The 144,179-nt window shown below is 45.5% G+C and overlaps 2 protein-coding genes across 2 annotated transcripts in view; both read right to left on the reverse strand.

Moving 5' to 3' along the window:
- Window positions 1-22,274: 22,274 nt before the first annotated feature.
- On the reverse strand, window positions 22,275-97,367 carry Parp1 (Poly-(ADP-ribose) polymerase). Its single transcript, XM_080287149.1, has 20 exons — window positions 97,254-97,367; window positions 89,638-89,779; window positions 84,661-84,821; window positions 81,584-81,789; window positions 77,000-77,189; window positions 74,116-74,198; window positions 66,108-66,233; window positions 60,836-60,925; window positions 59,063-59,229; window positions 57,363-57,508; window positions 52,952-52,991; window positions 48,269-48,375; window positions 45,868-45,971; window positions 43,117-43,312; window positions 40,864-40,989; window positions 38,461-38,721; window positions 27,201-27,431; window positions 25,367-25,486; window positions 23,135-23,295; window positions 22,275-22,527 (listed from the first exon to the last, which is right to left on the reverse strand). The coding sequence occupies exons 1-20, from the start codon at window positions 97,365-97,367 to the stop codon at window positions 22,275-22,277; spliced, it is 3,024 nt and encodes a 1,007-aa protein (XP_080143275.1).
- Window positions 97,368-129,224: 31,857 nt separating this feature from the next.
- The window catches only part of LOC145418759 (uncharacterized), a 16,476-nt gene continuing 1,521 nt past the window's right edge, over window positions 129,225-144,179 (reverse strand). Inside the window, exons 3-7 of the mRNA XM_080287094.1 lie at window positions 142,767-142,923; window positions 142,271-142,503; window positions 130,331-130,407; window positions 129,478-129,652; window positions 129,225-129,315 (exon numbers count right to left, since the gene is read on the reverse strand). Of these exons, the coding sequence (XP_080143220.1) occupies window positions 129,502-129,652; window positions 130,331-130,407; window positions 142,271-142,357 (315 nt within the window). The 5' untranslated portion in view covers window positions 142,358-142,503; window positions 142,767-142,923 and the 3' untranslated portion in view covers window positions 129,225-129,315; window positions 129,478-129,501. The remainder of the gene's footprint in view (window positions 129,316-129,477; window positions 129,653-130,330; window positions 130,408-142,270; window positions 142,504-142,766; window positions 142,924-144,179) is intronic.

The raw sequence follows: 144,179 nt of genomic DNA on the forward strand, positions 1-144,179 counted from the left end.
AAGTGTAGGAGCCCGGGTCTAAGCAAGTTGGTCCCGACATTTAAGATGAAAGTGACCAGCCTCACTCATCCTTGAGTGTCATTACACAAGCAATCAACCCCAACCACTCCTTGGATATAAATCTTCACCAGCTCAATCCGACTGGGCTGCAATAATTACCCACTAAACCACATGGCACCAAAGTTTGGTTATATGGTTACCACCCAGCATAGTAAATGATTTCCTGGTGTACAGGAAACCATTTGGCTTGTCAATTAGTGTAGAGTTATCCACAGGCAGAAGGAAGAGGACAGAATGAAGGAAAGAAAGAGAGAAGAGGAGGGAAGAAAAGAAGGATGGAGGAGAGGAAAGAGCAGACACCCAAGAGCAACACTACATCGAGTGAGTGGATTCTCGTCAGTTATTAAAGCTCCCTGGCACCTCTTTCTCTGCAATTTATTTTTGGATAACGTTGGTTAGTATCAATTTGAATGTTACTTACTGAGTATGGTGGTACTGTAATTATTAAAATGATACAGAAGCGGATAGTAAAGCCTAATCATAATAATTCACTTAGGAAGCCGTGTAGAACCCTTACAGTTCAAGAACCCTATACCTGAGTGAATAAACTTGCCTGAAATTAAAAATGTAACCAGATGCAGGGGCTAAGTTTAACATCCATAAATATGCATGGTGTTCTATCAATCTATAGCCAGATGCCATAATCCCATAAGGGGCAGCTGTTTGTCTCTGAGTTGGTTCTTTTATGGGGAGGGGCACTAACCCTCTGTCAACCCACTTGCTGACACGTAGAGGACATGCATAGGTTGGTTACATGGTTACCACCCAGGGTTGTAAATGGTTTGCTAGCTTAGCTACAGAAAAGCATTAGGCTTGTCACTCAATGCAGTCAGGGGCGCACCCAGAAGTTTTCTAAGGGGGGGGGCCGTAGTGGTGAGGTCAGGTAATCCAATAATTACAGAGAGATCACATGCAGGTTTAGAGTCAGGGAGCTGCTGGCTTATGTGTTACTCTTTGTTTGTACCTGCCAATTTTTCATGTTTTGCTGTTATTGAAATAAATATACTGTATATAAATTTTTAAAGGACCCAGAGTGCTAAGGGGGGGGGGGCCCAGGCCCAGTGGCCCTCTCCCTGGGTGCGCCCCTGAATGCAGTCACCTGAAATATGAAAGAAGAATAAAACAGGACAGGAAAGATGGGAGAAACAGGAAGTGAGGAGGGCAGACACAGAAAAAGAATGATAAAGGTGAAGAGAGAAGTAGGCAGCACTACATCAAGTGAGTGGATGATGGTCGCCACCACCTATCACCAAAAACAATAAAATATACAGGATGATCCATAGTTATATAACGTTCCTCCCCCACTCCATCTCGTAATTTCTCGTGTCTTGTGGGGACGGCTCAGTGTTATCAGTATCTACTCTGCATCATTTATTCATTTCCTACTCCCACTGCCACACCCACACCAGCAGACTATTCCCACAATACACGATAACGCCAACTGAGTTTTTCGTGTAGCGCTATTTACGAACTACCCTGTACATTGTCTACTTATATGTACAGGTCTGTGTGTGTGTGTGTGTGTGTGTGAGCGCATCTCATCACTGGCGGTATATTCTGTGTACACTATTACACTTCAGTACCCTTCTGACAGAGAGAGAGAGAGAGAGAGAGAGAGAGTGTTAAGGTCTTTAGGTTAAGCAAGGCTATGAATACGGCTCAAATGATTAGATAAAAAACTAAATGCACGATTAATTATCTCTCTCTCTCTCTCTCTCTCTCTCTCTCTCTCTCTAACTACAGTATACTCTTTTTACACTAACTTGGTCTAAAACTGCCATCTCTCCGCCTTATATGAGCCGTAACAATAGATGAACACTAGAATATATATGATGCTAATCACAAAGAAGTGCTATGGAAAGGATGTGGAGCCGTAGTATTGACTTTTGCCACTGAAAAATTAATACGCTGCAACTTAAGGTGAAAGAACTATAGTGTGGCGACTAAAATATAATGCCAGCCACGAAGGAGTGCTATGGAAGTGATGTGGAATCCTCTGTCTTGAATGCTAAGCTATGAAATGAGACCATCACTAAAACATGGAACTAGTCACGAGAAAGTGCTGTGGAAAGGATGAAGAGCAGTGGCAACTGGCAATACCTTAATCTGACACTGAGCTACGTGTAATAAGCTGCTAAAGGACGAAAATCTCCACGTTAAAATAAATGCACCAGCACTACGTGAAATAGGCTGCACAAGGACGAAAATCTCCAAATTAAATGCACCAGCGCTATATGAAATTAGCTGAAAAAAGGACGAAAATCTCCAAGCTAAATGCACTACGTGAATTAAGCTGCTACATCAAAGCTACGTGAAATAAGCTGCAAAAGGAAGAAAATCTCCAAGCTAAATGCACTACGTGAATTAAGCTGATACACCAAAGCTACGTGAAATTAGCTGCAAAAGGACGAAAATCTCCGAGCGCTACGTGAATTAAGCTGCAACACCAAAGCTACGTGATATTAGCAACAAAAGGACGAAAATCTGATATTAGCAGCAAAAGGACGAAAATCTCCCCGGTAAAATAAATGCAATAGCGCTACGTGAAATAAGCTGGAAAAGGAAACTCTCAACAAAAAAGCGCTATATGGCCTGCCTATCACCCGGCCGTTATCAGGTGAAAGCCCTTATCTTGACAATGTTGAGTACGGGGCAGGAATAGCATTAGCACGTGTGTCCAAAGAGAGAGAGAGAGAGAGAGAGAGAGAGTGTGTGTGTGTGTGTGTGTGTGTGTGTGTGTGTGTGTGTGTGTTGGGCGGAAAAAACACGTCACGTGTCCAGAGAGAGTGAGAGAGAGATTGTGTTGGGCAGAAAAGGCATTATCACGTGTGTCCAGAGAGAGAGAGAGAGAATGAGTGTTGGGCGGAAAAGGTATTATCACGTGTGTCCAGAGAAAGAGAGAAAAATTATCACGTGTGTCCAGAGAGAGAGAGAAATTATCACGTGTGTCCCGAGAGAGAGAGAGAGAGAGAGAGAGAGAGACTATATTAGCGTAACCATGTAAACACATTCTCACCTATCAACCCAGTCTTCCAATGTCTAGGCATCTCGAAATGAACGCATCTTGAATTTGGCTGTTTATTTTGTTTTTGTTTTTTCTTGGCGGGAACAATCTTGTGGGCTTCTGGCCTTTGGTTCCTTCTTCTTTGCAAAAAAAAAAAAAAAAACTTCCCACCACATAACTTACGCTCAATGCATTTCACGGAACTCACCTTCTATTGCCAGACGCCTTAATCCCGAAAAGGGTGGCCACACACAAATAGCTTCCATGTCGCCCTGTCCCCCGCCATTTCGTTGCCCTCTTCCCAGCTTACACACCCCTCTCTCACAGAACCACAGTTTAATATTCAGTGTGTGAGGATGACCCAGTTCCCATTGATGAAGGCAATGCTGACAAAATATCCCTCTCAAGACTGGGACAAGTCTTCCTTACTGCAGATGTTCTATACTTCTTTTAGTAGTAGTAGTAGTAGTAGTAGTTGTTGTTGTTGTTGTTGTTGTAGCAGTAGTAGCAGTGCAAGGAGGAGGAGAAGAAATGCTAGTAGTAGTAGTAGTAGTAGTAGTTGTTGTTGTTGTTGTTGTTGTACTGTAAGTTAGCCTAAAACAGCCTTCTATCCGTTGGGAATACCGAGTTGTAACATTAACACAAGACTATGGTCCCAGTCACGAAGAAGTGCTGTTAAGGATACAGAGCCTTATTGTCTTTTTCTGCCACTAAGCTACGTGTAATAAGCTGCACAAGGACGAAGATCTGGGCCAAGTTAAGGTAAAAGGAGTATAGTCATGTCAAGCGATTTTTTTCATCTGGGTCACAGCAGCCTGAGAGAAGCGTTATCTATACTATGCTCACTTTAAATTGCCGTCAAGTTGCCATCGCTCCACTTTGAATATTGGGATGTAACAAGATATGAAAGTTAAATTGTAAAGCTAGTCACGAAGAAGCGCTATGACAAGGAGGCAGGGCTGTGACATTGTCTTTTCTGTCACTGAGCCGCAAAGGGACGAAAATCTCCTCCCATACTCTTTTAACCCTAACCTGGCCTAGATTTTCGTCCTGTAGCATCTTATATAGCACTTCTTCGTGACGGCACCACATTCTAGTGTTAATCTCCTGTTACAACTCGACATTCAAGGCAGAGAGATGACAGCTTTTGGCTACGTTAATGTAAAAAGAGTAGTCAGGAATAAGTTATGTGGTGAGAATGGTCAAGCTCAGTAGCCTACACTTGTGACTCATCTACGTGAAATAAGCTGCAAAGGGACGAAAATCTCCGCCTAGTTCAAATGCATGAACAATAGGTTAATGTATCCTACCTGTCATCACGATGTTTGCTCTCGATTTGAAGTCTGCAAGTGTGAGTTCCAAAAACAGTCACACCCAACCCCACTTGTAGACGATGACTGAACAGGATAGGGTTGTCAAATGACTCAAATCCTGGAAATCCAACGCTACAAATACCGCTAAACTTGCCGTTAAACAAACAAACAAACAAAAACATTAAACGCAAAAATCTCCAGCAAATGGTTAAAAAAGAACCTATAATCACGGGAATATCGTTTAAACTTTGTAGAAATATCTAAAGTATGGCTAGATTTCTTCCTGTTTGACGTTAAAAATTACAGCTAAATAGAGATTATTATCTAGCGCAGAGAAAGGCTAAATTGGCAACACCTTATCTCAAGGCTGCCTCTGTTTACGTCAGGATTACTAATCCAGAGTCACAATTATCACTGCGCTCAAAAACCGGTAGAATGAAGTTAAGTACAAAAACTTCCCAATTATTGTTTTAAAAGTGCTAAAATCCGAGAATCATAGCTAAAACTGTGTACAGATCTCTAGAATATAGCTATATTTGTTGACGCTAAGTGAATATCGCTAGATCTAACAAAAAAGATGCTAACATGGCAACCTACCTGTGTGTGTGTGTGTGTGTGTGTGTGTGTGTGTGTGTGTGTGTGTGTCACCAACCGCATTTAGTTGCCAGACGACTATACTGAAGCAATATTCAAAGTACCTTTCAGTGATATATTTAAGTCACATGTAGATTTATATGACAACTAACACGAGAACGAAATTACTCATAGGCAGATCAATTCCAGTTTGTATAATACGTCACTCAGAAAATATCGTACGTGGCAACTATAGTGCACGATCAGTTTCCATTCATGCTTTTTTTTTTTTTTTTCTTTTTCATCAAAGAGTTCGGTGAAGTGGTACCATCCACAAGACAGTAAAGGAAACTAATGTACTTAACTGTATGGTGTGATTCCTACTATGCACCTGCGACATTTTGTTTATTTCGGACAAAAATCTCAAAGTTGTCTAAGAAGTTTGTGGACTCTTTACTCAGTATTGTCAATCTAGTTTTTTTCAGCTAGAACGACTTACTTCCACTTAGCAGCAATTTTTAATATTTAACAGCAAGAAACTGGGCATTTCTCTCGAGATTTTTGCAAAGTTTAAGCGATATTCAGTGATTACATGCAGTTTTCCAGCTAGTTTCTACATGGTTTTGTATATAACAAAAATTGTACCAGCTTCTGAGAGCAAGTTTAGCAATATATGTGGCTTTGGAAGTGACAACACAAGAGTGACGGTCTGTGTGTCTTTGGTCTTGTATCCCTTCCTTCCAACTTCACTCTGTTGACTTTAACTTGGCCTGATATCGACATTTCTCCAACCTAAATGGTAAGTTATAACAAATTACTGACCGTAGGATATGGTGCTAGTCACGAAGAACGTATGGAGAGAACGTAGAGCCGGAGTATTGTCTTATTTTTCCACTGAGGTACGTGAAATAAACTGCATGAAAGAGGACGAAAATCTGAGGCAGATTATCACTTTATATCCCAATAACCTCTACTATTATTGACTGTGTAATGCTAGGTGTTTTAGGGTCGGCTTCCCGTCCCTCTAACGCCTAGTGTGTAGCTGGGTTCTATTTCTAGACCGCAGCATAGACAAATAAGAGAGAGGCAGGACGCAGAAACTCAAGGCAACAATCCTTACACGTGTATTGCTATATTCTAAAAGTGGAACGGGTAGATGGCACAAGAGTTACGTCTAAGAGGTGGTGGGTTTTAGTACCGCGCAGGATACTATTTGAGACAAGATCAGGTAAAGTGAATAGCACTGAGATCAGGAATCCTAGGGCAGTGAAATTAAATACTGTCACTCGGGGGAAGTCCAGGCTTTAGGCTACCTATCGGGTGGAGTTCCGTTCACTGGGGCCGCGGGACTGTTATCATTGTTTGCAGTCTACTCCGTTTGTTTGTCGCGTTATAAATTATTGTTATGGCGCTGGGAGCCTCGGATTGATCTCAGTGTGAGGTTCACGCGGACACACACTTTACTCACTGCCTGGCCGTGTTCACTGTCTCACGGTCACTTTATCTATTCCTATAACCTACGACATTAACACTGGCATCTTTAATTTCTGACTTCCCGTATTCTAATAATTCACTGTTCTGCCCTTGCTTCACTGTATCACTTTCACTGTGCATTCACTGTCACTCACTATCGGGACTGGGCGTGGTGGCGGTCAGGTACGAGGGCGGCGGGAACAACTCAGCCTGACTACTGACGGGGCAGAGCTCCGCTGGGGGCCTCCATATTCAGGGGCCACGGGGTCACGCGTAGGGGTGTCCTCTATCTTCCGGGGCTGTGGGTGGCGAAGGCCCCCGCGCTCTCAGGGCTCGGGGCTGGAGTCTGGCCCTCTGGGCTGGGGCCGAACAGCTCCCTGAATTGTTCACTCAGGCACCTGATGGAGGACGAGGGCCTCCGGGGTCGGGGTGTAGGGATGTCCCGCCCGGGGGTCCTGGGGGCGGTCTGGAGGTCCTGCGGGCTGCGGTCTCCGGTGGTCGGGGACGCCGTCAAGAGTGGGCTGCGGCATCGGCCTCTGTCGGGGTCCGTCAGGCGAGGCCTCCCAGGGACCGGCTGTAGTGTAAAGAGTCCGGTGGTGGTCGCGGGGCCTCTCCAATTGTCCTCCAGGCTGGGGCCTCCCTCTGGGTCGCAGTCTCGTGGAGGGGAGTCAGCACCTGACGGAGGAGACGCTACTGGCCGTCTCCTCTCGTAAGGCCTGGCTACTGGCCGTGGCCTGTGGAGGGATGCGGCTACAGGCCAACTCGAGGACACCTTCGGAATGGCTATACCGGCCGTCTCCTGATTACCTCCAGAGCGGTTACCGGCCGTCTCCTGTAGGAGGGTCGATCGGCTACAGGCCGTCTCTGTTAGCGCACCTTCAGAGCGGCTTCTGGCCGTTTCCTGACGAAGGCGGGAGTGGCTACCGGCCATCTGATTATCTCCAGAGCGGCTGCAAGCCGTCTCCCGTAGGAGGGTTGAGCGTCTACCGGCCGTCTCGGGGGTGCTGACTGGAGCTAGAATAATAGCTCCACCCGATCCTGTCGGTGGTCGGCTCGCCCGGAGGGTAGTCTCTTTTTCCTGCTATGGTGGCGGCGGGCGAGTTCCGGGTCATAGGGGCGCGCGGCCGGGCGGACTTATGTCCCTGTCGCCCGGACTCAAATCGCGCTCTATTCACCCCTTCATAGGCTCCTTCTGGGGGTGTTGGGCTGTCCTCCTTAAGACTGTTCAGCATTTTAGACTATATTAGCATATTATCGTTCGATCAGAGAGGGAGAGAGAGCGACAGAGATAATGCTTCATCCATCCATCATCCAATCCTACATTGCCCCATGAGGAGCGTAGGAGCCCGGGGCTGGGCAAGTTGGTCCTGACATTTAAGATGAGAGTGATCAGCCTCACTCATCCCTGAGTGGCATTACGTGAGCAGTAAACCCCAACCATCCCTTGGATATAAACCTACACCGGCTCAGTCCGATTGGAGCGCCGTAATTACCCACTAAACCACCAGGCGCCATAATTTGATTATATGGTTACCACCCAGCGTAGTAAATGGTTTCCTGGTGTACAGGAAGCCATTCGGCTTGTCACTCAGTGTAGAGTCACCCACAGGCATAACGAAGAGGAATGAAGGACAGAAAGACAAAAAGGGAGCGTAAAGTCACCCGTAGGCAGATGGACGTGGAAAGAATAAAGAAAGAAGAGGAAGGAATGGAAGGAGGAGAGGAAAGGGCAGACACCCGAGAGCAGCACTACATCGAGTGAGTGGATGATGAGCGGGGGTGTGTGGAGTGTTGTGGTGATAATGCCTCATGAGAGAGAAAAAGTCCCGTAGGAAGTCCACTTGGTTGGATATCATGAGAGAGAGAGAGAGAGAGAGAGAGAGAGAGAGAGAGAGAGGGAAATAAGAATAAGCAAAAGTGCCTCATGGAAGAGAAAAAGTCCTATTAGAAGTCCACTTGGTTGAAGAGAGAGAGAGAGAGAGAGAGAGAGAGAGAGAGGAAATTCTGCCGGAAATAAGAAACAAAACGATGTCATGGGACAAAGTAATTACGTAAAAGTCCACTGTTGTGAAACGTTGGTTGAGAGAGAGAGAGAGAAAAAAAAAAAATTTGAAACATTTATTGTTGTAAAGATATAAAAAGCACTTATACAACAAGAGAAGGTGGTGAGTCTTGCCACGCACCGGCAAATAGTTATATACGGCTATAGGCCCCCCGCACACGGGCTACATTTCAGTGGACGGTGGCTGCCACTTTTTTGTGGCGAGAAATAAAATGCACGTGTTTCTATGGAAGCCTGCACACGAGCCAATTTTTAGTGGCAGCCGAAAAAAAAAAAAAATGGTGACCGGGTCCATTTTACCTGCCACGCCACGGTGGCTCGCCACTGGTGACCGATGATGGATGCCGTTAATTCAAAGGGCACTTTGCGGTGGCACTGGCGGACGGACTGGCATTGTTGACGGTCCATTCCCTACTCAAGGTCATGTGTCGTCCACAGATCCTCTCCCTAACCAAGGTCATCTTCCTTCCCAGGGTTACATGCGTTGACAAGATCATTCCCAAAATAAAAGCTACACCACACTACAAAGTCGTTCAGAGCTTGAAGTTTGCGAAAGTCTACAGTTTGTACCAGGTAACGTTATCAATGTGTCCTCCCCAGTGCCTGGCACAATGTCAGGTATTCCAAGCGAAGCTGAACAGTCTGACGGATTCATTTATATATTTGTTTATTGGTAACATGTTGGTGGATTTTTCCCAGCAGTGACACAGTTCTTTGATAAATCAGTGTTGCATGTTTTGTTAATATCGATATGTTTACCATTAGGTTTCATCATTTTCAGAAACGAAAAGCATTATGCGATTTTCTTAAATATCTGAGGAATGTGTTTCTGTGTTATACAGCTTATTTCAGTGTAACATCTTTACACTTGCAAAAATACAATGTCTCATTTATGTTATGAAATGTGATTAATTTACTCAAGTTTTCTCAATAAAATTCTTGCGCAACGTGTAGGTCTATCTATCTATCTATTACCAGACGCCTTAATCCCATATGGGGTGGCCACAAACAAATCGCCTCCACGTCAGCCTGTCCCCCGCCATTTAACTGCCCTGCTTCCAGTTCACACACCCCTCTCATATACTTCTCCAATCCATTCCTTCATCTCATCCTTGGCCTTCCCCTCCCTCTCTCCCCTTCCACCTCATTCATATACATTTTCCTCGCCAGTCTCTCACTCTCCATCCTCTCCACATGGCCAAACCACTTCAGTGTGTTTCTCCTAACACATCCTATCACATCCACATCCACACCACAACGCTCCTTCACGTCCTCACGTGTCAGTCGGTCTCTCCATGTGACTCCACAGGCTCCTCTCAAATAACTCATTTCCACTGCTCTCACTCTTGACTTGTGTCCCTCCAACAACGTCCAAGCTTCACTTCCATACGTTAGAGCTGGTATCACAACACTGTCATGTAATAACTTTTTCACTTCCGTGCTCACTTCCCTGTTTCCTATCACCGCCTTCAAAGAACCAGCAACCTTTCTTCCTGGTTGTACCCTTTCAAGCACTTCACCCTTTAAACTTCCATCCTTACTCATCACACTACCCAAGTACTTAAACGTACTCACATTTTCTATTTCCTCACCATCCAACCTCACTGTACATTCACTGACTTCATCTCTCTCAAAGACCATATCTTTACTCTTCCCTACATTCACCTTTAGATTCCGTTTCTTACACACTCTCCCAAATTCATCCACCAAGCCTTGCAGCTTCCCTTCGTCTTCACTTAACAACACAGTATCATCTGCAAACAACAATACTGGGAGTTCCCAAACACCTCCCTCTCTCACTAGGGCCGCTCCGACATCCTCTGCCCTACCTTGTATCTCTTTTATAACCCCATCCACGTACAGACTGAACAACCATGGAGACATGACACATCCTTGTTTCAATCCAACCTTCAAATAGAAAAACTCAGTTCACAATCCACACGCACTGCAGCCTTAGCACCCTCATACATACTCTTTACGGCCTTCAGCAACCTCCCTTCTACTCCATATATTCTTAATATTTTCCACAATCCTTGTCTATATCCACCCTGTTATATGCCTTCTCCAATTCCATGAATGCCACATACAACTTCTTTCCCTTCTCTCGAAACTTTTCACTAAAGATCTAAGAATGAACATCTGATCTACACAACCTCCTCCCTTCCTAAAACCTCCATGTTCTTCTCCAACTAATTTCTCTGTTATTTCCCTAATGCTGTCAATAAGTATCCTACCATATACTTTTCCTATTACACTAAGAAGACAAATGCCCCTGTGATTACCACACACTTCTTTTTCTCCGTTTCCTTTGTACAGGGGAATAATTATACCTGACTTCCAATCCTCTGGGTTTCTACCTTCGTCCCAGGCCAATCTGGACATCATCCACATCCATTCTATTACCCTCTCTCCCCCATACTTCAGCATTTCACCATGCACTCCATCAATTCCTGGGGCCTTCCCCATTTTGGGGCTAAGCACGCAGGTCCTGACATTTAAGATGAGAATCAGCCTCATTCATCTCTGAGTGGCATTACGTGAGCAATAAACCCCAAGCATCCCTTGCATATAAACCCACACCGGAAAAATATATTGGGAAGAAAAGGGATCTATATTTTTTGTTGATTTGGAAAAGGCCTTTGACAGAGTCCCTTGAGAGGTGGTGAAGTGGGCAATGAGAAAGCTTGGCATGGAGAAGTGGCTGGTTAGGGTGGTTATGGTCATGTATGTGGGTGTTCGCACCTAGGTAAGAGTGAATGGAGATTTGAGTGATGAGTGTTCCGTGAATGTTGGTGTGCATCAGGGGTCACTTTTGAGTCCCATGTTGTTTATCATGGTACTTGAAGCCCTCTCACGTGACTTCAGAAACGGACTCCGGTGGGAGATGTTTTATGCTGATGATTTGGTGTTGATTGCAGAGAATGAAAGGGAGGCGGAGAAAAGATTTAGGAAGTGGAGAGCTTATATGGGGCACAAGGGCTTAAGGGTAAATGCAGATAAAACAAAAGTGATGATATCTACGGTTGGTGGCGGTACGTATGTCAAAGACGAGGGAGAGTGGCCATGTGCAGTTTGCCACAAGGGCGTGGGAAGTAGTTCCATCTCGTGCAGTGTTTGTGATAAATGGGTGCACAAGAGATGTAGTGGTATTAGAGGTAGACTGCGAGATAATGCTGATTTAGTGCGGCGTGTCGGGGAGAGCAGGTGGAGATTGTCAGGCGTGAAAGGATTGAACTTGCTGGTGCGTCTCTTGAGTGTGTGGAAGAGTTTTGTTATTTGGGAGACACGTTATGTGCTGGAGGTAGGGATGCAGCTAGCTCTGTGGCTAGGGTGAGAAGTGGTTGGAAGAAGTTCAGGGAGCTGTTGCCTCTCCTGACGTTGAAAGGACTCTCCCCATGTGCTAAGGGGTCTTTGTATGCAGCATGTGTTAGAAGTGTGATGTTGTATGGTAGTGAGGCCTGGTCAGTAAAGGAAGAGGATATTCGAAGGCTCGAACGTACAGAAATGAAAATGAATAGGTGGATGTGCAGTGCGTCCCTGCGTGCAAGGCCTGGGGGGGTTAGGTTTACGATGAAAGAGTTGAGAGGTAGGATGGGACTAGAGTGTACTGGTGTTGTGATGAGGAGGGGTAGTTTGAGATGGTTTGGGCATGTGAAGAGGATGGGGGATGATAACTGGGTGCAAAAGGTGAGAGGTGTTAATATTGGGGGTGGGGTTGCGGGGGGTAGACCGAGAAAGACGTGGGACGATGTCATTAAGTGTAACCTCAGGGTTAAGGGAGTGAGCAGGGAGGCTGCAATATGAAGAGCCGCCATTAGGTGACCAAGGCCGACGCATGCAAGCATGTTGGAGCCTTCAAAAACGAACGAACGAACGAACCGGCTCAATCCGATTGGAGCGCCTTGATTACCCGCTAGACATTATAATAATACTGTAGTAGTAGTAATAGTAGTAGTAGTAGTAGTAGTAATAATAATAATAATAATAAATAAATGAGTACACCAGATATAACAACACGATATTGCAAAGCCGCCTCGTGTATGTGTGTCGCTGGAACCCACCTCACCACTGCAGGTCTATGCTGTGTGGCCGTCATGTATGGTAATTATGCCGCTTCTCCTTTTGGGTCCACACACCCTGACCTGCTGCTGGGTGAGTGGCATTAATTTCAAGTTCTGGGTGCAATGGTTGACAAGTTGTACAAGTATATTCTGTATATATATTAACAGCTTGACGGGCAACTCTTGATCTACCTGGCTAATAGTCTTGTTGGTTATGGAAGCTCCCTAACACCTCTTCCTAAGTGATTTATTTGGCTTATTACACTGAACTGTCCATGTCCAATAAATTCTTCTAATATTGTTGTACACTGCATAAACAATGAACAAAAGGATACTAACCAGCCATATCCCAAAACAAATCACTGCAGAATAGATGTTAGGCAGCTTCCTTAGCCTATCACTTATTCCAAAGCAACTTTCGTTTTTTTACACCTTACTGTCCTCTTCCATGTTATATAAATCCATCCAATATAGCCATACTCTGCATAAATTACTTACAAAAGGGTATTAGCCAGCCATATCCAAAATTAAATCACCAAGGAAGAGGTATTTGGGTGCTTCCTTGCCGGACGAGAATACTAGTTCCCAATTGCAAAGAACTGCAGCATAGACAGGAGGGTAAAGGACTCCAGACCTGCAGGTAGTCACACAACATACATTCAGAGATGGAGACTCACAGTGAGGTGTAGTTTGTGCATTGTGTTTTTACACCCGGAGTGGTGGAGATGGATTCTTTCATGCTGTGGCACTGATATAACTGCTGGAGGATCTGCCTGGCTATATATGAGAGAGCGGGGTGTGAGTTGGAAGCAGGGCAGTGATAAGGCAGGGGAGGCGGGGGACAGGGCGACGTGGAGGCGATTTGTTTGTGGCCACCCTGTAAGGGATTAAGGCCTGGCAATAAATAGATAAAGATCTTCCTCCCTATCCCCTTAACGGTGGATGGTGACCTATATGGAGGGGGAATTTAGCCTGCACCCCACCAGGTTCAGTGCCAGATGATACCTTCTTCAGCTGAATACAGTGGTCTGTAGGTAGCAAAAATAATATAAGACACCATCAAACTGGTGGTGTAGTAGTAGTAGAGTAACTCCACTGGCCAAGCAGACCCATCAACCAAAGGTAAACAATCATCTCAGCAGAACCATCCCACGCAATGAACTGAGATTCCCATACAATGATGGGGGAGAAGTGTGTGAAGGTTTGGTTCCTGTATGCCTGTATGGACGCTGCAGCTGCACCTCTCCATGCAGCTGATAGTGGCACCATAGTAGACTCCACATCATCCCCTAAGACTAAGTCATCACAGAGAATAGGGTAAACACCAAGTGTCTTTGGAAGGCAAGAGCACCATGTTTCATCATTATTCAAAGCCAGCAACAATGCATACTCCAGCACACTAATTTCATGATCAAATCAATGAATAACAGCCAATTCTTGTGTCATGCATCCCAATTCGTGTGGTGTGGAGATGGTTTGGTCAAGGTAACCAGCATCCATCTTGCATCATCATCATCATCGTATAACCTTTCGTACTTTTCGATGTATGTATTTTACCCCCAGTGACTGCATGTCTGGCTACACCACTATCTGTTCTAAACTGCCAAAGCTTCCTAACTCCCTCCAGTCAATAGTGCTTTTATGCTAACTTGGCCCAGATTTTTGTCCACTGCAGCTCATTTCACGTAGCTCAGTGGCTGGATAAGATAATACCACAGCTCTGCAGCCTCTCCATGCCACTTCTTTCAGACTAGCATCCAATTTTAGTGTTAATCTATTGTTATAACTCAATATTTAAGATGGAAATATGGCAATTTTTGGCCAAGTTAAAGTAAAAAATGGTATAGTTGAAGGCCAAGTGTAGCCAAACTGGGGGGATGATTTCATTATAGGGCCCCGTGTTCTTGTTGGCTGAGGAAACTACCTAACACCTATTCCAAAGTGATTTATTTTGTTCATGACGCCTTACTGTGCTCTTCAGTTACAAAATCATTCCATTATCCCTATACTCCACATAAATATTGTGCATAAGGACATTAACTAGCTGTATCCATAAACAAATCACAAAGGAGATGGTGATTGGGAGCATCCTTAACCAAAGAGAATACCAGCCCAGTCACCTCTAACAATGTTCATCACATCTATAGCAACACTAGAGCTGAAGGAGGGAAGGCATAATGAAGAACTAGCACCAAGCCATAACATGACTATATGGCACTAAGGTAGAAGGGAGCAGGGTAAATAATTACATTAAATATATGATATGAAGTGCAGCAAGAAGTGATAATATTGGGAAATCAATAAGTTGTGGGGGCTGACATAACGAGGAATGGAAGGGAACGCTGCAACACGTTATTGGGATGTAGATGAGCAATCAAGAAAAAGATGACAGATAGCCATAGGGCAGTTAGTGTGAGCAGACAGGCTGAGAATCATGGCTCAACAAAAACACTAAAGCTGAGATATGCAATATACAGCCCAGCTTGTATTTCATGGCACAGTATAGGGAATAACACAACACTTTAGGTCTAATTAATGTATCACCATATATTTCTTCAATGCACAATGGCATACAGAATGTGTAGACAAATAAAAAAAATCCACGTATCACTATTTATGTATATATCACTGGATGTATCACCATTATTTCTAAACTACACAATATTATAAAGAATGTGTAAAGGAATCAATGAGCTTTTACATAATTACCACTAAAACACATAAGTACATTATCCTTTCTGAAATTCATGGATTCATGATTCAACCACAGATTTAAAATTTAACCCGAGATATATTTCAACCATTCAGTTTTATTTAACCTTTCTTTATTGCTGAACTATTTTATTTTGTATTTTAAAGTACTGTAACTACTTCTCCATGTCCTTACTTCTGTTAATAGTGCTTTGAGGAAGGGAGATTTCTAAGCAGTTGTAGGATGTGTATGACTGGCCATGGGAGGAAGTATACACAAGAAGGAATACAGTAAACCCACAAAAGGTATACCATATTCAGGACACAGGTTTTTACTACTTTATCTATCTATCTATCTATTGCCAGACGCCTCAATCCCAGACGGGGTGGTCACAAACAAATCGCCTCCATGTCGCCTTGTCCTCTGCCATTTCACTGCCCTGCTCCCAACTCACATAAGTAAACCATACTCAGAACAAAGTACTTTTACTACAAATGAAGGAAAACAACTCAAAGGCTCACTATTCATTCACTTCTTGGCCCGGTATACTCACTGGTTATGTCCCTAACAACTTCTCCCAAGAGATTTATTTTGCGTATTATACCTAATTGTCCTCTTGAGTTATATAAATCATTCCAACATTGCCATACACAGCAAAAATAACCTACAAAATCACATTACCCAGTCATATCGAAAAATAAATCACTAAGAAAGAGTTGTTAGAGAGCTTCCTCACCCCACAAGAATACCAGCCACGGAGCAGTTCAGGCCAGTGTTTCAAAATCAAATTTCCCAGACAAGGGCTTTAGGTGTATAGTTTCCCCCATGGCCAATTGTACAGTGTGTGTGTGTGTGTGTGTGTGTGTGTGTGTGTGTGTGTGTGTGTGTGTGTGTGTGTGTGTGTGTGTGTGTGTGTGTGTGTGTGTGTGTGTGTGTGTGTGTGTGTGTGTGTGTGTGTGTGTGTGTGTGTGTGTGTGTGTGTGTGTGTGTGTGTGTGTGTGTGTGTGTGTGTGTGTGTGTGTGTGTGTGTGTGTGTGTGTGTGTGTGTGTGTGTGTGTGTGTGTGTGTGTGTGTGTGTGTGTGTGTGTGTGTGTGTGTGTGTGTGTGTGTGTGTGTGTGTGTGTGTGTGTGTGTGTGTGTGTGTGTGTGTGTGTGTGTGTGTGTGTGTGTGTGTGTGTGTGTGTGTGTGTGTGTGTGTGTGTGTGTGTGTGTGTGTGTGTGTGTGTGTGTGTGTGTGTGTGTGTGTGTGTGTGTGTGTGTGTGTGTGTGTGTGTGTGTGTGTGTGTGTGTGTGTGTGTGTGTGTGTGTGTGTGTGTGTGTGTGTGTGTGTGTGTGTGTGTGTGTGTGTGTGTGTGTGTGTGTGTGTGTGTGTGTGTGTGTGTGTGTGTGTGTGTGTGTGTGTGTGTGTGTGTGTGTGTGTGTGTGTGTGTGTGTGTGTGTGTGTGTGTGTGTGTGTGTGTGTGTGTGTGTGTGTGTGTGTGTGTGTGTGTGTGTGTGTGTGTTTTCTTTACCCAATCACCATGAATTTTAAGGGTAATGTGTACCTGAACAATGGAAAAGCATGATTTTAAACAAACTTAAAACACATCTTCAAAAAAGTAAAACGGCTGCCACTTATAGAACTCGCATAAAAAATTGAGATAGTTTCCTTGGCTCCCCTCACCGCCCCTCTATAAGGAAGGGAGTCAGAGGAACTGGACTTAACACTTATCTATCTATCTATCTATCTGTTGCCGGACGCCTTAATCCCATACGGGGTGGCCACAAACAAATCGCCTCCATGTCACCCTGTCCCCTGCCATTTCAATACCCTGCTCCCAGCTCACACCCTCCTCTCTCATTTACCTCTCCATTCCATCCCTCCATCTTATCCTTGGCCTCCCCTTTCCTCTTTCCCCCTCCACCTCACTCACATACACTCTCCTCATCAGTCTCTCACTCTCCATCCCCCCAGGTCACACACCCCTCTCTCATACATCTCCACTCCATCCCTCCATCTCATCCTTGGCCTCCTCTTTCCTCTTTCCCCCTTCACCTCACTCACATACACTCTCCTCATCAGTCTCTCACTCTCCATCCTCTCCCCACGTTCAAACCACCCTAACACTTATGCACTTGGTATATCTCAGCAGCCTGGGGAGAAATATATTCAAGAAGTATACCATATAAGTTTTTACACAGCCTGAAATATGCTGCCCAAGAGTATAGCATCTTCACAGCATACACTCAAACCTCGATTTAAGGGATTTCGGATTAAGGAACTCCAAATTCTACCTGACAAACAGACAAGACCATTCAAAATTGATACATAATGTCTAGGTTATACACATTAATATGTTTCTTTAAACAGTACCTGTAAAATAATATGTATTCATAATCATATAAATAAGTGAAACAATCATTGCATTTCATAAGATTGTCTTTATATGTGGTAAAACAACAGACATTTTCAAGTACGGGACATTTTCAAGTACGGGACATTTTCCAGTAAGGGACAAATTGATTCCCCATTTAGTCCCTTAAATCGAAGTTTGAGTGTATTTTTACGACACAAATGAAGGGACACAATACAAGATTTTCATTATTCATTTCTTCCACCCTCATTCTCTTTTATGGAAGCTCCCTAACAACTTTTCCTAAGTGGCTTATTTTGCATACTTACTATCCTTTTCTGTGTTATTTAAATCACTCAAATACCACCATACTCTGCATAAGTAACATACAAATGGATGTTATCAGCCGTATCCAAAAATAAATCACCATGGAAGAGGCGTTAGGGTGCTTCCTTGCCTCGAGAAAACAGACTCCAGATACTTTCTAACAATTCCTGTCTCTGGAGATTTTAGCCTCTCTCTCTCTCTCTTCTTCCAACAATGTATGAGAGTTACCTCTAATTCCTCCAGCTCAGTAACTCTCTCCAATGCTAAATAAAAACAAGAAAATGTAAGACAATATAAAAACAAACACAAGTGACCCAAGACACCAGGCCAAAACACTATAGTAGCGGCGCGTGACTCTGAGGTCGTTATTAACGTGCCCTGGCAACCTACCATTCAAAAGTGAGTCTGATTTCGTGTACAATATGAGACACATGTAATTCGTGTATAATAATATTTGTGTATAATATATTCGTGCGTAATAATATGATTCGTGTATAATACAAAACTGGATGCACTTCTGAATGGTAGGTTGTCAGGGTACGATAATGACAACCTCAGAGACATGCACCATAACTATAATATTCTCAGTACAGCTTAGATCCTTTAGTACATCTTGGATCCTTTAGTACATCTTGGATTCTTTAGTACATCCTGGATCCTTTAGTACATCCTGGATCCCTTAGTACATCCTGGATCCTTTAGTACATCCTGGATCCCTTAGTACATCCTGGATCCTCTCTAACATTGCCTGTCTTTGGAGGTCACCTTAACCTACTGTATTATCTCATGTATTTTTTCTTTTAGCTTATTCCTACTAACTTCAGATCAATTTCACCCAAGTCTGGAAATTCTCACACTGAAGGGGTTAACAAAGGCTAAGATCGGTACCCTCGTAAGTTAAGGAAGCTCCCTAACACCTCTTCCTGAGTGATTTATTTTTATTACACCTCTTTCTGAGTGATTTATTTTTATTACACTCTGCCACACTCTTCTGTTTTTCTTCTATCTATAGCCCAATGCTCTAATCCCGCAAAGGGTGGCCGCAGACAAAACGCCTCCAATCGCTCTGTCACCCACCATTTGACTGCCCTCCCCCCAACTCACTCCCCACTCCCTCATATCACCACACTGCATAAATAATGTTCAAAACTATATTAGCCAGCCGTACCGAAAAATAAATCACTGACGAAGAGGTGTTAGGGAGCTTCCTTAACCAATAAGAACCCTAGTCCTAATCACAACCCCATTCACTTTAAACTTTTGCCTAATATTCACAAAACACTCTATACGTCACTTGCTCTAACTTGGCATCGATTTTTGTCCTTTTGCTGCTTATTTCTCAGGCCTCAGTGCTAGAAGAAGACAATATTACAGCTCAGCATCCTTTTCACAGCACTTCTTCATGACTAGCATCGTATTCCAGTGCTAATCTGCTGCTACACCTCAGTTTTTGGGATGGAGAGATGGCAATTTTACATCTATACTCTAACTTGGCCTAAAACTGCCATCTTTCCATCTTGAGTGCTGAGTTGTAACAATAGATTAAAACTACAAAATGATGCTAGTCATGAAGAAGTGCACAGGAGAGGATGTACAGCCGTAGCACTGTCTTTCCTGCTGCAAAAGGATGAAAATCTGAGCCAAGTTATGGTGAAAGAGGAAGTAAAACAGAACAGGTTAGCTCCACGCGTATCAAAAATAAACCTAACGCATCACTGTTTGACTTAGGGTACTCTGCTTCAAATCAACATCTTATCAACTAACACAATAAACCTTTTGGTATACATTTACGAATGGTTTTGAGGACACGCATTCCATGTCCAGAAAGCTGCTTGTAACTGCCCAGCTCAAATTGGAACTTGATGTGAGTAACTACATAAATGAAGTGACCACAGGTGAGTTTGGGGCTACAATGAAGTTATAAAACACACACAGACACACACAAGAAAGTTATAAAAATTGACCACTTTTGAATTTTGGCCAACAAAGAAGCTTTTAAAAAATCAAGATAATTTTTTGTGACATTAACGCAAACATTTTAAACAGGAAAACATCATGTGGGGGGAAAAAAAGGTTTGGTGTAATATCAGTTTAGCCGTAACACAGGAAAATAATAATAATTTCTCAAGCACCGTAGAGAGACGGCTGGTTTTCAATATTATACTTTCCCTCTGAATAACTAAATCAGGACATAATACTGTTCAGCAGCACCTGGTATTGCATCACACTTATTTTCACTTATTTTTATATTTCATCATCATCATCATGACCTCCTTTCCCACCCAAGGGCAGGGTGAGGAGTAGCAATGTTCACACAGCCCAAACTTGCCCAATCCAATGGGCCACGCTTCCATTCACTCATCATGTAATTAATGCGACAAAAATTATCAGCGTTGATATTTTGAACTTCCTTGTACCCTAAAACTCAGAAATGGTTAGTCAGGAGAGCTGCGTATTATGATTTCTGAGACACACTGGCTCGTATTCTTAATGGTTAAGGAAGCTCCCTAACACCTCTTCCCTAGTGATTTATTTTTGGATTGGGGTGGTTAGTATCAGTTTGTGTGGTATCGATGCAGGGTATGGCAATGCTAGAATGACCTATGTAGAATGGAGATGGACAATAAGGTGTAATAAGCAAAATGGGCTGCTTAGGAAAAGGTGCTAGGGGGCTTCCTTAAACTGACAAGAATACAGACCTTTGGTGTCCACTCCTCAGCTGCAACACGTCTATCAAAGGGGTTTTCCAGTGCCATGTGGACTGCCTTCCAGAATCTTCCCCAATCCTTCCAGTTTTCCAGTTTGCTTATGGTGTAATGTGTATATATGTAATGGTAACCAGACATGAAGTAACGCAATCCCTGTTTATGTGTGGGGTAGTGGTGACTTCTCCTGCCTGCTGGGACAGTCATTGGCCAAAACAATCTTAAGTAGTCAAAAATAAAGGTGAACTCAGAGAGGCTGCTAGAGATCAAGCAGCACGGAGAACTGCCATAAGGTGACACAGGCCAATGCATGAAAGCACAATGGAGCCTTTACAAACATAATGAAGCTCTTTACAAACAAAACAAAACTAAAGAAAACAAAACTACTATGCATCAACCAGGGTACTCACAGCTTTCCAGAGTGTATTATTGGTAGGTGGGAAGATGGTTGCAATCATGCCTGTATCTTTATCAATATATGGTATGGAGAGTGTATGTGAGTGACGTGGAGGGGGGAGGCCAAATATGGGATGGAGTGGTGAGGTATATAAGAGAGGGGCGTGTAAGCTGGGTGGAGGGCAATGAAATGGTGGGGGACAGGACAACATGGAAGTGATTGTTTGTGGCCACCCCTTACTGTACAGGACTGAGGCATCTGGCAATAGATGGATAGTATGCCTTTCTAAAACACATGAGGTGAGATAGATTACTTACACCACAGATGGTCCTTCTGACACACATGCTGCAGCTTAGGAAATAAAAAGCATCTACACACTAGTTCGTATAAAGCACCCCACTCCCACTCCATATGCCGATTTCTCTTGTGTTGTAGGCATGGCTCGGTCAGTGGTATCAGCGTCTACCCTCCTTCATTTATTCCTACCCTAACTGCCAAACTTGTGACCACATCAGCAGACTAAACCATTGTGTGCCTTGCATCATTTGTTCCTACTCCCACTGCCACACCCATGCCCATACCTTCAGACTGAACCATTGTCTACCCTGCATCATTTGTTCAACTATTCCCACACCAGCAGACTGTGCCATCCCCCAACACAAAAGATACTGCCATGTGTGTTTTTAGTGAGGCAGTATTTATGTGTCAGCCTGTGTATCTGACGTTGTATCATGCAGTGCTTTACAATGACCTACACCTTGTCCTTCACAAAACTACAATAGACCACTTGAGTCTGGACCTACAAGGAAATTCAAAATATCAACATTGATAACGTGTGTAACATTAGCACAAAGCACATTTGCATCATCATCATCCAGGCTTCCTTTCCCACCCTAGGGCAAGGTGAGGAGTAGCACATTTACAATTCAACCATATCGTGTGATGCTACCTGATACAATACTAAATACTTGCTGGACAATGTTATGCCTTCACTTGGCTGTAAATAAGGAAGTGTAACATAAAAAACATACATCTTCAGTTTGAACAATTGCATATTTTCCCTACTTACAGCTAAACCAAAGCATAACACTGTTCAGCAAGTTGGATATTACGCCACAGCTGTTTTCATGTGATATTTATCTATTCTGAAAGTGATTTATGCCGATATCACACAATTATCAGTGTCAATACCTTCAATGTTCTTGTGGCCCAAAGCAATTTACTGGGCAATCAGGACAGCTGCAGTATATGAATTAGTAATACCTTTTTGTTACTTAGTAATTATATTTGAAGTTGAGTTTCATGAGGTACTTGACGTTGATCTGCGCCACGTCGTAAACAATGTACTCGTTATAAAGCAGCGAGGTACTGCTGACCCCCGAGGCCTTGCCCTTCCCCAGGGGCACCTCCATCCCATCCTCCAGGATCAGGCTCTGTGCCGGGTCGGGGCAGGTGCGGCCAATGCCCTTGGTGCTGTGTTTACCCTTGGGCAGCTTCTCTACGTACTCCGCATGGGTGCGCTCGTACCTGCAAACAAATATTTACTGAGGATTCCATTGGCTTGAATGGTGAGTCAATGAGGATAAGGGTACAGGTGGGGGCAGACTCCATGAGGCACTTAGCTCTGTACCACATACTTTTTAAGCCAGTGGTAGGTTATTCACCCACTATCCCAGCATACATGGCCACTGCATCATCCAGGTTACCACAGTTATCTCCCTTATGTGTTACCCTACACTAGGTACTCATTTACCTGCCAACCCACAAAGGTGGATGCACACCTGAGGCCAGTGACACCAGCTGCCCTATGAATCATGGCAGCACCTGAAGAAGTATTTACTGATAATTTACCTATGGTCAACTTGATTTCACCTGAAGGAACTGGGCCACCAACACAACCTGAACACTAAGCCATGGTTGTGTGAAAGTCAGTGAGTCTTAGTTATGTTGTGGGAATGAGTCTCCTTTGTTACTGGTCAAATCAACCCTCAAATCTCAGCACACTTGGCCATCAACCAGACTAAGGTTACAACAAACGTGCTATTATCACTGCCATCATCATCCGTTACTGTCATCATCATCCTTTTATTATAGCTACTACTACTACTACTACAACTCCTCCTACTTTACTTACATGTCTCCCAGAGCCACTTCACACAACATAATAAGTCCGGTTGGGTTAGCACTTGATGTACAACAATAATTGGCTGACTTTGACACCATATCAGCAAAGTATACACCCTTGCCGAACATGTAGCCTGTGACGGGAGCCTCAGGTGGGGCAATGCGTAGACCCTGAAAAAATATATACATAAATAAAATAATAATAAATAATAATAATAATCTATCTCTCAACTGCCAGTCGCCTCAATCCCATAAGGGGTGGCCACAAACAAACTGCCTCCAAGTCGCCCTGTACCCTGTCATTACACTGCCCTCCCCCCACCTCACACCCCCTTCTCTCAAATACCTCTCCACTCCATCCTTTCATCTCATCTTTGGTCTCCCCCTCCCTCCTCCCCCCCTCCACCTCACTCACATACACTCTCTTCAATAGTCTTTCTCTCCATCCTCTCCACATGGCCAAACCACCTCAATTATAACAATAATAATTATCTAGCTAGCTAGCCATAGCCAGAGGCCATTATCCCATAAGGGTTGGCTATTTTTCTTTGGGCTAGTTGTTTTACAGGGAGGGGCACTAACCCTCCGCCAACCCACTTGTTGACACATAGGGAACACGTAAGGGTTGGTTTTATGGTTACCACCCAGCATTATAAATGGTTTCCTGACTTAGCTACAGGAAACCACCAGGCTTGTCACTCAATGTGATGCCACCTGAAAAGGAATGGGAGTAATAACAGGTGACTGGAAAGATGGGAGAAATAGGAAAAGAGGAGGGCTGACACAGAAAAACAATGATAAAGGTGAAGGAAGAAGTAGGCAGCACTACATCAATAATAATAATAATAATAATAATAATAATAATAACAATAAAACATTAGGATATATAAATATGTCTAATTAAGATCATAAATGAACTGATTTTATAATCTGTACACCCACACACAAAAGACCCTCATTTTAAAATCATATGTTACACAAACCCAACAGTTTCGCATAATTTTTCATTTTTTAATTTTAATGTTTTGCTTATAAGATCACTATAGTCATGGCGCACGGCTCTGAGGTCGCAATTATCGTGCCCTGGCAACCTATCCATCAACAATGCTTTTGATTTTGTGTATAATATGATATGCTTGTGATTCCTTTAAAATATGTTTGTGTATAATATAGTCATGTGTAATAATATGATTTGTGTATAATATGATACGAAATTGGACGCACTGTTGAGGGGTAGATTGCCAGGGTACAATAACAACAACCTCAGAATCGTGCACTGCGACTAAAACAATGCCCTATTTCCTGATATTCAATCCCCCCCCATGTGTGACTTATAACTCTAACTGGTTTTCAAAAATATAACTCTGCTGTGAAATCAGGGCATGGTGTACAGAATTATGCTAACTGACAACACTCCCTCCCTCTCTCTAACAAGCAAGAACACTCTCTCCCTCCTCCCTCCCTCCCTCTCTCTAACAAGCAAGAACACTCTCTCCCTCCCACTCTCTAACAAGCAAGAACACCCTCTCCCTCCCTCTCTCTAACATGCAAGAACACTTTCTTTCTCTCTCTCTCTAACACATGCAAGAACACTCTCTCTCTCTCTCTCTCTAACACATGCAAGAACACTCTCTCTCTCTCTAACACAAACACAAGCAAGAACACTCTCTCTCTCTCTCTAACACATGCAAGAACACTCTCTCTCTCTCTCTAACAAACACAAGTAAAAAAAGAACACACACTCTCGCTCTCTCTAACACACGCATGAGCACACTGTCTCTCTAACACAAGCAAGAACTCTCTATATCAACAGCAAGAACACACACACTCTCTCTAACACAGGCAAGAACACACACACTCACTCTAACACAAGCAAGAACAGTCTCTCTCTCTCTCTCTCTCCCCCCCCTCTCGAACACCAACAAGAACAGTCTTTCTTTCTAACACAAGCAAGAACACAAACACAAGCCCCCTCACCACACACATACGAAAACAGTGGTCGCTGAGAAGATACACTCTCTCTCTCCTTGTCTCACAAACACGAACCTCTCTCTCTCTTCATGCACGCACGCACATGCGCACACACATACACACAAACACACATACACTCTCTCTAACACAAGCAAGAACACACACTCTCTCTTTCTAACACCTGCAAGAATACACTCTCTCTCTCTAACACCAGCAAGAACACTCTCTATAACACCAGCAAGAACACACACACACACACACACAAACATACCTGCGAGAGGATGCCAGCAAAGTTGGTGAGCCGTGAGCCGTGCCAGAGAAGCTTCCTGTTATGTAGCTGTTTGAATGGCTTGTATCGCTTCTTCTCTCCCTGACGCTCCACCTTGAACACCTGTATAGTGGAGATGAAATTAAGAGAGGACCAGGGGTAGCTTTGTGCAGGTTACCCCTCACTGTATGCAGCATCACATGAAAAATTGGACTGATAGATACACACAGACCAACAGATAGATACAAAGATGGATAAAATGAATATTGACAGAGATAATGTGTCTGCAAAAAGTACAGAGCGCCTGCTGTAGAAATCAATAGGAAAAAGCACTCTATGCGGTTTGCAGCATAGCCTCACGGCCAACCAAAGCTGTCGTACATCTAGCAACGCAGACACACACCAAGAAAACATGATGACCTTCAGTTTCCGTCTCAGTGTTGTTTTAGCTGCCTTTGAGAGTGCATTAGTGCTACTTGCTCCCATACTGCTACCCTCTACTTTCGCTTGTTAGCCTGTTGGTGCTGCAGTTTTCACACCAGTACACCCAGATGGCTCCTACCAACCTCAGTGCCAATTAAAAGGCTCAGATTTTGGCCTAAATACCAAAAATGTGTCAACAAAAGAAACAGCAACCTGCAACACATCATCTGTTCCGCACCTCATCCATGAGATCATAAATATGTAGTGCATGGATATGGAGGAATGTTGTGAGAAGAAGTGCATAACCTGGGATTGGCACCCCTCTTAACATGACGGCGTTCAGACTGACTCTCTCGGATACGTCTATGTGAAGCTGCAGAATGTGGTGAATGTTTTTGGTGTATCAGATACAGCCAGGATTCTGGGGGCTTGAATGATGAGTGAATGGAAGCATGGCCCATAGTACTGGGCAAACTTGGGCTGTCTGGACGCTGCTACTCAACCTGCCCTAGGATGGGAAAGGTCTGAATGATGATGATGATGATGATGAGTATGATGATGATGATGATGATGATGATGATGATGATGATGAGTATGATGATGATGATGAGTATGATGATGATGATGATGATGATGATGATGAGTATGATGATGATGATGATGGATATGGACATAAAATGCTGCAGGAACTTTGCTGACTCCATGCCCAGGCACCTGAGGTGGGTCAGAAAAGCAAAGGGGATGTCCCCTTTGCCTTGTGAGGAGGGCGAGTAACAGCGGGCGTGTTGCAGTCCAGAAGATAGCTAGATAGATATTTAAACAGACTGACAGATGGATACATATATAGACAGGGAGGCAGAGACAGTCAGAATATCACACACCTCTCCAATCTCCAGCATGCAGTGAGAGTGAACAGCAGTGTAGGTGCTGCTGACCAAAACATATAGGTAGATACACATAGATGAACAGATACATAGAGAGACAAACAGAATATCACACATGTCTTCAATCTCCAGCTTGTAGCAGCATGGGTGGTGCAGTCCAGAAGAGATAGATAGATAGATGGATAATATATAGACTGACAGGCTGACAGACACACAGAATGTCATGCAGCTCTTCCATCTCCAGCCTGTAGTGTGGCTGTGTACCAGAATGGTTGTTGCAGTCCAAAACAAACACAGATAGACAGAGAGACAGAGAAACAGACAGACAGATAGGCAAACAGACTGAAGGAGAGATAGATAGATAGACAAGATGGATGAATACATATAGACATAAACAATATAATGCCCCTCTTCCATCACCAGCTTGTAGTGAGAGTGATTGTGGCAGTGTGGGTGTTGCAGTCCGGAATAGATAGACAGATACCAATAGATGGATAAATACACAGACAGACGGAAAGACTATGACCTACCTCCTCAATGTCCAGCTTGTAGTGTGAGTGTGTAGTAGCGTGGGTGTTGGCAATGTAATCCTGTATCATCTTAAACTCGTCACTCTTGCTATCCACCACCTCCAGCTTGGTCTTCAGCTTGCGGTAGTGCTTGTCTATGGGGTCAGCTCCCTTGTCCTCGTCGTCCTCCGATTTCAGCAGGTTGTAAGCCAGCTCGATCTCACTCAGGTTGTCCAGCATCCCGATCTTGTTCTGAGGGTGGAATAATCAAGGTACAATAATTCCTTGTTTTTAATGCTTTCACCTTTCCATGTTTTTCCATACAAACCTTCTTAACTTAACATACATTCACCATCAAGCAGTTAGGATGTGCAATGAAAAGAGGTAATTTGCTGGTTTTGGCACCTGATTGAGTTTCCAGTCCACAGAAAACATCAAAACCCTATTCTCATTTGTTATAGAACTTCCTTCTTAGCAATTTATATTGCTTATTACACCCAACTGAAGTTCAACAATATGTTTTCCCCTCTTTCTCTCTCTTCCCCTCCCCCCACACATACATGGTGGTATGGCTGACAGAGCACTTGACTCCCAGTTCAGGCGACCTGAGTTCGTGCGCTGCTCAAACCACGCTGTTTGCATGGGTGAGGTGAGCTCTCACCAGTCAAGTGTAGCTCAAGGCACACTGTGGTGGATGACCAGCAAGGGTTGGAAACTCAGCGGGGTAAAGATTAAGGCAGTCTGCCGCTTGTACCTAAATCTCACTCCAGCCTTGCTGAGGCTTGGTGGTGTGTCAGTGCTCCTCAGGAGCAGCCAGGGTCAGCCTGCTGACCTCCTTAGGTTAGGAGACTAGATTAAGCACTTGTGCACAGTATTTTCAGCCACTGGCTGTGATGAATAAACCAAAAAATCATTATTATTATGCACACACACACACGAGCGAACAGCCACAGCGAACAGACGTGTCTTGACTGCTCCCAGGCCAAGGCTCAGCCACCGCTGCAAACCTTAAGTAGTTTTCAGGAATTATGTTTGTCCTGTCTCCTATGGTCTTGTTTTCAGTTTAAAATATTGTAAGTTAATATAGACTTCCAAAAATGTAAAGATTTACTGGCAAGAGTATACATGAATGTTTGTAGTATTTTCGGTAACAGCTGTTTTGGTACTGTAAGTTGCAACCAACCTCAATCATGGCCGAAAATGTAAACACGGAGGGATTCGAATTTCCAGGATTTGATAGAAATACTAATGTCATGGATCTGGTTAAAACATTGATTATGAGGATTAGTGAACTTGAAAAGACAGTGGAGAATCTAGTGTTAAAAGATGTGTCTGAGAATATAGAGATTACTATACAGAGTCTGATTCAGTCTAATGAGACGGCGAATGAACAGATAAGAAATTTGAAGCTTGAAAATATTGAATTGAGGAGAAAACTAGAAGACAGTACTAATAAAACGGAGAAGGTGAGCAGTGTATTGAAAGAGCATAAGGCAAAGTGGGCACACGTAGAAGAAGAACAGAAAGAAGTGGTCAGCTTAAGAGAAATCATCCAGGAAGAAAGAGAAATGAACTAGATAAAATTGGAAGAAAATGTAGTGAAAATACAGAAGAAAAAAGAGAAAATAGTGAAACTGTAGAAAGGAACAGATGTGTGGCAATATTTGGAAACAGGGAGGAGGAAGAGAAGGTTAGATCCGTGAGACTCGAGAAAGACACGAACCTGGTAAGAGGAATATTAGGTAAGATTGATCCCGAAGGAGACAAGTGGGTAAAAGAAATTGAAGAAGTAAGGAGAATAGGGTTTTATAAAAAAAGGGGAAACAAGACCAATGAGAGTCAAGTTTTCAACAGAAAGTGTAGTAGATGATATACTTAAAGTGACCTGGAAATTAAGCAAAGAGGCAGGGATGAAAAATATTATAATAAGAAAAGATTTGACTGAAGAAGAGAGAGAAGTTTTAAAATCATTGAAGGAAGAAGTAAAGGAAAAAAATGATAAGAGGACAGAGGAAGAATGTAATACTTTTTTTTGGAGAGTACAGGTAACTCGCACGGAACACGATCTCACGGAACGCGCTCACAATTATACACGGTAAGGGCTGGGATACATATAAGACAACGTAAGATTAAAAAACCATTATGAAAACTACAAATTAACGCAGGAGAGGCCTTTGAAAGATCAAACCCTCGAACGTCACCGCAGCGCGCGGTTTGTTTTGATTACATGACGATCTAGGCGGGAAATTAGTGAGTGAGACATTCCCGAGTACAGTAACACAGTATTTGTAAGTTAAATATTTACAGTACTGCACTGTTCTGGTAAGTTTATGTGCAACTTAAAGTACTATTAAATAACGTTAAAGCAAGAAATAAAGTCTTATAACCAGTTTACCTGATAGGCGTCAGAATATTGCCTTTTTTATTTGTTCGTTTTTTCCACAATACTGTACAGTATTTGTAAGTTAAATATTTACTGTTCTCGTATGTACTGTACTTGTAAGCACTTAAAGTTAAATCATTAAATAACGCCTTGTAACCAGTTAACCAGAATTATATGATTACCCATGATCGGAGTCGGAATATTGCCTTTTGTGTTTGTTCGTTAAACTCTTACTGTACTGCTTTTCTACAGTACTGTATTTGTAAGTTAAATATTTACTGTTCTGGTATGTACTTGTAAGCAATTAAAGCATTAAATAAAGCCTTGTAGCCAGTTAACCTGATTTATATGATTACCCATGATCGGGGTCGGAATATTGCCTTTTTTGTTTGTTCGTTAAAGACTTATAATAAAAGAAAAATACAGTAATCACTCTAATATCCGGACGCCCAATAACCGAACATCCCCACTAACCGAACCTTATCGTCCTGGGATCAAACATTCCCAAAATGGTCCGAAAATCCAAAAAAATTGGAAAAAAAACCGATTTTTTGCCGTCCGTAATTTGAACTTGCCGCGCGCGCCGCGTGAGAGCATTGTTTTGGTTCGTCATTCCTCCGACGTCCGATAGAGCGCCGCTGCATCCTCCCCACTTCCCGCCTGTCTCTCACCGCGACTGGACCTGCGCTCTTCGTAATGGCTGCCCACGTGCTCGCTTTTGTGGTGGTGCCGTACTTGCTGCAAGGCCTCCTGCTGCTCTCTGCCCTACTCTTAGTGTGTGTGATGATGGCCCCGCCTCCTGAGAAAAGGAAGAGAGTGGTGTTGACTCTGGAGAAGAAACGGGAGATATTGGAGAAGGTTGATGCGGGTTGGTCTTCCTCTCGCATTCTCCGCGAGTTCAACCTGGCCCGGTCGACTTTGTTTGATATCAAGCGTTCCCGAGACAAGCTCATGCAGTACACGGCTGACTTCTCGTCGAGAAGCAAACGCAACGTGGAGAGGAAGGTTATGTTTACTCCCAAGTATGCAGAGATCGACCGCTCCACGTTGATTTGGTATCGACAGCAACGTGCAGCTGGTGTGATGGTACGTGGAACGGAGCTGAAGGCTGCTGCTGAGAAGTTTGCAAGGCTTCACGACGCCCTAGACTTCAAGGCATCCGAGGGTTGGCTCTTCGCGTTCAAGTTGCGACATGGCCTTACTAACCGTAAAGCACATGGCGAAGCATTGGACGCTAACGAGGATGGAGTGGACGAGTTTCGGCACAAGGTGAAAGGCTTGATCGACAGGGAGGGCCTCACTCTCGGTCAAGTCTATAACGCTGACGAAACTGGCCTATTCTATCGCTCGGTGCCAACGAACACTCTCGCCGATGAGACGGAGAAGCGTGTACCTGGCCGCAAGCTTTCTAAGGAACGGATATCTGCTTTGTGTTGTGCCAATGCTAACGGCATGCACCGGCTTAAGCCCGTTATTGTTGGCCGTGCAAAGCAGCCTCGGTGCCTTCGTGGGGTGATGGATGTCCTTCCTGTCGTATGGTACCATTCTTTGAAAGCATGGTTCACAGCTGTGATTTTCAAAGACTGGTTTCACCATCACTTCGTCAAGGAGGTCATACATTACCAGACGAAGACACTGGGAATTCCTCGCGACCAGGTAAAGGCTCTCCTTCTCCTCGACAATGCACCTGCCCACCCGTGCGACAAGGACTTGGTTGCTGAGAATGGCCGTATTAGGTGCATGTTTCTGCCACCTAATACGACTGCTCTCATTCAACCAATGGACCAAGGAGTGATCGTGGCAACAAAGCGCCTGTACCGTCGGAAGTTCCTGGACGAGGTGATGGTGGTTCTCGAGGACGAGGACGAGCGCAGGAAGGACGTGACACTCGAGGCAAGCGGACTTTGGAAAACCTTCGCCGCTACAACATCAAGTCTGCGCTGTACAACTGGGCTAGTGCATGGAAGGAAGTCCCTGTGAAAACTCTTGAAAATGGTTGGTCTCGTCTGCTTCTCGGAACAGATGTGGAGTACGATTTCCTAGGGTTTGACGTGGATGACTTCCATGCACGGCTACGTACGCACGGCGACGATGTTGATGTGGACGATGTTCGTGAGTGGTTGGACGACGACGAGGGCGATCCTGGGTATCAGACGTTGTCTGATATCGAGATCGCGTCTTCGGTTGCTGGTGTCAGTCCCGAACTTGAAGATTCCGACGACGAAGGCGATGATGATGCAGACTCCGCCCAGCAGGACACTACTCCAGCCATCCCCAAGCTGAGCGCACTCCGGGAACATCTAGAGTTCGTCCTAGACTACCTGGAACACCCGGACTGCGACAGGGAGATGGGGCCCTTGGGACTCGTGGAGGAAGTGCGTGCTTTTCGGCAGCGCATCATCAATCGCCAGAATCGTCGGTCCTTGCGTCAGTCAACGATTGACAGTTTTTTCAGGCCCGTGACCCCCGCTGTGCCAAGCCCTGGTTCCACTCCGTTGCCTCCCCAAGACAGGCCCTCATGCTCCGAGCCACAGCCCAGCACATCAGCTACAGTGGAGTCACCACTCGACGTGAGTTTGCGGCTGTCTTCAGAGTCTTCTGTAGTCGGTACGCCATCACCACTACCCACCGATGCACCCCTTGGACGCCTGCCAGTGATACTCTCGGGCTCTGACAGTGAATAAACAGCAAGAACTTCTCCACTAGACCACACGGGAATTTTGAGTGTTGTGCAGTGAAAAAAACGGTGTGTTGTGTTAAGGTTTTCAAGTTGGGAGAAAAGACTAAGTAGAAAAGAAATTTAACGTAACTAACCTTCTTTGTTTTGGCTTTGGAAACTTAAAAAAACTTGGGAAAAGTTAATGTGCAACACTTAAATTTAATGGAACATTATTTGGACTAAAGTGAACACTGTGAAAAGAACGGACTTCTGTGTGTTAGTGACTAAGTTCAGTGCAAGACTTCAGGAAGAGTGTAGTGCAAGTGCTTCAGGAAATCGTTCTTACTGTCAGAGTCCGAGAGGAGGCGGTTATTCATCGAGGTGGCCAGGGACTTGCTGTAAGTAGCCAAAATGTTTCATGTTGTACTATTTTCCATACTATATTTACCAGAATGTTTCATATTGTATTTTTTCCCATACTATACTTACCAGAAAGTGTCATACTGTACTTCTTTCCATACTAAACTTACCTCATGCATGTGCAGTAGGAATGTGTTTTTCAGAGTTCGGTTAGGTTCGGTTAGGTTAGGTTCGGTTAGAGTCCATAAGTACCAGAATGTTTATTAATGTATGAACATACTTCTAAACCCACATTTTATGTGTCTATTGCATTTATTTCAGTCATTTATGTGCCTTATTGGTGTGATTTGGGTGTTAAATAGGTGCTATGCATGTCCGGAGGGAGTTGTATAGGTGTTTCTCTATGTTAGGGTCCGTAAGTACAAGTCCATAAGCTGGGGCCCAATATCCGGACAAAACCAATATCCGAACCTACCGATGGCTCTATTGATCCGGATATTGGAGTGATTACTGTACATTTTTGTCTTGGTATCTTTACCTATTTGCTCAGGTTTGCTGTAATGGTTTGGATCATTTGATGCAATGCAACTTGTAGAAAACTGTGAATAAACTTTCGGGAAGTGAACGAAAATCTGGGACATGAGACTGACCTTGACTTCACCCTCTCATGTATCATCTGTCAGTTCACCACCTGCTATCGTGATGAGTGGATGTACGATTTTTTCGCTCGTGGCCATGCCTAACCACACATAGGTACACCCATTATCTCGACCCAGACAGAAAATACAATCTTTTTCCTCTCTTGCAAAACACAAACAACCACCCTGTTTACGAGACAGCAATATATATTGCGAAAATAACAAGGTAAAATGATAAAGATGAACGTAAAATGATAGAGAAAGATGAACATGTTATGACGGAAGAAGTACGTTTTCCCCGTCTGTAAATGTATTTATTTCAGCTTTGTATCTGTATTCGTAATAAGTAGACTTATTGTTAGTTCTGAAACTGCATTATGATTCTATTTTTAGCCATTCTCGTGGTGTGGGAGCTGGAAGTTGTGACACAACTTCCTTATTGCTAATCGGACTGACCCTCCACTTTATTCTCCCGTGGCAGAGTCTAGCCTTGGAAGACGTGCAGTTTTCTCATTTAGGACTGAAAATTCAACTCTTTCGCTCCCTTTTCCAAGCATGGGTACAACGATAACGTAAAAAAATAACTCGAAACTACCATAAATATATATCTAAAAGGTGAAAATGTATTCATAACATTTTTTTTTTTTTTTCAGCCATTCCTAACAGATTATGTACTGAAATCATTCGATATCACAGTACTGCACTTCTATGTTAAATATGTACTGTTCTGGTATGTACTTGTAAGTTAAAGCACTGGTACCAGTCAACCAGATTTATATGATTACCTATGATCGGCGTCGGAATGTTTCCTTGTGTTTACGTACAGTATTTGTGTGTTGAAGTTTTGCTCTGGAGTACTGTATTTGTGAGTTATAACATTAAATAAACCTTCTAACCACTTAAAGTGCTTTCTAGTGATTACCAGTGACAGATAACAGCAAAACAACACATTTGGGGGGTCTAGGGAGCAAAATACGGAGTAGTTTAAATATACACGATTTCGCACGGAACACGGCACGGTAGGAACGAAACCCACGTGTTCCGTGCGAGTTACCTGTAATGGATATGAAAGTAAGGAAGTGGTATTTAAGGAAATAGAAGTGAAGGAAACTAAGGGGGATGGCTGTGAAAGATCAGAAGTTGAGGAAGTGGTACTGACGGAGAGTAGGAGAGAAGAGGGTATAAAAAACATCAAAAATAATTTGAGGGTGATATATACTAATGCTGATGGTTTAATATTGGCAAGGCTTGAAATTAACGATTTCTTGAGAGAACATGAACCTTATGTCATGTGCTTTGTAGAGACTAAATTAAGAGAAGATATTGATGTTCATTTGGGAGATGGTAAATACAAGCTGTGGAGAAAAGATAGAAAAGAAAAAACGGGAGGAGGGGTGATGATAGCAGTGAAGAACAACATAAATGTAGATACTGTGGAAATGGGAGAATGCAGGGCTGAAGTGATATATATGAAATTAGAAACTGGAGAGAATGTTAAGAGAGATATGGCGGTAGTGTATGTTCCCCCAAAGACGAGAGCATGGAATGATGAGGAAAACCAGGAGATGTTGTCAGATATGGCTAGCTATTTACAAAAAATAATTGCAAAAAGCAATAATATAATTTTGGTGGGCGACTTTAATTGTAAAGAGGTGAACTGGGAGGAATGGTACTCGGGAGGCGGCGAGGATTCATGGGGCACTATGTTATTAAATATAATAATGAATAATGTGATGACGCAATGGGTCAAAGAAGAGACATGATTTCAAGGTGAGGACACACAAGCAAGGTTAGATTTACTGTTTACCAAAGAACCCGATGTAATAGAATCATTGAAATATCTCTGTCCTTTAGGAAAAAGTGATCATGTGGTCACTGAGTTCCAGATGATAGTAGGGAACGTCGAGCCAAGAGACGAGCTTCATAGACAGGGAAGATACAACTTTGGGAGAGCAAATTTTACAGGATTGAGAAACGTTTTTGAAAATGCGGATTGGAGAAAATTCAGAGAAACAAGAGAGATACAGAGGAAGTAGGCTATCTTTCTAGATCTCTATAATTTGGGAGTAGAAAATTTTGTACCAAGAGTAAGAGAGAAAGAAAACAGGAAAAAGGAGTGGTTTAATAGAAGGTGTATGATAGCAAAAAAAGAGAGAGATAAGGCATGGAACAATTGGAGAAAGAGAGGTAACAACAGAACAAAGGAAGAATATAAAAGAATTAGAAATGAATACACAAGAATACATAGAGAAGAAGAAAGGAATTTTGAAAAAGGTATAATAGACAAATGCAAGGATGAACCCAAACTGTTTTATAGATTTGTTAATGGCAAACTGAAACAAAAGGAAGGAATCACCAAACTGAAAGTAAAAGGAGTGGTCTATAAAGATGCAGCAATGCAAGCTGAAATAATGAACAAATGTTTCCAATCGGTTTTCACTAATGAAAAAGAGTTTGTGGAAGGGGAGGGAGTGATTAGAAATGTACCGGTGATAAAAGATATAAAAGTGGAGGTACAGGATGTGTATAAATTACTGGAAACTCAAGATGTAAGGACAGGCCCAGGACCTGATGGAATTTCTCATTGGGTACTGAAGGAATGCAGAGAACAACTGGCAGATAAAATTCACAGTTTAATCGTATGTTCTCTGGAAGAGGGGAAAGTGCCACAAGAATGGAAGAGGGCAAATGTGATACCAATTTATAAGGGAGGAAACAGGGAAGAACCCCTGAATTATAGACCAGTGTCCCTAACCAGCATGGTCGCAAAGTTGTGCGAGAGAATCCTGAAAGACAGATGGATAAAATATCTAGAAGAGATGAATATTTTGGCTGAATGTCAGTTTGGATTCAGAAGTGGAAGGTCATGTGTTTCTAACTTGTTGAGCTTTTACTCAAGAGCGATTGATGTGGTACAGGAGAGAGATGGTTGGGTGTATTGTGTGTACTTAGACTTAGAGAAGGCCTTTGACAAGGTACCTCATAAGAGACTAATGTAGAAATTAGAATATATAGGAGGACTGAAAGGGAAACTTCTGGAATGGATGAGAGACTTTTTGAGAGACAGACAAATGAGGACAGTAATAAAGGATAGGATGTCTGGATGGAGGGAAGTAACAAGTGGAGTCCCTCAAGGCTCGGTGTTGGTGCCAGTAATGTTCCTGATTTACATAAATGATATGGTAGATGGAGTGAACAGTTATGCAAGTCTGTTTGCTGATGATGTAAAGATCTTGAGGAAGGTAGAGGTTGAGGAGGATTGTAAAATGCTGCAGGAGGATTTGGATAGGATACATGATTGGAGCTGGACGTGGGAAATGAAATTTAATGTAAAGAAATGTAAAATATTGGAAATGGGTAAAAGTACCAGGAGGCCATCACTGAATTATTTGTTGGGTAATGAATTAATCACAAAAATGAGAGAAGAAAAGATTTGGGAGTGCTGGTCCAAGATAGTTTGTCACCAGAAAAGCACATTAACAAGATAGTTGAAGAGACCTATAAACTCTTGACTAACATAAGAGTAGCATTTCATTATATGGATGAGGAGATGATGAAAAAATTAATGGTGGCCATGATCCGCCCCAGGTTAGAATATGCAGCGGTAGTGTGGTGCCCACACAAAAAGAAAGATATAAACAAGATTGAGAGAATACAAAGAACAGCAACCAAGATGGTCCCCAGTCTGGCAGACCTGTCATACAGAGAGAGGCTGGAAAAGCTGAATTTGCCTTCCTTAGATGAAAGAAGAAGGAGAGGCGACATGATTGCAGTGTTCAGGACCATGGTAGGAGTAGATAAAATTGACAAAGAAGATCTGTTTGTATGGGATAAGAGAGTAACAAGAGGACAAGGAATGAAATTGAAAAAGTCAAGCTGCTTGAAGGATATCAAGAAATATAGCTTTCCTTACAGAAGTATAGACTTGTGGAATAGCCTGGACAAAGAGATCGTCCAGTCTAAAAACTTAAACGAGTTTAAAGCTAAATTTGATTTATTGCAAAACAGCGACAGAAACCCACAAGCATAGCACATTCCATGTATATCACAATTAGGTATATTAGGTAAATACATAAATATTTGGAACGACTTAGACGAAGAGGTGGTGCATGAGAAAAACATTCATGTGTGTAAAGGTAGACTTGATAAATGTGGACTTGGAGACAGGACAACATGAGCATTGCTCAATTCCTGTATACTACAAATAGGTAAATACACACACCCAAAGCAACAATTATACATCAAAACTTTATTGTCAAGATGCAAGTTTCAACACTGCAATTTTATAATAAAGTGGAGATTACTCTCTACCAACAGCTTTAAGTAACCAATGGAGGTAATTAGCCGGTTTTTGCACTGGGTTTAATTTCAAGTCCACTGGGGAAAAAAAAAGTAGGTTACCATGGCCAACTTTAATTTGGGAGGGGCTGCCTATGAGGAAGCTTGGCATTATTCATCTTATATAACAATTAGAGACCTGACTTTACAAACTGCCTATTAGCATAAATGTTTTGTGGTTACTGCTTTGAACAGGGTTAGTCACAGCAGTGGTGGGAGGATAACACACACACTAACCACAGCATCATCACCCACCACACCACCCTTACCACCCCAAGGTTTGAGCCACAAGTGAGGCAGGTTGGCAACACAGGCACTGTTTCGCAATGTGATGTTTACTTTTAAAAATTTCAATAACAAACATGTATTTTATGTCCCTCAAAGTGCTAGTATACAGGATGGTGTGTAAGTAGCACCCTCAAGGTGTTAGTATACATGGTGGTGTGTAAGTAGCACCCTCAAGGTGCTAGTATACAGGATGGTGTGTAAGTAGCACCCTCAAGGTGTTAGTATACATGGTGGTGTGTAAGTAGCACCTTCAAAGTGTAGCCTAGTATACAGGATGGTGTGTAAGTAGTAACCTCAAGGTGTTCGTATACATGGTGGTGTGTAAGTAGCACCCTCAAGGTGCTAGTATACAGGATGGTGTGTAAGTAGCATTCAACATGAAACTCATCCGGCTAAGTCACGCGTTATGGGGAAAGCCAAGTCTGCTGGTGTGGGCATGGGTGAGGCAGTGGGCATAGAATTATGAATAAAAATGCAGGACAGACACTGATAACCCCAACTCACCCATTCATACAACACACAAGAAACTATCCAGCAAACTGTTAGAGGAGGAGAGTTACAATATATGAAACAGCCTGTGTATATATTTGAAGACAGGTGTAGGTGAAGACAAACCTTGATGAGGTCCAGGTTGTCCAGTAGGGGTATTTTCTTCATGCCAAAGTCATGTGGGATCAGTGTGTAGAACCTGTTAGAGCAATCCAGGAGCTGTGCATTGACCCCTGCCCCTCCAGATGACGCCCCACCACCGCCGTCCACATCAGGCTTGGTGTCCTCCAGCCTCTTCAGCAGGTCCAGGGCCTCCGACAGCACCTTGTACGCACTCTCTATCTGCTTCTTGCTCAGCTTACCCAGCGGCATCTTCTTTATGTCAATCTGTGGGGCAGTGTTGAGAATGGTTTAAAACACTTCAGTATGGTCATGGTTTTGAGTTAATACCCTTAATCCTGTGACAAATACTATTACAGATCTTTACACTAACTTGGTGCAGATTATCGTCCTTCAGCAGATTATTTTACTTATCTTCATAGTATAAAAGGACACTGCTACAGCACTACACCCTTCCCATAATACTTCCTTTTGAAAAAATCTAGCATGAATCTATTATTAGAACTCAGCATTCAATATGGAGATGGCAATTTTAGGCAAAGGTTGAGTAAAACAAGTGCAGATGAGAACAGGAGAGGGATGCTCCATGGTGGCACCAATATAGCCTGGGGATTCACTGCCCTATTATACCAATGTCCCTCATCTTCCTCCCTATCCCCTAAAAGGATGGTGGACTGCCAAAGAAATGTAACTTCAGCCTGCAGTCCCCTGGGCTCACATTACAGATGCTGGGGCTGCAACTACCACCATGCTAGTGGTTAATGCTTGCCACCCATGGAGTTTTATTCACATTCGGCCAAACTTTTCAAAATATTGGGGGGGGGATACAGCACCCATCAACCCAGTCAGTGTGAGTGAGCTATCCCAAGTTAAATACAATAAAGCAGTGAAGAGGCAGCAGTAACATACAGCAAAAACAATGTCACCAGCTTCAAGGCGATGAAAATAAAATTCTACATAGTAGTAAAGGAAAAGTGCCATCTGTCCATCTTTCTTTTGAGTTGTAATGAGAGAGGTTTGGATGATGGATGGAATGAGAGAGTAATACCGGTGCTATAATATGATGCTTTAAAAAGAGATTAAGACTAAAATATGCTGCTAAATTATAACAAGAGATGAACATTAAAATATGCTGCTAAATTATAACAAGAGATTAACACTAACATATGATGCTATTTATAACAAGACATTAACATTTAAATAGGCTGCTAAATTATATCCTCATCATCAACATCCAAACCTCCTTTCCCATCCTAGGGCAGGGTGAGGAGTAGCAACGTCCATACAGCCAGTTTGACTAATTCAATGGGCCACGCTTCCATTCAACAGAACCTACAGAATGTGGTAAATTTTTTGGTCTACCTGATGCAGCCAAGATTCTGAGGGTTTGCTAAATTATAACATGAGATTAACACTAGCATGGTGTGAACAAGCCCTTACAGGAAAGACATCTGGATTGTTCATGAGCTATATTTTGTGTCAGAACAGGGTGGCTACACAAACATCATCATCATCAGCCTGAGTCAGTCCATGGCAGGACAAAGGTCTCTCCCATCATTTTCTACTCTGACCTATTAAATGTTAACCTGTTCCATCCAATCCCACCGGAGATTTGAATCTTATCTCGCCATCTCATCTTCTGTCTGCCTCTTCCTCTCACTACATCTCTGGACCGCCACTCAGTTATCCCAACTGTCCAATTGTTATCTGTTCTTCAATGGACATGACCTGCCCTCATCCAATTATTCTTTTTTATTGTAATGATTAAATTGGATGATGGATGCATGGGTGGATTATACCGTCTACTTTTGTCTGCTCCCTTGCCCATGAAGCTCTGTTTTTCTCTCTCCATGTGACTGTCCTGTATTCTCATTGGTTAAGGACGTTCCCTAACACTTTTTTCCAACTGCTTTGGTTTATTATACCTTACTGTCCTCTTCTGTGTTAGCTACATAAATCCTTGTGATATCACCATACTCTGCAAAAATAATGTTCACAGGGATCAAACCAGCCAAATCCAAAAATAAATCACTAAGGATGAGGTGTTAGGGAGCTTCCTTATCCAACATGAATACAGGTCTATGTCTGTACTATACACTGTCTATCTATCTATCTATTGCCTGACGCCTTAATCCCGTAAGGGGTGGCCACATACAAATTGCCTCCATATCGCCCTGTCCTTCACCATTTCACTGCCCTGCTTCCAGCTCACATACCCCTCTCTCATATACCTCTCCTCTCCATCCCTCCATCTCATCTTTGGCCTCCCCTTCCCCCCCCCCTCCACCTCACTCACATACACTCTCCTCATCAGTCTCTCACTCTCCATCCCCCCAGCTCACACCCCCGTCTCTCATACACCTCTCCACTCCATCCCTCCATATCATCCTTGGCCTCCACCTCCCTCACCTCAAACTCCACCAGGGATTGCTTCATGGTGTCCACGTCAAAGATGAGAGCCACCAGTTCCTGCACGGCTTTGGGCAGCTTGCTCTTGGACCCGGCTGTCAGGGGCTTGGACACTTTCTCATCCTCCTGTGTGTCGAGAGAGAGGAAAATTTGTCATCATCATCATCACCACTGTCTTTGTCATCATCATCATCATCACCACCACTGTCTTTGTTACCGTCATCGTTGTCGTCGTCATTCCACTGTCTTTGTCATCATCATCATCATCATCACCACTGTTTTTGTCATCATCATCATCATCATCATCATCATCACCACTGTCTTTGTCACCATCGTCATCACCACTGTTTTTGTCATCATCATCATCATCACCACTGTCTTTGTCATCATCATCATCATCATCACCACTGTTTTTGTCATCATCATCATCATCATCATCACTGTTTTTGTCATCATCATCATCATCATCACTGTTTTTGTCATCATCATCATCATCATCATCATCATCATCATCACTGTTTTTGTCATCATCATCATCATCATCACTGTTTTTGTCATCATCATCATCATCATCACTGTTTTTGTCATCATCATCATCATCACCACTGTCTTTGTCATCATCATCATCATCATCACTGTTTTTGTCATCATCATCATCATCATCACTGTTTTTGTCATCATCATCATCATCACCACTGTCTTTGTCATCATCATCATCATCATCATCACCACTGTTTTTGTCATCATCATCACTGTTTTTGTCATCATCATCACCACTGTCTTTGTCATCATCATCATCATCATCATCATCATCATCATCACTGTTTTTGTCATCATCATCATCATCACCACTGTTTTTGTCATCATCATCATCATCACTGTTTTTGTCATCATCATCATCACCACTGTTTTTGTCATCATCATCATCATCACCACTGTTTTTGTCATCATCATCATCATCACCACTGTTTTTGTCATCATCATCATCATCATCATCACTGTTTTTGTCATCATCATCATCATCATCATCACCACTGTTTTTGTCATCATCATCATCATCATCATCATCATCACCACTGTTTTTGTCATCACCATCATCATCACCACTGTTTTTGTCATCATCATCATCACCATCACCACTCTTTTTGTCATCACCATCACCAGTCTTTGTCACCATCGTCATCATCACCACTGTCTGTCACCATCGTCATCATCACCAGTCTTTGTCACCATCGTCATCATCACCACTGTCTTTGTCACCATCGTCACCACTGTCATTAGTATCGCTGTCTTTGGTCTTCGTAATCATAATTAGCCCAACGTCAAAGATAAAAAAAAAATGTCATTATCAAATTATCATCATCATTATTTTCATAGTCACTGTCATCATCACCTATACCTCTTACCCCACCCAAAGATGGGGTGTGGCAAAGTAAAAAGAAAATACATATAATGATGACACCAGTAAAAAAAATAAAAATAGCAAGAACAATAATAATAATAATAATAGAAATAATAATAATAATAATCATGTATAAATGAATAAATAAATAATATCAAATAAAGGAAGAATTGCCATATCCCACTAGTCAGTAACTTATGGGTACCAACACAGACTGATAGGTACATAGGGCTACAAAAAAATTAATGCTACAAAGATTTACAGATACACACACAGAAAGGTGCTGACAAGGAGCCTACATGTAGTGGTGCTATATACTCAGGATGGAGCAGCTGCAGCATCCACCCAGGAGCCAAACATACTTCCCTGCACCTCACCATGGAGATGAACCCTGGTGTGTACCACAATGGTGCACTGGATCCCTACACAGCATATGTACTATACTGGCCTTGTAGGATGGCCCCACAGAACCAGATGCTTACCTGTGGTTGATGGGTCTGCTTGGCCAGACAGACCAGGGTTACTAAACAACAGCCCACCTGTTTAAGGGGGTACAAACAAGACACCCACCTGTTCACTGTCAATGTCTAACAGATACAAACAACAGACAGGTGTGAATGCTGACGGTAGGGTTGTGAGAGGCAGACCAAAAAAAGACCTGGGATGAGATCATATAATGTGACCTCACCTCTGGGATAAAGGACTGAACAGGGAGACTGCTGGAGAATAAGAAGTATACAGAGCTGCCTTTAGATAACTATGGCCAACACATGGAAGCACGTTGGAGCCTTTACACACGAACCTAAATTGAACAAACGTATCCAAGGGCGCACAAACGCTACAGCCCATACCTGTCCATAGTCAATATCCAGGGGGTACCAGCAGCCAGGCACCTTCTTGAACTCCGGTGCGTTGAACCTGTTGCCAGTCTTCTCCTCGTACAGGCCCTCAAAGTGCCTCTTGGCATCGGTCAGGTCCTCCATGGCCTCCAGCTTGTTGTTGCCGATGGTGGTGCCAATGCGACCCCAGGACCGGAACACCCACCACCTGAACACACACATGTCATCAACAGCATTTTCATCACAATTATCGCTAAAATTGTCATCACTAAAATCATCACCACCATACACACATAATCATCACCATTTTCATCACAATTATTGCTAAAATTGTCATCACTAAAATCACCACCATCATACACACATCATTATCAGCGTTTTCATCATAATTACCATTAAAATCATCACTAAAATCACCACCACCTGAACATACACACATCATCATCAGCGTTTTCATCACAATTATCACTAAAACTGTCATCACTAAAATCACCACCATCACCATACACACATCATCAGCAGCATTTTCATCATACTTACCACTAAAATCACCACCATCACCATACACACATCATCATCAACGTTTTCATTATAATTACTGTTAAAATCATTAACTCACCACCATCACTATACACACATCATCATCAGCATTTTCATCACAATTAGTGTTAAAATCTATCTATCTATTGCCAGACTCCTTAATCCCGTAAGGGGTGGCCACAAACAAAGTGCCTCCACATCACCCTGTCCCCCACCATTTCAGTGCTCTACTCCCCTCTCTTATACACCTCTCCACTCCATCCCTCCATCTCATCCTTGGCCTCCCCCTCCCTCTCTCCCCCTCCACCTCACTCACATACACTCTCCTCGTAAGTCTCTCACTCTCCATCCTCTCCACGTGGCCAAACCACCTCAATGTGTTTCTCCTAACGCTTCCTATCACATCCACATCCACACCAAAACGCTCCATCTCATCCTTGGCCTCCCTTTCACTCTCCTCCTCTCCACCTCACTCACATACTCTCTCCTCATCAGTCTCTCACTCTCCATCCTCTCCACATGGCCAAACCACCTCAGTGTGTTTCTCCTAACACTTCCTAGCACATCCACATCCACACCACAACGCTCCTTTACCGTTAAAATCATCATTATTAAATTCACCAACATCACCATCATCATTATCATCATCATCACTACCACAGAACAGAAAGTGATGTCTTGATGTAGTGCAGCTCCTGGTTACATACACATCCCTCAATCCACCGCCTGGCCTCCCCAAAAAGAGGATGGTGGACTGCAGAAGGGCAATGCCAGTCTGTAGTCTACTGGGTTTGCATTCCATGTGCCTGCGACTACAACCACCACCAGCACTACAACTACGGCTACTGCCATCATATAATCACCACCACCATCACCACCACAACTACTACTACCACCATTATATAATCACCACTACCACCACTACAACTATGACTACTACCATCATATAATCACCACCACCACTACAACTACTACTACTATCATATAATCACCACCACCACCACTACAACTACTACTACTATCATATAATCACCACCACTACCACTTCCACCACCACAATTACTACTACTACTACTACTACCATCATATAATCACCACCACCACTACAACTACTACTACCACCATCATATAATCACCACCACTACAACTACTACTACCACCATCATATAATCACCACCACTACAACTACTACCACCATCATATAATCACCACCACTACCACTACAACTACTACTACCACCATCATATAATCACCACCACTACCACTACAACTACTACTACCACCATCATATAATCACCACCACTACCACTACAACTACTACTACCACCATCATATAATCACCACCACTACCACTACAACTACTACTACCACCATCATATAATCACCACCACTACCACTTCCACCACCACAACTACTACTACTACTACCATCATGACATAACCACCTCTTGGCTCCTTTATTCTCTCTCTCTCTCTCCATGAGGGTCACAGCTGTATCTTAGGTGGCACGAGACAAGGCGCTGTACTGCCTCTTCCTAATCAAAATATTTTGTACATGAGTAACTGACTGGGAGAGTATGTGAGTGGGGTGGAGGGGGAGAGGAGAGGGAGACCAAGGATAAGATGGAGGGATGGAGTGGAGAGGATGGAGAATGAATGAATGAGTAGGACAGTGTATGTGAGTGAGATGGAGGGGGAGAGGAGGAGGGGGAGACCAAGGATGAGATGGAGAGATGAAGAATGAGACTGACTAGAATTGTACGTGAGTGAAGTAGAGGGGAAGAGGAGAGGGAGACCAAGGATGAGATGAGGGATGGAGTGGAGAGACATATGACAGAAGGCAGATGAGAGCTGGAGGGAAGGCAGCCAAATGACACAGGACAGGGTGACATGGAGGCAGTTTGTCTGTGGTCACCCCTCATGAAATTAAGGTGACTGGCAACATGCAGATAGACTGAGATAAATAGACTGACTGAGTGAGTGAGGTGGCGGGGGAGAGAGGGAGGGGGAGGACAAGGATGAGATGGAGGGATGGAGTGGAGAGGTATATGAGAGAGGGGGGTGTGCGCTGGGAGCAGGGCAGTGAAATGGCAGGGGACAGGGCGACATGGAGGTGATTTGTTTGTGGCCAACCCTTATGGGATTATGGCATCTGGCAATAGACAGACAGACATAGATAGATAGACAGATAGATAGACATAGATAGATAGATAGACTGACTCACTGGTTGTTTTTGTCATTTTCCAGTATCTGCAGCTTGTAGTAGGAGTTGGTGCCCTTCCGTATATCCACCATGCCCAGTACACAATTGTAGATTTTGTCACCACGCTGAAAAGGAGAAAAGGACAATATGGTTATGCTCCTGTCCAATCATCACCTTCATCATCACTCAAAATATCATCACAATCATCACTCAAAATATCATCATCATCATTATCACTCAAAATATCATCATAATCATCACTCAAAATATCATCATAATCATCACAAAATATCATCACAATCATCACTCAATATATCATCATCATCATTACCACTCAAAATACCATCATCAGTCAAAATATCATCATTATAATCATCAGTCTAAATATCATCCTCATAATCATCAGTCAAAATATCATCATCATCACTCAAAATATCATCATCATAATCATTACTCAAAATATCATCCTCATAACCATCATCACTTAAAATATCATTATAATCATTGTCACTCAAAATATCATCATCATAATCATCATCACTCAAAATATCGTTATCATAATAATCATCACCGTCATCATCATTATAATCGTGAGTTCACTGGACATAAAATCATCAATATAATTATCCTCATCATATAAAAATCATGAAAAAAGGGCAACAAAATCAACAAGGAACAATCAAAATCAGAAAAACACACGAGACAAGCATCAGGAAGTAAACCTGAACTGGCAAAGCAATTCTAAACTAACACTTTTCCCTGCTGCCTCAACTAACACTCATTTAGTTTTTGTTTTGTTTTTGAAGGCTCCAACAAGCTTGCATGCGTCGGCCTTGGTCATCTAATGGCGGCTCTCCATGCAACTCAATCTATGGCAGCCTCCCTGTTCAGCTCCTTATCCCTGAAGTCACACAATGACCTCGTCCCACGTTTTTTTTGGTCTACCCCTCGCAAGTCCACCCCCAATATTATCGCTTCTCACTTTCTGCACCCAATTATCATCCTCCATCCTCTCCACATGCCCAAACCATGTCAATCTACCTCTCCTCATCACAACACCAATACACTCCAGTCCCATCCTATCTCTCAACTCTTCCATTGTAAACCCAGTCCCCCCAGGCCCTGCACACACTAAAACACTAAACTAGCAATTTTTCCTGTTGCTTACACTAACACTAAACTTGTAATTTTTCCCACTGCTTCAACTAACAACTCCTGCTGCTTAAACTAACACTAAACTAACAATTGGGTGCACAAAGTGAGTCGTGTAAACACTGCAGGTAGGGTTGTGAGAGGCCGACCAAAGAACACCTGGGACAAGGTTATGGAATGTAACCTCAGGGATAACAGACTGAATAGGGAGGCTGCCAGAGATAGAGCAGCATGGAAAACAACCATTAGGTGACCAAGGATGAAGCACGCAAGCACATTGGAGCCTTTACAAACAATATGAACAAATTACATGAAATAAAAACCCAGCTGCTGCATTTGGGTTGTGACATGAGGTAACAGTGAGCTGCTGTACAATGCAAATGCTGTTGTGGGGTGAGGGAAGTCCAGGAGAGAGACTCATAGGGGAAGTAAAAATTCTCCGTTTTGTGTGGCTGTTGGTTTGAAACAGCCTTCACTATCCTTCACTACAAGATATATCCCGTAAGCTGGTTTAACTTCATGAATTACATGCAAAAGATCATGGTGGCATAACAACAGAGGGCACAGCTACTGTTTAACATGACTATGTGCAAAACAAGGATAAAATACTGTACATATATAATATAATAAATAAAACAAATGGAAAGTGTAAATACAAAACTAGGATGAAATATGGACATGGGTAAATAAAACTGACATAAAAAAAAAAAAGACAATCACCTACCATTAAAATCCATATAAAACTGTCACTCATGCCATAAACTAGGCATTAAAAAACCAGAGATGAAACTATGCATAAAACGACTATGGTACTGTACAATTAAAACTAGGTGCTGCCTACTTCTTCCTTAGCCTTTATCATTCTTTCTCTGTACCTGTCCTCCTCTCTTCCTATTTCTCCCATCTTTCCTTTCACTTCTTATTGCTTTTCTATCCTTTACAGGTGGCTCTATATTGAGTGACAAGCCAAATGGTTTCCTGTAAGCCAAGAAACCATTTACAACACTGGGTGGTAACCATATAACCAAACCATACGTGCTCCCTACATGTCAACAAGTAGGTTGGTGGAGAGGTAGTGCCCCTCCCCATAAAACAAATAACTCAAAGTCAAATGGCCACCCCTTACAGGATTATGGCATCTGGCAATAGATAGATAGATAGATATAAATAACTATGGTACAAATAAAACTACATATAAAACAACTATAATACAACTGCAACTATGCATAAAAGCTAAAGCCTACTGAGGAAGCAGTGTTAAACAAATCACCTTGTAAACATGAGCCTCATCCACCAAGCCAGAATCGGGGTCCACTGCAGCACCGCCCTTTAGCTTGACCTTCTGCTTGTCTGGGATGCTTTTGACGAAACGCGACTCTGAAATGTAAATTACTGGATTGTGAGCAGCATGTGTTTGGACTGTAATGCTGAATGTTAGTGAGACCTGGGCAGTAGAGGAAGAGGATATTCATAGGCTCACACATACAGAGATGATGACGATTAGATGGATCTGTACTGTGTCCTTGAATGACAGATGGGGAAAGGGGGGTTAGGATTGCAAATGAAGAGTTGAAAGGAAGGATGGGACTTCATTGCATTAATGTTGTGATGAGAAGGGGTAGGCTGAGAAGGTCTGAGATGAAGGATGACAAATGAGTATGGAAAGCGAGAGGTGTGAACATTGAGGACACAGCTGAGGCACATTAACCCCTAGCCGCTGGACTATTTATACAATATATTCTGACAGTATGAGAATTAACAACACTGGTTTATCATTCTTATTCTGTGTCTGCCCTCCTCCCTCCTGTCAACACTTAATTACTCTTCTCTCCTTTTCAGGTGGCTGGGTGACAAGCCTAATGGTTTCCTGCAAGCCAGGAAACCATTTACAATGCTGGGTGGCATCCATATAACCAACCCACACGTGCTCCCTACGTGTCAACAAAGGGGGGACGGCGGAGGTTCAGAGCCTCTCTTCGTAAAACAACTAACTCAAAGACAAATGGCCACCCCTTACAGGACTGTGGCATCTGAGGTAGGTAAATGTTTTCCACTACCTTGCAGCCCAAAATTCACAAGTTGACAATCAGTCAAACATAAACTGGTGAGAAATTTGCAAATCAGACTGACAGCTCAAAATGGAACTTGCAGCAATTTTTCTGTGACTACTGTACATAAAAAGGAAAAGAAGTTATGTTAAAAAAATAACAAATAAAGGAAGCTCCATAACTCTATCAATCTATCTATTGCCCGACGCCCTAATCCCGCAAAGGGTGACCGCAGACAAAACGCCTCCAAGTCACTCTGTCACCCACCATTTGACTCCCCTCCCCCCAACTCACCCCCCCCTCCCTCATATACCTCTCAACTCCATCCCTCCACCTCATCCTCGGTCTACCCCTCCCTCTCCCTCCCTCCACCTCACCTACATACACCCTCTTAGTCAGTCTTTCATTCTCCATTCTCTCCACATGTCCAAACCACCTCAGTGTATTTCTCCTAATCTTTTCAACCACATCCACATCTACCCCACAACGTTCCTTCACTTCTTCATTCGTCAACCTGTCCCTCCACGTCACTCCACATGCTCCTCTCAAGTAACTCATTTCCACTGCTCTCACTCTTGACTTGTTCCCCTCTTGCAAGGTCCACGCCTCGCTTCCATACGTCAGGGTAGGGATCACAATACCATCATGCAGTGACTTCTTAACTTCCATACTCACCTCCCTATTTCTCATCACTGCTTTCAGTGTACCAACAACCTTTCTTCCCTGCTGTACCCTTTCACGTACTTCATCCCCCAAAGTTCCATCCTTACTCATCACACTACCCAAGTACTTGAATGCACTCACATTCTCCATATCCTCACCATCCAACCTCACTGCACACTCTGTGACTTCATTCCTCTCAAACACCATAACTTTACTTTTGTTTACATTAACTTTCAGCTTCCTCCTCCTACACACTGTCCCAAATTCATTCACCAAACCTTGCAACTCCCATTCATCTTCACTCAACAATACTGTATCATCAGCAAACAGCAACACCGGAAGCTTCCAAATCTCACCCTCATTCATTAGGGCCACCCCCACATCCACTGCCCTACCTTGCACCTCCTTTACAACCCCATCCATATATATATTAAACAGCCATGGAGACATCACACACCCCTGTTTCAGTCCCACATTGAGATCAAAGAACTCACTCAGCTCACCATCCACTCGCACCGTAGCCCTAGCTCCCTCGTACATACTCTTCACAGCACTCAACAATTTCCCCTCCACTCCATATATTCTTAATACCTTCCATATACCTTGTCTATCTATTCTGTCATAAGCTTTCTCCAAGTCCATGAAGGCAGCATACACTTTCCTTCCCTTCTCTAGATACTTCTCCACTAAACATCTTAGAACAAATATCTGATCTACACACCCTTTTCCCTTCCTAAATCCCCCTTGTTCTTCTCCAACTAGCTCCTCTGTCATATGCCTAACCCTATCAATGAGTATTCTACCATATATTTTACCAGTCACACTAAGAAGGCAAATACCCCTATGGTTACCACATACTTCTCTCTCCCCTTTTCCTTTGTACAGAGGAACAATTATACCTGATTTCCAGTCCTCTGGAACCCTTCCCTCTTCCCAAGCCAATCTACACAACTTCCATATCCACTCCACAACAATCTCACCCCCATACCTAAGCATTTCACCACACACTCCATCAATTCCTGGGGCCTTTCCCAGCTTAATCTTCTTCATCGCTTCCACTACTTCCGACCTACTGATCTCTTCCTCCCTCCTCTCATCTCTTCTTCTCCCAGCCATTCCCCAACCACTTATACTCACACTGCTCTCACTCTCTACATTCAACAAATCCTCAAAGTGCTCCTTCCATCTCCTCAATTTCTCTCTCTTCTCCACCAACAATCTATTATTCCTATCTTTCACTCCCCTTCTATTTCCCCTTTCACACTGCCTTACTTTCTTTACCTCCTTCCAAAACAATTTCTTACACTCCCTCCATTTCACACTCAGATTCCTCCCAAACTCTTCATCCACTTTCTTCTTACTCTCCTTCGCCAGTCTCTTAACCTCCCTTCTCCTGCTCACATATACCTCTCTCTTCTCTCTCTCATCTTCTCCCCTACCTCTACTCGCCAACCATTCACCATATGCCTTCTTCTTTTGTTCCACAGCTCGTTTCACCTCATCATTCCACCATGCTGTCCCTTGCACACCCTTGCATCTCCTCCTCACTCCACAAACCGCCTCACACGCTGCGCTTATCTCTTCCGTGAATATCTTACATACGTCTTCCACCCCTTCCATCTGCTCTAGCTCATACCTTCCCAATCTTTCTTCCACTATGCTCTTATACTCTGTCCTTTTCTCACTATCTTGCAATTTCTCCACTCTTCTCACAGGAGCTGCTTCCTCCTGTCTTCCCCTTCATCTCCTCAACCACTTTCTTTGCAGCTCTACCTTGGCCATCACTAAGTGATGGTCCGAGACTCCATTCCCCCACCCTCTCCACACCCTTGCATCCAACACTTGTCTTCTCATTCGCTCATCCACACACATGTAGTCTATCATTGCCTTTCATTCAACAAGTTCACCATCCATCCTCCTCGTTACTCTCCATGTATACCGGTGGATCATCTTATGACGAAAGTAGGTGTTGGCTATTGCCAACCCCTTACCAGCACAGATGTCCACCAAAGCACTACCATTCCCATCTACTTCAGCTGGCACACCCCACTGACCAACCACTCCATCCACTCGTACATTCCCAACTTTGCCATTCATGTCTCCAATCAACAACACTCTCCTGCTCCTCTCAAACTTATCCATACATGCTTCTACTCTCGCCCAAAACTCATCTTTCACTCTTGCCACTCGATCCTCTGTTGGAGCATACACACATACAATCGCCCATGCTTGTATACCTACTTTCATCCTCACCCATACAATCCTTGCACCCACTGTTCCATACTCTCTTATATTCTCCTTCCACTTCTTGCTTATCATCAGACATACTCCCTCTCTTGCCCTCTCATTCTCACTGACTCCCGCACATATACCTACACCGTATTCCCATTCTCTCATCCTTTCACCTTTCCATTTAGTTTCAGTCAATCCACATATATCCACTTTTGCATCCTCAAGCACCTGGACAATCTCTCTCTCTTTCACTTCATCATTCACTCCTCTCACATTCCACGTTCCTACCCTCAGAATGTCCTTTGTCCGTTCCTTAGTCGTCAACGTATGGTCCATCCGGGTCCGAGGCGCTTTATTTGCTTTTTTAGTTAGTTCTTTTTACAGGGTGGGGCACTAACCCACCACAACTCCTTTTCCTAAATGATTTATTTTGCTTACTGCACTTTAATGTCCTCTTCTGTGTTATGTAAATCCTTCAAATATTGCCTCACTTCACATACACAGTGTACAAAAGGATATTAACCAGCAATATCTACAAACAAATAGCTAAGGAAAAGGTGTTAGGAACCTTCCTTAACAATGAGATTATAAGCCACAGGTCCGTCTTCTCATTGGTTAGGGAAGCTCTCTAGTGCCTCTTCATTAGTGATTTATTTTTTTAATACAGCTGTTAATATCAATTTGTATGTTATTTTCCAGAAAATGGTGATACTGGAATGATTTAAATGATTCAAAAGAGAGTAAGGAGTAATCTATCTACCTATATATCTAGGATGTTCCCCCTAGGGAGGTAGGCGAGACAGGACAACACACTCACCAAATTACTCATCCACAAACACACATTTACTCATATCTTAGCCTCTAAGGGGAGAAGGGACTGCTCCTGACTGCAAAATAAATCGCTCAGGAAAAGGCAATAGGGACCTTACTTAACTGACGAACATACCGGCCTTAGTATTCTCTACAAAGGCCTGCAGCCTTCAAATGATGGCACTTACCAGACTTACTGCCAGACTTGCTGGACTTGGGGGCAAAGACTCGCTCCTGTGGCTGTAAGAGGAAAGGAATAATTTAGTGTCTACTTCCTTATACTGATTTAAGACATGAACAATTTAGCATTTATTCCTTTATACTATCACTGTTATCCTAATGTAGAGAAGAACAAACCACAGAATGGAATTCCTTCAAGTTGTTTCGTATATATATATATATATATATATATATATATATATACAGTATATATATATATATATAAATTTTCATTTTGAGATGCCTTGACACACTGTGTTAAAAGACTGGTGGTATGCATGTATGTATGTATATGTAAGCATGGCAGGCAGCTGTACCATACATGTTGTGCAATTTTGTGTTGGTGGGGAGGAATGCCTTTACATGGTAGTACCAATATAACCTGTTGGCTCAGCTGCCTGGTTATACAATGTACCTCAGCTACTTCACCATCCTCAAAAGGAGGATGGTGGACTGCAGAAGAGCAAGTTATTCCTGCAGTTCACTGGGTTCCTGCTTCAGAAGAATCTTGGGCCACAACACAAACAACAAGCAATGTTTTGTGAGTCCTGGAAGGTGCCTGATTTGTAAGGCCAGGGGACACTTCCTGTCTGTTTCCCACCACTACACTGTTTGTACAACACTCCCAGGCAGGGAACTCAACCACGTTTACCAAGCAGTCAAAAGCCGAGCTGGGACTACTACTCATTTATATCTCCTATATGCAGGTCATCCTCTTAGGGACTATGCCTCCCCCATTTTCTCTGCACCGCACCATGTGGAAGGAACCTGCTCTGACCCTGATAAGGCTGTCTGCCACAATAAGATGGCTGCTTACTTATGATTTAAGGGTCTGCTCACATATAAGGTCTATTCAGAAAGTAATACTTCAGGCTAAAAAAAATAAATCAATATGTAAATAAATAAATAAATAGCTAACCTGTTGAGCTAGGACACTAATCCCCCTCAAAGAAGGTCATTCTGACTTGACACACACAGCTCAGTGTTCTTTCCACTACCTGAAACATTTTTCAAAGTTGATTTTCAATAACTCAAGCAGGTGCTTCATCGCATTCATTGTGATCTCTTCTTTCACCTCAAATCGGGAACCCTTCAGCGGAGTTCGCAGCATGGAGAACAGCCAAAATAACCAAAAGCCACGCCCAGCCATGCCTGGTGAGTAAGGAGCCTGTGGGACCTGAGGGATGTTGTGCTTGGCCAAAAATTCCTGATTCAGTTGAGAAGAATGGGCAGGGGCGTTGTCATGACGCAGCTTCCAACTTACCACTTTCCAAAAGTCTGGTCTCTTCCGCCATACTATATCATGAAGACGGTGGATAACATCAAGATAGTAATGTTTGTTGACAACCTGACCTTCTGGTGCGTATTCATGAGGCACACCACCATGGTAGTTGAAAAAAACTGTCGACATGCGAATGCATTTCACCTTGCTGTGGACCTGTCATGCTTTTTTTGGCTGAGGCGACCCTGCATGTTTCCACTGGGACGATTGTGCTTAGGTTTCTGGGTAGTACCAGTACACCCACGTCTCATCTCCAGTAATAACTGCCTTCAGAAAGTTTGGACTGCAATTTGCACACTCCAGCATGTCTTGAGCAACCTTCACTCGCAGAGCTTGTTCATGTGAAAGGAGCCTTGAAACAAATTTGACAGTAACTCTTCGCATGTCCAAATCATCCATTAAAATTTTGTGTGCTGATCCATCACTAATTCCAATTTCATTAGCAATTTCTCTGAGTGTCAACTGACGCTTTCCCATGACCAAATCACAAATGTTCTTCACATTTTCAGCACTCCTGCTTGTTGTCGGCCTCCCAGTACATGGATCGCTCTCACTGACATTTGGCCATTCTTTAAGCAATTGTCTATCTATCTATCTATTGCCAGATGCCTCAATCCTGTAAGGGGTGGCCACAAACAAACCGCCTCCATGTCATCCTGTCCAATGTCACTTCACTGACTTCACTGCCTTGCTCCCAGCTCACACCCTCCCTCTCTCATATACCTATCCACTCCATCCCTCCATCTCATCCTCGGCCTCCATTCCTTTCTTTGCATTAAGCCATTAACCCCATGACTTTATTCCCCAAAACTTGCTGGGTCTTTCTAACAGTTTCAACCTGGGTATCACCTTGTTTTGGGCAAAATTTGATGCAGTAACGTTCACCTTTTTCGGTCACCACAACGACTGCAGGAACGCGACGAGAGTGAAGTGCACGACCATAAACACAGGCCGACTGACAGCCACTGTGTCACTCATGGCGGCTGGCATTAACAAGGCATGCACATGAAGGTCGTGCACTGTGCTACACAAAACCCTGCCCCTATCCTCCAACTGGCTGCTAAGAAAGAAATGAGGTCAGATACTTTCTGAATAGACCTCGTACAGACCTGGATACAACAACAAAAACAATAATGCACTGAAACCTTAGCAAAGTATTTGTCCCTTCCACGTACAGGAATGACATAAGGCAGTGTGTCATACATGCAATGCAATTTATAAGTGATGTGGTGTGTTGTGTCTGTTGCAATAATCTTCTTGGTACAGTACAGTACTGTATATGGCATTTCTGACATCACACCTGCAATAATTCTGCAACTAATACCTACTGTAGTTACACCACTAGTGATAATTCCACACTCCTAGTATTACCCACAAACAGATGCTCTGTTAATACCACTCACTACAAACTTACAAGCTGGAAGCTTATATGCTGCAGGGATGGTTCAGTCTGCTGGTGTGGGTGTGGCAGTGGGAGTAGGAAGCAAGTACATGATGAAGGGTAGGAATGGATAATGCTGACTGAGCCATGCCCACAACAGAATGAAAAATGTCATGCACAGGGGAAAAAACTCTGGTGCACAGCTAATATAGGGACCATCCTGTGCATGTGGCCAATATACCAGTGATACAGTATGCAAATCCAAAATGCTTGCTTCCAAACACTTCATGGAAATTGCAATATTCTACAAAGTTGAATAAAAACAATGACATAAAATCTTTGTTTTTAAAAAATAGCCTACCATATCATGACCATTAATGCAACAAAGTCCCTTGTGTTGGTACTGTATCACCTGTTATACTGGCCCAGAAATTTCCACTGGTTGATGGATGGATGGATGATGACACCCGATAACACTCCCCTACTGCATGAAAATATATATAGGAAAGTGGAATCTTTTTTGGAAATATGATGCTCAAATTTGGAGGGTTGTACTGCATTTGTAAAACTCTCACTCTCTCTCTCTCTCTCTTGATGCTTGGCAACCAGTCACACCATCACATTCTGCTGCAAGGAAATGGAGTCAAAGGCCAGGCTGACACTCTCACCCTTACAAATCATATAACACATCGGATAATTCCTTTTTCCTATCAGTTTCCAGTAACTGTTGAAAATGCAATTAGCTAGTTTTGGCATTTACCCTCCAGTCAAAACACCAGCTGCCCCATGACCAACTTCAGCATGGAGATTCATTTAAGAGGAGGTATGGTGCTTATATCTGTGTTTCCTGCCAAAGTGATGACTGTGTGGTTTGTTATCAGGCTTGTGGTCACATTTCACTCTTATGCATGTATCCCCCACGGTAGCTGAATGGTTAAAATAATAATAATAATAATAATAATAATAATAATAATAATAATTGATCTGACTGGGGTTTATTGCTCACATAATGCCACTCAGGTATAAGTGAGGCTAGTCACTCGCATCTTAAATGTCAAAACCAACTTGCCTAGCCCTGGGCTCCTATGCTCCTCATGGGGCAACACAAGAATAGATGATGAAAGAATGAATGAATGATAACTATAACAATAATAACAATCATCATCACCATCATCATCCTAACCTCTTTTCCCACCTACACATAAAGTGAGGTAGGGTTTAGAGAGCATGAGAAAACCCAACAGAGGGAGAACTAACTACAACATGGCCAACTGAAGGGCCACACTCTCATTCACACACCATTCAAGCCCATGGAATCCTATGCCTATCTCACAGGCACACCTTTACCAACACAGATGTGCTTCATAATCATCAATCAGCAAGTGTTACAAGAATTCATCCATCCATATACCTATCTATCTATTCATCCATCCATCTATCCATATACCCATCCATCCATTTATCCATCTATTCATCCAACTGTTGATCCATCCATCATCCAATCCTGTCTGCCCCCAACAGGAGTGTAAGACCCCAGTGCTGGGCTACTCAGTCCTGACTTTTAAGGCAAGGGTGACCAGCTTCACTAACCCCTGAGTGGCATTATGTGAGCAATAAACCCCAACCATCCTTCAAATATAAACCCTTATAGGCTCACTCCAGCTGGAGCACCTGAACACGCACAACTACCAGGCATTAAAACAGAGACAAAGAAACACTGTCTGCTCACATCTCCACCCCACGATGCAATGCTCTTCTTTGTAATCATCAGCAGTGCCCCTCCCTTGTCCACCTCGTCCAGGAAGTCCTCGCTAACACAGTGCACATCCTGGGACTGGGCCTCGGCTATTTTCTTGTCTGTGCTGCCAACCATATCTGACAGGGGAGAGAAGAGCAATTGTAATTGTCATGCTAATGCTGATGGCTTTTAGTGTGTTGTGTACCACCTATCTGCTTCATACAGCATCATATCACTTATAAAGGCTCAGACATCCTTGCATGGATCAGCCTTATGCTCCTTGATTTCTGGCAGCCTCTTTATTCAGTCCCTTATCCCTGAGGTCACACATTATGACCCAGTCCCAAGTATTTATTGGTCTGCCTCTCGCAACCCTACCCCCAACACTCACATTTCTCGCTTTCTGCACCCAACTGCCATCTCCACCTTTTCCACATGTCCAAACCATCTCAATTTACTTCTCCTCATCACAACATCAATACGCTCCAATCCCATCCTTCCTCTCAACTCTTCAATCATAAACCTAGTCCCCTCCCCCAGGCCTGTGTTTACTTTTCTGTTAAAAAGTTAAACTAAAAGTAAAACAGGATTCTCATGTCTCCTTTTTGAACACGGTGCATCCACAGTTGGTCAAAATACGTGACTGAAGAGAAATAACAAGGCAATGGGTTAGAACTGCTGCAATGACCTCTGAGCTGTATTTCCTCATCAATCACAAGTTCGGGGCAAGTGTGGCCGCACCCTAATACCAGCGTGAAGATAATATACTGCTGCTTCCAACTAATTCAACATCATCATCATCATCATCATTTGTAGGTGTCATGCTAAGACTAATATGAAGACATTATACTGTTGTTTAATTTAATTCATCATCATCATCATCATCACCACCATCATCATTATCATCATCATCATCATCCCAACTTCTATTTCCCATCCAAGGAGGGGGCAAGGTTGTGTTGAGAAAACAAGAGTAAAGTATGAGAGGCAAAAATAACCCAAAACAACACAACCAATGTACTGGGCCACACTCACACTCACCATTCTGTACGGTGCGGTATTTATGCATGGTATGGTGATACAGAAAGGATTTTAGGAACACAGAAGAGGACAGAAATATGTAATAAACAAAACAAATAACTTGGGAAACGGCATTAGGGAGCTTCCTCAACCCAGAACAAGGTCCTTGGAGGCAATCCGATAGAAATATCAAGCAAACAGAGGCTGCCACACCCATGACATGTGCTCCTCTATTCAAAATTCATCCAACCTGCAGTGAAACCATCATCATCATCACCATCACCACCACCATTATCATCACCATCATCATCAACAATAACAACAATGATGATGATGATGATTTCTCTGTTCTACTTTCATCTTTACCTATGTGTCTCTCGATTATACCCACGTTATTTAACGTCAAAAAGGGTGACAACGATGATGATGAAACTGATTGAAGATGATGATGATGTAACTGATTGCTGATGACAATTATGATGATGATGATGATGACAAAGATGATGAAACTGATTAAGATGATGATGATGATGATGACAAAGATGATGATGAACTGATTGATAATACCGATCAAAGACAATGATGATCAGGCAACAGACTAATGATGATGATGATGATGATGCAACTGACTGATGATAATGATGATGCATGTGTTATAAGTAAGGCCTCACCAGGGGTTGTAATAACAGCAGTTGTTGTGGGTTCAACCTTGGTGGCCACGTCTCCACCCAGGCTCTTAATTTTCTGTTTCATCTCCTTCTTGTCTTTGCTGAATTTGTTACCCACTATGACAAACTTCATCCCATCCAGTGGTTTGGTGGAGGCAGACAAAGCAGAACTGAAACATTAAATAAGAAAATACATAAACAGTCTATCTATCTATCTACTGCCAGACGCCTTAATCCCGTAAGAGGTGGCCACAAACAAATCGCCTCCATGTCACCCAGTCCACCGCCATTTCACCGCACTACCCCCAGTTCACACTTGTCTTTGTTTAATTTGTTACCCACCAAGACAAACTTCATCCCATCCAGTGGTTTGGTGGAGGCAGACAAAGCAGCACTGAAACATTAAATAAGAAAATCATCATCATCAACATCTGGACCTCCTTTCCCACCCAAAGGCAGGGTGAGGAGTAGCTATGTCCAGACAGCCCAAATTTGCCTAATCCAATAGGCCACGCTTCCATTCACTCATCATTCAAGCCCCCGGAATCCTGGCTCTATCGGATATGCCAAAACATTTACCACGTTCTGTAACTTCACATAAACGTATCTGATGGAGAAAATACATAAATAAAAATTACATTATATTTTGAGCATGAAGGTAAAAATAGCTGTTGTATGATGGCAATTTGTGATCCCCATTCAAACATATGGAAGTGAAGCTTGGACACTGTTGGCAGGACACAAGGCAAGAGTGAGAGCAGTGGATATGAGTTATATGAGTAAAGCATGTGGAGTTTGGGGAGACTGACAAATGAAGAAGTTAGTGTTGTGGTGTTGATGTGGATGTGGAGAATGTGGAGTTGCATGGAGAGACAGACAGACAAATGAGGAAGTGAAGGAGTGCTGTGGTGTGGATGTGGAGCATGTGGAGTTGCATGGAGAGACAGACACAAATGAGGAAGTGAAGGAGTGTTCCGGTGTTGATGTGGACGTGGAGCATGTCGAGTTGCATGGAGAGACAGACAGAAAAATGAGGAAGTAAAGGAGTGCTGTGATGTGGATGTGGAGCATGTAGTTGTAACACTAGATTATGTTGCTAGACATGAAGAAGTGTTATGGAAAGGCTGTAGAACCACTATCTAGGCAGTATATAACAACCAGACTATGGATTTCACTCTTATCTATATCCAGATGCCTCTATACTGTCCTAACCATTGTCATTTGGCTACCCTCCCTCAAACTCATCCCCCTCCCCTCTCCTATATATCTCTCTACTCCACCCCTCCATTTCAGCCTTTCTCTCCTCCACCATCTCCCTCACATAGAGTCTCCTAGTCACTCATTCTCCATCCTCTCCACTCCATCTCATCCTTGGTCTCCCCCTCCATCTCACTCACATACACTCTTCTAGTCAGTCTCACATTCTCCATCCCTCCATCTCATCCTTGGTCTCCCTCTTCACCTCACTCACATACACTCTTCTAGTCAGTCTCACATTCTCCATCCTCTCCATACACCCAAACCATCTCAAAGTTTTCCCTTAACATTATCGATCACAGCCACATACAACACAACTACATAACAACTCTCCTTTACTGCACTCACTCACTGAAAATAATCTCTGCAATGGGGGAGGGGGAGAGAGAGAGAGAGAGAGTATATGAAGTGTCACATACTCACCCATTCTCCTTCTTCTCCTTAACCTCTGCTGTGGAGAGAGAGAGAGAGAGAGAGAGAGAGAGAGAGAGAGAGAGAGAGTATCCACCTCGTACTCACCCATTCTCCTTCTTCTCCTTCACCTCTGCAGTGGTGGGGCCATGGTCAACCCAGAGTCTTGTCGAAACACCTTTGAATTTGAACTTAGCCCTGCAAGACAAGGTAGTGCAAATTAATTCATATCACCACTACTTTAGTACCTTCATCACCTCCACCATCATTCATCATCACTACCAAACTACCTTCATCAATCATCACCAACACCACTACCTTACTACCATTACCACCACCACCATGATCACTGACACCTCTACCATACAACCATCACCACCACTTTACTACCATCATCACCTTCATCATCATCAATCATCATCACCAACACCACTACCTTACTACCATCATCACCATCACCAATACACCATCATCACTATCATCATCACCACCAAAACCAATACCTTACTACCACCACCATCACCACCACCCACCACCACCATTATCATCACTACCACCACCACCACCATTATCATCACCATCATTATCATCGTCATCATCATCATTATCACCACCATCATCATGCACACCTCTTTTCCCACCAACTTCCCACCTAGCAATGGGGTGAGGTAGGGTCCAGAAAAATTAAATATGGAAAGTCTGTCCAGCTGAAAAAAAAATACTGTTACATCATTACATAAATACTCTTACATCATTACAAACACGGTACAAACTTTCAAACTGGAAATGCTTGGCTCCAAAGGCTTAATGGAAAATAGAATACATTATTTTGGAAAGCAGAAACATAATGATAACTGTGAGGGAAAAAAAATAAAAAAAAATAGCCTACTTGTGGTTGTAAAGTTGTCCAAGAAGTCCAGGGATGGTATTCTTGTCGTTTAAGAAAGCTCCCTAACACCTTTTGCCATGTGACTTATTTATTACACCGTATTGTCCGTCACTACACTACATAATTCATTCTAATATCGCCATACTCCTCACGGATAACATATAAAAGGATATTAACCAGTCATATCCAAAAAAAACATTGCTAAGGAAGAGGTGTTAGGGAGCTTCTTCACCCAATGAGAATACAGGCCCAGGGATGTGTGACCTCAGAGATGTGGATGTGTTTGGCTGCTAGAGACAGAGCAGTTAGGAGAGATGGGATAAAGGGAGTGACTATATAAAGGCTGCTACAGACTAAGCAGTGTGAAGAGCTTGGCTAAGAGACTGGATAGAGAGGCTGCCAGAGATCATGCAGCTGGGAGGGCTGGGATAAAACAGTGATTTAAGACAGAGGCTGCTAGAAATCAACCAGAGTGGAAAGTTGGGATATGGGACTGAACAGAAAGGCTGCTAGAGAATGGGCAGTTAGGAGAGCTGAGACAGGCAACTGAATAGAGGCTGTAGAGATCGAGCAGTCAGAAGAGCTGGGATAAAGGACTGAATTAAGATGCTGCTAGAGATCAAGTAGTGGAGGGAGTCGGAATAAGGAACTGAACAGAAAGGCTGCTAGAGACTGAGCAGTTAGGAGAACAGTGATACGGGACTGAAGATGCTGTAGAGATCAAGCAATCTGGAGAACCGGGATATGGGACTGAACAGAAAGGCTGCCAGAGATCAAGCTGCCATTAGGTGACCATGGCTGACACACGCAAGCATGCTGATGCCTGTAAACAAAGAAAACAAACAAACAAACAAAACGATGGGAGAGCTATAGTCGCGGCGCGTGACTCTGAGGTTGTTATTATCGTCCCCTGGCAACCTACCACTCAAAAGTGTGTCTGATTTTGTGTATAATATGAGGTGCATGAGACTGCCTAGCCCCGGGCTCCTACGCTCCTCATGGGGCAATGTAGGACTGGATGATGGATGGATGTGATTCATGTATACAGTAATCACTCTAATATCCGGACGCCCAATAACCGAACATCCCCACTAACCGAACCTTATCGTCCTGGGATCAAACATTCCCAAAATGGTCCGAAAATCCAAAAAAATTGGAAAAAAAACCGATTTTTTGCCGTCCGTAATTTGAACTTGCCGCGCGCGCCGCGTGAGAGCATTGTTTTGGTTCGTCATTCCTCCGACGTCCGATAGAGCGCCGCTGCATCCTCCCCACTTCCCGCCTGTCTCTCACCGCGACTGGACCTGCGCTCTTCGTAATGGCTGCCCACGTGCTCGCTTTTGTGGTGGTGCCGTACTTGCTGCAAGGCCTCCTGCTGCTCTCTGCCCTACTCTTAGTGTGTGTGATGATGGCCCCGCCTCCTGAGAAAAGGAAGAGAGTGGTGTTGACTCTGGAGAAGAAACGGGAGATATTGGAGAAGGTTGATGCGGGTTGGTCTTCCTCTCGCATTCTCCGCGAGTTCAACCTGGCCCGGTCGACTTTGTTTGATATCAAGCGTTCCCGAGACAAGCTCATGCAGTACACGGCTGACTTCTCGTCGAGAAGCAAACGCAACGTGGAGAGGAAGGTTATGTTTACTCCCAAGTATGCAGAGATCGACCGCTCCACGTTGATTTGGTATCGACAGCAACGTGCAGCTGGTGTGATGGTACGTGGAACGGAGCTGAAGGCTGCTGCTGAGAAGTTTGCAAGGCTTCACGACGCCCTAGACTTCAAGGCATCCGAGGGTTGGCTCTTCGCGTTCAAGTTGCGACATGGCCTTACTAACCGTAAAGCACATGGCGAAGCATTGGACGCTAACGAGGATGGAGTGGACGAGTTTCGGCACAAGGTGAAAGGCTTGATCGACAGGGAGGGTCTCACTCTCGGTCAAGTCTATAACGCTGACGAAACTGGCCTATTCTATCGCTCGGTGCCAACGAACACTCTCGCCGATGAGACGGAGAAGCGTGTACCTGGCCGCAAGCTTTCTAAGGAACGGATATCTGCTTTGTGTTGTGCCAATGCTAACGGCATGCACCGGCTTAAGCCCGTTATTGTTGGCCGTGCAAAGCAGCCTCGGTGCCTTCGTGGGGTGATGGATGTCCTTCCTGTCGTATGGTACCATTCTTTGAAAGCATGGTTCACAGCTGTGATTTTCAAAGACTGGTTTCACCATCACTTCGTCAAGGAGGTCATACATTACCAGACGAAGACACTGGGAATTCCTCGCGACCAGGTAAAGGCTCTCCTTCTCCTCGACAATGCACCTGCCCACCCGTGCGACAAGGACTTGGTTGCTGAGAATGGCCGTATTAGGTGCATGTTTCTGCCACCTAATACGACTGCTCTCATTCAACCAATGGACCAAGGAGTGATCGTGGCAACAAAGCGCCTGTACCGTCGGAAGTTCCTGGACGAGGTGATGGTGGTTCTCGAGGACGAGGACGAGCGCAGGGAAGGACGTGACACTCGAGGCAAGCGGACTTTGGAAAACCTTCGCCGCTACAACATCAAGTCTGCGCTGTACAACTGGGCTAGTGCATGGAAGGAAGTCCCTGTGAAAACTCTTGAAAATGGTTGGTCTCGTCTGCTTCTCGGAACAGATGTGGAGTACGATTTCCTAGGGTTTGACGTGGATGACTTCCATGCACGGCTACGTACGCACGGCGACGATGTTGATGTGGACGATGTTCGTGAGTGGTTGGACGACGACGAGGGCGATCCTGGGTATCAGACGTTGTCTGATATCGAGATCGCGTCTTCGGTTGCTGGTGTCAGTCCCGAACTTGAAGATTCCGACGACGAAGGCGATGATGATGCAGACTCCGCCCAGCAGGACACTACTCCAGCCATCCCCAAGCTGAGCGCACTCCGGGAACATCTAGAGTTCGTCCTAGACTACCTGGAACACCCGGACTGCGACAGGGAGATGGGGCCCTTGGGACTCGTGGAGGAAGTGCGTGCTTTCCGGCAGCGCATCATCAATCGCCAGAATCGTCGGTCCTTGCGTCAGTCAACGATTGACAGTTTTTTCAGGCCCGTGACCCCCGCTGTGCCAAGCCCTGGTTCCACTCCGTTGCCTCCCCAAGACAGGCCCTCATGCTCCGAGCCACAGCCCAGCACATCAGCTACAGTGGAGTCACCGCTCGACGTGAGTTTGCGGCTGTCTTCAGAGTCTTCTGTAGTCGGTACGCCATCACCACTACCCACCGATGCACCCCTTGGACGCCTGCCAGTGATACTCTCGGGCTCTGACAGTGAATAAACAGCAAGAACTTCTCCACTAGACCACACGGGAATTTTGAGTGTTGTGCAGTGAAAAAAACGGTGTGTTGTGTTAAGGTTTTCAAGTTGGGAGAAAAGACTAAGTAGAAAAGAAATTTAACGTAACTAACCTTCTTTGTTTTGGCTTTGGAAACTTAAAAAAACTTGGGAAAAGTTAATGTGCAACACTTAAATTTAATGGAACATTATTTGGACTAAAGTGAACACTGTGAAAAGAACGGACTTCTGTGTGTTAGTGACTAAGTTCAGTGCAAGACTTCAGGAAGAGTGTAGTGCAAGTGCTTCAGGAAATCGTTCTTACTGTCAGAGTCCGAGAGGAGGCGGTTATTCATCGAGGTGGCCAGGGACTTGCTGTAAGTAGCCAAAATGTTTCATGTTGTACTATTTTCCATACTATATTTACCAGAATGTTTCATATTGTATTTTTTCCCATACTATACTTACCAGAAAGTGTCATACTGTACTTCTTTCCATACTAAACTTACCTCATGCATGTGCAGTAGGAATGTGTTTTTCAGAGTTCGGTTAGGTTCGGTTAGGTTAGGTTCGGTTAGAGTCCATAAGTACCAGAATGTTTATTAATGTATGAACATACTTCTAAACCCACATTTTATGTGTCTATTGCATTTATTTCAGTCATTTATGTGCCTTATTGGTGTGATTTGGGTGTTAAATAGGTGCTATGCATGTCCGGAGGGAGTTGTATAGGTGTTTCTCTGTGTTAGGGTCCGTAAGTACAAGTCCATAAGCTGGGGCCCAATATCCGGACAAAACCAATATCCGAACCTACCGATGGCTCTATTGATCCGGATATTGGAGTGATTACTGTAATATGTTCATGTATAACAATGTTCGTGTATAACATATTCGTGCATAATAATATGATTCGTGTATGATACGAAATCGGATGCACTTTTGAATGGTACGTTGCCAGGGTATGATAATGAAAACCTTAGAGTCGTGTGCCACAACTATAGTTATCAGTATGAAACAGGCCACACACTCATCCCCTCACCATCCACGCCACCGGAATCCTGACTCCGCCTCAAACAAAATAACCAAAGAAGATTTATGCAAGCAAGTTGAGCCTTTATACACAAAATGAAACAAGAACTTCTGATAGATGGGTTACAAATGAAACAAAATTGAATCAAAAGAACTTACAGGTATGGAAACGCTTCCTTCAAGTCGTCAGGCACCAGGAATGGCCGTCGCTTTGGCTCCTTGACAACATTGGTGCATTTGGTCCATTCTGTCAGGTTCCCACGACACACGTACCCCTTACCGGACCTGAAACAGTACCATATGTTAGGCTAGTTGGCAAAATAATGGAGTGCTGTGGTGCGATGTGGATGTGCAGCATGTGAAGTTACAATGGAGAGAGAGAGAGAGAGAGACAAATGAGGAAGTGCACTGTAGTTTGATGTGGATACAGAGCATATGGAGTTAAATGGACAGATAGATAGATAGATAAATGAGGAAGTAAAGGAGTACTGTGGTACTGATGTGGATGTAAAGCATGTGAAATTGAATGGAGAGACAGACATATGCAGAAGTAAAGGAGTGTTGTGGTGCTGATGTGGATGTGGAGCATATGGAGTTACATGGAAAGAAAGATAGATAAATGAGGACATAAAGGAGCACTGTGGTACTGATGTGGATGCAGAGCATGTGAAATTGAATGGAAAGAGACACAGATAAATGAGGAAGTAAAGAGCACTGTAGTTTGATGTGGATGTGGAGCATGTGGAGTTACTTGGAGAAACCAATAAGTAAAGGAGAGCAGTGGTGTTGAGCATGTGGATTTACATGGAGACAGACAACAAGGAAGTAAAGGATCATTGTGATGTAAATTTGGATGTGGAGCATGTGAAGTCAGATGGAGAGAACTGAAGGACATTTGCATAACCAAGCAGCTCTACCACTCAGTCACATCAGTGCTACCACATGAGGGCAGCTTTTCGTCTCATTAACTCTCCTCCTCTTACTGACTCCCTTCAAACGCTGTCTCTTTGTCGCACTGTTGCATCTTATCTCTTTTTCTATCGCTACTTCAATGGTCACTGCTCCTCTGAACTGTCTGCATGCATTCCTCCACCACTACGACAGGCGCGTAGCACCCGTCTAGCAGCAAACTCTCATCCCTTTTCTGTCCAACTCTCCAATGCAAGAGTTAACCATTACTCCCAGTCCTTCATTCACGCACCAGGTCAACTCTGGAACTGTCTCCCTCTGTCTGTATTTCCTGTTTCCTATGATCTCCAGTCTTTCAAACGCAGTGTGTCCAGGCATCTCGAAATGATTGGATCTTGAATTTGGCTCTCTCTTGTACAGTATTTTGTTTTTCTCCTGGAAGGAACAACAATTGTGGGCTCACAGCCTTTGGTTCCTTCTTCCTCGCATAAAAAAATATATATATATCAGATTCTCTTCATGTCACCTAACCTGCCATCCATTCAATTGCTATTATTTCATCGACCCTCCCCCACACTTTAAAAAAAAAAAAAAAAAAAAAAAAAAAAAAAAATAATTCTTAAGTCAAATTTTGGGGGCATTTGATTTCACTCGTACAACACTCTTTCCCAGACCTGCAAAACTATATTCAACAATCTTACGTCAACTTTTTTAGCAATTATGCATTTATAGCATTTATTTTTAAGTCATGTACCCTGACCCTGTCATGCAAAGAATATAATGAAAAAACATCTTCAAGTAGTCTCTCTTGGCAGTCGTTAATAACTCATTTATTAACTCATTTATTTTTACAGGTCAGGGAACAAATAAAAAAATTTTGTGAAAGGTCTATCTATCTATTGCCAGATGCCATAATCCTGTAAGGGGTGGCCATTTGTCTTTTGAGTTATTTCTTTTACGGGGAAGGGCACCAACCCACTTGTTGACATAACTCTTTCCCGGCCTCAAAAATTATAATAAATCCTCATAATACACAAACATTCCAAAATAAGATGTTTTATTTACAAGTGGAACTAAAAAAACTGACGGTAGTTGAAATTTTAATAAGCAATTTTTTGATAATCTGCAAAAATACAATAATTGCTTTTCTTTCCTTTACAGGTGGCTTTACACTCTGTGACAAGCCAAATGGTTTCCTGTAAGCCAAGAAACCATTTACAGCGCTAGGTGGTAACCATATAACCAAACCATACATGCTCCCTACGTGTCAACAAGTGGGTTGGTGCCCTTCCCCGTAAAAGAAATAACTCAAAAGACAAATGGCCACCCCTTACAGGATTATGGCATCTGGCAATAGATAGACAGACAGACCTTTCACAAAATTTTTTTATTTGTTCCCTGACCTGTAAAAATCCTAGTTATATTTTTCATTTGTTTTTTAAGTCACATAACTCTTTCCTGGCCTCAAAAATTATAATAAATCCTCATAATACACAAACATTCCAAAATAAGATGTTTTATTTACAAGTGGAACTAAAAAAACTGACGGTAGTTGAAATTTTAATAAGCAATTTTTTGATAATACAGTGCTCGTCAGAAGTATTCAGCGTTGTCCGCCAGGCGCGCAATACTTATGGCCCAAAAAGAATCACCCATTCTGGGGGGTAAGAATTGAGCCACAAGTTTGAGCTCCGAGCATGACGTCACGGTAGCCTGGGGCCTTCCGACGCGCTGGTTGGTTCCCGCCTCAGTCGCCCACGGGCTGCCTGAGAGAGAGGAACTCCGCCGAGTGTCCCTCTCAAATTGCGCCATTTTTTACCGAGTGTCCCGCAGTGTTCTGGCCTTCACAACTTTGTTATGGCACCTACCCGTGAACTATCGAGTGAAATCATATCCCAGATCATTGCTCTAAAGGAGGCAGGCCACCAGACAAAGGAAATTAGTGAATTGGTTGGTGTGGCACGATCGACAGTGCGTCGTTGGTGTGCACGGTTTCGGGAGGAAAACAGTGGTGCAGTTCCCACAAAGAAACCGCGGTCTGGTAGGCCTAGGAAAACTTCTCCAAGGTCTGTTAATGTTTTAAAACGTGCAGTGGAGTTTAATCCTCGTGTGAGTGCAAGGAAAATTAAGGAGAGCAACCCGGAAGTGTTTGGTGAGGTGTCAGTGAGAACAGTGTCTCGTAGGGTGCATGAGCTTGGTTACACAAGTCACAGGCCTGTGAAAAAGCCTCTTCTCACCAAGAGCCAGAGAATTCGTAGGCTTTCCTTTGCTAATAAATATCTAACCTGGGGTGAGGAGCAATGGTTGTCAGTGTTGTGGTCTGATGAGGCAACGTTTAGTGTTACCTGTAACAGAGGAGCACGTGTGTATCGACGCAAAGGTAGTGACCCACTTGACCCACGGTATGTAGAAAGCACAGTTAAACATCCTGATTCACTCATGGTATGGGGTTGTTTCTCAGGGAAGGGTTTGGGGAAGCTTGTTGTATTTCCCAAGAACATCAGAGTGAATCAGGATGTTTACCTGGAGCTTCTGTGTGATCATTTACCAGACTCCTTCGAGCTAACAGGTGCACGAGTGTTTCAGCAGGGCGGTGCACCTGCTCACAAGGCCAAATCGGTCACCAATTGGCTTCGTGACTGCGAGGTATCATTCATGACAGACTGGCCAGGAAATAGCCCAGACCTCAACCCCATTGAAAACCTCTGGTACCTCGTAAAGAAGAGTCTCCAAGGGAAAGACGTGAGCTCTCTGCCTAAGTTGGAAGCCGCCATTCGTGACTCCTGGGACAAAATACCCCTCCAGCACCTCAGGAGCCTCGCCCTTTCACTTCCAAGACGTCTCAGGTCCGTGAAGAAACGTAAAGGCTACCCTACGAAGCACTAAAGGTAAATAAAATGCATTATTTATATGTTTTTTCAATGTTGAAAGGTTTGTTTCTCAGGAGGGACGCAGGGCGCTCTATACTTCTGACGAGCACTGTATATTATACTTAGGACTTTTGAACCACTTTGCACAACCAACAGCAGAAATTCACTTCAAACTTATGGCATCTGTCAGTGAGTGGGGAACAATCTGGTGAAGTCTGTCTACTTTCATCAACCCCTTAAACGTGGCCGTGTACAGTCGATCCCCCCCAAGTGGCGGGGTTGTATCGCGGTCTGAGTACCTGTAGGAAAATATTAGCCAAAAATCAGAGATTAACCCTAGAACATTATACTTGGTATGGCAGATAGTACTTACATTCATCTTTCTCCAGAGACAGGTATTGAGCCTTTGTGGACTACCCAAGGACTTGTGGAGACTTGCAAAGTTGGGTAACCAAATCTTCACTTTCACACCTCCAGCAACCTGGTTTCCCCTCTACCACAGCCTCATTCTGTCACAGTAAACTTTATACTACAACGTAAAGGTAGTTTGGAATCCGTATTTGTACAATAAGCACTGAAAATAAGGCTAAAATCAACGGAGCGTACGGCCGACATGCACCGTGGCGGCGGTCTTCCCATCACTCAACAAACATTTCCATTTTCACAGCTAAAAACATGTATACTACATTATTTTCAATCATATTACTTCCCAAAAGATCACCACGGCGCGCTTTTTATTCTGCCTTACGCCCGCCACTTTATTCTCGTTCCTGTCGGCCGCTTGCACTGACTGGGAAGAGCTAGAACTCACCATAATGTCACTTTGAAAGCCTGCAGTAAACTGACGCTAAACAGGGGCAAACCGTGAGAAAAAAAGCTAGTGTTACAACTGGGGAAACAAGCGTTTCCTAGTAGCATAAACTGCTTGTGAGAGGAGAGCGCAGATTTACAGTTCTGAGCGCTCAGAGCGCTGCCATGTATCACAGCCAGGCTGGCCGGGCCGTGGGGGGGGGGGAACGCGACACTTGGCAACAACTGAGGTCAGTAGTACAAAGGTAAAGTATGCTAGTTGTAGCTAAAGGGTGGTGGTACTGATAGACAATACCAGCTGGAGCCTGCTTGCCCGCGGTTATTCAAAATTTACTAGAATCGCAAATGCGACGATCCGCCGTTATGTCCTTTTTGCCGAGCGTCGCAAACGAGACGATCCGCGTTTAAGGGGTTAAATTGTCATTGTCATCACACACACACACATACACACACACACAGTGAATGGACCCCACTCTCATTTAGTCTTTTCAAATTTTCACAACCCTGCCTCCCCCTCCAGGGCACACCCACCCACACACACAGATATCATACCACCTCATCACCCACAGTTAATGCAATGACTATCACTTCACCAGGAAACAACAGGGATGAGGAGCTGATTATGTGGTCAGTTATTCCACCCTTTCAATCCAGTCACATGTTATACCAATGTATCCTTGTGCTGTGGCACTGACAACAAGCCTACAAACGGTGATGATGTGTGCCCTGGATAGAGCACAGCAGCTGCAGCATCCACCCAGGTGCCAAACCTCTCTAATAATTCCTTTCACCTCATCATGGGGAAGGACCCTGGTCTGACCCTGGTAAGGTGCTGTGTACCATAAAAAAAGGTGCCAGACCCCTGCTCAATGGATGTGCTGCACTGTACCTGTAGGACAGCCCCACAGAACCAGTTGCTTACCTGTGGTTGATGGGTCTGCTCAGCCAGACATACTGGGGTTTAGCAGCAACATCAGTGCTTTGCCACACAGTAGTAACCCCTTCTTTACCGACCCCTCCCCCCAATGTAAACACTATGTTTACCTCCCATACCGACCTGATAGCTCCCTCTCCCGTAGTGTGAGGGGTAGTGTATATTTTTTGCCACGTCGAAACTATTCACTCTTTGTGATTTATTTGTATACTGATGATCACATAAACCCAGCATGATGTTGGTTGTAAAAAAAATTATAAAATAAATCATTACGGTATATAAGTTTACATATCTCATGCTGTGAAGTACTGCTACCCAGGTAACTACTGTACAAACTGACTTGAAAAAAATGTCCTGCACAGATGGATGGCTTATTTATTTACCTTGTAAGCTGGGCATGAAGTATGTGGACACACGTGATGGTGATGGCGACTTTGACCCACTTGTTGCCGAGAGTGCGCGTCACTAAGCTCGCTACTAATTTCCTCCTCCTCCTCCCTCACATCAACCTCGCTATCATTTTCAGGATCACAGTCATCTACTGACACATCAGACACTGCTGCACCATCATCTGATACATCTAAATAAGTATCCTCATGAGGAATAAACTCGTCACTATCTGAATCCACCAGAGACGCCATGTGAGAAAAATATCCTGTACACCCTCTCTCGTGGTCAAGTGCGTGGTAACTAACTCTCTCAGGCAGGCCAAGGGGTGTAAATTTTGCCGTATGTCAGCAGAAAATATAGTACGATATCTGTAGTAGAAATTATAAATAAAATAATGATTGGTCTAAAAGAGGTTACATCACAGATGAGTAAGCAAGCCATTGGTGCCACAGCAACTCAGTCATGACGTATCTTATGATGTCAGAATTCATCAGAACTTTGTCACAGTCTTTGTTGTCAAAACACACAGCTGTTGCTAACACGAGGTCCTCAGAAACTGCCTTACCGAGCTACCCTGAGGCCCATAAGCTGCCATTCATTAGAGGGTGTACCAACGTACCACAGTAGCAGTTCCGGTATCTCATGGGTGTTTACAGGCGATGTACGGGGGTACATCAAAACACATTTTCGGTAAAGAAGGGGTTAACAGGCCACTAATTCATACCATACACATGTTTCTTGAGGCAGTATTCTACTGTCTACTGAACAACAGCTCATTTGTCTCCCCTGCCACTTTCTTACAGCCAAACTCACAGATGCTTCAATGAGACAGTGGCCAAAGGTGTATATTATCACCTACATGTGATGATGTGCATTTCAGTCACTTGTGTCATACGAGGTCTGTTCAGAAAGTATCTAACCTCAGGCTTTAAAAAATAAATAGCTAACCTGTTGAGGTAGGACATTAATCCCCCCTCAAAGTAGGCCCCTTCTGACTGGACATCGTAGCCCAGTGTTTTTTCCACTGCCTGAAACATTTTTCAAAGTCAGTTTTTGGTATCTCCTGCAGGTGCTTCATCGCATGTGTCATGATCTCTCCTCTCGGATGAACGTTGCTCAAGATATGCTGAAGTCTGCAAATCATGATCCAGACTTTCTGAGGACCGTTATCACTGGAGATGAGACTTGGGTGTACTGGTACTACCCAGAAACCGAAGCACAATTATCCCAGTGGAAGCATGCAGGGTCACCTTTGCCAAAAAAAAAAAAAAAAAAGCACAAAGCTCTGCAGCAAGGTGAAATGCACTTGCACATTGGCAGTTTTTTCCGACTATCATGGTGCTGTGCATCACAATGACACATCAGGTCAGACTGTCAACAAACATTACTACCTCGACATTATCTGTCGTCTTCGTGACGCAGTTCGGTGGAAGAGACCAGACCATTGGAAAGTGGCAAGTTGGAAGCTGCACCATGACAATGTCCCTGCCCATTCTTCTCACCTGATCCAGGAATTTTTGGCCAGCATAACATCCTGCAAGTCCCACTGGCTCCCTACTCACCAGACATGGCCTCATGCAACTATTGGTTATTCCCCAAACTCAAAACACCACTGAAGGGTTCCTGATTTGAGACGAGAGAAAAGATCATGACAAATGTGATGAAGCAGCTGCATGAGATGATGAAAACAAACTTTGAAAAATGTTTCAGGCAGTGGAAAGAACACCAGGTTGTGTGTGTCAAGTCAGAAGGGGCCTACTTTGAGGGGGGGATTAGTGTCCTACCTCAACGGGTTAGCCATTTTTTTTTTTACAGCCTAAGGTTGGAAACTTTCTGAATAGACCTCATTTTCAAGTGTCTAAGAATCCAGTGACAAAAATACTGTACTAGAGTGGCAGGAGTGGCAAAGGGACTTTAGTAATTGACTGTACATATATATTAGTGTTATGATGAGGAGGGGTAGACTGAGATGGTTTGGGCATGTGGAAAGGATGGATGATAACAACTGGGTGTGGAGGATGAGGGTGTGGAGGATGAGGGTGTGGAGGATGAGGGTGTGGAGGATGGGAAGTGTGAATGCCATGGGTAGAGTTACAAGAGGCTGAACAAAAAAGCTGAGGTCACAGAGTGTGAACTCAGGGGTACGGGACTGAACAGAGGCTGTTTGAGACTAAGCAGCATGAAGAGCCGCCATTAGGTGACTGAGGTTTGCTGGAGCCTTTATAAACCAAACAAAAATAAAACAGCCACTTACTCATACTTCAACCCATCGGAGTGACACACCTCACAGGCTTCGATTGCACCAAAAGTCATGACGTCACAAAGGTGATCCAGCACCTGAAATGTTCACAGGACATGACAAAAATGTTATCAGCCTTTTAAACTTCACAAACTGTCTCTTGCCCTCTGTGTGTCAGAGAAGGCTATATCTAAACAACTCTCACTTCTGAAAGTCTTCTAAGCTGACTTTATGAGCAAAATTAAATACTCTGTACCTGTATTGATATTTTACACTGTTACAATTTCAAGAATTGTGATATCATTCATATACAATACATACTTTATCAGGGCCTCTGCTTCTTATTAGTTAAGGAAGCCTCCTAACATCTTTTCCAAAGTAATTTACTTTGTTACATAAATCCTTTCAGTAACACCATTCTCTGCATAAGTGATGTCCATCCATCATCCAATCCTACGTCACCCCACAAGAAGCATAGAAGCCCGGAGCTGGGCAAGCTGGTCCTGACATTTAAGATCAGAGTGACTAGCCTCACTCATCCCTGAGTGGCATTACGTGAGCAAAAAACCACAACCACCCCTTGGATACCAACCTACATAGGCACAATCTGATTGGAGCACCTTAATTACCCACTAGACCACCAGGCACCATAATTTGGTTATACGGTTACCACCCAGCATAGTAAATGGTTTCCTGGTGTTCAGGAAACCACTTGGCTTGTCACTCAGTGTAGAGTCACCCATAGGCAGAAGGAAGAGGAAAGAATGAAGGAAAAAAAGACAGAAGAGGGAGGGTAAAGTCACCCGCAGGCAGAAGAAAGAGGAAAGAATGAAGGAAAGAAAGACGGAAGAGGAAGGATGGAAGAAAGGAAAGGGCAGACACCCAAAGTAGCACTACATGGAGTGAGTGGATGGCAAGTGCCCCCACCTACCACAAATAATGTACAAAACAATATTAGCCAGCCAGAGCAAAAAATAACCACTAAGGGAAAGGTGTTAGGGAGCCTTCTTAAACAAAAATACGAGCCTGAGTAGTTTTATGTATGTCTTAGCACCTCTTCCTTAGTGACTTATTTTGCTTATTACACCTTACTGCCCTCTTCTGTGTTGCATAAATCCCTCCAATATTGTCATACTCTGCATAAATAACGTACAAAAGGATATTAACCAGCCATAGCCAAAAATAAATAGCTAAGGAAGAGGTGTTTGGGAGCCTTGTAAACAGCTAAGAAAATGAACCCAAGGCCCATATTCAGGCTGGGTAAGGAAGCTCCCAAACACCTCTTCCTTTGTGATTTATTTCTGGATATGGCTGGCTAATATCCTTTTGTATGTTATTTATGCAGAGTTGGGTCATACTAGAATGATTAAGTAACAATTGGGAGGAAGGCGAGGTATGAATGTAAAATAAATCACTAATGAAAAGGTGTCAGGGAGCTTCCTGAATGTCAGGAATATGAAGCCATGTGCCTCTAAAAACATCAAAACAATACTCACACTACACATCAAAACAATACTCACACTAATCAAAACAATACTCAATAACATCAAAACAACTCACACTAAACATCAAAACAATACTCACACTAAACATCAAAACAATACTCACACTAAACATCAAAACAATACTCACACTAAACACAATACTCACACTAAACATCAAGACAATACTCACACTAATCAAAACAATACTCACACTAAACATCAAAACTCACACTGAACATCAAAACAATACTCACACTAATTATCAAAACTCACACTAAACATCAAAACAATACTCACACTGAACATCAAAACAATACTCACACTAAACATCAAAACAATACTCACACTAAACATCAAAACAATACTCACACTAAACATCAAAACAATACTCACACTAAACATCAAAACAATACTCACACTAAACATCAAAACAATACTCACACTAAACATCAAAACAATACTCACACTAAACATCAAAACAATACTCACACTAAACATCAAAACAATACTCACACTAAACAATCATCAATACAATACTCACACTAACCACAATACTCACACTAAACATCAAGACAATACTCACACTAATCAAAACAATACTCACACTAACCACAATACTCACACTAAACATCAAGACAATACTCACACTAATCAAAACAATACTCACACTAAACATCAAAACAATACTCACACTACACATCAAAACAATACTCACACTAATCAAAACAATACTCACACTAAACATCAAAACAATACTCACACTACACATCAAAACAATACTCACACTAAACATCAAAACAACACACTACACATCAAAACAATACTCACACTAAACATCAAAACAACACACTACACATCAAAACAATACTCACACTAAACATCAAGACAATACTCACACTACACATCAAAACAATACTCACACTACACATCAAAACAATACTCACACTACACATCAAAACAACACACTACACATCAAAACAATACTCACACTACACATCAAAACAATACTCACACTAAACATCAAAACAACACACTACACATCAAAACAATACTCACACTAAACATCAAAACTCACACTGAACATCAAAACAATACTCACACTAAACATCAAAACTCACACTGAACATCAAAACAATACTCATACTACACATCAAAACAATACTCACACTAAACATCAAAACAATACTCACACAACATCAAAACAATACTCACACTAAACATCAAAACAATACTCACACTAATCAAAACAATATACACTAAACATCAAAACAACTCACACTAAACATCAAGACACCTCATATTAACCTCAAAACAATACTCACACTAAACAATCATCAATACAATACTCACAGTAATCAAAACAATACTCACTAAACATCAAAACAACTCACACTAAACATCACAACAATACTCACACTACTCTCACTCTTGGGGATGTACTGGTCATTGTGTTCCAGTATGTAGGCCATTTCCTTCTTCTTGAGTGCCTTCGACAACTCATCGCGGTGTTTGAACATCACCTTGTTCTGCTTGCGGATCTTCTCTTCCTCCTCCGTCTTGATCTTCTTTGGTGCACAGTCCGGCTCGTCTTCAGCCTTACGCTTCCTTGAATATAAACATCATCATCATCATCAACACTATCATTAATCATTACCATCATCACTTCCACTACTGCCACAGCACCCACCACCACCACCATCACCACACCACTCACCACAGCCACCATCACCACACCACCCACCACCACTGCCACCATCACCACACCACCCACCACTGCCACCATCACCACACCACCCACCACTGCCACCATCACCACACCACCCACCACTGCCACCATCATCACCACCACCCACCACTGCCACCATCACCACACCACCCACCACTGCCATCATCACACCACCCACCACTGCCACCATCACCACACCACCCACCAATGCCACCATCATCACCACCACCACCACCACTGCCATCACCACCACACCACCCACCATTGCCATCATCACCACACCATCCACCAATGCCATCATCACCACACCACTCACCACAGCCACCATCACCACACCACTCACCACCACTGCCACCATCACCACACCACCCACCAATGCCACCATCATCACCACCACCACCACCACTGCCATCATCACCACACCACCCACCACTGCCATCATCACCACCACCATCACCACACCACCCACCACTGCCATCATCACCACACCATCCACCACTGCCACCATCACCACACCATCCACCAATGCCACCATCATCACCACCACCACCACCACTGCCACCACCACTGCCACCATCACCACACCACCCACCACTGCCACCATCACCACACCATCCACCAATGCCACCACCACCACCACTGCCACCATCACCACACCACCCACCACTGCCACCATCACCACCACCACCCACCACTGCCACCATCACCACCACCACCCACCACTGCCACCATCACCACCACCACCACCAAGACCTTTTTCTTAAATAGGATGGGGTGAGGTAGGATCCAGAGAGCAAGATAAAACTTTATGAAATAATAACTAAACAAACTCTGGCTAAATAAATGGGCCACACACTCATTCACTCAGTGTTCAAGCCTTGGAATCATAAATGACAAAATTTAATGAGAACTAATTCTACATTCCCCAGGTAAAAGATGTACAAGACAGTATTTTATCTTCCTGTGGCTCCCTAGCACCTCTTCCTTACCAATTTATTCCTCTAACTGGCACACTCGATCAAACAAATATCTGTACACAGGCCATCAGTGGTTTCACAATGAGTACTGCTGATGTGCATTGGCTTCCTGTGGTAAACAGTTCTAATGAGAGCATATTTGACATAATGGATAAATTTAATTCCTCTTCCTTCTGTCCACGGGTGACTCTACACTGTACACCAGGAAACCATTTACTACCATGGATGGTAACCGTATAACCAAATTGTGGCGCCTGGTGGTTTAGTGGGTAATTAAGGTGCACCAATCGGACTGAGCCAGTGCAGGTTTATATCCAGGAGGTGGTTGGGGTATTGCTCTTGTAATGCCACTCAGGGACGAGTGAGGCTGGTCACTCTCATCTTAAATGTCAGGACCAACTTGCCTAGCCCCGGGCTCTAATGCTCCTCATGGGGCAACAAAGGATTATATAATGATGACTGATGATAAATTTCATGCTTTACAAGATGCTTATGATAACAGCAGACATACCCACAAACAAAATGAGACTGAGGAATATTTTTAAACAGTTCTTCCATGGTTTCATGGTGTAAAGATGAGAAAGTGTAAAGACCACTTTTTGTGTGTACAGTGTTAAATTTTATGACCAGCAGCAGCAGGTTAATATGAAAGGTGAACCCAGTGGACTGCAAGCTGAAGTTGCCCTTCTTCAGCAGTCCACCATCCTCCTTTTCAGGGAAGTGACCTTTGTATAACCCGGCAGGAGTCACTTGGCTATATCACTGCCAACATGGCTCCGTATTCTCATTGGTTGAGGAATCTCCCTCACCCTATCCTTAGCAATTTATTTTTAGAGACGGCTGGTTAACATCTTTCTGTACACTGTCAGGCATGAAAGGACTGATCACGCTGGTGAGTCTCTTGAGTGTGTAGAAGTTTTGTTATCTGGGAGACATGATGTACTGGAGGTGGGGCTGGAGCTAGCTCCGTGGCTAGGGTAAGAAGTGGTTGGAAGAAGTTCATGGAGCTGTTGCCTCTCCTGACACTGAGAGGGCTCTCCCCCTGTGCTAAGGGATCTTTGTATGCAGCATGTGTTAGGAGTGTAATGCTGTATGGTAGTGTGACTTGGGCAGTAAAGGAAAAGGATACCGGTATTCATAGGCACAAATGTACAGAAATGACAATGATTAGGTGGATGTGTAGTGTGTCCTTGAGTGAGAGGCCTGGGGGGGCCAGGTTTAAGATGGAAGGGTTGAGAAGATGGATGAGACTAGAGTGTATTGGTACTGAGATAAGAAAGGATAGATTGAAATGGTTTGGGCATGTGGAGAGGATGGAGGATGACAGTTGGGTGCAGAAAGTGAAACGTGTGAATGTTGGGGGTGCGGCTGTGAGAGGCAGACTGAGGTCACAGAGTGTGACCTAAGGAATAAGGAACTGAACTGGGAGGCTGCCAGAGATCAGGCAGCACAGACAGCTGCCATTAGGTGACCAAGACTGACACAAGCATGTTCGAGCCTTTATAAGCGAAACAAAATGAAACATTATTTATCCAGGATATGGCAATATTGGAAGGACTTATGTAACCCAGAGGAGGGCAGTAAGGTGTAATAAGATACATCACTTGGGAAAAGGTGTTTTAAAGCTTCTGTAACCGATGAAATTAAGGGCCCATGATAAAGCATCCCTCTCAGGAACCTTGTATTTTTTATGAAGGTGTTGTGCTTTAGATATAAAAGACAGCATCGAAAAGGGTATTAAGCTGTGATTTTTTTTTTTACAGGTGAACAAAGGATGGAAACACAAATTACTGTAAATAATATACTAAATCCAATCACCACATTACAGGTGTCCTCTTCCTCCTCATCTAATCCTGTGTTGCCCCATAAGGAGCATAGAAGCCCAGGACTAGGCAAGTTGGCCCTGACATTTAAGATGAGAGTGACCAGCCTCACTCATCCCTGAGTGGCATTATGTCAGCAATAAACCCCAACCACCCCTCAGATATAAACTTGGACTGGCTTAATCCGATCAGAGTGCCTTAATTACCCACTAAACCACCAGGCACCATAATAATGGTTATATGGTTACCATCCAGTGCAGAAGAGTATAAGGTTTCCTGGTATACAAGAAACCATTTGGCTTGTCACTCAGTGTTGAGTCACCGATACACAGAAGGAAGAGGAAAGAAAGAAGGAAGGAAAAACAGAACAGGAAGGATGGAAAGAAGGAAGGAAGAGAGGAAAGGGCAGGAACCCGAGAGCAGCACTACATCGAGTGGTGGATGGTGTGTGCCCCCACCTACCATCATCCTCTCATTAAAAAATCTGCAAGAGTTTGATCTGAACTGTAACCAAGTCACTAAGATACTAAGGTGGTGGTGAGGGACACCATCATGGTGGTACTGCTATAAACAGGTGGCTGCTCTGCATGTTTATACATAGTGTATGTGTTGTAACAGCTCCCACCACCATCCCTGACAGGAAGATAGCAGACTGCTTCAACCTGCAGTCCACTGGGTTCACATTACAGATGAACCTGGCACTACAATAATTACCACTACTACTATTACTACAAAGAGGCGGTGGAAATCCTAATGTGTTGAAGAACAATGGCACAAACTCCACTTAATATGGACAACCCCTTAGCTTCTGAGGAGCGAAGTATTCTACAATCTATCTATCTGTCTATAGCCAGGGGCCTTCATCCTGGAAGGGGTGGCCACAGATGAATCACCTCCATGTCACCCTGTCCTCTGCCATCAGGCCACCTTCTCTCCAACTCATTTCCCCCTCCCCCATCACATACCTCTCCACTTCCATATAAATCTTATCTCTCCTCCTCATCCTCCCTCTTCCACCTCACTCACATATACTCTCCTAGTTAAGTCTCTCATCCCTCATCCGCTCCACAAATACAACTACTACTACGCTTTACTACTAACACTACTCTAGCCTACCAAAATGTAATAGGTGGATAGCTACCGTTGTTCTAGGAGTAACTGCCATGGGAGTGATGAGTGACAAAGGCCCACTATCTGACCTTGCACAACACTCCCAGGCAGGGAACTCAACCACATTTACCACATATGCATGGTCTGGGCTGAGACTACTATTCATACACAGCTCCTACTCACAACTCACCCTCTTGGCAGCTATGTCTCCACTTTCCCTGCACCTCACCATGTGGAAGGACCCTGCTCTGGCCTTGGCCTGGGGCCGCCTGCCACAGGAAAGCAGCTGCTTCCCAGTGGTTTAAGGGTCTGCTCAGCCAGACAGACAGAAGCAGAATAACAAGCACCACCAATAATACTCACACTTCAATCTTCTTCAGCTTCTCCCTGAGCATCTTCTTGTCATCAGCAGAAAGAGTATTGAATCCTGGCAATGCCTCGGCATTCTCAAAGAACTCCAGCTCCTCACGCTTCTTGACAAAACAATCCACGTGATGCCACTGATCCACAGGCCCATACATGCGGGCCCGATCACTTTCATACTCCTTCTTGCTGATCCGTACTTGATCCTGAAAAGAACCATTGTCATCATTTTACATCACATCACCACCATCATCATCACAACAACCCATGTGGCACTGTTGACACAAAGGGGCCACACACTTGCACCTGCTCACCATTACTCTCCTGAACAGTATCATCGTTTGGCATTATTACCACCACTATGTGAATCACCAGTACCACCTCCGCCTCCTCTTCTCACCTAAGGCTGGGGTGAGATAGGGTCCAGAAAGCATGACGGAACACAACAGAAGGTGCCTAGTCAACAGAATGCCTGATAAAATGGGCCACACATTCAATTACTCATAATTTATGCCCCCAGAATCCTGATGCTACGTAACAGGTCTAACCACCTACACACATCTGCACATGATGAAAATGATAACAGTAACTTAACAGCTGGAACTGACAAGCGAGTTGGTTGGATGAATTTTGTGTGAAGGACTGTATGACCAGGCTTGGCATCCCATTTAAATTTGAAAGTTGTTGGAGTAACTGTCATAATTGTAAAGCAATGTAACTTCTTTTTACTTATGAGGTGGAGACAGGATTCCAGGGGCTTGAATGGTAAGTAAATGTGTGGCTCATTCAATGGACAGATTTTGGTTAGTATCTTATTCCATCATTTATTTCTGCTCTTTGAATTCTATGTGGGAATGGTCTTGATGATGATGACAATGATGATGACAGTGACGGTGACGACCATAGAGGTAGGATTAGGGTAGAGGCGGCGTGAGAAGGCTCCGGTGAAGCCAGAGAACTGTCAAACGGCCATATTGGTCAAGTCAAGAGGTCACGGCAACACCTACCTGACTTTAAGAAGATTGCTGTGCACTTCTACCTCTATGGCTGTTCTTGAGGTTTTATCCACATTACAAGACAAACTTATCTTCACCACTTTAGAAAGTCATATGTCTGCCAGTGACCCTCTGCACAACCACCTTGTCTTACTTATCAAAGCAGTCGCAGAGACATATTTACAAGTGCGGTATTCCTATGCAGGAAAGCACTTTACAGCAAGAAATATTGCCTTAAAAAATGTCAAGAGTAGGACTGCTATGAATAAGGTAGTACTGTTTAGTGGTTTATGAATAATGCATGAGTAAATAATTTGTTGCCATATAAAGTCTCAAATGTATAAACGGTTGTTTCTATATCCTTTTAGGTTAGTATGCAAATATAGATAAATAAATAAATAAAGATAATACATATTTTTTTCTGTTTGCAACTAAGAAAACACTCGCGCCTGGTCAGCAGAACCAAGTCAGACAGCTGCCAAGGGGTCGCCGCCATGTTGGTCGAGTCAGGTCTGTCGGCTTCACTGACCTACCCTTGGTTAATCCCTTATGCCGCCTCTACCTACTCCTACCTCTATGGTGACGATGAGGATGATGATGATGATGAAGAACAACAACTTCACAGTCAACACCAGGGCTAAAACACAGCTACATATCTCTGATCCCTACTTCCCAACTGTTTCCTATGTTGGCAGGTCATTACTGAGGGAGCTGGTGAACAGGTGGCTATGAGAAACTGCTGTTTGAAAGGTAAGAGTTCAATCCCACACTAGGGCAGGGAACAGTCTGGTGATCTGATCATCAAAACATACCAATAAGCACAGAATACTTCATATTACACAAACCTCCTTACCGATTCTGTCCTCATCCTCTGCACTGGGGCACACTCAATTTTAGGAAGAAAGAGACCTCAGAGACCAATGTCCCTGCCCTACAGTGGGAAAGGAGGTCCAGACAATGATGATGATGATGATTAAGAGATGTGAGAGACCAGTGCTTGAAATTGACGGTAATCAATTTGTCTGATACTACCAGAAATTATGATGATGAAATTTTCCAAGCCGGTGGTCTGATGTACAACCAAAACAGTGCAAAACCAAACTCAATCTAGTAAAATATGCAATAAAATAGCAGTTACAGGCTTATGGGTATTATAGTCCCTTGTTTTTCCTTACTAATAAAGCATATCATGATTAAGTGGAGTTACATCTCAGTTCAAGTAATTCAGGCAGTACCGGTATGTAAATATCTGCCTACCTGATATGCCAGTGGATTAACCATTTCTGAATACGATACAGTAGTAAGCCAGAACACTTGCCCATTTTACTAACATCTAACTCTTCTAGGGACCCTCCATAACCAAGAAACTCTGCCTCAGTTACCAATGAATTATTCTAAGCACACGAACTTGTCATTACACCAATTCACTTAACCAACATTGTCCTTATCCCCTGCACATGACACACAGTTTTAGAAAGAAACATACCAGGGACTTTCTACAATAAAGTACACAGGGGACCCTCATTATTTAGCAAGAAAACGGGCCTTTGTTACCAATCCATTATTCTAGGCACGTTAAAATATACAGTACAACATCTGAAATCCAAAACTACAATTTCCAAAAACCTTCGCTTTTCAAAATATTTTTAAAGTAAAAGCAGTATGTAGATATCCGTCCTCACACAATCAATGCATACATGAAGACAATCTTTATTTACGGAGAAGTACAGCAGCAGATGAGATATTACAACGTGCTTCAGTGCATTTACTGTTCCTGTTCATGGTAGTGTAGACTATATTTTACATGATTTCTCTATAGTTATCATTCTAGTTCTACTTTCCACTATACTCCATTTTCCAAAACGCCTTTGGACCCACGCATTTCAGACGGGAGACTTTGTACTGTATTATACCCAAGTAACTTCTCTATGGAACTCCCTTCCACAAAGTAGAGTCCCCCAGAACTTCAACCTACAGCAGTTCATGTCCAATGTTACAATTTTTTTTTATGAGCAACACTCCTGTAGTCTGATATATGGACTTTTTTTTTTCTTTTCCCTTTGCTCATTTAATTAAACTCACCTTGGCAATCTTGTCCTCACATCCTCTGCACATGGCACGACCACTCTTGGCGTACTCAGTCACAAATTCCCTCATCGCAGCCCCAGCAGCAGCACCACCACTCTTCTTGCTCTTCTTCCCCTCCTTGCCATTGCTCACTGGAGTAGCCGCACCTCCAGACCCTTATAAAAGAAAGAAAAAAAAAAGTATGAGCCAGTTGAAAAGGCTTATGCAGCATGGAATCTGTACAGCAATTCCTCAGAAAAGAAAGAGGATATATTCACTGATTCAAATGTACAGAAATGGCAATGATTAGATGGATGTGCAGTGCGTCCTTGAATGCAAAGCCTGTGGGAGCTGGGATTACAAATGAAGAGTTGAGAGGAAGAGTGGGACTGCAATGTACTGGTGCTGTGATGAGGAGGGATAGATTGGGATGGTTTGGGCATGCTGTAAAGATGGAGGAGGATAACTGGGTGCAGAAGGTGAGAAGTGTAAACTTCGGGGGATAGGGTTAAGAGAGAGAGAGAGAGAGAGACACAGACAGACAGACAGACCTGAGATGAGGTCATGGAGTATGGCCTCAGGGAAAAGGGACTAAATAGGGAGGCTGCCAGAGATCGAGCAGCATGGAGAGCTGCCATAAGGTGACCAAGGCCAACACATGCAAGCATGTTGGAGTCTTTATAAACAATATGATACACATTCCTCATAAAACATGGCAAATACATTTCTAACCCTACCATATTAAGTGAAAAGCATGTGTTCCAGCAAGAGAACATTTTCCGAGGGAAAAAAAATAAAAAGTCTCATAACTGCAAACAATTATTAGTACTGGTATAAATATGCTGTGAGTCAGTGCATCAGTTTACAATAAATGTTCAAGCCCATAACCAAGTTAAAGAATCATTTTCATTTGCAGAATATGATTTGTGTTCGTGCACCTAGTATTTACCCCTATACCTTCACAGCACATCCCACTGCTTAACAATGAACAATGATGTGCTATGTATGTGTTTATGGTGAAAACTCTGTTAAGGATTGCATGTTAAAGAGGAATTACCATACTACATTCTTAGCAAATATTTAAAAGCAGTAAAGTTGCTTTTTGTGGGTGTGATATACAGATAACTCACTCACCATTCATCTACCTGTTATGTGGTTTTTATGTTGCTTGAAGTTTAAACAGACCTTTTACTATACAAAGAAGAAACCAAGACCACTACAGATGCAAACTGAACAAGAGGCTACATGTTTACTGATGCAGCACTACAACAAGTGAGTGGATGATAAGAATCCCTGCCTTGCCACCTGGTACAGCAAAAGTCCAACGGCATCCTTATACTGTATTTTAATAACATGAATATACCACACCATTTTAATTTCTTTGGGACATATAACTTCATTATAGTTACACACCCTAGTATTGCACTGAACTAAAATATGCAGTTGTTCCTCTCTCTCAGGGGGTGCAGAAGCTCAGTGGTAGAGCATCGAGCTTGTGGCCGGGGGGTCGCAAGTTCGGGCCTCGCCAGGGGTTACCGTTGCCGGGAGGGGTAGCTCCCTCCTGTAACCTAGTAGGGCTATATGGCCTTTGATGCCTAGCTCAGGGAATTCACTTCTCCATTTCTCTCTCTCATGTGTGCCAACAGTGATCCTATATATATCATTTTCATTTTTGAAGGCTCCATCATGCATGCATGCGTCGGACTTGGTCACCTATATAACGTACATTTTGCTACAAATAAAGATGTGCCTATGTACTGTAGTTACAGACTGTCTTGGCCTTCAAACTTTGCAGCTCATGACAAACCCCTTCTACAAGGCCACAGAACACAGGCCTTCCTTTCCCTTCAGATACACATTGTCGCCAACACAATCCTCCCCCACCACACCACCTCAATGAATGTACAATTAATAAAACTATCAGCACACACCTCACATAAAAACATCTGACACCACTGATGATGGAAGTTGAAAAATCCCACATGATCGAGATGACACTAATCAGGTGGATGTGTAGTGCATCTTTGAATGACATGCCTGTGAGGATTAAGTTTGTGAATGAAGAGTTGAAAGGAAGGGTGGGACTTGTATGCATGTGTTGTGATGAGAGAGGTTAGGTTGAGATGGTATGGGTATGTGGAGAGGATGAAGGATAGCAACTGGGAGTGCAGGGTGAGAGGTATGAATGCTGAGGGTCAAGTTGCATGAGACAGACCAAAAAGATCTGGGGCCGGATGCTCAAAACTGGTCATATCTCAGTCCCGCCGTCGGTGGTCGCTCCTCTAGTCCCGTCTTTAGCTATTCCCGCCTTATGACTGACCGTCTCCACCAATGTTCAAACAAGAAGCGGTCAGTCGTAGGGCGGGTATAAGTGTTAGTCCCATCACGCAGCAGAGGGCAGGCAGTTTGCCAGCTGATCTGATAGCAACCAATGAGAATCAATGTAACAAAAAAGGCAGCCAATTAGAATCAAGGAGGTTGTTTCTAAACAGACAACAAATGCATGCTGGTAACAACAAAAATCACCGCCACAGGTACTTGCAACATGCCCCTCTGTCTGCTAATACTAGCCTACTGCACAATGGAAGGTGAACCTAAAGCCAAGAGACCTTGGTGCTCAAACTTCACTGATGCACAGCTGTTGGCTATGGCAACAAGTGTTGCAGAGAAGCAAGACATTTTATTGGGAAAATTTTCATTTGACAGTGCCGCAACAGAAGTCAGGATGAATGCGGCAGCTTGGCAGTATGTTACTGATGCTGTCAATGCTGTCAGTAGAATTCAACGTGATGTTTCGGACATAAAAACAAAATTCAAGCATTCAGTTTAGTCAATAAACTGGAAATTTTTTCCTTAAGACCTGTTTTGCAATATTTTTCTTTTCTAATTTATAATCTTTGACATTTTATATATTTTAATAACCATTAGGCCTATCTAACAATGTTTTAGTCCCAATCTAACCTAATCTACCTAAATTAACTAACCTAACCTAAACCCCAAACCTGCATGGAGGTTGTCAAGCCAAGACCTCATGATTACGGCGATAATTAAGTTGTTTTTAGGTCAGTGGGGTGCAGTTAAGTAATGTTAGGTTAGGCTTCTGATTAAACTAGGGTAGGTTAGGTTAGGTTTTAAGCTAAGTGCAAAGTGGTGGTGAGTTTCTGTTAATATCTCAAAGACTATTATTTTGCCATGGATGAATTAGAATAATTTGACGCAAACATCAAGATGTACCTATTGAGCTATATCAAATTCATTACCAGAAGGCAGGTGCACTTGTAAACATTTACCCTATCCTTACCTGAAGACCCTAACCTATCACTTCAGAGCACATACTGGTCATAATAAAATTGTGAGTTTTAATGAAAGGTCCCTAAAGGAAAAAAAGAAGGTAAATTAACTGTTTAGGACACATCTGGAATTCAATATGCATACTCTAGAGAATGGAGGTTAAAATGTGAAATTCCAGAAGTGTCCTAAACTGTAATATACCAGAAAAAATACCAATTCTGCCCACATCTAACTTAGAACGAGGGTTTGTAGAAGCAAAACAACTCACATGCCATACCTAATGAAAATATATGAGTAGCCTACATATTACAGCAAATAGGTGGCATCATAGGGAGGCTTTCACAGTCTCATGAGATAAAATTATGCTGCACATCTACAATTAATAAGAGGCCTCAATAGCTTGTCACTTAAAACTCAATAACCAAGCTCAAATCATGCATGAGAGAGTTCCCTGTGATCCTTGCCATAATAAAATACCGCTATATGCTTGTATGTATTACAAACACTTGCCTTAACTAATGTTTTGAGGGGTAGATAACGCTGATGAGAGGCTCAAAGCTTCCTTACGACCATGCTGAATGGGCTTTAGGACTGCTCGGAACCAGTCGTAAATATTGATGGAGTTGCGACCGGAGATAGTCCCGCTGATGTCACAACATGGCGCCCAAACTGTTTTGAACATCCCAGACGGCAGCCATTGTGAACATAGCTGATGACTTAGTACCGCGCTGGCGAGCAACGACCGGGACTAAAGTTTTGAGCATCCGCACCCTGGGCAATAAATAACTGAGGAGACTAAAGATGGTATGGCTCTCTGAAGCTAATGGAGAATGAGACTGACTAGAAGAGTGTAAGTGAGGTGGAGGGGAGCAACATGAAAGAGATGTAAAGATGGAGTAGTAAGGATGGTGAATAACTGACTGACTAGGAAAGAGAGAGAGAGAGTGTGTGTGTGTGTGTGTGTGTGTGTGTGTGTGTGTGTGTGTGTGTGTGTGTGTGTGTGTATATTTACCTACCTGTGATATGCAGGAAATGAGCTACGATGGTGGGGTCCCATCTCTCTTTACTGATGTCAAATTTTGCTCTGAAATCGTCTAAGTTTTTAGACTGAATGACCTCTTTGTCCAGGCTATTCCACAGGTCTACGCATCTATAAGGAAAACTATATTTCTTGATATCCTTCAAGCAACTTGTCTTTTTTTAGTTTCATTTCATGTCCTCTTGTTACTCTCCCATCCAATACAGACAGATATTTTATATCAAACTTATCTACTCCCATCATGGCCCTGAACACTGCAATCATACTGCCCCTCTCTCTCCATTCTTCTAAAGTAGGTATATTTAGCTTTTCCAGCCTTTCCCTGTACGACAGACCTGCCAGGCTAGGGACCATCTTGGTTGCTGTTCTTTGTATTCTCACGATCTTGCTTGTGTGTGTGTGTGTGTGTGTGTGTGTGTGTGTGTGTGTGTGTGTGTGTGTGTGTGTGTGTGTGTGTGTGTGTGTGTGTGTGTTTACCATAAGATGGAGGGATGAAGTGGAAAGACACAGTATATGAGAGGGGGGGCAAGTTGGGTGGGAGGGCAGCAAAATGGCAGTGGACAGGGTGACAAGGAGGCAATTTAAATGTAGCTACCTCTACAGGAATAATGTGTCTGGTGATGGATAGATAAACAGCTGCTGTAGTATATAGTGCAACATACCAACTTTTGCTTTGATCTTCTCCTGGTCCTCCCATCGCAGTGAGTCAAAGTGGGCAATGTCAGCCACAGTCTTGGGCCGCTGCTTGGTGAAGAAACACGTGTGATGGTACCAGCTGGGGATCTTGCCATCAAACATCGGTGACTGAAAGGGACAAGCAACACTCATACCATCAAACATCGGTGACTGAAAGGGACAAGCATCAATCATACCATCAAACATTAGTGACTGAAAGGGACAAGCATCAATCACACCATCAAACATTGGTGACTGAAAGGGACAAGCATCAATCATACCATCAAACATTGGTGACAAAGGGACAAGCATCAATCATACCATCAAACATCGGTGACAAAGGGACAAGCATCAATCATACCATCAAACACTGGTGACTGAATGGGACAAGCATCAATCAATTACATGACAATGTGCATTCTCTTAAAGGAATCTACAGGCTGAGGTTGCCCATGTACAGCTGATGGTATTGGACTGAAAATTAAACCAAGCGCCAAAATGAGCTAATTATCTGAGAAAGAGAGAGAATGTTTGCAATAGTACCTTATCTGAAACAGAGATTATTAGCATGGATTGACACACCATACTTCTGGCTGAATGTTTCCTGCCAAATAGTAATAAATATATGGCTAGTTACCACGGCTGTTGACACACTTCACTCAATAGTAGCCAGTACCTCCCAGCATCATTGGCAACCATCCATCTACTACCTAATGCTTTCAATACACGACACTGTGATATATCCGGGTGAGGGACAAGTCTAGGGAGAAAAAAATACAGAAAGAAAATGCTCTTTTCATGGAAGCGACCATGTTTGAATCTGCCAACAACCAACAATGCCAGAACCCTAAGCTAATGTATAAAAAAAAATAAATACTATCGGGATTACATGTGTACTCAAAAATAGCCTTATAAAAATACATTATGGTCACACATTACAATATAAAACCTGGTTGATTATCACAGCATTTTTTTTTTTCCAGCTCAAAAGGATAGTTCAGATCTCCATATACTTGAAAAGATGTGCTTAATTTCAAACTTATGGGGGATCATAATGTCAAAATCCTTAACAATATGAATAGCTGATGCAGTATTTATATTCTGTGGGTTTATTCATTTCTTAACTTGCTACTTAAACCCTTCAATTCAGTTACTTTTTACTACATCCTATTTTTTTTTTTTTTTTTATTATTAAGACTACAAATGAAGAGATAAGAGGAAGGTTGGGACTTGAATGGATTAGTGCTGAGGAGGGGTAGACCAAGATAGTGTGGGCATGTGGAGTGGATGGAGGATGACAAATAGGTGTGGAGAGAGAGAGAGAGAGAGAGAGGGGGGGGGGAACAGAGTGTGACCTCAAGGATAAAGGACTGAACAAAGAGGCTGCTAGAGATTGAGCAGCATGAAGAGCCGCCATTAAGCCACCAAGGCCAACGTATGCATGCACACTGGAGTCTTTATAACTACAAATGAAATGAAACTGTCAATTGTTTTTTAAGCTTAGTTAAAGTTTGCAGGTAATGCAGAGCTAATTAACACTATTATCTAAACTACAAAGTTAAAAAGCCTCTTCTAAACTGTACACAGTCATCTACAAGGAGGGTGAACAACATAAAAAAATCAGCATAGTGAACAGGTTGTTTTTTCTTACAGGCTTTTGACTTCATATTTTTCCTCTATTTCTGCCTTGGGGAATGTATTTGCGTGAGGTGGAGGGGGACACCAAGGATGAGATGAAGCGATGTGGCAGAGAGGTATATAAGGGAGAGAGAGGGGGTGAGCTGGTGGTGTTTGTCCAATGGCAGAGGACTGGGTGACTTGCAGGCAATTCACTGGTGGTCACCCCTTACATGATCAAAGCAGATGGTGACAGACAGCTACTGTGTGGTATTTTTATTCAGCCTAGGAGAGACAACGTGTTCTAAAACTGTGCAGCAGTGGAGGTAGTAGTTGCAATAAATGCAACACGAGGCTCACGTGCATTGTGAACCTGGTAAACCACAGGTAGACACTGCCCTTATCCTGCAGGCCACCATTATTCTTTCAGGGATAGGGAGGATGCTGAAGAATGTTTGCATAACCAAGCAGAGAAGTTGCTACGTTAATGCCATCACAAGGTGTCCCTCTCCACCACCTAACTACTCCCAGTGCCAGAACACTTTTGGACAGGTACCGTGAATACAAAAACAATGACACTATTCCACACAATATTGACAAACTAGCTAAGATTAATTAACCTACAATTTGGTATTCTTGTTTCTGTCCAAAACCAATCCAGTTGTTTGGGGAGTGTTTTATAGTTAGTCCTTGTCTGCAAACACCTTTTCTTCTATGAAACATTGGAAGTCAATTAAAAAGATATATTATTATTCCATACTGTCAGGTGATGGCCAGAGTGAGTCATATGATTAGCCAATAACCAGCTTAAGTTGCTGGCTGGCAACTAAATTTCATCATGGCCTCTGGGTCACAGGTGCTCTCCCACTCCTGTTCTTGCTTGTCAACAATGTCAGGCTGATAACTAAGCTAAGGTGTCAAGCTGTTTTTGGCTGGTAGCTACTGAATTTCACACAGTCTAAGTTTAGTGGGTCAGAATATATGTTAATTCCTAAAATGACTTGAAATTTACTCATTTACAGGGGAGGTGACTTTAAAGCATAATCATTTCTTATAGAAACAAACAAAAAAAACTGAAAAAATAAAAAATGGGAATACCATAGATTTATTGCATGGTCTGAAATAAGAAAATTACAATGTAGAATGGTGCATTATCAACACACATCAAATATTACTTTCATGAAAAATTTAGAAAAGGAACCTCATTGCCAAACACGCGCACAAATACAGTCAAGTCGCCTATGGCGCAGACTTCTATGCCACGATAAGGTGCCTGCCCCCCAAAAAACGAACCACACACATAAACTACCTATGGCACGGCAAGTTTGAAACATGCAGGCAAATTCCCCTGGCAGCGCGCTCTCCTGTTTGTAAACAAAGAAGATGGTGACCACTTCAGCTCCATACTACAAGTGCTCCAACTGTGGACTTTTTTCTCTCTTATGAGGAGGTTAAACTTCACCAAATTCATTGTGTTAAGTAATAAAACATTAAAGATTCTTTGGGTATTGACTAGTTTATAGGTTTGTTTGTAAAACCACTATGAACGGGTTAGTGACGAAGCACTTATCTCTGAGCTGTGACGAAGTATAATGCCTCCCATCATCATCATCATCATCACCATCACCACCATGTATATAAGAATGATTATTAATGTGTTAAATGTGAGTTTTGTTGAAGCCTGAGCATACAAACTTTATCAAATAAACTTCTTCAATCAGTGCTTGACCAGGCAGCCTCTGTCATCTTTAATGTCTTGGTCAGTCAGCTGATCTGTGTCTACTTGGCTAAGCTTTTTTTCGCTCGATCTGCAGCGCGTGGTATTGCCCAAGTAGACACAAGACTGATCACGCTCCCATTTTTTGTGCCTATTGTTACATGTAATACATGCATTGACTGATTGCTTGAATGAGTGCATGTGTAAAGTGAGGAGAAATGGGAAAAAGTGGGGTGAAAAAGGGGACTTTGGGCGAACGTCCAGAACCAAATTCCATTTTGCCCATAGGTTTAGTTATTTGTATGGCACGGTTATATACGGCACGGGCGCAGCCCAGAACAAATTGGACATGCCTTAGGCAACTTGACTGTATTACCAACACTGCCATCATCACAAAACAAGTAAACAGGCCATCACTAAATGACAAGCCCAGTTATTACCAACAGGGGATAAAAGTAATGTAATAAGACCAACACACAAATGCAGCGCTGTAACGGTAAGACTTTCTTGAAACTTCAGTACAATAAACTGAGGCAAATGCACCTGCCTTTACTTAACCAGAAGTGTATGCCAAATTAACATCAATGGCAAATAAAATGCCGTGAGAACTTCAAGAAATAATCAATTATTACTTTCCAAAAAAATCCGGTATGGTAAACTCTCATGGAAAGACACTTAGACATTACCAAGGTGATGGACTGATCTTGCTGGGGAGTCTCTTGAGTGTGTGGAAGAGTTTTGTTATTTGGGGGACATGTTAGCTATGTGTTGGAGGTGGGGCTGGAGCAATCTCTGTGGCCAGAGTTAGGAGTGGCTGCAAGGAGTTCTGGGAGCTGTTGCCTCTCCTGACATTGAGAGGACTCTCCCTCCATGCTAAGGGATCTTTGTATGTGGCATGTTAGGAGTTGTAAAGCTGTATGGTAATGAGACCTGGACAGGAAAGGAAGAGGTTATTTGCAGACTCAAACGTACAGAAATGACAATGATTGGGTGGATGTGCAGTGTGTCCCTGAATGTGAGGCCTGGGGAGGCTAAGTTTACAACTGATAAGTTGAGAGGAAGCATGGGACTGGAGTGTATTGGTGTGATGACGAAGGGTAGACTGAGATGGTTTGGGCATGTGGAGATGGGGAATGATAACTGGGTGTGGAAGGAGAGAGAGAGAGAGAGAGAGAGAGAGAGAGAGAGAGAGAGAGACCTGGGGCAAGGTCAGAAAGTTTGAACTCAGGGATAAGGAACTGAACAGGGAGGCTGACAGAGATTAAGCAGCATGGACAGCCGCCTTTATGTGACCATGCAAGCACGCATGTTGTAGCCTAAACAAACGATATGATACAGTAAGATACTGCAGTTTATCCAAGTTACACCATCTGGTAGGGTTAGAGTACCATATATTACTTAGCTTAAGTCTGTTAGACTGGGACATTAGCTTAGTAAGGTGGAGTTAGTTTAGGTAGGAAAACCACCACAACTCTGACTGTCCAGAGCTATACAGCAGTAGATTTGCTTCTTATATGACAAGGCTCACTAACCCTTCCAGCTCAGTTGATGGCTAAGTGTTATCAAACTGGAAGGTGATTTGACTAGTAATCAAGGACAACACTTTCTGTCTCATGGGTAAAGCTCAATGAATTTTGTGCAACCAAGACTTAATACTCAGCTTGTATGTATGACTCAGTTCCCTCAGATGCACAAACATGGACCCTCAAATGCACACACACAGACTATAACACATGCCATGATGCCATTATCTATGCCTCAAGAAAACATATTTACTGAAGAGTATAAGCAAGCCAAAATTTCAGTTGTTCAGAATAACACTTGTTGTCATGTAGGCCTATTAGTTTTTCCTGCCAAGAGTTAGGGGTAAAAAAAAAATAATAATAATCATAGCCCAACTTAGCATCACCAGGATAAAAAAAAATGATGCAATTCCTTCGACACAACTATTACTTTCACAATAAATTCAGTGGATTTTTTTTTCTTTACATTAATTCATTTTATTTACGGTACTTATTATTCTTACTTCATTCCAGTTTTTCCAATCCAAGGAAATGCCAGTGAGAAGACCCTCCCCCAGTGCAATGAGAAAATATAACACTGAAATAACCCCAGGACCATTATGTGCCAAACTGTTAAAAATATACCACTTAACTTTCTGTTTTGTGTCAAGGATTTAACTGTCTAACTATATACTGCCAGACGCATTAATCCCATAAGAGGTGGCCACAAACAAATTGCCTCCATGTCACCCTGTTCCCCAGCATTTCACTGCCCTCCCTCCAGCTCACATAAACCTCTCCACTCCATCCCTCCATCTCACCTTTGGCTTACCCCTCCCTCTCCCCCTCTCCACCTCACTCACATACACTCTCCTTGTTAGTCTCTTGCTTTGCATCCTCACCACATGGCCAAACCAAGGATTTACACAGTATACAATTATGAAATAACATCAATATACACATCAAATATTACATTCACAAAAAAAATTCAAGGTAAATGTATGCTTTACCTGAGGCAGCAGAAGGACCTTACCAATTCCATTCATATTCCTCCAGTTTGTTTTCTGTATTTTTCTGACTACTTCCAGGGTGGTAAATGACCTTGTCCTGCTGAAAATATTCCCCCCTAATATTACCACCACATTCCTTAAGACGTACCATACTTACGATTGTTTGTTTTTGGCGTAATGGATGAATCATACTCACTGTACTCAAAGGTGGATTTCATTTTCCAATTTCCCAACTGAAGGGTAGGTTAGGTCAGGTTAAATCATTAGGAACAGTTAAGCTTGGTTAGGTTGGGTTATATACTTAGGTTAGGCAAGTCCCTTCCCATCATTACCCTGACAAATCAAATGAGTTGACACAGTGGAACACAGCTAAAAACGTAGACATGTTTAACAAGAAACATTTATTTATCACTCCAGAAATAATCTGAAATATACGACTATCAGGAAGAAGAAATTATTTTGTAAAGTGCTCCTACTGCTTCAAGTAAAGTGTATGTTTACCAAATTCAATATACTAATCTAATAGGTCAACACATCTAATCACTGCAAACACCTCTCATTATCTAGAAATTAAGTACCAATTTTTCAACATGAATTCATTTGAAGGGCACAGAACAAGCCAAATTTACTATCTATCTATCTATCTATTGCCAGACGCCATAATCCCGTAAAGGATGGCCATTTGACTTTGAGTTATTTGTTTTATGGGAATGGGCACTAACCCTCCACCAACCCACTTGCTGACATGTAGGAAGCATGTATGGTTTGGTTATATGGTTACCACCCAGCGTTGTAAATGGTTTCTTGTCTTACAGGAAACCATTTGACTTGTCACTCAATGTAAAGTCACCTGTAAAGGAAAGAAAAGCAATAAAAAGTGACAGGAAAGATGGGAGAAATAGGAAGAGAGGAGGACAGGCACATAAAAAGAATGATAAAAGCTATGGAGGAAGTAGGCAGTGGGAAATAAAACCACTAAAATAACCAATAAACACAAAAAACATTACTTTCACCACAAAATCAATAAACTCAACTCATTAAATAAACACATTAAAGCCACCCAAACCCCTGTCACTGTCCATTAAAAGAGTAAACATATATTTATTGAACGTCATGACCCAGCCAGAGTTTATCAGCAACACGCTTTAGCAAGTTCCACCCCGCTGCCACCATCCTGCATTCCCGCTAAAATATAGTGTCTGTTATAGCTATTCATCAAAATTTATCAGTTTTATAAATATGAGGTATAATCCATGTAACAGGACGCTAGATGTCAATATATACTATGGAAATTATGCCGGAAAATCCTAATTCCCCCTCGTAGGCAACATCGTCTATAATTTCGGGTGTTATTACGTACCTGTCAAGTCTACCCATAAAAATTTAGCAGTTTCACATATTTGGTGTACAATCCGTGCAATACGAGACTGCTATTCAATATATATGGCGTAGTAATTACGTCAAAAAATATATATATTCCCATGCTCCTCCTAGGCAACAGTGGAGCGGGTGATGGCGGCAAGAAAACAAAGATTTAACATTTATTTTAACTGACACCAAAAGTAAAAGCTTCTATCCATCGACCTAAGGCCACATTAAGGTTCGATCTTCAGTGTGTACCAAGGGAAATATGCCAAAAATACGTCTTAACAGCCCCTCCATTACAACGACTTTGGGGAGGTGGTGGCGGGAAGTCAACAGATACTTGACCTCCATTTTCTCCATGACTATTGAATAACAGCGGTATTTCACATTACCTGCACCATTACGGCGAGTCGCAGTGTGTCCTTGCCAATTTTCTCCTTACATCCCTTGCAGGAAGCACGGTTACTCTTGGCATATTCGGCGCGGTAGGGAAGCTCCTCATCCATGTTGGCTGCGGTATGGCGCTCGTGTGGTGAAATACTGCTAACCTTACTCTGAAACTCGCTAAATTGTGATAAAAAAAAAATGGAATTAAAAAAAAAAACATGTATAAAGAAAATAGCTAGTAATAATGCAAAATTTCCGTAATATGACTAAAACTTCGTAAAATTTTCTAGAGTATCGCTACATTTTCTACTCACATAATATGGTCGGTAACAGGAGTTATCTAGCAGTAAAAGCTAAACTTGCTCAACCATGCTAAAATACCCGCTAAATTTAAAAATATTCAGAAAATCGCTGGAAAAAAGACCTCAGCTACGGATTATACCTAAAATTTTGCAGATATCTTTAAAATATTACTAGACTTCTCAATGTCAAACGTAAAATTTTGCATCTAAATCGAAGTACATCTCTCTCTCTCTCTCTCTCTCTCTCTCTCTCTCTCTCTCTCTCTCAGATATAGTAGCTTCATGTCGTGTATAACGAATAATTCATAGCATTGGACATAACGCTCGAAGGAAGGTCTCAAAACAGCAAAATATTATCCATTAGAAAACACAGAAATCAAAGTACTATTTGTGTTTGGCACCCACTGTATCGGAGTTACCTCCTTTGGATTTTCTTACTTTGGATACAATGACAACCACCATTAGCATTTTAGAATGGGCTGATGACAAAATATTATATAGGCCAACAGTCCCGTATATATATATATATATATATATATATATATATATATATATATATATATATATATATACACACAACATCCAATAAGCAACGCATGTAAAGTGTGTACAGTAAGTGTATAGAGAAGAAGGAGACTACGGAGATTTGGAAAAATCACGGTGACCGTGGACCGCAGTCGCGGACGTCCACAACAATGGTGTTCCATGCTTGGTTGGTTGTACCCTTGCGTGGCAGCAAATTTGGAAATCCATGAGTCCCCGTGTCTAGTACATCACCAGTTTGACGAAGATGTCGGCATCGCAGAGGGGGTGATTTGATTGGTATGTACATTTGTTTTAGTGTAAAGCTAGGTGTTTTAGGGTCGGCTTCCCGTTCCTCTAATCAGCCCTACCGGTAGTGTGTAGCTGAGCTCTCTTTCTAGACCGGAGATTAGACAAAAGGAGAGAGCAGGACACAAAAACTCAAGGCAACAACCTTACAAGTGTATTACTAAATTCTACAGTGGAACGGGTAGATGTCACGAATACAGATACACTGGACAATTATCATTCTTAGGCCTAGATATGGATTATTATACAGTATCGCCAGGATACTACCCAGGTCAATAGCACGTAGGGCAGAGGTTTACATACTATTATTGCAGGAAGTCCAAGTTTTGTATATTTGGGGAGTGGGTGGTACTATTTCACTCTTGGCAATTATTACTTTAACACTGGTCTGTATGACTTTAGTATGATGCGGCGTTATCAGATGGTAGCGTATTCACTGTAATGGACCTGTATTTCACTGCATGGCCGTGTTCACGGTTTCACTGTTATTCCACCACTTTTATGTTGTCACTGGTGCATCTCTCACTGACTTCCTTTATATGGTCAATTCACTGCTCTGCCTTCACGTCACTAAGTCATGGACACTTTGCTTTCACTGTCACTCCTTTCGGGTTTGGTCGTTGTGGCGGTCAGGTACAATGGCAGCGGAGGTGACCCAGCCTCACTACTGACGGGGCTGGGTTCCGCCGGGGGCCTCTGTGTTCAGGGGCCACAGGATCACGCGTAGGGGCGTCCTCTCTCGTCCAGGGCTGCGGGTGGTGAAGGGCCCCGCATTTTCGGGGCTTGGGGCGGGAGTACGGCCCTCATGGCTGGGGCCGAATAATTGCCTGACCTTCTTGCTCAGGCGCCTGACGGAGGATGAAGATCTCCAGCGTCGGAGTGTAGGGAGGTCCCGCCCGGGGGTCCTGGGGGTCCCGAGGGCTGCGGTCTCCGGTGCTCAGTGGCGCCGTCAGGAAGGGGCTGTGGCGCCGGCCTACGTCTGGGTCCGTCAGGTGAGTCCTTTCCAGATCCGGCTGCGGGAAGAAGAGGCCAGGGGAAGTCACGGGATCTCTCCAGTACTCCTTCAGGCTGGGGACTCCCTCTGAGTCGTAGGTTGGTGAACAGGAGTCAGCACCTGACGGAGGAGTGGCTACATGCCCTCTCCTGCCGTAGGGCCCAGCTACTGGCCGTGGCCTTCTAGGGGCGCGGCTACAGGCCGCTGCTAAGGCTTGGCTACTGGCCATGGCCTGGGGAAGGGAACAGCTACAAGCTGACTTGGGCACCTTCAGAGCAGCTACAGGCCGTCTCCTTCAGGAGGATTGAGCGGCTACAGGCCGTCTCGGGAAGGGCACCTTCAGAGCGGCTACAGGCTGTCTCCTGTTTTCCCTCAGAGCGGCTAGAGGCCATCTCCTGACGAAGGCGGGTGCAGCTGCAGGCCATCTCCTGTTTTCCCTCAGAACTGCCAGAGGCCATCTCCTTCAGGAGAGTTGAGCGGTTACCGGCCGTCTCAGGGGTGCTGACTGGAGTTGGAGTAACAGCTCCACCCTGATGTTGGTTGGGGAAGGCTCGCCCAGAAGGTAGGCTTGTATTCCCGCTATGGTGGCGGCGGGTGAGCTCCGGGTCATAGGGGTGCGCGGCCCGGGCGGACTTATGTCATCACCCTGAGTCCCGGCGCACTGTCGTTGCTCCTCTGTGGGCTCCTTCTGGGGGTGTTAGGTCGCCCCCTGTGGCACTATACTGCATTTTATTTAGGATTGGCATTTACTTCAGATAGCAGTCGATTTGCATCAAACTTCCTCAGCATGAACAATATAGACATCGAATGAGCAGTGCTTATGTTCAAAGTGGCTTCAGGTTGTTTTGTAACACTTCTCACATTATATAGATGGAAAATTATTCTGCACATTATACATCAACATCCTTATTTACAGTATCATTATTATGAAAACTGTTATGCTAGGTGTTCTTAGGGCAACTTCTCATCCTTAGAACACTAGCTACTGAGCCGGGGTTCTCATTTGAAACCGGAACTTACCTATGAATGCTCACCTATGAACAGATAGTGGGGAATTAAGAAGATGACTTCTTGTGTTGATCCCCATCTCTTAAGACTTGTCAGCCAGTACAATATCCCTAACTGTAGACATGTTTATCATAACTGTTATGCTGGATGTTTTTTAGACCGACTTCTCTTTCTAAAGACACCTGCGACTGAGCGGGGTCCTCTTTCTAGGCCGGAAATAGAACACTTACAAAGGAACAGGGCATAAAAACTTGGCAAGACACCTTAACACATATATTGCCTTAATCCGATATCCTTGCAATATACATACAATGGTACACTGAATATGGATGGGGTATAGTGACAGGTTAGTTAATATTGGTACACTATATCACATGGGCACTGTGCTCACACCTGAGTTACTACACAAGAGAATATCACATAGATATGGTGACACTGTTCATATAGGCCTACTTGGTCCCGTGGACTTTGCATGGTACACTGGTCTCTTTGCACTTGGGTATTGCCACACACTAGTATATTACTCTGGTTCTGGGGTGCTTAGGTACTAACACAGCACTCTGTGTGGACTGGGGTAGAGACACTTTACGGGTGGTGTTCCTATCTCACTGTTTCTATAACATGTACAGTCACTGTCACTATTGAGTTTCTAACACAACACTGGGGTCTTCTTGCATCATCACTGGGCTGCCGGAGTCTGGGCTCATTTGAGGTGGCACCCACGGGTTGGAGGGCGTCCTACTGGTGAGCCCTCCTGCAGAATGCACGGGACAGCTCTAGGGGGCGTCACAGCCCGGGCTCATTTCTGGTCTGGGGTACAGGGAGGCCCTTTCCTGTCAGGGCCTCGACCTGGTGAGGGGCCCTCTGGGCTGGGGCCAAACAGTGTCAGGAGTCTGGCCTGCTCCTTCTTGCTCCGGGCGGAGGGCCGACGGTGAGAGGGGCCAGAGCGGTCCCGCCCTGGGGTCCGAGGGCTGGCCCTGGAAGGCCTGGGACTGCGGTCGCCTCGAGGTTGGGGCGCCGTCAGGGTTGACTACCGCACCTCGCCCGTGGGGCATCTGTCAGGACCCGGCGTCATCCAGGGGCAGGCAGGAGGGCATGAACCCCGCCTACAGTGACAGGACCTCTCCACCACACCTGGAGGGAGAGACAGAAGGGCGTCCCACACGGCCGCAGAGTGGAGAGTGGGCCGTGCAAGGGACCTTCTCCTCCGGAAGAACCTTCGGGACTGTGGGCGAAGGGCATACAGTGGCTGTCCCTTCCCCGACACATACTGTGACTGTCATCGTGGTTCCACAGTCCCTTGGAGTAGCAGCAGAAGGACGTACAGTGGCCTTTCCTTCCCCGGCGTGTACAGTGGCCGTCACCGCGGGGCTGCTACTGAAGGAGGAAGAGGCAGATAAGGGACGTACCGTACGGTGGCCGTTCCCTCCCCGGCACATACAGTAGCCGTCGCGGCGGGTCTGCTTGCCCAGCGGGAAGTAGCTGAGGGACGTACAGTGGCTGTTCCCTCCCCAGTACATCCTGTGGCCATTACCGCAGTGCTACTCCCGTAGGAGGAGGAGCAAGTGGATGAGGGACGTATAGTGGCCGTTCCCTCCCCGATGCGTACAGTGACCATCATCGCTGTTCCACACCTCCTGCCTTTGCCCATCAGTATGCAGACAGTGGCCGTCACACCGAGGCGGGCTCCAGATGTGGTTGCAGCAGAAGGGCATACAGTGGCCGTCCCTTCCCCGGTACGTACAGTGGCTGTTACCGCAGTGCTGCCTGAGACTGTATCTGGAGCAGTCCCCCCCCCCCCGATCCTGATGAGAGCTGGTCCACCCGAGAAGTGGTCTCGCATTCCTGCGACGTCGCGCTTGGACCAGTTGAGGGGAAGAGGGACACAGGTTCGGGGCGCACCTAAGCCCATCTCGCTATGGGCCAGTGTCTCGTTTACCAGGCCCACTGTGGTGTCCTCCTGGGGTGGTGGTGGGGCTGTGGCTCTATAGCGAGGTGGGGGGTCCAGCGGCGGGAGCGCGCATTTTAATAATGACTTTTGAAGGTGGCTGTTGTAGGCGCGCTTACCACACTCTCTGGGAGTGCATTCCAATTGTCTGTAACCCAGATGGTGAATCAGTTTCCCTTCAGGGATGTCCACCAATGGTCTGGTTTTGCTAATTTCAGGGAGTGTCCTCGCTGATTGTTGGTGTTCTTCTTAAAGAATCTGGAATAGGGGACATCCTTGAAGCCATGCAGCAGCTTATACATCTCTATCATTTCCCCCCTGACTCTTGTTTCGTGGAGTGTCTGGAGACCTAGTTCCTTGCATCTGTTTTTTTAGGGCAGGTGTTTTATATTTGGCACTAGTCTTGTCACCCTTCTTTGGATCTTCTCAAGAGTCTGGATGTCCCTCGTCAGGTATGGGGACCAACACAGCCCCATAGTCCAGGATTGGACACCTAAGGGAGAGGTAGAGTGATACCAGTACTTCCCTGCTTAATACAGTGAAATTCCTCTTGATAATTCCCCGGCGGCTGTTGGCCTTAGCTGCAACTTGGGCCACATGGGCTGATGGTTTCAAGCTGCTTGACACCAAGATACCCAACACAACAAGAGGAACAGAGCATAAAAACTCGGATGACCAACCTTACACGTATATTGCCTCAGTTACAATCAGTACAGTACAGTGACAATGATATAAATATACAGGGTAAGGCAGATAGACTCTGGCCCGGGCTGCTGTAGGGCTGGGCTGCTTACAGGTGGCGCCCGGACATGGGAGGTAGCTCGTCAGGTTGGCCTTCCCGTAGGAGGCACGGGACTACTGCTAGGGGTGATGTCATCTGGACAGGGCTGCTGGTCAGCGTGGATGGAGGCCCTTTCCTGGTGGGGCCTCAACCAGGAAGGTGGCCCTCCAGACTGGGGCCGAACAAGGCCAGCAGGCTTGCTTGCCTCTGCCTACGCCTGGAGGAGGGCTGTTTGTGGATGGGGCTGGGGAGGTCACGCCCCGGAGTCCTAGGGGTGCCCTTTGGTGTCTGGGGGCTGCAGTCCACGCAGGGTCGGGCCACCATCAGGAGCTGCCTGCGGCATCCCCTCCTCGAGGAGTCCATCAGCAGAGGGCATCGTCCAGGGGCAGGCTGCAGGGCATGGATCCCGGGGCTCGTGATGGGCCCTTGCCACAACTCCTCTAGCTGCAACTCCTCTGGGGGACTGCACCTGTGAGGGGAGAGAAAGAAACATCCCACTTGGCTTCTGGATGGGTGGTGGGCCGAGCCAGGGACTTCCTTCAAAGGGGGAAGTCTCAAGGACCGTGGACGAAGGGCGTACCGTGGCCGTCCTTTCCCTCCTGGTACGTACAATGGCCATCACCGTGGATCCACGGGCAAAGGAGAACAGCTGAAGAGAGGACAGTGGCCGTCTCTTCCTTCCCGGTGTGGTACATTGGCCATCACTGCAGTGCTGCTTCCTAAGGAGGTGGCAGATGAAGGGCATACAGTGGCCATCCCTTCCCTCCCAGTGCATACAGTGGCCATCACCGTGGGTCCACGGGCCCTGGAGACAACAGCCGAAGTGCGTACAGTGACCGTCACCGCGGGGCTGCTCCCTAAGGAGGTGGCAGACGAAGGGGGTACAGTGGCCTTCATTTCCTTCCTGGTGCATACAGTGGCTGTCAGTTTCTTCCCGGTGCATACAGTGACTGTCACCACGGGTCTGCCTTTCCATGGCCAGCCAGCCAAAGTGCGTACAGTGGCCGTCACTTCCTGCCCAGTGCATACAGTGGCCGTCACCGCGGGGCTGCAGGGGATAACAGCTGAAGGGCATACAGTGGCTGTCACTTCCTTCCTGGTGCATACAGTGGCTGTCCTTCCCAGGATTACCAGCCGAAGTGCGTACGGTGACCATCATTGTGGGGCTGCAGGGGGTAACAGCAGAAGGGTGTACAGTGGCCGTCCCTTCCTTCCTGGTGGATACAGTGGCCGTCACCGCGGTGCTGCTTGGGACTGTGCTAAGACAAGTCCCACCCCGATCCTGGCAAGGGCTGGCCCGGCTATGATGTAGTCCGCCGGGACTGCGTTCCTGCTGATGGCCATGTGGAGGGGAAGAGGGACGCAGGGTTGTGGGGAACATAGGCCTGTCTCGCTCGGGCCTTGTGCTCTCCCTATGCACCTCCCTGTGGTCTCCTCCTGGGACGGGTGTGGGGCTGTGGGTCCTTCCTGGGGTGGGTGTTGCGACACCCCTCCCTGGGCTTCTCATAGGGGCAGGCATTTCAAAAACTATGTAGATACTCGAACTCTGTAACTTGAAAAGGCAGTGATAACTAATAAGCCAAACAACCCACTACCTTCTTTTGTTGTACGAGCACTCTGTACCTTTTACAGCAATAAATATTTCAATTTAATTCAAACAGATTGTTTGGTAAGCGGTGCCACGAAGCCTCCGATGTCACTATAAATACAGACGTAAGGCTTAGCTATGCTTCGGTATTTCAGGAGTTTTGATTGATTAATTGAAAATTAATTGTTGTAAAGGTGTACAGAGTACTTCTGCAACAGAAGAAGGTGGTGGGTCTTGCAACTGTCACGGGGTTTTTTAAAATAAATGCAAAATTAAATGATAATTCTCAATGATACTGAAGTGCAGGGACAATGAATTGTCTTGCTAAATCAAGCAATGATTATGCCGGTCCGCTTTGCCGACTCTCTCAGAACGAGAATTTATAAACTTTCTTAACAGTACACAGCAGAGACTAATTACTCAATTGCTGTTTATTAGTACCGTTAGCCTCTGGAGAAAGTTACTTCACCCCTGACAATAAGTAACTAATACTATTAATAATATCAGGTTCTTGCTGATGCGTAACTCCTAGAAGGCACAACGGATTTTAAGCTTAATACAACAAGACTGGCCTAAGTACCAGTTATGGATAGCAAAACGTTTATGCAAGCTAGGAGCTATAAGGGAAATAAGCTTAATTGTGGAGAAATGAAACACGAGTTTACTTTACATTAAGCTCAAGAAAAAGAACTGTTAAATTTATTGATTACAAAGAAATAAATTTAATGTTACATTTCAAATGAATTCAAAATTAAGAGATCGCACTCACTCAAAAGCTAAATTCTTAAACCTAGGAAAAGCACTTTAACTAAACTCTTAAGTCTAGGAAAACGAAAAGAAAATACTGGTCAATGTAGCGTATCACCAAAGAAGGGTGGGAGCCTGGAGAACTGTAGTCTAGTGGAGTCTGGGTGCTAGATGACCTCTCGTTCTCACTACTGGAGCACAGAACCTCACTCCGTCGCGACAGACAAAAGACTGAATTCAAATACGATGCATGTGGTAGGATATTGCATAGGCCAGCGGAAGAAGGCGTGACCAACGGTTTAGGCAAGCAGGGGCGAACAATAAAGAAACAATAATATCGCTCAGTAGAGCACTTAATGACGTGCATTAGATCGGTCACTTTTGAAACAGTGACGAATGTTTTGAAAAAAGTATACCATCGAAATGGAGAGAGAAACGGTTAACTGAACGATACACAGTGAGTTTTCCACTAATAGTTCGTGGTTTCTCACAAAAGGAAAATGTCGCGAATTTGATTCGTGACAGCCACACACCTTCAGCAAATACAGTTTTATACAGTTGGTGGTTACAATATTATGGGCATAGCCACACTCCATTAAGCAGACATCAGCTATAGTATGTGCTATGAAATGTAAATGGATTTATATATATTACATATAGGGGTGTGAAATAGTAATATCAGCTATAGCATGTGCTATGAAATGTAAATGAAATTATAAAATGCATTACATATAGGGTTGCGAGGTAGTATCAGAGAGGTATTAAAGGACAGCATGGCTGCGTGAGGCACAGCCCAGGATTCTGACATGGCACCGCCTTGCCAGTGGGTCGTATGGGGTCGGTGGGTGATGGCCCAAACACCCACCGACACCACACCACTTGCTTACTCCCACTCGCTCTGTCTCAGCTTCACTACTTTTTAGTTTATTTGTTTTTATTCAGATCCATCAGTGCTACATACCAGTTTTATTTTACATTGTCTCGAGTGGTATATTTGTCAGCATCTATGGCTAGGTTGTGGAAGACGTAGGGTGTATGGCCAGGATGTAAATGTACAAGCAAAATATACATAATATTGATGAACTTGGTGATTGTTACCGAGAAATGTAAGCTAGATTAAAGAATAGCAGCTATCTGTATGTGTAACTATACATTTCATAGGCATAGTGGTTTCTAGAACTTCGGTACAAATACTGGGTGTTTACGGAGTATGGAAAGTCACAGATTTTCATTTGAATAACTGTGAAATTTGCTCAGTCAGCATAATGAGTTATAGAACACTGTAACCTCTCTGGTGATGGCCTACTTCCTATATGGCGACCGAGTCCAGCTTATGTATTGTAACGTAAGAGTGTAGGTCGGTAAAATGGGTCCGTATGCCAGTGACAACCAGGTCAGAAAGGTATAAGTGGAGCAAGCCATTGGACTCCAAGTTTTTCAATATCTGCTTCATACCCCTCCTCACAGTGCCCCAGCCCTTCTTTCAGTCCTGCGTGGTTTGGCACAGGCTATCAACCGCCCCTTGAACAGGCTCAGGCATTTCAACCTGAAGTCTTACCGGTACTTCAAATAAACAAGTGTTGTGCTAGGTGTTTTTAGGTCGACTTCTCGTCCTAAGAACACTAGCTACTGAGCGGGGTTCTCTTTCAAGACCGAAACTAGAACACACAACAAGAGGAACAGGGCATAAAAACTTGGCAGACCAACCTTACATATATATTGCCTTAATTTTGATTCCCTTACAATATACAACAAATATATACAGTATAGGTTATATGGACAATGTCAGGCTCTGATACACAACATTTATACACACAGTATATATAATGTAGTCACAGGAAGTCATTACTATTTACCAACAATACACCGTAGTTGTAAGTATACAGTCTGAATAGCCTTTACCATATAGCCTTAGTGTACTACTCATAAGTTCTAGACTCAGCCAGTTCTCACTGTGTATTAGAGGTGCCGCTATGTTGAGTATAGACACTGTCAGTTCTCACTGCACCATAGGTGTGGGTAAGACATGTAACACGGACACTGTCAGTCCGTTTCACAATGGTGGCACTGGTATTACACTGTTGGGACCTGGGCTAATCATAAGTGGCGCCCGGGTGTGGGAGGCCGGTAGTCGGACGTTCCCTTCTTAGGGGGCACGGAACTACTGCAGGGGGGTGAGGTAATCCAGTTGTGGCTGCGGATGGGTGTACAGGGAGGCCCTCTCCTGATAGGGCCTCGACCTGGAGGGTGGCCCTTGGAACTGGGGCCTGACAGGGTCAATGGGCCAGTGCACTGAGTGGTCCTGACATCTGGTGGGAGTCTGTGAACTTCTCCCAGATGCAGCTGTTGGGGATGTGAGGGTCACAGCTACCAATATTTGATGTTACTGCCCAAAGCCAGCTAAAAGTGAGTGTTGTTACGTTGAACATCAGGTGTACACCAATAAAACTAAGGTTTCTACAATATTCATGGCCATATAAAGAAGATCAGTTGGGAAAAAAATAGTATTCAAACGTATGTTCTACTTCTGTCTATCAGGTGATTTCTAGGAATATATTAAAGAGGGTTTATGTGGAAATATTGCCTTCATGCATGTATAAAGATGGTAAATAATTTGAATAAGGGTAATAGGATTTCTATTTCTCAAAAAAAAATGATGAAAGGTATGGATAAACTTGCCATGCGACATTTGCACTCGGTATTCGGCTCTTCCACACGTACGATTGTAAACAAATACGAGACTGGTGAGGTGCGTCGGTGATGGGATGACTTGGTTCCGTGACATTGACGATAAGAACAGTTAGCAAAATGACGACTTTGTTTGCGCTGTGGCTGACTGCGAATCACATTGAATTTTCAATGCAGACCAGCACCCATTCATGAAACATGTGAAAGGATGGGCCAGGTTTCCATCAAAGATGGACGCCAAACGTTGTAGGCTGTGGGGGACGCCATGTAGAAGAGATGTTGAGTGGAGAGCAACCAGGTAATCATGTCGTACATTGCTCCGGCAGCAAATTTTAGAATATGGCAAAATTTGTGCATGAAAGCATTTCTTCATATGTTTACCATGTTATAGTCTTACACCAGTTATATGGGATGTAAATTGCATGTAGAAGTTAATTCCATGGAGATGATGATTCCTGTTTTACGAGTTTATTTGTTTTTTCTAATCCACTTACACACCAATAACATGATTGTCAAAGGCATTTGAAAAATTATGTGATTTGAGGAAATTACATGAAAGCTCATAGAAAAATTTATCTTTGAAACCCACAAAACCTTTTCTGGGAGAAGTTCACAGACTTCCACCAGATGGCAGGACCACTCAGTGCACTGGCCCATAGACGCGCCTGTCATTGCCTGCTCCTGGTGGAGGGTGAGGTCGTCCGGGCGTGGCTGCGGACTGGTGTACAGGGAGGCCCTTTGTTGGTGGGGCCTCGACCTGGTGAATGGCCCTCAGGGCTGGGGTCAAACAGCATCAGGAGCCGGGCCTGCTGCTTCTTACTCTGGGCGGAGGGCCGGCGGTGAGTAGGGTCAGGGCTGTCCCATCCTGGGGTCTGGGGGGTGTCCCTGGGAAGAGGGGACTGCGGTTGCCTCTGAACTGGGGCACCATCAGAGGTTGGCTGCGGCATCTTGTCCATAGGGTGTCCGTCAGGGCTGGGCGTTGTCCGGGGGCAGGCTGAAGGGCGTGGATCCCTTCGTCAGGTATTGGACCCTGCCACCACTCCTCAAATGGCAGCTCCTCCGGGGAACCACACCTGGAGGGAGAGGCAAGGGGGCATCCTGCGCAGCTTCCAGTTGGAGAGTGGGCCGCACCAGAGACCTCCTCCGATGGAAGGACCCTCGGGGCTGTGGATGAAGGGCGTACAGTGGCCATCCCTTCCCCAGCACGTACAGTGGTTCCACAGACCCTCAGGGCTGCAGCAGAAGGACCTACAGTGGCTGTTCCTTCCCTGGTACATACAGTGGCTGTTACCACGGTGCTGCTCCCATAGGAGGTAGAGGTAGAAGAGGGACGTACAGTGGCCATTCCCTCCCCGGCATGTACAGTGGCCATCGCCGCGGGTCTACCTGCCCGACGGGAAGTAGTTGAGGGATATACAGTGGCTGTTCCCTCTCCAGTATGTACAGTGGCCGTTACTGTGGTGCTACTCCTGTAGGAGGAGGAGGTGGATGAGGGACTTACAGTGGCTGTTCCTTCCCCGGCACGTACAGTGGTCGTCGCCGCGGTTCCACCTCTCCTACTCCTGCCTGCTGGCGTGCATGCAGTGGCCGTCACACCGGGGCTAACTCCAGATGTGGCTGCAGCAGAAGGGCGTACAGTGCCCGTCCCTTCCCTGGTACGTACAGTGGCTGTTACCTGGGGCTGCAGAGGGAGACAGCAGAAGGGCATACAGTGGCCGTCCCTTCCCTGGTACGTACAGTGGCCATTACTGTGGGGGTGTAGGGGGCGACAGCAGAAGGGCATACAGTGGCCATCCCTTCCCCGGTACGTACAGTGACCGTTACCGCGGTGCTACCTGGGACTATCTGGAGCAGTCCCACCCCGATCCATGCGAAGGCTGGTCCGGCTGAGATGTAGTTGGCCGTCACTGCGATGTCATGGTGGGGTGAGTTGAGGGGAAGAGCGACATAGGGCCGGGGCGTACCTGAGCCCGTTTCGCTCCGAGTCTGCACTCTGTTTACCTGGCCCACTGTGGTGTCCTCCTGGGGTGGGGGTGGGGCTGCAGCTCTGTAGTGGGGTGGGGGGTTTGATGGCGGGAGCGCGCATTTCAACAAGTACAGGTGTATGTTTGTGTAATATGGCTACAATGGTTCAGTGAAATATCAATTAAGCTAATTATGTTCTCTCTATAATAACCATAGATAACCAGAAGTTATATATATAATAAAACACTAATATGATACCCAGTGCATACGGCCTCAAAACGTCCCTGAAATTGATAAATTTTCCAAATTTCTTGGGGGGGGGGCTCACAGCACCCATCGATGTATATAAAACAGCGCCCCTCCAACCCCCCTCCTCCAGCTGTTTGGACATTCTTCGCTCGCCATGCCACTGCCTTGTGCCCCTCCAGTGTCACGTCTGTGTATGAGTGATGAAACTGAGTATATCAACAGTGGATCTTTCATGGCGAAAATCATACCATCTGTCACTAATTAAGTTGTTGGATTCATGATGTTTAGCAGTGTGCGTATTGATAACAATCTCAAATACATTACCAAGAGAAGATATGATAGCTATTGGTCATTAATCAGTGGGGTCAGAGGAACTTCCTTTCTTCGGAATTGGGTGGATATTGGCTTCCTGTCTGATTTAGCTAGAGCAGCAGCAAGTTCAGGGGAACACTTTTTCAAAACAGTTGGAGGAATTCCATCTGGAGCGTTGTTGGTAAATTGTTTAGAATGGATTAGACATATCTGTATCTTAAGCAATTTCTAGTACAAGGACGCTTCCCCATGCCACTGGTTATATTTCTGGTGGTCCAAGTTCAGGCTGTAATCTGTGCAAGCGGTGACGTCAGCTGAAGCGTCTTGTTATTTTAGGAGAGAGTAGGCTGAGTGTTATGCTGGGTGTTTTTAAGTCGACTTTTCGTCCTAAGAACACCAGCTACTGAGCGGGGTCCTCTTTCCGGACCGGAAGTAAAGCACCCAAAGAGGAACAGGACATAAATACCAAGCAGTACACCTTAACACATCTATTACCTTAACTCTGACACCGTGACAATATACACAAAGAGATATTGGATACTTGTGAAAGACAGGGAACACAGAATTAGCCTTCAATACAATGGATAAGATTACACACACAGTAAGTCACTCCTCACTTGTACAGGAATATTTAGTATTGATATTACAGCACCCGAATAATACACTTTGGCAGAGATGGCGTTTAATTCACTGAGTATGTTTCACTAGGGGAGGACGTGACCAGGAGTGGGGGAAACGAATAGTACCATAAGTGGGTAGAATGCGGGTCGCGTCACTCGCGGGAGTTACTTAGGCCCAGTAGCACTAGGTCACAGGTTTCTAATGAACCCCGCGCGCACCGGCTCTAACCCACGTTTTCTTTACGCCCTCCGTATATGGTCTTTTCTGTTTTGCCAGGTATCAGGTCACTGTGCACTGAATAGGTCTATAGTTATTCATGTATCATTCGGGCCTTACTCTATTCTCTCTCACTATACACTACTGTGGTGATTGTTCACCGTATCAATGTCACTACGTACCCGTATTTCCTTTGGGTATCACTTGCTACGCGTCCTGGGCGTGAGAAAGGGGCCCTACGGGGAGCCCTCCTGTAGGGGGCAGCGCACTGTCCATAGGGGCATCACTGCCCAGATGGTAGTCGTCATTGGGGTGCAGGGAGGCCCTCCACTTTGGGGGCCTCGACCTGTGAGGCGGCCCTCACACTGGGGCTGCACCGATGGGGTGCAGGGAGGCCCTCTGGTTTGGGGGCCTCGACCTGTGGGATGGCCCTCAGGACTGGGGCCAGACAGCTGCAGGAGGTAGGCCTGGTGCCTCTGGCTCCTAGGAGAGAGAGAGCCGGGGTGGTCTGGGGCTGGGGACTGCTGGCCAGACCTGGGAGTCCGGGGACTGCGGCCGCCTGCAGGAAGAAGTGCCATCAGGGGTGAACTGCGGCGTCACCTCCGTCGGGTGTCCGTCAGGGACAAGAACCTCCCAGGGGTAAGTGGTAGGGTTTGGATTGGGCCACGCCACCACTCCACCAGCACCTCTGGGGAATTGCTCTGGTGGGGAGACAAAGGGCGTCCTACGCAGCTGAGAGGAAAGGGGTCGGCTGCGGAAGGGACCTCCTGCTCTGGGAGAGCCTTCGGAGTCACGAACGAGGGGTGTACGGTGGCCACGCCCTCCCTTTCACATACAGTGGCCGTGAACGCGGTTTCGTGACTCCTAGGGCTCGCAGCTGAAGGGCGTACAGTGGCCGCTCCTTCCTCGTCACGTACGGTGGCCGTGAACGCAGTGCTGCTCCTGAAGGAGGAAGAGGCAGGAGAGGGGTGCACAGGGGCAGCGCCCTCTCCGGTGCATGCTGAGGCCGTAGCCGAGGGTCTACTTACCCTCTCACGCACCAAGGCCGTAGCCGTGTGCCTGCCCACCTGCTGGGAAGCAACTGAAGGGCGTACGGTGGCCGTGAACGCGGTGTTGCCCCCACAGGAGGAAAAGGCAGGAGGGGGGTGCACAGGGGCAGCACCCTCTCCGGTATGTGCTGAGGCCGTAGCCGAGGGTATGCTTACCCTTGCACGCACTAAGACCATAGCCGTGGGCCTGCCTGCCCTTCGGGAAGTAACTGAGGCGTTACTTCCGTAGGAGGAAATAGTGGATGAGGGGCGTACGGTGGCCGCTCCCTCCCCGTCACGTACGGTGGCCGTGATCGCGGTTCCACTATTCCTCTCTCTGCCAGTCGGGGCGCGTTCAATAACTAACGCCTCGGCCATCCCCAGAGGTGGCTGTGACTGAGGGGCGTCCGGTGGCCGCTCCCTCCCCCTTCACGTACGGTGGCCGTGATGACGATGTCACAGGGGGAAACAACCGAAGGGCGTACAGTGACCGGTCCTTCCCCGGTACGTATGGTGGCCGTACCGCGGTGTTGCCTGGGACTGACTCTGGATCAGCCCCACCCCGAACCTGCCGAGGGCTGCCCCGCCTGCAGGGTCATTGCCTTTTGTCGCTCACCTGGTGTTGTGATAGTTGCGGGGAAGAGGGGCTCTGGGGGATAGGTGTCCTGGTGACCCTCTTGTCCTGGGTCACTAACCTCGCCGTGGTGTCTTCCTGGGGTGGTGGTGGGGTGGGGGGTGGCGGGGTGAGTGGTCCGACGGCGGCGGGTATTTTACTGAGAATCTCTTACATATTTATAGACGCGTAACATCTGTATATTATTCGTTCGCAAGATTATGGAAAACACTGTTGAATGAAACTGCATGAAATTATTATCATTATTATTATTATTATTAGTGGTGGTGGTGGTGGTGATAGTTTTACAGCATTCATCCAAAGGTCAGGACAACAGGTCGAAGTCAGCTTGAACATTTTCGATATTTGAACGAAACAGTGGAATGGTTGAGGGTCAAACAAGGAAAATAAATCTGAGAATAACCAGTTGAAGGTCAAGGTCACAGTGGAGGGTCAATTCGGCTTAGACGTATCGTAGGACGTGAATATCGGACTCTGGTTCCCTAACACCTCTTCCTTAGCTATTTATTTTGCTTATTACACCGTACTCTTTTGTGTTATATAAATCCTTCAAACATGGCCATACTCTGCTTATATAACACACAAAAGGATATTAACCAACTATATCCAAAAATAAATCGCTGAGGAAGAGGTGTTAGGGAACTTCCTTAACCAACGAGAGTACGGAGCTCTCTCTGTACACCTTGAAGGGGTAATGTACTCCCTGTGTACACCTTGAAGGGGTAATGTACTCCCTGTGTACACCTTGAAGGGGTAATGTACTGCCTGTGTACACCTTGAAGAGGGTAATGTACTGCCTGTGTACACCTTGAAGAGGGTAATGTACTCCCTGTGTACACCTTGAAGGGGTAATGTACTCCCTGTGTACACCTTGAAGGGGTAATGTACTGCCTGTGTACTCCTTGAAGGGGGTAATGAAGGATGTACGGATTCTCAAACTCGAGCGGAGAGAGAGAATGTGCTTACGAACGGTCGCTAATACTGTAATGTATAATGTGTTTGATGGTGGCGAGGGAGGCCTTCATGTGGTGGCACTGATATAACCGGGCGGTGGAGTTGCCTGGTTATACAAACGTGCCTCAAATCCTTCCCTATCCCCCAAAAGGAGGATGTGAACTGCAGGGAGCGGGCAACCTCAGCCCTCAGTCCCCTGGGGTCACGTACAGATGAGTTTTAAGAGACAAGGCGGTAATAAAAACCAAATGTATTAGTAATTTAGGTAGGTGGGGGCACTCACCATCCACTCACTCGATGTAGTGCTGCTTTGGGTGTCAGCCCTTTCCTCCCTTCCTTCCTTCCTCCGCTGTCTTTCTTTCCTTCATTCTTTCCTCTTCCCTCTGCCTGTCGTTGACTCTACACTGAGTGACAAGCCAAATGGTTCCTGTACACTAGGAAACCATTTACTACGCTGGGTGGTAACCATATAACCAAATTATGGCGCTTGGTGGTTTAGTGGGTAATTAAGGCGCTCTAATCGGATTGAGCCTATGTAGGTTTGTATCCAAGGGTGGTTGGGGTTGATTGCTCATGTAATGCCACACAGAGATGAGTGAGGCTTCATGGTCACTCTCATCTTAAGTGTCAGGACCAACTTGCCTAGCCCAGGGCTCCTACGCTCCTCATGGGGCAACGTAGGATTGGATGATGGATGGATGGATTAATATATAGCCTATTTATCTGAAACAATAAATTAAGTACAGTGCAGTGAATATTTACAGGGAGACAGAACAGTTTGGTGATATAAATTGACTCTCTCTCTCTCTCTCTCTCTCTCTCTCTCTCTCTCTCTCTCTCTCCATATTATTCCATCCAACTCGCTGTGAGAAAAGGACAGTGGCCACGGCTGTACATCTCTCCATTGCACCTCTTCGTGACCAGCATCATTTTCTAGTAATCTGCTTCCAACAGCATTGAAGATAGACCGATGTGTGTGTGTGTGTGTGTGTGTGTGTGTGTGTGTGTGTGTGTGTGTGAGAGAGGGAGAGAGAGAGAGAAGCTTATTTGTTCTTAATATTTTTTTGAGTTGGCGGATTTCAGTTATTACCATATTATCTGTATATTTAAAACTATGGACCTTATTCCAGCTAGCATAGAAGGCATCCTAGCACCTCTTCATTAGCGACTTACCTTGCATACTACACATTAACATACGACACACGACCTCTGTTGTGTAGATCCCGAAGCAGATGATGCAGTTGGGTGCTGGTGTGTTCCTGTCTCCTCTGCATTGGCGATTCATTTTCCATACTAGATAATTTTGAACATGCGACCTCTATGGATATCGATAATTTTGAACATACGACCTCTACTCTGGAGATCGATAATTTTGAACATACGACCTTTACTCTTTGCATATGGATAATTTTGAACATACGACCTCTGCTCTTTGGATGTCGATAATTTTGAACATACGACCTCTACTTTTTGGATATCGAAGCAAAATCAGCCACAAATAAACGCTACATTTGTCGATACAGTTGCTTGTCTGGATGAAGGTGGTGATGACGTGGTGGTTCAGAAGGGATGAGGCCAAGGTTATCTCAAGAGGGTGTTATTTTATTTCAGATGTTGGCCGGATCTCTAGGACTACCACAGGGGCTACCACATCCAGGCTACTCCTCACGGTATGTAGTGGTGTTTTGCTGTTGTTCCCGATGTCCCAGGGATTTTTTAGGTACTTCAGCGTTACATTGGTGCGCTTTTGATGGCATTGATGGAGACATTGGAGGCTTGATTTGGCCAGGAGGCAGGGAGACTCATTCTATTCGCGTAACTAAGTCTGTTGGAATTTCTGCCAGCACGACTGATTAAGTGGGAATGGCTCAGTTTCCAAGGATGAAGAAGCAAGTAGTTTGTCGGCTTCATTATTGATATCGCCACTTACAGCCCGTCGTGGCAGCCCCTGTAGACCCCGTTGATAGCCCCCCGTGACGGTGACGGTCCCACCATGGTTGATACCAGGCCATAACCCCCCCGTGGTGTGATAGCCCATAGCCCCCTCCGTGGAGTGATAGCCCATACACCCCACCCCCATGGCGATAGACCACACCCACCCACCCCCCACGGCGATAGCCCACAGCCCCCCACCCCTCACGGCGAGAGCCCACAGCTCCCCACCCCCCACGGCGATAGCCCACAGCCCTCCACCCCCCATGGCGATAGCCCACAGCCCCCCATCCCCCATGGTGATAGCCCACAACCCCCCATCCCCCATGGTGATAGCCCACAGCCTCCCACCCCCATGGTGATAGCCCACAGCCCTCCACCCCCCATGGCGATAGCCCACAGCCCCCCATCCCCCATGGTGATAGCCCACAGCCCCCCACCCCCCACGGCGATAGCCCACAGCCTCCCATCCCCCATGGTGATAGCCCACAGCCCCCCACCCCCCATGGTGATAGCCCACAGCCCCCCACCCCCCATGGTGATAGCCCACAGCCCTCCACCCCCCATGGCGATAGCCCACAGCCCCCGACCCCCCACGGCGATAGCCCACAGCCTCCCATCCCCCATGGTGATAGCCCACAGCCCCCCACCCCCCATGGTGATAGCCCACAGCCCCCCACCCTCCATGGCGATAGCCCACAGCCCCCCACCCCCCATGGTGATAGCCCACAGCCCCCTCGCAGAGATAGCCCACAACCTCCCCACTGAGATAGCCCATAGCCCCCCACTGAGATAGCCCATAGCCCCCCACAGAGATAGCCCATAGCCCTCCACAGAGATAGCCCATAGCCCCCCCGTGGTGATAGCCCATAGCCCTCCTGTGGTGATAGCCTATAGCCCTCCTGTGGTGATAGCCCATAGCCCCCCCGTGGTGATAGCCTATAGCCCTCCTGTGGTGATAGCCCATAGCCCCTCACAGAGATAGCCCACAGCCCCCCTGTGGTGAATGCCCATAGCCCCCCCACGGTGATAGCCCACAGTCCCCCCCCCACGGTGATAGCCCACAGCCCCCCCACGGTGATAGCCCACAGCCCCCCCACGGTGATAGCCCACAGCCCCCCCACGGTGATAGCCCACAGCCCCCCCACGGTGATAGCCCACAGCCCCCACCACGGTGATAGCCCACATCCCCCACCACGGTGATAGCCCACAGTCCCCCCCACGGTTTTTTCCCACAGCCCCCACCACGGTGATAGCCCACAGCCCCCCACGGTGATAGCCCATAGCCCTCCCACGGTGATAGCCCATAGCCCTCCCACGGTGATAGCCCATAGCCCCCCCACGGTGATAGCCCACAGCCCCCCCACGGTGATAGCCCACAGTCCCCCCCACGGTGATAGCCCACAGCCCCCACCATGGTGATAGCCCACAGTCCCCCCCACGGTGATAGCCCACAGCCCCCACCACGGTGATAGCCCACAGCCCCCCCCCGGTGATAGCCCACAGTCCCCCCCACGGTGATAGCCCACAGCCCCCCCACGGTGATAGCCCACAGCCCCCCCACGGTGATAGCCCACAGCCCCCACCATGGTGATGGCCCACAGCCCCCACCATGGTGATGGCCCACAGCACCCACCATGGTGATGGCCCACAGCCCCCACCACGGTGATAGCCCACAGCCCCCACCACGGTGATAGCCCACAGCCCCCACCACGGTGATAGCCCACAGCCCCCACCACGGTGATAGCCCACAGCCCCCACCACGGTGATAGCCCACAGCCCCCACCACGGTGATAGCCCACAGCCCCCACCACGGTGATAGCCCACAGCCCCCACCACGGTGATAGCCCACAGCCCCCACCACGGTGATAGCCCACAGCCCCCACCACGGTGATAGCCCACAGCCCCCACCACGGTGATAGCCCACAGCCCCCACCACGGTGATAGCCCACAGCCCCCACCACGGTGATAGCCCACAGCCCCCACCACGGTGATAGCCCACAGCCCCCACCATGGTGATAGCCCACAGCCCCCCACCCCCCACAGCATTAGCCCACAGCTCCCCCTGCCCCCTGCAGCAATAGCCCACAGCCCCCCCTGCCCCCTGCAGCAATAGCCCATAGCCCCCCCTGCTCCCTGCAGCAATAGCCCACAGCTCCCCCTGCCTCCCATGGCAATAGCCCACAGCGCCCCCCTACCCCCTGCAGCAATAGCCCACAGCCCCCCCCCCCCCGCCCCCTGCAGCAATAGCTCACAGCCCCTCACCCCATGCAGCAATAGCCCACAGCCCCCCACCCCCTGCAGAAATAACCCACAGCCCCCCCTGCCTCCCATGGCAATAGCCCACAGCCCTCCGTCCCCCGCGGCAATAGCCCACGGCCCCCCAGCCCCCGAAGAGATAGCCCACAGCCCCCTGTCCCCTGCAGCAGTAGCCCACAGCCCCCCCTGCCGCCTGCAGCAATAGCCCACAGCCCCCCTGCCCCCTGCAGCAATAGCCCACAGCCCCCCCTGCCGCCTGCAGCAATAGCCCACAGCCCCCTTGCCCCCTGCAGCAATAGCCCACAGCCCCCTTGCCCCCTGCAGCAATAGCCCACAGCCCCCCCTGCCCCCTGCAGCAATAGCCCACAGCCCCCCACCCCCTGCAGCAATAGCCCACAGCCCCCCTCGCCCCCCACAGTGATAGCCCAGAGCCCCACCCACGGTGATAGCCCACAGCCCCCCCACGGTGATAGCCCACAGCCCCCCCATGGTGATAGCCCACAGCGCCCACCATGGTGATAGCCCACAGCGCCCACCATGGTGATAGCCCACAGCGCCCACCATGGTGATAGCCCACAGCCCCCACTATGGTGATAGCCCACAGCCCCCACTATGGTGATAGCCCACAGCCCCCCACTATGGTGATAGCCCACAGCCCCCCACTATGGTGATAGCCCACAGCCCCCACCATGGTGATAGCCCACAGCCCCCCATGGTGATAGCCCACAGCGCCCACCATGGTGATAGCCCACAGCCCCCCCATGGCGATAGCCCACAGCCTCCCCATGGTGATAGCCCACAGCCCCCACCATGGTGATAGCCCACAGCCCCCCCATGGTGATAGCCCACAGCCCCCCCATGGTGATAGCCCACAGCCCCCCCATGGTGATAGCCCACAGCCACCCCACGGTGATAGCCCACAGCCACCCCACGGTGATAGCCCACAGCCACCCCACGGTGATAGCCCACAGCCCCCACCCGTCATAGCCCACAGCCCCCACCCAAGTGATAGCCCACAGCCCCCACCCAAGTGATAGCCCACAGCCCCCACCCAAGTGATAGCCCACAGCCCCCACCCAAGTGATAGCCCACAGCCCCCATCCCAGTGATAGCCCACAGCCCCCCACAGAGATATCCCACAGCCCCCCACGTGGTCATAGCCCATAGCCCTCCACGTGGTGATAGCCCATATCCCCCCTGTGGTGATAGCCCATATCCCCCCTGTGGTGATAGCCCATAGCCCCCCTGTGGTGATAGCCCATAGCCCCCCCGTGGTGATAGCCCATAGCCCGCCTGTGGTAATAGCCCATAGCCCCCCTGTGGTCATAGCCCATAGCCCCCCCGTGGTCATAGCCCATAGACCCCCTGTGGTTATAGCCCATAGACCCCCTGTGGTAATAGCCCATAGCCTCCCTGTGGTAATAGCCCATAGCCCCCCTGTGGTGATAGCCCACAGCCCCCCCTGCCCCCTACAGCAATAGCCCACAGCCCCCCCTGCCCCCTGCAGCAATAGCCCACAGCCCCCCTACCCCCTACAGCAATAGCCCACAGCCCCCCCTGCCCCCTGCAGCAATAGCCCACAGCCCCCCCCCCACAGTGATAGCCCACAGCCCCACCCACGGTGATAGCCCACAGCCCCACCCACGGTGATAGCCCACAGCCCCACCCACGGTGATAGCCCACAGCCCCCACCACGGTGATAGCCCACAGCCCCCACCACGGTGATAGCCCCAGCCCAACCCACGGTGATAGCCCACAGCCCCCACCACGGTGATAGCCCATAGCCCTCACTGCAGTGATAGCCCTCAGCCCCCACCATGGTGATAGCCCACAGCCCCCACCATGGTGATAGCCCACAGCCCCCACCACGGTGATAGCCCTCAGCCCCCACCATGGTGATAGCCCACAGCCCCCACCACGGTGATAGCCCACAGCCCCCACCACGGTGATAGCCCACAGCCCTCACCACGGTGATAGCCCACAGCCCCCACCACGGTGATAGCCCACAGCCCTCACCACGGTGATAGCCCACAGCCCCCACCACGGTGATAGCCCACAGCCCTCACCACGGTGATAGCCCACAGACCCCACCACGGTGATAGCCCACAGCCCTCACTGCAGTGATAGCCTTCAGCCCCCCGCACTGTGATAGCCCACAGCCACCCCACTGTGATAGCCCACAGCCCCCCCTCACGGTGATAGCCCACAGCCCCCACCACGGTGATAGCCCACAGCCCCCCCACGGTGATAGCCCACAGCCCCCACCACGGTGATAGCCCACAGCCCCCACCACGGTGATAGCCCACAGCTCCCACCACGGTGATAGCCCACAGCCCTCCCATGGTGATAGCCCACAGCCCTCCCATGGTGATAGCCCACAGCCCCCACCATGGTGATAGCCCACAGCCCCCACCACGGTGATAGCCCACAGCCCCCACCACGGTGATAGCCCACAGCTCCCACCATGATGATAGCCCACAGCCCTCCCATGGTGATAGCCCACAGCCCCCCCATGGTGATAGCCCACAGCCCTCTCCCACGGTAATAGCCCACAGCCCCCATCCCAGTGATAGCCCACAGCCCCCACAGAGATAGCCCACAGCCCCCCACAGAGATAGCCCACAGCCCCCCACAGAGATAGCCCATAGCCCTCCACGTGGTCATAGCCCATAGCCCTCCACGTGGTCATAGCCCATAGCCCCCCTGTGGTGATAGCCCATAGCCCCCCTGTGGTGATAGCCCATAGCCCCCCTGTGGTGATAGCCCATAGCCCCCCTGCCCCTTGCAGCAATAGCCCACAGCCCCCCCTGCCCCCTGCAGCAATAGCCCACAGCCCCCCCTGCCCCCTGCAGCAATAGCCCACAGCCCCCCTGCCCCCTGCAGCAATAGCCCACAGCCCCCCCTGCTCCCTGCAGCAATAGCCCACAGCCCCCCCACGGTGATAGCCCACAGCCCCCCCCACGGTGATAGCCCACAGCCCCCACCATGGTGATAGCCCACAGCCCCCCCCACGGTGATAGCCCACAGCCCCCACCACGGTGATACCCCACAGCCCCCACCACGGTGATAGCCCACAGCCCCCACCACGGTGATAGCCCACAGCCCCCACCACGGTGATAGCCCACAGCCCCCACCACGGTGATAGCCCACAGCCCCCACCACGGTGATAGCCCACAGCCCCCACCACGGTGATAGCCCACAGCCCCCACCACGGTGATAGCCCACAGCCCCCACCACGGTGATAGCCCACAGCCCCCACCATGGTGATAGCCCACAGCCCCCCACCCCCCACAGCATTAGCCCACAGCTCCCCCTGCCCCCTGCAGCAATAGCCCACAGCCCCCCCTGCCCCCTGCAGCAATAGCCCACAGCCCCCCCTGCTCCCTGCAGCAATAGCCCACAGCTCCCCCTGCCTCCCATGGCAATAGCCCACAGCGCCCCCCTACCCCCTGCAGCAATAGCCCACAGCCTCCCCCCCGCCCCCTGCAGCAATAGCTCACAGCCCCTCACCCCATGCAGCAATAGCCCACAGCCCCCCACCCCCTGCAGAAATAACCCACAGCCCCCCCGGCCACCCATGGCAATAGCCCACAGCCCTCCGTCCCCCGCGGCAATAGCCCACGGCCCCCAGCCCCCGCAGAGATAGCCCACAGCCCCCTGTCCCCTGCAGCAGTAGCCCACAGCCCCCCCTGCCGCCTGCAGCAATAGCCCACAGCCCCCCCTGCCCCCTGCAGCAATAGCCCACAGCCCCCCCTGCCGCCTGCAGCAATAGCCCACAGCCCCCTTGCCCCCTGCAGCAATAGCCCACAGCCCCCTTGCCCCCTGCAGCAATAGCCCACAGCCCCCCCTGCCCCCTGCAGCAATAGCCCACAGCCCCCCACCTCCTGCAGCAATAGCCCACAGCCCCCCTCGCCCCCCACAGTGATAGCCCAGAGCCCTACCCACGGTGATAGCCCACAGCCCCCCCACGGTGATAGCCCACAGCCCCCCCATGGTGATAGCCCACAGCGCCCACCATGGTGATAGCCCACAGCGCCCACCATGGTGATAGCCCACAGCCCCCACTATGGTGATAGCCCACAGCCCCCACTATGGTGATAGCCCACAGCCCCCACTATGGTGATAGCCCACAGCCCCCACTATGGTGATAGCCCACAGCCCCCCCATGGTGATAGCCCACAGCCTCCCCATGGTGATAGCCCACAGCCCCCCCCATGGTGATAGCCCACAGCCCCCCCATGGTGATAGCCCACAGCCCCCCCATGGTGATAGCCCACAGCCTCCCCATGGTGATAGCCCACAGCCCCCACCATGGTGATAGCCCACAGCCCCACCATGGTGATAGCCCACAGCCCCCCCATGGTGATAGCCCACAGCCACCCCACGGTGATAGCCCACAGCCACCCCACGGTGATAGCCCACAGCCACCCCACGGTGATAGCCCACAGCCCCCACCCGTCATAGCCCACAGCCCCCACCCAAGTGATAGCCCACAGCCCCCACCCAAGTGATAGCCCACAGCCCCCACCCAAGTGATAGCCCACAGCCCCCACCCAAGTGATAGCCCACAGCCCCCACCCAAGTGATAGCCCACAGCCCCCATCCCAGTGATAGCCCACAGCCCCCCACAGAGATATCCCACAGCCCCCCACGTGGTCATAGCCCATAGCCCTCCACGTGGTGATAGCCCATATCCCCCCTGTGGTGATAGCCCATAGCCCCCCTGTGGTGATAGCCCATAGCCCCCCTGTGGTGATAGCCCATAGCCCCCCCATGGTGATAGCCCATAGCCCCCCTGTGGTGATAGCCCATAGCCCCCCCGTGGTGATAGCCCATAGCCCGCCTGTGGTAATAGCCCATAGCCCCCCTGTGGTAATAGCCCATAGCCCCCCTGTGGTAATAGCCCATAGACCCCCTGTGGTAATAGCCCATAGACCCCCTGTGGTAATAGCCCATAGCCTCCCTGTGGTGATAGCCCATAGCCCCCCTGTGGTGATAGCCCACAGCCCCCCCTGCCCCCTACAGCAATAGCCCACAGCCCCCCCTGCCCCCTGCAGCAATAGCCCACAGCCCCCCTACCCCCTACAGCAATAGCCCACAGCCCCCCCTGCCCCCTGCAGCAATAGCCCACAGCCCCCCCCCACAGTGATAGCCCACAGCCCCACCCACGGTGATAGCCCACAGCCCCCACCATGGTGATAGCCCACAGCCCAACCCACGGTGATAGCCCACAGCCCCCACCACGGTGATAGCCCACAGCCCCCACCACGGTGATAGCCCCAGCCCAACCCACGGTGATAGCCCACAGCCCCCACCACGGTGATAGCCCATAGCCCTCACTGCAGTGATAGCCCTCAGCCCCCACCATGGTGATAGCCCACAGCCCCCACCATGGTGATAGCCCACAGCCCCCACCACGGTGATAGCCCTCAGCCCCCACCACGGTGATAGCCCACAGCCCCCACCACGGTGATAGCCCACAGCCCCCACCACGGTGATAGCCCACAGCCCCCACCACGGTGATAGCCCACAGCCCCCACCACGGTGATAGCCCACAGCCCCCACCACGGTGATAGCCCACAGCCCCCACCACGGTGATAGCCCACAGCCCCCACCACGGTGATAGCCCACAGCCCCCACCACGGTGATAGCCCTCAGCCCCCACCATGGTGATAGCCCACAGCCCCCACCACGGTGATAGCCCACAGCCCCCACCACGGTGATAGCCCACAGCCCCCACCACGGTGATAGCCCACAGCCCTCACCACGGTGATAGCCCACAGCCCTCACTGCAGTGATAGCCCTCAGCCCCCCGCACTGTGATAGCCCACAGCCCTCACTGCAGTGATAGCCCACAGCCCCCCCTCACGGTGATAGCCCACAGCCCCCACCACGGTGATAGCCCACAGCCCCCCCCACGGTGATAGCCCACAGCTCCCACCACGGTGATAGCCCACAGCCCCCACCACGGTGATAGCCCACAGCTCCCACCACGGTGATAGCCCACAGCTCCCACCACGGTGATAGCCCACAGCCCCCACCATGGTGATAGCCCACAGCCCCCACCATGGTGATAGCCCACAGCCCCCACCACGGTGATAGCCCACAGCTCCCACCACGGTGATAGCCCACAGCCCTCCCATGGTGATAGCCCACAGCCCCCACCATGGTGATAGCCCACAGCCCCCACCACGGTGATAGCCCACAGCCCCCACCACGGTGATAGCCCACAGCTCCCACCATGATGATAGCCCACAGCCCTCCCATGGTGATAGCCCACAGCCCCCCCATGGTGATAGCCCACAGCCCTCTCCCACGGTAATAGCCCACAGCCCCCATCCCAGTGATAGCCCACAGCCCCCATCCCAGTGATAGCCCACAGCCCCCACAGAGATAGCCCACAGCCCCCCACAGAGATAGCCCACAGCCCCCCACAGAGATAGCCCATAGCCCTCCACGTGGTCATAGCCCATAGCCCTCCACGTGGTCATAGCCCATAGCCCCCCTGTGGTGATAGCCCATAGCCCCCCTGTGGTGATAGCCCATAGCCCCCCTGCCCCTTGCAGCAATAGCCCACAGCCCCCCCTGCCCCCTGCAGCAATAGCCCACAGCCCCCCCTGCCCCCTGCAGCAATAGCCCACAGCCCCCCCTGCCCCCTGCAGCAATAGCCCACAGCCCCCCCTGCCCCCTGCAGCAATAGCCCACAGCCTCCCCCACGGTGATAGCCCACAGCCCCCACCATGGTGATAGCCCACAGCCCCCACCATGGTGATAGTCCACAGCCCCCACCACGGTGATAGCCCACAGCCCCCACCACGGTGATAGCCCACAGCCCCTCCCACGGTGATAGCCCACAGCCCCCACCACGGTGATAGCCCACAGCCCCCCCACCCTGGTGATAGCCCACAGCCCCCCACCCCCTGCAGCAATAGCCCACAGCCCCCCCACCCCCTGCAGCAATAGCCCACAGCCCCCCACCCCCTGCAGCAATAGCCCACAGCCCCCCACCCCCTGCAGCAATAGCCCACAGCCCCCCTGACCCCTGCAGCAATAGCCCACAGCCCCCCTGACCCCTGCAGCAATAGCCCACAGCCCCCCTGACCCCTGCAGCAATAGCCCACAGCCCCCCTGACCCCTGCAGCAGTAGCCCACAGCCCCCCCTGCCCCCTGCAGCAATAGCCCACAGCCCCCCTGACCCCTGCAGCAATAGCCCACAGCCCCCCTGACCCCTGCAGCAATAGCCCACAGCCCCCCCTGCCCCCTGCAGCAATAGCCCACAGCCCCCCCTGCCCCCCATGGTGATAGCCCATAGTCCCCCTGTGGTGATAGCCCACAGCCTCCCTGTGGTGATAGCCCATAGCTCCCCTGTGGTGATAGCCCATAGCCCCCCGTGGTCATAGCCCATAGCCCTCCCCGTGGTGATAGCCCATAGCCCTCCCCGTGGTGATAGCCCATAGTCCCCCGTGGTGATAGCCCATAGCCCTCCCCGTGGTGATAGCCCATAGTCCCCCGTGGTGATAGCCCATAGCCCTCCCCGTGGTGATAGCCCATGGCCTCCCGAGGTGATAGCCCCCGAAAGTGATAGCCCATAGCCCTCCCCGTGGTGATAGCCCATGTCCCCCCGGTGATAGCCCATAGACCCCCGTGGTGATAGCCCATAGCCCTCCCCGTGGTGATAGCCCATAGCCCTCCCCGTAGTGATAGCCCATAGCCCCCCATGGTGAGAGCCCATAGCCCCCCCATGGTGATAGCCCATAGCCCCCCCGTGGTGATAGCCCATAGCCCTCCCCGTGGTGATAGCCCATAGCCCTCCCCGTGGTGATTGCCCATAGCCCTCCCCGTGGTGATAGCCCATAGCCCTCCCCGTGGTGATAGCCCATAGCCCTCCCCGTGGTGATAGCCCATAGCCCCCATGGTGATAGCCCATAGCCCCCATGGTGATAGCCCATAGCCTCCCATGGTGTGATAGCCCATAGCCCCCCCATGGTGTGATAGCCCGTAGACCCCCATGGTGTGATAGCCCATAGCCTCCCTTGGTGTGATAGCCCGTAGACCCCCTTGGTGTGATAGCCCATAGCCTCCCTTGGTGTGATAGCCCATAGACCCCCATGGTGTGATAGCCCATAGCACTCCTTGGTGTGATATAGCCCCCTGCTTGGTGGGTAGTCCGCGGTGATATGGCATTGTGCCTCATTTACACTAACTTGGCCTAGATTTTGGTCTTCCTGCAGTTTATTTGATGTAGGTTGAAAGCAATAAAAGACATTGCAGTGGTTATTCTTTCCACAGCATTTCCTCATGATTAGCACCACATTCTAGTGTCAATCTGTTGTTGCAAATCTGAATTCAAGATGGAGAGATGACATTATAGGCAAAGTCAGAATAAATAGTATAGTCACGAAAGAGCTCTGGCAACTGTAGTCTTGGCATTCTTTTTATGCTAAAGACTTGTGTGAAATACTGGGTATCAACAGTAATTATCATACATCATCGTCTAATCCAGTGTTTCCCCATGAGAAGCATAGGAGCCCGGGGCAAGGCAATTTGGTCCTAACATTTAACATGAGTGACCAGCCTCACACATCCCTGAGTGGCATTGAGTAATAAATCCTAACCACCCCTTGGCTATAAACCTGCACCGGCTGAATCCGGTTGGAGAGCCTGAATTACCCACTAAACCACCAGTCGTCATGGTTTGGTTATATGGTTACCACCCAGCATAGCAAATGGTTTCCTGGTGTACAGGATGCCATTAAGCTTGTCACTTATTGTAGTCGCCCATAGACAGAGGGAAGGGGAAAGGAGGAAGGAAAGACAATAGGAAAGAAGGAAGGAAGAGAGGAAAGGGCAGTCACCTGAGAGCAACACTACATCGAGTGAATGACAGGCATCCCCACGTACCACTTAACAGTATTTGTAATTTCATTACCATTTATTTTAAATTTGTTTGGAGGCTTCATAGCAGACTTTTCTTCTTATTTTTATTTACCTGTATTAAGACTTACTGTGGCGTGTAGAAATGTATGTAAACAACCATAGTGTGAACTGACATATTAAGCCTTTACTAAGCTTACAAGCATACGACCATGTGAAGTTTGTTACGGTTTAAGTTGTTTTAACAGCGTTAAAAGCTAACATGGACTTGAACTAATAAGCATCTGCTCCATAGGTTGTGTGTGCTGGCTGCTGACCCTGCTGTCTTCGTGTACTACTCTGATCTTTCCCTTGCCGAGTGGTGCCGCAGGACTGTATGCCTCTCATGGATCTGAACTACCACATTGAATCTTCATAGGTTTCTGTGCCTGCTGCTAACCCTGCTGTTGTGGTAAAGAATCTGCTCGTGTCCCTGCCAAGTGCTGCTGAGAACTGATGGTGAGTGCTTTTACCCTTACGAGGTTTAAGTCATGTATGATGTTTGAGATTTGATTAAAAGTTGTTTATAATTTATATTTATTGTATAAATACATGATAAATCTGAATTAATACACTTTTGCACCATAGGTGTTGTGTGTGCCTGCTGCTGACCCAGCCACTCATGCGAATCCTGGCTTTTCCCCAGCCGAGGGGTAATGTAGAACTCTAGTCTTCTCCCTGCAGAACTCTGGTCATCATGCCCATGCAGTTGTCCACTTATGGAGTGGTTAACTGGTCCTGCCCCTGCCAAGTCATGCCAGAGGATTGTGGTGGTCATTCCCCTGCCAAGTGATGCCTGAGGACTCTGGTAGTGGACGTGCCCCTGCAGGATTCGGGTGGTGGTTGTGCCCCTGCAGTGCTGATGAAGGACTCTGGTGGTGGCCGTGCCCCTGCCGAGTGATGCCTGAGGACACTGGTGGTTGTGCTTTGCCAAGTGTTGTGGAGAGCTGTTGGTAACTACAGTATTCTTACTCTTAAAGGGTTTGTCTGTTATAATGTTCAATTCATCATCCAATCCTATGTTGCCCAGTGAGGAGCGTAAGAGCCCGGGACTAGGCAAGTTGGTCCTGACATTTCATTTGAGAGTGACCAGCATCACTCATCCCTGAGTGGCTTTACATGAGCAATAAACCCTAACCACCCCTTGAATATAAACCTGCACAGGCTCAATCCGATTGGAGTGCCGTAATTACCCACTAAACCTCCAGGCGCCAAATTTGGTTGTATGGTTACCACCCAGCGTAGTAAATGGTTTCCTGGTGTACACGAAACCATTTGGATTGTCATTCAGTGAAGTCACCTACAGGCAGAAGGAAGAGGGAGTGTAAAGTCTCCCGTATGCAGAAGGACGAGGAAAGAATGAAGGAAAGAAAGATGGCAGGAAAAAAAGGAGGAGGAGAGTAAAGGGCAGACACCGAGAGTGCTGCTCTTGGGTGTCTGCCCTTTCCTCTCCTCCCTCCTCCTTTTCTTCCATCCTCTTCTGTCTTTCTTAACTTCGTTCATTCCTCATCCTTCAGCCTACGGGTGACTTTACACTCCCTCTTCCTTCTGCCTGTAGGTGACTCTTCACTGGGTGAATCCAAATGGTTTCATGTACACCAGGAAACCATTTACTACACTGGGTGGTAACCATACAACCAAATTTGGCGCCTGGAGGTTTAGTGGGTAATTACGGCACTCCAATCGGACTGAGCCTGTGCAGGTTTATATTCAAGGGGTGGTTAGGGTTTATTGCTCATGTAAAGCCACTCAGGGATGAGTGATGCTGGTCACTCTCAAATGAAATGTCAGGACCAACTTGCCTAGTCCTGGGCTCTTACGCTCCTCACTGGGCAACATAGGATTGGATGATGAATTGAACATTATAACAGACAAACCCTTTAAGAGTAAGAATACTGTAGTTACCAACAGCTCTCCACAACACTTGGCAAAGCACAACCACCAGTGTCCTCGGGCATCATTCGGCAGGGGCACGGCCACCACCAGAGTCCTTCAGCGGCACTTTGCAGGGGCACAACCACCACCACCACAGTCCTTCAACAGCACTGTGCAGGGACATTACCACCACCACAGTCCTTCAGCGGTACTTTGCAGGGACTCGACCACCAGAGTCCTTCATCAGCACTACAAGGGCACAACCACCACCCGAATCCTTCAGCGGCACTTTGCAGGGGCACGACCACCACCAGAGTCCTCAGGCATCACTTGGCAGGGGTATGACCATCACCACAGTCCTTCAGCGGTACTTTGCAGGGGCACGACCACCACCAGAGTCCTCAGGCATCACTTGACTGGGGTATGACCATCACCACAGTCCTTCAGCAGTACTTTGCAGGGGCACGACCACCAAAGTCCTTCTTCAGCACTGCCAGGGCACAACCACCACCCGAATCCTTCAGCGGCACTTTGCAGGGGCACGACCAGCACCAGAGTCCTTTAATATTGATTTATTTATTAAAATCTAACGTGGATTTAAACTAAAATTTTTCTGTTCTATAGGTGTTGTGTGCCTGCTGCTGACCCTATTATCCTGGCAAACAACTCGGGCCTTTCTTCCCAAGGACTGCTGAGGACTCTGGTTGTGCCCTCTGGTGAATGAAGAACTGTGGCCCCTGCTGAGTGATGAAGAACTGTGCCCCCTGCTGGGTGATGAAGAACTCTTCTGCTTGTACTGGATGTCTCTAATTTTGTATTAATTTTTAGTGTGTGTGTGTGTGTGTGTTTTTATGCAATATAACATTGAAATTTACTGTCTTGTTTCCTTACCATTCATTTATATGTAGTTTTTCAACTGAACCTTAAATCTGCCTGACTGAAATGACTAGTATACCTATGAGTAACTTAACGTATTAAAAGACTGAAATATTTCTAGACTGTATTATAGAAAAAACTTAGTAATCTACAAATCTTAACATATAATAAAATGGAAACTTATAAGCCAAGAACATTAAAGTTAAAAAAATGAGAAAATGAAAATATAAACTGAAAATAAAACAGCAGAAATGAAAGAAATAATCCCCAAACCAGCCAAATATGGAAAAAAAAAAAAAAAAAAAACAATTATCAGAAAAAATGGCCCCAAACTGGATTTTTGGGGCCCTCAAAAATGTACCTAAGTTGATTGCAAAGATTAATGGAACCAGGTTTCACATCGAGCCTTTCATAATCTGAAGAGTGTCCGGAGGCAACCTGAAACAAGAGAGAGGTGTTAATAAAATAATAGGTACGCTCTAAAAAATTCCCCACCCCTTTCCCCTTCCTCACCATAGCTACAAGTAGCAGGGTGAGAGAGGAAGGGCAAAGGAGTGGGGGAGTTTGGGAGAGGACACATGGTGGAAAACACAGTAAGTGGGAGTGTGTACAGCTACGGACATAAATACTGATCCACTTCATGAACAATAATTAACCAGGAAGTGAGCAATGACTTCAGGAACCCAGTGAGGCTGTCTTCAGGCATAACAAACCTTTCAGAATATTATGTACGAGTTTCATAATTAATGGACTAAAACCGTGCAGCAGTATTTTGTCTTCAATTGTACCAACCAGACTCACAGCATCAACACGCATGGATGGCCATTTTGGAACAAAGTTGCCAGCTAGTATTTTTATGGGCAAATTATTTTTACAAAATTTGAGATGTAATTCTGAGATGCCAACAAGTACACTCAATCCTTAAGTAACACGTGGTTGAGTAACACGTTTTTGTTCTAACGCGGTCAGCATAATTAGACAAGTCATGTCAACACGCGGAAAAACTCGAGCTCACGCGGGAAGTCAGCTGGCCTGGGGACGAAATTTGAAAGCCGCGCGCTGACGTCACCCTCTAACCTCTGGGTACATTTCTTGGGCGCATATTTCCTTTCTGTATGGGTATTTATCTTAGTACCACAGCCAGCCACCTCAGCCAAACAGCCCTAGTGAGATGGGATAAGTTAGGGTAGGTTAGGTTGCTGAAATTTTGCCTGGGAAGCACAGTGGGCATATTTTCGTGAAAAACCTATGGTTAGTTTTGAAACGAATGGGCAAGCGTTGTTCCTGGCTGAGGGTTCCTGGTGGTTTTTATGAATACGCATACAGAATGGAAATATGTTTTCTGGGCAAACTCAAGGCCGAACGGTTTGACGAAATTTATGGGTTTCGGCAATTTCAGGGGACGAAATGGAACGACAATGTATGCTAATCAGAAAAAAAAAAAAAAAAAAAAAAAACGCGTTCTCGTAAGTTACAGTTCAGTTCCACATTCTTCGTTTGATTTCATGCTTCCCAACACATTTTGGACCAACTGGGCATATGGTTATCAGTCCTTTCTCATGCCTCATCTAGTTCTTACCCACAATTATCATGGATTGTGCAGTTTTAAGGAATGAAATGGAACGAAAATGTTTGCTAATTAGAGGAAAAGTTACTCTTTTGTCCATGTGTTATCGTAGCGTTCAGTTCCACATTCTTCGTTCGATTTAATGCTTCCCAACACTTCCAACTAACTGAGCATACTGTTATCAATCCTTTCTCATGCTTCACCTAGTTCCACCCCACACTCATAATGGGTTTCGCAGTTTTAGGGGACGAAATGGAACGAAAATGTTTGCTAATTAGAAAAAAATACTTTCGTCTATGTGTTCTTGTTAGTGTTCAGTTCCACATTTTTCGTTCAGTTTCGTGCTTCCCAACACATTTAGGACCGACTGAGCATACGGCTATCAAGTCCTTTCTCGCGTCTCACGGACTCTACCTCACAGTAATATGGGTTTCGAGTTTTAGGAGACGAAACTGAATGAAAATATTTGCTAATCACACACACACACACACACACACACACACACACACACACACACACAAAATACTTCTGCTCGTGTAAGTGAGCATTCAGTTTCACATTCTTCGTTCTTCTTCCTGATAGTCTTATGTTTGTCGGATTACTTCTGGGAGGTAAATAAACGTTTCATGCTAAATCTGTTTCCCCCGTTGTTTTAAGTTGTATTCCGCTGTCAACTTGTTTGACACATCAGGGTTACGGCAAAATTAGGGCCTGTCCTAACCTAAGTGTTTAAACTTGACCTAACCTAGCTTAACTATACCTTATAATTTAACCTAACCTAACGTAGCATCCAGCTGGGAAGTTGGGAGACAAAAATCACCTTTGAGTACATCAAGACAATAATGTTATGGCTTAAGGAACGTGATGATAAAAAGTGGGAAATTTTTCAGCAGGAAAAGGTAATTTACCACCCAGAAAATAGTCAGAAAAATACAGAAAACAAACTGGAGGAATATGAACTGAATTGGTAAGGTTCTTCCACTGCTTTAAGCGTACAAATACCAAAATGGCAAAAGAAAATAAGAAAAACCATAGCATAAAAGAAAGCACCATCATAACGATTTGGAAGGACAGGGAGAAGATAAAGATCGTGCGTAGGAAGTGATGCAATCCTGGCAGATGTGAAGGTTTATATGTTGTCCTGAAACTGACTGAGAAGCTTATAGGGCGTTATGTGGAGCATTAGAGAAAGCACTCTCACTTTTACCCCTTTTTACCATCTTACCCCACGTATTTACCTCCACCTATACGCACCATCAGGTAAAACACTGAAAGAGATATAACTGTTGTAATTAAAAACATCAGTGGTATTAAAAATGGCATTAACAAAAACAGAAGTTGGACTGGGTCAACACCACCTCCACCGAGTACCCTTTTGTTGATACGTAGCTCCACGGTATTTTACTCCCACCCCCCAACCCCAAAGTTGTTATCAAAGTTTCGCCTTCTCGTATCATGTGGCCTTCGGGAGAGACGTTAGGCTGTATAGTTAGACTAAAATTTACGGGTCTGGCTGTTTTAGGGAACAAAATGGAGCGAAAATGTTTGCAAACCAGAAAAAAGGTACTCTTTCATCCATGTGTTCTCCTGAGTTAGCGTTCCTTTTCACATTCTTCGTTCGGTATCGCTCTTCCCAACACATTACTCTTCGTTCGGTATCACTCTTCCCAACACATTTCAAACTGATTGAGCAGTTTAGCCATATGTTTAGTTTATGAGAAATGCGTTGGGAAACGCGATATCAAACAAAAAATGTGAAACTGAACGCTAACTCACGAGAACACACGGATTAAAGTAATTTTTTCTTGTTAACACAAATTTTCGTTCTATTTCGTACTCTAAAACTGCCAGATCCATAAATTTTTGTCTAACCATATGGCCTAAGGTCTCTCCTGAAAGCCACATGATATGAGAGAAGGCGAAACTTTGACAACAACATTGGGGTTGGGGGATGGGAGGAAAATACCGGGGAGCTACGTATCAACAAAAGGGTACCCATCCCAACTTTTATTTTTGTTAATGCTATTTTTAATACCATTGATGTTTTTAATTACAACAGTTATATCTCTTTCAATGTTTTACCAGATGGTGGGTGCAAGTGGGGGTAATTTACGTGGGGTTAGGTGGTAAGAAGGGGTAAAAGTGAGAGTTTTGGAAAGTTGTCAGAACACACTGTACCATTATACATGTAAACATATTGTCTGAGTGACGCGGATTTGGGTACCACGGTCCTTGTCCAGTCCCTATTGCCCGCGGTACTCAAGGATTGAGTGTACTTTTGAGCAAATTTTTGGACTTACAATAATTTTGAGATGCCAACTAGTATTATTGTGAGTGAACTTTTTGACTTAGAAAATATTTTGAGATGCTTAGATACCATACCAATAATAATGAACTGTGGCCATCTTGGATTTAAAAGCTGCTGATCAATATTACCAAAAGCATATTTTTGGACTTTCTGTGATGCTTAGACACCAATGACACAGGAGTGAGGCATCAACTAATTACTTTATGAATAATTCTTTGGACATTCAAAACAGCAATGATAGCTCTGACTTACAAATTACTTTCCTTTTCTTACTTTGACTTAAAAATTACTTTCGTTTTCTTACTTTAAAAATTATACTGTATACACCAACACACTGAATTTGCACTGACAATGTTGCCCATAAAATGACTATTTTCAGATCAATTGACAAAGGGTGGTCCATATATTACACTAAGTTATTCTGATGGAGACAGCAGTCTGGTTACGAGAGGAGCACAGACGATTTGGCTGCTTCACAAAATAATCAACCATGCAATCAATGATCATTAAAATGCAAATAATTTACCACTAAACATAAATGGGGTTACACAATTAATGAACATGGAAAACCAGATATTATAACATAAAGCATGAAAAGGGTTATGGGAGTAGAAAATGACGCAGGGGAGACAATGGTGCAGATCATGTAGCCATCCCCTAAACTAAGATACATAACATGTGGACTGCTCTGCATGACATGAGAGACCGTACATGTGTGCTGATTCACAGACTTATGACCAGTTTACATCATGACTATTACTGAGTTTTGGCTGGAAGGACAAGGAATAGAGGGCACACTCTCTCTCTTCTCTCATGTTCTTCTGGCAAAAACATAACTTATTTCTTTCACCTTAACTTGGCCCAGATTTCTGTCAGTTTGTAACATATTTCACGTAGCTTACTGTACAAAAAGACAATACAACACTACCGGTATGGCTGTACATTCCCTCCACATCACTTTGTAACTAACTTTTTGCATGAGCAGAGCGAGTGAGAACACTATACAGTACAGTACTCAGGCTGAAATGTATAAAATTCTTGTCCCATACAGCCTGTAAAATTTTCCTGCCACCAAAATTTTTTCTTCTCAGCTATGGAACCAATCATGACAGGTTGTACCATTTTGAAATTGTCATAAATGTCTTCCAGCGGTACTAAACTTTTACCCCAAAAGAGGCAAATACAGCCAAAAAATGTGCAAAACATTCTCACTAGGCAAGAACAGCAATGAAAATTTATGCCTATTCCTTGATAACAGATTTTAGTGTTTCTCTATAGTTACAGCTCAGTGGCAAAAAATAAATAAATAAATAAATAAAAAATACTAAGGCTCTAGATCCCTTGCACATCACTAGAACCGTATTCTAGTGTTCATCTGATATTCAACCTCAGCATTCAGGATAGATGGAAGGCAATTTTAGGCCAAGTTAATGTGAAATGAGTATAGTTACAAATGAAAAGTTATCACAAGTTATTCTGTGAGTGCTCCCAGTACACAAAGATACATGGCCACATGGAACTGACTGCATACGAAAGATCATAACCTGGTTGTGGTAGGAGACTTTTTAACGTTATTTTCTTTAGCACTATGACTGACTGAGTGAATGAGCACAACAAGCCAGCAAGAACACTTTTAGACATGTAGTTGGGTGCTACAGCATGGCACCTAAACTGTTATCTGGGAAACTATACAAGCCCAAGTGGATCTAAGCAAATCATTGGAAAGCTTAAGAGGTAAAAGGTGTTACACATTGCTTTTCTCAACATTTGCCACCATATGACAGAAAAAAGAAACCATCCATCCATCCACACATTATCCAATCCTACGTTGCCCCATGAGGAGAGTAGGAGCCTGGGGCTAGGCAAGTTGGTCCTGACATTTAAGATGAGAGTGACCTGCCTCATTCATCCCTGAGTGGTATTACGTGAGCAATAAACCCCAACCACCCCTTGGATATAAACCTTCACCAAACCACCAAAACTGTGTTACCTCTGAAACTATTAGGCTACAGTGGATATACACACACTGTTGAAAAGCTTACGAAAAAAGTAATATGTGATAGTAAACTTAGCTTTCTCAATATGTACCATAATACTACTGTAAAAAGGCCAAAATGGGCCAAACTGAGCATCAAACTAAGTTGTCTCAGGAATTATTAAGCTACTGCACATCAACACACAATGTCTGAACACTTATTGAAAAGTTATGGGCATCACTAAGTAGTTTTCCCCAAAATTTCGAAGTTGCATTAATATTAGGCAAGTAAGATGGCAGTTAGAGTCCTTAAAATGTCAAAGTTGCATTAATAGGTAAGTGGAATGGCAGTTAGAGTCCTTAAAATGTCAAAGTTGCATTAATATCAGGCATGTGAGATTTCAGAGTCTTCAGAATGTCAAAGTTGCGTTAATACTAGGCAGGTGGAATGGCAGTTAGAGTCCTTAAAATGTCAAAGTTGTATTAATATTAGGTAAATGAAATGGCCGTTTCTTAAAAATGTCAAAGTTGCATTAATATTAGGCAAGTTTTTTTTTTTTTTTTTTTTTTAAGCTAGGAAGAAGGAACCAAAGGCCACGAGCCCACAAACTATTCCTTTCAAGAGAAAAACAAAATACAAGAGAGAGCCAAATTCAAGATCCGATCATTTCGAGATGCCTGGACACACTGCGTTTGAAAGACTGGGGATCATAGCTAGCAAGAAATACAGACAGAGGGAGACAGTTCCAGAGTACAATGGTCTTCTACAAAATTTCCATCCATCCATCATGCAATCCTGTGTCGCCCCATGAGAAGCGTAGGAACCCTGGGCTAGGCAAGTTGGTCCTGACATTTAAGATGAGAGTGAAGTGTGCAATAATATCAAGCAGGTGGGACGGCACAATTCTTTTAGCTAAAATAACAACATTATCAAGCTGGCTCACTCATACACGTTCCACATATTTAAGAGTGAATGTGTATAACTTGATTTTACTCATTAACAGCATACTAAAGACATGCCTGTAGGTAGTTTATTCCATGTGACCTCATAATACATACAAATATAAATATCTATCTATCTATAGCCCGATGCCCTAACCCCACAAAGGGTGGCTGCAGACAAAATGCCTCAAAGTCGCTCTGTCACCCACCATTTGACTGCCCTCCCCCCAACTCACTCCCCCCTCCCTCATACACCTGTCAACTCCATTCCTCCACCTTATCCTTGGTCTCCCTCTCCCTCCCTCCACTCCACCGACATACACCCCCTTAGTCAGTCTTTCATTCATAGGAAACGCATAAATACAGTACATATAATAAACAGGCACAGAAAATATGAAACAATGAATTCTGTCTAAACCATTAATCTGTCTATCTATTGCCAGATGCCATAATCCTGTAAGGGGTGGCCATTTGACTTTGAGTTATTTGTTTTACGGGGAGGGGCACTAACCCTCCACCAACCCACTTGCTGACACATAGGGAGCACGTATGGTTTGGTTATATGGTTACCAACCAGCATTGTAAATGGTTTCTTGGCTTACAGGAAACCATTTGGCTTGTCATTCAATGTAAAGCCACCTGTAAAGGAAAGAAAAGCAATAAGAAGTGACAGGAAAGATGGGGGAAATAGGAAGAGAGGAGGGCTGGCATAGAAAAAGAATGACAACGGCTAAGGAAGAAGTAGGCAGCACTACATCAAGTTAGTGGATGATGGTCACCACCACCTACCACCCTAAACCCTAAATATTATTCAAAATCTAGCTAACCTCTAAAAATTCTGGCCACTCTTCTGTTTCACTAAATCTCCTGAATAACTCATAAAAAAGAATGATTAAGGATGTTACCACTTGCATAGCTCTGGGTAAGGTAGGGTAGGGTAGGGTAGGTTAGGGCAGGGTAGGGTAGGGTAGGATACAGTATGGTGAGTTACTTTGCATCAAATACACTGGGTGGGCAGGGGGATGTCCATATAATCAATAGCTTCTTTTGATCACCTTGTAAAGTTTTTCAAGAGTTTTTTCCCCCCCAGCTCAATGAAAATAAAAAGCTAATACCTGTGAGTCTGGGAAATTACTGTCAAACTCTGGCCTGAGCACACTAAAACTGAATGTATGATGGTGTAGGTCCCTAATTTCTTATGGTCATTATGGAACACCTGTAATTCCTTCAGCTAACAAGACTGGAGAAAGGTGTGTATTCATCCAAGTCTGTCTGTCTGTGGACATGATACTGTTATCTCAAAAAGCTGTTATTGGATGTCAACAAAATGTGGTGGACATGTGGCCACTGGGTCAAGAAGTTGTTTAGATTTTGAGATGGATCAAGATGCAGGAGTAAATCATAAATACGACTGGTGTCAGTGGAGGTATGCCTTCTTTGTGACTTTTAACAGGGCACACTATGACCATTCAATTAATTACCACCCCCAGTGAGGTTGCGTGGTTGATCTATATGGTACATGAAGAACTACACTGACACTGGCAAAGATATGCACCTTCTGAATGCTTTCTAGTTGTTAGATGTCATAATCCTGCATTCCACCTTACAGAGCGCAGTCAGCAATGATACACAAAGGTCAGACATGTTGTATCAGCACATTTAGGGGACACCCATAACTGTCAGGTATGATCAGCCCAGACCCAACATTAGAGTGTAGTCAGCAACAATACACAACAGTAAGATTTACAGAAGAAATATGTGCAGCATGTGATGTGGTGTGTGGAAGGAAGAGAAGACGGAGGGGGGTGCAAGGAACAGCGTGGTGGACTGAAGAGGTGAAACAGGCTGTGGCACAAAAGAAGAAAGCATACAATGAATGGATGAGAAATAGGGGCGTGGAAGAAGTTGAGAGGCGGAAGAGAGAGTTATATGTGGAAAGGAAGAGAGAGGTGAAAAGATTAGTAAGAGAGAGTAAGAAGAGAGTGGATGAGGAATTTGGAAGGAATTTGAGTGTAAAGTGGAGGGACTGTAAGAAAATGTTCTGGAGAGAAGTGAAAAGAGTAAGACAGGGTGGAAGTGAAGTTAGCAGGGGAGTGAAAGATAAAAATGGTAGATTACTAGTGGAGAAGGGAGAAAAAGTGAGCAGATGGAGAGAACACTTTAAGGAATTGTTGAACGTAGAGGATGGAAGTAATGCGAGTATAAGTGGCTGGGGAATGGCTGGGAGAAGGAGGGAGGTGAGAAGACAGGAAGAAATCAGTAGGATAGAAGTTGTGGAAGCAATGAAGAAAGTTAAATCGGGGAAAGCCCCAGGAATTGATGGAGTGTGTGGTGAAATGCTGAAGCATGGGGGAGAGATAGTAGTAGAATGGATGTGGAAGATGTGCAGATTGGCCTGGGAGGAAGCATGGGGGAGAGATAGTAGTAGAATGGATGTGGAAGATGTGCAGATTGGCCTGGGAGGAAGGTAGAGTCCCGGAGGATTGGAAGTCAGGTATAATTATTCCCTTGTACAAAGGAAAAGGGGAAAAAGAAGTGTGTGGTAATCATAGGGGCATTTGTCTTCTTAGTATAATACGAAAAGTGTATGGTAGGATACTTATAGACAGAGTTAGAGAAAGAACAGAGAAATTAGTTGGAGAAGAACAGGGAGGCTTTAGGAAGGGAAGAGGTTGTGTAGATCAGATATTCATTCTTAGATCTTTAGTGGAAAAGTTTCTAGAGAAGGGAAAGAAGTTGTATGCGGCTTTAATGGATTTGGAGAAAGCATATGACAGGGTGGATAGACAAGGATTGTGGAAAGTGTTAAGAATATATGGAGTAGATGGGAAGTTGTTGAATGCTGTGAAGAGTATGTACGATGGTGCGAAGGCTGCAGTGCGTGTGGATGGTGAACTAAGTGAATTTTTCTCTTTGAAAGTTGGTTTGAAACAGGGATGTGTCATGTCTCCATGGTTGTTCAATCTGTACATGGATGGGGTAATAAAAGAGGTACAAGGTAGGGTAGTGGATGTTGGAGTGGCCCTGGTGAGAGAGGATAGTGTTTGGAAACTCCCTGTACTGTTGTTTGCAGATGATACTGTGTTGTTGAGTGAAGAGAAAGGGGAGCTGCAAGGCTTGGTGGATGAGTTTGAGAGAGTGTGTAAGAAATGGAACCTAAAGGTGAATGTAGGGAAGAGTAAAGTGACGGTCTTTGAGAGAGGTGAAGTTAGTGAATGTACAGCGAGGTTAGATGGTGAGGAATTGGAAAATGTGAGTACGTTTAAGTATTTGGGTAGTGTGATGAGTAAGGATGGAGGTTTGGAGGGTGAAGTGCTTGAAAGGGTACAGCAGGGAAGAAAGGTTGCTGGTTCCTTGAAAGCAGTGATAAGAAACAGGGAAGTGAGCATGGAAGTGAAAAAGTTACTACATGACAGTATTGTGATACCAACTCTAACGTACGGAAGTGAAGCTTGGACGTTGTTGGAAGGACACAAGTCAAGAGTGAGAGCAGTGGAAATGAGTTATTTAAGAGGAGCCTGTGGAGTCACGTGGAGAGACAGGCTGACGAATGAGGATATAAAGGAGCGTTGTGGTGTGGATGTGGATGTGATAGGAAGTGTTATGAGGAACACACTGAGGTGGTTTGGCCATGTGGAGAGGATGGAGGGTGAAAGACTGACGAAGAGAGTGTATGTGAGTGAGGTGGAGGGGGGAGGAGGGAGGGGGAGGCCGAGGATGAGATGGAGGGATGGAGTGGAGAGGTATATGAGAGAGGGGGGTGTGAGTTGGGAGCAGGGCAGTGAAATGGCGGGGGACAGGGCGACTTGGAGACGATTTGTTTGTGGCCACCCCAAACGGGATTGAGGCGTCTGGCAATAGATAGATAGAAGATGCTCCATGGCCTCATGCTTCGGATGTAACTGTCAAACACTATAAGCTTGTCCACACTGTCACACACACAGTTTAAAGATGACCCTAGCACCTATGCTACTCAGGGTCACATTCTAAGGGCCTTTGGAGATTTTGCAAGATCTCTTCCTTAGTTATTTACCCTGAATATTATACGATCTTTTATCCATGTGACTGTACACATCATATTACATATCTCAAAAGTCTGTTTTTTCCCCAACAGTTTCCAGCAACTGTTGGGATGTAACTAGCTGGTTTTGGCTCATGGTTTAGCTTCCAGTACATTGAGAATATCAGCTGTACTGGTACCACGGCCAACCCCAATACAGGAATTCTTTACGTGGAAACATGGTGTCATTTTTATATTAGATTAGACTGCACCTCAATATTCTTTTTTATGAAGTGAAAAAACCAGGTGGCTCCCCTGCCTGGTCTAACACACATTCCTCAATTCCCTCCATATCCCTAAATGGAGGATGGTAGCCTGCAGAGGAAGGGTTCATATTCAAATAAGCCTGGGGTTGCCAATACTGTACTATATTAACTGATGCTACTGAAGGCAACGGCTGGAACTGTGACCCTGGCCAATTCAACTGGACAGATTTAGTTATTTTCTCCATTTTTTCCTTTTTCTTTTTTTCCGGCTCTCTACGCCCTACCTCACCCCCCATCCAAGGGTGGGAAAAGAGGTATAGGTGATAATAATGATATGATATTGATGCAGACTATGCTGATACAGTATTACCACAGTATAAACAGCATACTTGAAAAATGTTATCATGTAGTGTGCAAATAGTGGTAGGTGGTGGCAACCATCATTCACTCACTTGATGTAGTGCTGCCTACTTCTTCCTTAGCCTTTATCATTCTTTTTCTGTGCCTGCCCTCCTCTCTTCCTATTTCTCCCATCTTTCCTGTTCCTTCTTATTGCTTTTCTTTCCTTTACAGGTGGCTTTACATTGAGTGACAAGCCAAATGGTTTCCTGTAAGCCAAGAAACCATTTACAACACTGGGTGGTAACCATATAACCAAACCATACGTGCTCCCTACGTGTCAACAAGTGGGTTGGTGGAGGGTTAGTGCCCCTCCCCGTAAAACAAATAACTCAAATGGCCACCCCTTACGGGATTATGGCGTCTGGCAATAGATAGATAGAGAGTAGTGGGCAAACAACAAATCACTAATGAGCAGATGCTACAAAAACTCGTGTGCCATGAAGAAAAATGGCCTTAATTATAACACATACAGAACACTAGACATGTGGGATCATATGTCTATCTATTTATTGCCAGACACCTTATCATATGCACCTTTGCTAAACAATGAAGAACCCTATGCCTGATAATTCTTAGGGTGCTAACTAATGTACCATATGGGCCCTTGCCAGAGTTACATACCTTGTGTAGCTACTTCTTGCAGTATGGCTGACTGACCAGGCCTGCATCTACTGTACACAGCATATGAAAAAGAAATCTATCTATCTATTGCCAGACGTCTTAATCCCGGAAAGTGTGGCCACAAACAAATCGCCTCCATGTTGCCCTGTCCCCCGCCATTTCACTGCACTGCTCCCAGTTCACACCCCCCTCTCTCATATACCTCTCCGCTCTGATTTACCTTTAACATCACAGTGAGATGAATGGATGCAGATGGTTTTAGTGCTGATAGATTTCTTGCACTTCCATCCATCGTCATCAGCATCATCAGCCCAAGTTAGTCCACTGCAGAATAAAGGCTTCTCCTATCTTCTTCCACTCTCATGTATTAACTGTCAGCACATCCCATCAAATCCCAGGAATCTTGAAGTCAGAATAAGATGGCAAGATGACATTTGGGATCCACTCCTCCATCTGCCGACAAAAATAGCCATCAGTATCACCACCATCATCTCCAATTCTATTCTCACTATTATACATGTAGTTATGATCCTGAAAAAGGGAAATACAGACGTCAATATCTTCATTTTCATTCATTCTATTCTCATTATTATACATGTAGTTATGATCCTGAAAAAGGGAAATACAGACGTCATTATCACCATTTTCATTCATCAAGCCTTCCAATTCCTACTCACTCACTCAGGGTCAATGCTGAGGGTCTAAACTTCACTCACCTTCTCACTCCATCCGTGAAGCTTCCCTCATGCAAGTGTCTAAGCAAAAACTCTTCCCACATTCAGTATCTCCTGACACCAATGACAAAGTTCAGCCAAGATTTGCAGCCTTCTTCTTGGTGCTGTCCTGCCCGGGTTGATGTTTTCGGATATCAGCCTGTGAAAAGGATCAACCTAAGGAAAATGTGCCATGTGCCCATATATCTAAAGTTACTGTTGACATATCTATCTATCTATCTATTGCCAGATGCCTTAATCCCATACAGGGTGGCCACAAACAAATCGCTTCCACGTCGCCCTGTCCCCCGCCATTTCACCGCCCTGCTCTCAACTCACACCCTCCTCCCTCATATACCTCTCCACCCCATCCCTCCATCTCATCCTCGGCCCCACCCTCTAAAGTTACTGTTTACATAAGTACAAAAAAATAAATAAATAAATAAATCATCATCACCATCCAGACCTCCCTTCCCACCCTATGGCAGGGTGAGGAGTAGCAACATCCAGACAGCCCAAAAATGCCCAATCCAATGGACCACGCTTCCATTCACTCATCAATCAAACCCCCGGAATCCTGGCTCTATCTAATATGCCAAAAACATAGTGGTAGGTGGTGGTGACCATCATCCACTCACTTGATGTAGTGCTGCCTACTTCTTCCTTAGCCTTTCTGTGCCTGCCCTCCTCTCTTCCTGTTTCTCCCATCTTTCCTGTCACTTCTTATTGCTTTTCTTTCCTTTACAGGCGGCTTTACATTGAGTGACAAGCCAAATAGTTTCCTGTAAGCCATGAAACCATTTACAACGCTGGGTGGTAACCATATAACCAAACCATACGTGCTCCCTATGTGTCAACAAGTGGGTTGGTGGAGGGTTAGTGCCCCTCTCCATAAAACAAATAGCTAACTCAAAGTCAAATGACCACCCCTTACAGGATTATGGTGTCTGGCAATAGATAGATAGATATTCATTACTGGATATTCATCTGCTTTTCCACTTGCTAATCCTGTGATGCTTTGTTGGGTACAGCACACCCTCATTTTACGACTGCCATGCATTTGTGAAGATCAATCGTTTAATGAATTTTGTGTCGTAATCATGTAAGAAGGAAAAGTATCACAATCTGGTAATAAGAAATCAGGCATCACAGTGAATATATATATATATATATATATATATATATATATATATATATATAAAAAGGGTAAATTCCTATTGATCTCATAAACAAATGATTGTATAACGAGGGTGTGCTGTATTTCTTAGACTAACTGGCAAACAAAGAGGGTATACAGTTATGTTTTCTATGGCTTCCTCTCATCAACAGCAACCTTTTCCTTTACCATTTCCTTAGTTTGATGAAGTTAGAATAATGCTTAAAATTGGCAACTTCTATCTATCAATCTATCTATTA

This window comes from Coenobita brevimanus, chromosome 116 (assembly GCF_032717465.1).
Source record: "Coenobita brevimanus isolate Jiangsu-jjx chromosome 116, ASM3271746v2, whole genome shotgun sequence".
In the NCBI taxonomy this organism is placed as follows: Eukaryota; Metazoa; Arthropoda; class Malacostraca; order Decapoda; family Coenobitidae; genus Coenobita; species Coenobita brevimanus.

Bases quoted from the DNA above. Each gene is read 5' to 3' on its own strand.
- Parp1 (XM_080287149.1), bottom strand. From the start codon at position 97,367: ATGGATGAGGAGCTTCCCTACCGCGCCGAATATGCCAAGAGTAACCGT. The intron at 60,926-66,107 runs GTAAGTTCTTTT...CTTGTCTTGCAG, and splicing joins AAGGAAGCGTTTCCATACCT to GGCTAAGTTCAAATTCAAAG. The intron at 52,992-57,362 runs GTGAGCAGACAG...TTCCTCTTACAG, and splicing joins TTGCATCGTGGGGTGGAGAT to CCACAGGAGCGAGTCTTTGC.